The 127,386-nt window shown below is 34.4% G+C and overlaps 1 protein-coding gene across 9 annotated transcripts; it reads left to right on the top strand.

Moving 5' to 3' along the window:
• The first annotated feature begins 9,372 nt into the window (after nucleotides 1-9,372).
• LOC124409982 (poly(rC)-binding protein 3) lies at nucleotides 9,373-117,268 on the top strand. 9 transcript variants are annotated; one of them, XM_046888007.1, is made up of 9 exons: nucleotides 40,601-40,696; nucleotides 69,758-69,808; nucleotides 94,860-95,106; nucleotides 96,523-96,579; nucleotides 96,702-97,100; nucleotides 99,019-99,411; nucleotides 105,357-105,453; nucleotides 105,923-106,202; nucleotides 110,143-110,580. In XM_046888007.1, exons 2-9 carry the CDS (start codon nucleotides 69,783-69,785, stop codon nucleotides 110,522-110,524), a joined length of 1,881 nt encoding a protein of 626 aa, XP_046743963.1. In that variant the 5' UTR covers nucleotides 40,601-40,696; nucleotides 69,758-69,782; the 3' UTR covers nucleotides 110,525-110,580. The 9 variants fall into 9 exon arrangements, with proteins under 9 accessions (XP_046743965.1, XP_046743970.1, XP_046743963.1 ...); XM_046888015.1 differs by lacking the exon at nucleotides 110,143-110,580 and adding an exon at nucleotides 115,591-117,268 and having other exon boundaries at nucleotides 40,617-40,728; nucleotides 99,019-99,141; XM_046888011.1 differs by having other exon boundaries at nucleotides 40,617-40,728; nucleotides 99,019-99,141; nucleotides 105,932-106,202.
• Nucleotides 117,269-127,386: the final 10,118 nt, after the last annotated feature.

Below are 127,386 nucleotides of genomic sequence, written 5' to 3'. Positions count from 1 at the left end.
CATTTTAACATCATTCAATGTCAGTTCACCGACGTTTGGTATTCGGCCAAAACTTACTTCATCCTCCATTCTGCAACAATTTATGTGAACTGGTCAATTATACTGACCGATATTATTTACATATAATACATTCTGTTCGCACATGATTGCATTGACCACATGACAAAATATTGAACTGCAAAGTGAATTAAACTTAGTCTCATCATTTCTTTCCTCGCAAGTTTTTTAACCATGCAATTAAGGAGCCGCGGCAGATATTTTTGAAATTTTCATATTATAATTCCGCTATCATCGAGAGTAAAAGTTTACAGCAGACATGTGCAAAACCCCCCCCCCCCCCCCCCCCGCAGCTATAGCTCATTATGGAGGTTGACGTGAGTCTCGGAGCGCCAGGAGAGACAAAATTCAATTTTATCGCGTTTCGACACTTCCATGTCATAACGGAGGTGCGTTGCACATGGATAGCTTCAATGTCGAGGACAGTTTTCCTCTGCACACATCTCGGTAATCTAATTTCCCCATGAGTTGATGGTAGCGAGCTACAATTAATTATATATCGCCGTAGTCCTCTCCAATTACGCAGCATATACATGCGCATAACTCCGTCAGAGTGTTCAACTGAATGCCTGGATGCACATTGCACCTTTCCATCCCGGTATGCGTGCGTGCGAAAATAGCTCTTGCGAAATCGAACGGCGAATGCATGGCGCATTGCTTTGTCCTTCGTAGAGGCCTGAAGAATGAGACGAGAGAAGCAGGATCCTGTGTTTTTGAATTTGAATATTTTTGCCGCGAGCACTGTTCGTGACTGTGCTTCAAAGTGTGCGAAGCTCGTGGCTTCAGACCGTTTGAAGTGCTTTTACCTACTCTTCGTCACAAGCTGCAACGCGAATCGTTGTCTGTAACACCGTTCTTGATTCGCAGTCATTAATCGGGAATGCAGAAACGTTTTTTCGTACAGTTTGTTGTAAGAAATAAGAAGAGTGTGACTTTCGGTCGAAAATCACTTTTTGTAATTTCAACGAATCTTCACTTTAGAAAAATCTCGGTCTCTACGACAAACCAGCGCGATGATATTGGAAACGGCTTGATGAAAAAATATAAAATTAAGAGGACTTGACGACAAAAAGATAGGAATAGAAAATTGACATGTTTCGTTTAATTCGAACCTTCGGTTCTACCGGAAATAGATCGATTTTCAATATTTTACCGACAAACATGTACTTTTTCTTGCTTATTACTTTTTCTAAATAAACGATCATTTATTTCCCCGTTTATATATTTATTTTTCAAAAATTTTTCATCCGGTCTCCAAGTTCTATAAGTTTCAGAATTTTCACTCGACGTTTTTGAGATCATCGCGGAAGTTTGTCGGATAGACCGACAGACTCTTCCCTTTTCATCGTGATGAAAGTCTCGGGAAAAATCTGTTTTCCCGGCTTGTTTCAATAGCACGTGGTATATCAATGTCCGAATACGTTAATCCACCTCCGTAAGAGCTTTCTGAGTCATTTAGCCACAAAGACCGAACTTCCGATGAAGCTCGAATCATGGTGCAACGTGACGCGGAATCGTTGCTGACGTGAGCAATTTACCGACAGGTGTGGAAATCGATCGTCAGCGCATCGTTCTATTGGCGGAAAATGATGTCAAGTGCTTTAACCTCACGACGAGTATAAGGTATATACACATAGAATTGCGATCCGAAGTCGAATTTCTGGATTTTTTGAAAACGGTGTTGAGAGATCACTTGAACGTGTTTTTTACCCTCCTTTGAAGCCATGGCCAGGATTAATTACGCTGAGATAATCGGATGCTGGCTGTATATTATATTTAGAGTGAAATTATTCAGTCACAACTAATTGATCGAGACTCAAATTTCTGACATTTTAGGTGATTTTTGACATCGGAAACGGGGACAGACGAGTTGTCAAAAGTGTACGTGCGTATACATCAATCAATAAATTTATACGCGGTGAACCGCTGTTCGGATTGAAAAGCATCTGCACACATTCGACGACCGACGGCTTCGCGATCCTCGAACAAATTCATCGCGGCTATCGTAATATTTGGAAAATGAAAACCCCACCCCTTCGATTCGATGCGCGTATGTAATATAAAATCTGCAGACAAGGCAAAAGTGCATAAAAAACGAATCGGTGAATTGAATTTATTGCCTTGTTTTCAATCTGTGGATGCCATCGGTGCTGCCTTTTGCTTCTATCGTGTTGTTTGCGTTCAGGTATGAAAAAAGAAACCAAAGAAAACACATCGAGTTTTGCAAAACTGGATTAGGTACTCGTGCGAAAACGCAGACCTCCGGTTTACTCTCCTCATTTGCAAGCACGCAAGCCGCGATGAATATGCTGAATGGCTTAGACGATTATCTGAGGCTTTCGCAAATTGAGCCGTAAGTGATGCGGGCTTTTAACAACCTTACAACTTTCTCTTACCCGTTGCTGAAGGAAGAACGAAAGTGTAGCGAAAAAAAATCTCGAGGGTTCAAAATCTGCTAATGTTACTAGTACTTATGAAATTATTATTTGTTCCCGTACAAATAATTCAAATCAAGCCAAGATCGAATCCATCTTCTCGCTGATTGTGAGCCAAAAAGCAATTATCCAAGTAATGTCGTGTGAATTGATATACATAATTTGTGTGGAGTCCTCGTATATTTACTCAATCGTTCTATTACTCCACGTTCACTTTTTGCTTACTTCTCACTAAGTAACAGCAGTAAATCCCAATATTATCGTGTTTGTGCTTCCTTGAGACGTAAGGCAAGAAGAATTCTAAAGCGATGTATTAAAGTTTTCAAAAATCTCAATTAATTGAAGAATAAAAAAATAAACGTGGATAAACGATTTACATTTAAGTACATATGTCAAGAGCATTCTGTCAATTCATCAGTAAGTATCTATTCATATCGAATCGAAATTTTTTTTAGAACTGTTAGAGCAATCTCAGATATTTGAAAAGTAGTCTAGTATTTTTTAGAAAATCATTTCTTGACCGATGCAAAATCCTTCCTGATAATTATTGTAGTTTAAGGGTATACCATCCATGCTGCAGATCTTGCAGTGATGAGGATAGTCTTACAGAATTTCAATTTGTCGTACATTGGAAACTCGAGTCCGTATATCCGCCGGCTAGTTGCAGTTGCTGCAAAATTTCCACCGCAGATATTCAAACTTCGAACCATCGCGGGTGGCCATTAGGAGTATACGTAGGTCCTGAAACAGCCGTAATTCTGTTTAGCTAACTTCAGCACTAAACATGGCCAGGCCGACCAACCAGGATGCTTTCTACCTGCCGCTTATACGTCTCTAAGAGAGTCTAGCTAGTCAGTAACCGAGTGCATAATTGGATATTTAGTTTGATACCAAGTTGCCGTGTGTCATTTGTATTTGTTCAAGTGCTTTCTGTTCGAAACCTGAAATTCCACGGCTGTTCGTTTTGAAAATGAAACCAATCCCTGACACATATCCAAGAACATGCGATTAAAACTTAAATCCATTTCCTGGGCAATTCAACATGGAGTAAATCTACCGACATTAATACACCGACATTAATTTCTTCGTGGTAAATTATTCGAGATAGTGAGAATTCGGACAACCCTCAAAAACGACCAAACATCGATGGCTATAATCCAAGGTTGAAGAAGAAGAATGTAATTGTGAATATTCGTGAGATGGGAAATAAGACTTTTTTCAATCTATGTATCTGCTCATTGAAATGCTTTCAAAAAAAGTTTTTTCATTCCAACAGGTACATTGAACTAAAGTTTGATATCGCATTTTAACGAAGTTGTACAATAAGCTGCCCCTTAACACCATTTTTTTTTTCATTCGCCCCCTAATTTGGTTCAAGGTAAAACAAAAAAAAATTATAGAAAACGTCAAGGATGTAATGAAAATTCTCTACCATTTTAGAAAAACTCTGTTTTTAGCCGAATGTTTTTTTTTTTAATTTTTTCTATTTTATAAATGCGTTTGAAATCATATGAAATATTGCACGAGGAGCCAATCAAAATTTTTTCTATATTTGTCACTAATATGGAGTAGATTGTGACGATTGTCAGATTTTTTGAATGTCTCTGGGATTTGAAAAAAAAAATCAGAAACCAGGATACGCAACAATCCCATGTTATTCTAATGGGCAAAGGTTCATGCCTTTTTATTTTATATGGAACCGGATTAGGAGGCGAATGGGAAAAAAGTTATGTTAAGGGGCAGCTTATTAGACAAGTACTTATGAAATCCAGTTCAATTTATAGTTGATAAAATAATGGTTTGTTTAAATGGAATGTGATTGGTGTCTCGCTGTTTTTACTTTTCACGCTCGCATGCAGCATCAAGATGTTCGACAATTACAATATTTGCAATAAATTTTACCTCTAGATTAATGTAATTGAGTATCGTTTGATTACTTGTTAATTTAATCTCCACTTAGTAATTGTTCATTATTTTTTTACCTTCAAATTGAATTTCACCTCATAATCAAGGTTTGCTCAATCGATCATCAGTTTTCTAATATTTGGTGGAAAACTACGTTGCTTTACACTTTTTCGAAGTAAGAGTTGACCGATTTTTGCGTAATCTATTCATTAATTTTTTCGACATGCTTTAGTTGACAATTCTACACGCAATTTTGTTAGTGATTACAATTGAATTAATTATCCATTATTACTATTTTCTTCAATCACATGGTAAAAAATTAGGGGAAATTAAAATCATTTCGACTTGACGTAACGAAAATAATAGATTATTTAGTTGACTTTTGATTAAATTTTTTTATGACCCTAGCTCCAACGGTTACGTGAGGTGAATAGAGAGTAGAAACAATGGCAGAATGATCAATCTTGCTGTGAAGATGCAACACATGTATAGGTTTACATATACACAAGGAATCAATACCATTCATGTATATATATTCTTGTTTTTCTTGCCAAAGAATATTCCTGACACGTTTACTCATCCGTTTCTATACCTAATTGAGTGATTTAGGAGAGCTTTTAACTCCGCCTTAAGCACCTACAAAATAATAATGTAATATTAATTCATCCAGATATAACGAGTTTCGGTACAAGAATTTCAATCTGTTTGGCTCAAAACTTCGTTAGTCAAAATTCCAGGGAAGAAAAAAAACCTACAAATTAATAATACATGAATGAAAACAATAAGCTGCTTTTTTCTTTGATTTATTAATTCCTTATTCCCGTGAGGCCTTTCGGATGCTAATTATTTTACGTTTCTAATTGAATAACCCGTAATATCTTTCTACGGGTATTTTCTGCCAAAAAAGTATTATATTATGTACGTTTGCTGCGCTTTCAAGGGTTAAATTATTGTTATTATGTAGATATATATATATAATATTTATTCCGCGATTACGTAAGGACGAAAACCTTACCATTTGACTTGGTCTTTCTAGGGGTAAAAGCTTTTTCGAAAGCTCTTCACTGAAAACGTCAAGTTAACGAATTTTAGCGCGTATCGACCATTCGAGAAACTGAATTGGTCTGAAAGAGTTGAAACCTCGAGTTCCGTCAGTTCTTCACACCTCGATAAAAATTCTCGGGAGATATTTAACTCCTGTAATCATGTCGCAGCTCCTTTACTAAGGCAAATCCCACCAATCTTGGTGATGATTATTCGGGAATGTGAGGCTGAGTTGTGTGACACCTGATATGAAACGGGCGCGGAGGGCAAATTTACCTTCTCTCATGAACTCCGACTGACTGTGAGGAAAGTCAAGTGGGAAAAGGGTGCCGCGAGCCCTTCTGCTCTGGCTCCCGTCTCATTTTCACTCGATTCGAGATTTTTTACTCTAAGAATTTGAAGGACCCACTTCCCGGACGCTCAGCGCTTACCACTTGACACTTCCAAGGCCTTTGAGCCCACCTAGTCACTCATCGATCTCTGTTCACTGTTCCAATCTTCCATATTTGATCCGGATCCTCGTGATCCGAACTGGACGCACCTTATTCGAGATATTGCCAGTTTGCAACTGTAGATTGTCAAATTCTTGGTTTTTTGATCAGTGAAATGACTTCTTTCTTCGATGAGTTCCCAATACATTCAGCTGTCACCTGTAATTATATTGTTATTAATTAGTTGACTTTTCTTTGGGGAAAAGGGGGGAGAAGTGGTGACCATAACTGAAGTCAGGTGTACATATCGTCGAAAAATGTTTTATCGTGTCACGTAAGGTTATTTAAAGTCATGGAATCACATGGAATTACTTTAAAGTCATGGACGTCAGTCGAAGTCATGAAACCCTTGGAAGTTTTGATGTTCCGAAGTCAGATAAACATCCAAATTCAATAGTGATTAACGTCGCGCATATTTTCGCATCTAATGGTTTCCATTTCTATTCAGTTACCATAAAATAATGTCTTTCGTGTACATACATACCAAGTCGTTTCCATAGCTCACCACCTTGCGAATGATTCCACTTTACACGACGTGCAAATCGATGTTCTCTGAGACCACCGTCACAATTTCCCACGAAAACAAGATGAATTAAACACAGTGACTGACGACGCACATGCAATCGGTACTTTCTTGAAGTGAGTCTTGAGCCCTGGACTCGCGTTAAAGTTTGGCCTCCAGTTTAGGGTGTCTTCATTTCGAGCTGCACACGGTGACATAAGAGCAAAAGTTCGGTGGCACCTCGCGAGTAATTCCCTCGATGAATACTCGAGGGTGGAATTTCTTCGAGTCTGAAGATTGAGCCAGAGTGGATATTTCCCCATAGACTCTTGGTCTGGAGATTAGGATGCAGTTATCCAGCTAATCTCGGTCTTCACCGTCGATTTAACGTCGAATTTCTCTGGTCTTCTCCCTCCTCTCTCTTCAATTTTGCCAGGAAGTTATCAGCTCTTCCGACGTCTTGTCGCTCGAGTAGTGGTTACAAAAGGGATAAAGTACCCACAACGCTGTGAATATTCCTGGTATAACCGAGACACGTCCGGCTCGATACTCGGTTTCCATCAAAGGAGCGACTCTAGGAAATGCATTGCTGACATTATCGGCTTCCAGTCTCCATTGCACTGCTTCCCCGGCTTTTCGAACACTCGTGTGTATAACACCCAGCTACATCCATAAGCGGTTTGTATTTCAAACCCTCATCCTCAGCCCCTTACTCGACAATCTGGAGCCAAGTAAACAGGCCTCATCACGGTGCGTGCGTCACGAGGGTGAACAATTTAACGTATACGTATTAATCTTCCATCGTATATCCACCCCGATAACGGTTCATTGTTTTTTACCGTAACCGTAAATTGCTGCAGCACATATATATCTACGTATGTATGTATATATGTATATATTGTACTATGTTGGTGCGCGATTGATGTATGTACGACTGAAATGACTGAATAGCAGCTATTTGAAGTAGATGAAGTTTATTTTAAATGATGTCATCTGAATCTGAGTGCAACTCCTTGAAAATTTGAAGAGAAAATGAAGGTAAAACAATTCTGTCGTCATTTTGTTTTTTATTTGTTTGTTTTCTTACAAAAGCAATTCTACACCAACTATGGGCAAATAGTTAGATACCGAAATGAACTCTTATTCTGCGTACCTCACGTGTGTAATATGAATTCATGCTCTGCTTGATTGCAGTCACTATACTTCATTAGTTTGTTTGTTGACTAAAATTTGCTGATTTAAACATCCATTGAAGATCTATTCGAATATCTTCATCTCATCTGATTAACCTTTGGTATTATAGACAGATTAGTAATTCACTCACTCGAACTATTTATTCCGAACAAATTAATCATACGTTCATTCATTTTTATCTCTTTGTTAATATGTACAAATACTTATCATATGCAATGCATGAAATTATAATTAAATGACCAATATCAATATTTGTGAACATATGATAAAAAAATCCAGATAATTTAGCAATGTAGTGTAGAGCGATGTATCCGAACAAACGAAAATTGCAATTACTCGGAGGATTGCACGTATTTTTACGTGAAAATTTGGTAATTTCTTCACATTTCGGAATTTCGATTTGTATATTCCATCAAAAGTGTCTTTAATACCGTCGATCAATCAATGAAAAAAAAACGATTACGCTTAATTCTTGTATGGAATTCATGAAATAAATTAAAAGTTAAATTTTTCATCTTCAGATCGCCTGGATAAGTATAAGTATAAGGTGATTTTGGGTGAAAATCTATTTTTTACGTGTTAAGTGTTCGTAAAAAAGTTAGTTCCATGAGTTTTTAATAGATGTCGGTGTGAGTAAATCTATTGCCATCTGTATTAAGCATCTACCACCAGACTCAAACATCCTTTGTTACCTAGGGACTGTGTGAGTATTAAATACATGGCGCCTTGTTTCAATTTCAAACGTTTCCACGACGCCATAATTTATTCCACGTCACACGTGTTTCACAGATATACAACACGAACAACGCGTGTCTTTAGTTTTTTGCCTATCATTATTTTGAGCTGAGCCACAGCAACCACAGCTTGGCCGGGATTGCTAGTTTGCTTTATCTTATCGATTAAAAAAGATTTTGGCATGAATTTTTTCTTGCACCGACATGAAATTATCTCACTAGTAGCAAGAAAATATATCATAAGATAGCCAAACTAAAAAAATTTTAAAAATACTAAAGAATATTAGTTACAACTGGGTAAATAATTTTCCTCTTCTACCCAAGACAATATTTTTTATCTATCTCAAGAGATGAAAATTCAATAATCACGGAACGTGTAGTAGCCAGAACTAGAAATTACTCTCGGTGCAGCATCACGCCGAAATCCCATCTACGGGTTCTACCCTTGGTATAAGGCTTGCTCGCTATAAATAGTTATTTAAATGGACTTTAAGAGTGCCGGCCAACAAACGGTGTATCAGAATATAGCTCAGTTGGCTGGTCACGGCTCGCGGTCGGATCTCCGCTGATTGGAGGATTATTTGGCACAGTGTCCAAAATAGTCCCCTGCACCTCGCCCTCGGAAATTTGCTCTCTCTTCACTCTCTCTCTCTCTTTTTCTCCCTCTCTTACTATTTATCCTCTATCCGTCCATCTATCTATCTATCGTTCCGTCTCTCTTTCTTTACGAGCAATTGTGTCTCGCTATCTCTCTCTATCTCTATGTTTCTTTTCTCTCGCTTTGATTTTTCCCTTCTTTCATCTCATCTCTAAAGTTGGCCTTTACTAATGACTCATTGTCCACTGTTTCATCTCAACTTCTTCGTCGTACCGGGAGTAAATATTTCAAAGCTAACCTATTTCCAGTGCTAATTCGTCTCTTTCGAAACTCGTCGATTTCGCAAAATCGTCAAGTCTGCAATTACCTCGCGTTCAAAACAAAAGCCCCTGTTTTCAAAACGCTGTGAAATTATACTCTGTGAAATAAATATTATCAGTGCAGACCAACCTCGGTCTTTAAGGTCAATTCAAGCTGGAGCTGGGAAAGAGGAATTTTCAATTGCGAAGGTAAGGAAAATACGAATACGATTCACTTTATTCATTTCGACTTACAAACTCACCATGAACAAATTCAAGCACCTTTTTTTTACTTGGATTTTGGCTTAATTTACAAATTCAATCAAACAATACAGGTAAAATCAATTGTTTTTTTATTACCATTATATACATTTCATCTGATTGAAAAAATACCTACGAATAGATGGGGAAAAAAGATGATGAATTTTGTAAGAGTCTTATATCTTGACAACCAACGATTCGATTCAATTGGAATTTATTTTACTCAAGAGTACGTGGATCGAGCTTTATTGACATATATTTTTTAATCATAATCAATCAATCAACAGAAAGCATTGTTATTGAAAATAACGTCAATAATCTCGTTAAGTGACACGTTTTGCAGTGAGTGGGATATTCACAAAACGTTTAAACAAAACTTTAAATTTCTAGATAGTACTGTCAAATGTTTTATCGAATTTTTTCACGATTCCACTTCTCCTTAATCATAATAACTTTTGTTAGGTAAATAAAGAAGTAATAAACCGAATTGCGCTTCATTTTGGTGGAAAAAAAGAATACTATCTCCAAATCTGAAGCAAATTAGTTTCGTCGTTATCGAGGTATCGTGGATAGTGCAAAACATGTCACTAAGCAACATAGTTCGCGTTACTGTCAGTAAGAATGCTTCCTGCAATAATTTATTTAAACAAGAAACTCATTAAAATAAAACTCGTTCTACACATTCTTAACTAAACCTAACGTTAATCGAATTTCATAATCGGTTGTCGACACAAAATTTCTCAGATTCCACCCACTTTTTCAGCCGACGTTTTGCATAGTGTACCCTTAAACTTTTCTGAGATTTTCATTTGTATTATTTTTTATGTTCGCGACAGGATAAAATCTTCCGTATTATGGAAAAGACTGGATTTTCTTTCCGGTTCGTTTCTCATTCATAAATTCAAATAATTATGAAAACCAAGAGAGTTGCCAATCTTTTTGAAAAGCGTGCCACGCTCTGCTGTTTACCCCCAGAAATGTCAGATTATCTGGGCGGGGGGAGGGAAACGCGGGGATTCAAACTGCCGGTGAATTAGCCCGCGAGCTTTCAAAATCCATAAGATTCAATCAAGCCGGGACAATGGAACCCTGACCTCGCAGCAATTATCATCAACAGATGCTATGTTTGATTTATTCGCCTCTCCGCACACACGACGCTTCAGGACTCGGTAAACACGTAACTCAATCTGGCTACGTCCCGCATCGTATTTACGATTCCATATACAGATACACGACACACTACATAAACCATGAAAGGAATTATTTACTAATTTCAACCAGCCGCCTAGCTATGCATGCAAATTCTTGACTGCATTCGCAAAAACTGAACTCCGAAATGCTTTTATCATAAATAATATAGTTTCGATACGTGCAGATCACTTTGTTTCCGTTATATCAGTACCTAGGATAAGGTATATTTTTTTTATGGTGCAGTATTCATTGGATGAATATTGAATTTTGATTTATTTTTATTCCTTAACAACGCAGCTGCATACTTGACTTCAGATTAATGCACAATTGTTGCAGAAATTTATTTCCACTTGTTCAGTTCATTTGGAAAGTTCACAAAATTTTAGAGAAATTATGCGGACGTTTTCCAAAAATTTTTTAATCCAAAGTTAACTGTTTTTTCAGTTTAACTTTATAATTTTCAAACTTTTATACGTAATCAAATGTCAATGGTATTGACATGCACCGTAATAAGTTTTTTTTGTTTCTATTCTTACTAACGTAATTTTATCAAAACGTATCCAGCTATTGCGTTTCAAAGCTAGATTGGTTTATTTCTAGTTCATTCTACTTGAATTACTTAAATTCGAGAACAAATAAGCGATGTACTTTTTTTCCCTCAATCTAAATTTATTGTCGACTATTACATTTTGGAAACGATAACGGCGGTCCAGTAGAAAAAAAGGAAGATGAAGCCAAATTGATCAATCGAATACATTTTTTAACTAATGATTGATCAATCAATCAAATTTTCCATTGATTGGGCAAGAATTCATTTTATATTCAACACTTTTAAAATAATCGAACCATTAAGTGTTTGATACTCATTCAGTTTACGGTACAAAATGGGATATAAAATCAAATGCAGTGATAAAATAAAAATTCATCACATTAAAGCAAAACTGCACTGATTTTAATCTAAAAAGAAAAAAATAATTAAAACAAGAAATAAGCTCCACAGTCGAGTTGAGCGAATCAATTAGCCAATATGAAATCGGATTATTTTTTTCATTCACTTAGCGGTCCATTATCATATTCTCTAATAATTTGGCTAATTGCTATACGCATACATCCACGGCACGTACTTATAATTCAACGGATCTGCAGATGGGGATATAATGCAGACGTATGGCGGTGAGGGGGGATGGAAAAGAGGGCGGTAGAAATAGACGCAAGAGTTCAGCGCTGCAGGGTTTGGGGTTGGTGGATGCACGCGTTTCACGGTGTGTATCAGTGAAAGCCTCGAGGTTTGCAAGTGTGCTGAACGAAGGATAACGAAAGGCGGGTAGAGAACGGCTCTCACGGAAGCTGCGCGGACGATCAATACACCACGTGGTGTCACACGTCAGTCTCCCAACGCGACGTTGGCAGGCCTTCTGTTTCACTCGAACCCATATGGCTCGTAGCTCCGTATAGTAAAATATGCGCCGAGATGAAGCGAGGAACTTGCGACAGGCTGACGTGGCGACCGTTTGCGCATGCGCCTGCGCATTCAAACACTATTGGTCGGTGGGATCCTGCGTAAGCAGTGGTGCCAACTCGACTCGAAACGGGGCGTGAAGTCTCAAACTCTTCCGCGATGAGTGATAGATAGTCATTAGGCATCGGTCAGTTGACTGCAAAGGTTTGTCGAGCTTTGCCGAATCGCGACATCAAGTATTACTCAGATCTGCTTGACCTAAGGAATGCGCATTGCTTACGTAAATTTAATAAACCCCGTTTGACAGCTGATGTTAATTAAGGTGGCAAACCTGCAGAAAAATCCGACGAAGCTTGCGCATGCGCAGCAAAATCTGCTGACTTTTTTATGCAGACGTTTGTTTCGAACAATCTATTAGCTTCTGCAATAGATCTATTTCAATTCAATCTAGATGCGATATACTACAAATTAATTGTTTAAAAATTTTTATTAGGAAATGTTTGGCAAAAATTAATCGTTTCTTTGAATAAATTGGAAGTTATTACTCGTCGATTATGAAAAACTTCAACTTTAATAAACCTTACAATCGAAACGATCGTGTCTCCTGCAAACAAAGCAGATCACCTACAGTCTTTCTTATTCCTTCTATTTTCACTTCATGTTCGTGTTTTTTGGTACCTCAAGATTTATTCGAACGACAATTTAAAGCCCCATTCAATAAACTCTTTTTCATCCCTTCTTACGCAATGTATCAAATATTCTTTGAATTGAGGGATAAATTTCTCTCACACAATATAATTTGCATGTCACAATATGACGGCAATAAAACTCACGAGCAGATCATTTTTTACGTAGGTAACACATGCATATATATATGTTATTTATATATATATATATATATATATATATATATATATATATATATATGTCTAAAAGTCACCGGTATAACAGGTGCCAGCGTGCCAAGACGATATAGAATGGTATACATGTCATTACACTGTCAACATCGTCGCGGGCTCGAATTTTCATCACCTACACACCGCGAATACGGGTGACAAAATTTTCCGCCACCATGTACCAGCAATCCATCAGGAATCTCCATCCCTTACTGCAGATTCTCGCGGTGATGAAATTCTATTTCAATTTTTTTTCCGGGCTATTTTATTTATTGTCGTGTATTTTTATTCTTTTAAATTAGGCATACGAAAATCCTTTACATAATTTGAATTTTATTTCATTGTCAACCGATTTTTCTTTATCGCATTCTAAGTTTCAAATTATTTTTTCTTCTCCCAATTTTTCCGCTAATTAATACGTTCGGATGTTTTAATTGTTACTACATTCTAGAATAAATCTATTCTAGAATATAATATGATCGATAAACTTTGACACGAAGATTTTCTCAGGTATTGAGTTGGCAAAAATCGATGTATAATTTTGGGAACGACGGTCCAGAAAGGAAGATTGTGACGACACAGAAGGACTGCAACGGATGGAGGTAAGGAGTGTTGCAGTTTTTTTTTTTTTGTTTTTTTTTACAAGCAAAACATGGTGCTGTAACTTTTTTTCTTACATTGATTACCTAGTTTTACGAATTAAAATTTTATTTTTTATTTTTACAAATACTTGAGACTGAAATGAAATTTTTATTTTCTGAAATAAAAAAAGCAATTTCCTCGACGGCGCTCGTTTTGGTTACGTCGGTTTTGAGAACAGCTTTATACACGCTACGGTGCATATATTCGAATCCGAGTCAATATTGCCTTCCATTCGAAAGCCCGGCATGGCAGTTAGGTACACATGTAACGTCTAAGGTACTGCTGATGAAATCAAATCACTCCACGAAATCGACGGCTGTCCCAAAAATACACGTGAATTTAATCTTCGCTGAAAACACTCGTGATCTTGGTGAATTGACGGAATCCTCCCGGAAATATCAAGCTTAGTAAAATGATGCCTTGCCTCAAAAAAAGCAAAAGATTAAATTAAATTGCGCGTTTTTGAGGTGGTTGGAAATTCTTTATGTTCAAACTTTTTATTTTTAAGTTTCTAGAGAAATATAGAGGAACGAAAATTGTGCGGATCCCTAATATAATGAGATTTAAGAATCTGAAAACAAATCATACGCATGTGTTGGGGCCGCGGAGTAAAACGCAATCGATGAGGTTTAAAATACTCAATCTATGGAATTTCAAAATATAGCAAGTCGAAAAAGAGAAAAATCGAAGCACACAGAAAGATGAAATTATACAGGAAGTAAAATTTCTTGTTGTAATTAGTCGCAGAGTCCTAAGATATTTACATTTTTTACCATAACAATGTTTTTCGCAAAAACAATTTTTCTGACAAGTTTTCTCAAACGAGGAAAATTAATCTTCTAAACTTTTCTACGGAATTGTGAAAAATAATTTTTCCATTTAAAAAAGGTAAAGAAAATCGGTTTTTCAAATGCTGTTGAAAATATAATAAAATGAATTACACATTTTTTCATAAGTAAACTCTGCGTAACGTTCATATTTTATAGACGTAATTATCCACATTCTGCCTCATCCACAATATTTCGATATACTTTTTATACATTTTGAACTTCTTCAAATCAGATTTTTCGCCTTTTAAAGTCTCAATCTTACAACCTTTCTCCAGCTCTTGTATCCATTTTACTTTTAGGCTGACCAGTCGATATCAAATCATTATGGTCGTATTTTTTATGAGCTTAATTTTTTTATTTTACTCTACGCATCAAAAGCAGCTCTCATGATTTTTTCAGTATTTTTGTCTCAATTTGATCTTTAGTTATGAACTTTCAAAAAGTTCACTGTTTCAACTATTTACACTTATTGAACTCTTTTTTTTTTTTTAGAAAACCCTGACAAAACTCAATTTTAAATAAACAATAGGAACTCTACGTGTGATCAGTTTGCAAAATCAATGGAAAGAACCGAAAGATCACATTCAGGATAATTTTAACAACGAAAAATGTAACGTGATCATCACAATGCGAGTCAAATCTTCTTTCGAATTCGAAAAACTTTGGTAATTCATTTATATTCCTTAGCAAATCCGTATTCTCCAAGACGAATAAAGTATATTTTGACTCGATTCAGTGTCTCATTCAGTTTTCGAGTTGTACATGTTAAAATTTTTTTTTAAACTTGGTAACAAAAGAACAAACCAAGTAACAAATTTTGAGAAAACTACAAACACTTCTTAACTCGAATCGAAAAAAAAATCTAATCAAAGAAATAAATCCAATAAAAATTTTCACTGCAAAATCTTGTCTGATTTCATAAAAAAAACTTCACATCAAAATATAAATCGGTAACTTTTGAGAATGAAAAATATCGAAATCCTGAAAGTAACAGTGACCCAGTTCACAGCAAGGAACTCCCACGCGTACCAAAAATATATCATCCACCTCGGAGCGTGGGGGTTGAAGGGTGTCGTGTGTATTTTCGCGGAGCATTTCGGCGTGCTCCTCGAGCGTAATACCTACACGTGTACGCCACGACCCGGGTAAAACCGGAGTTCACCGGTCCCTGGTGTAATTGGATAGAGTGCCGGAATACACCGTATAACTTTGCGCCATTTTCTTGCTTGTATTACCCTCACGTGCGATATCGCGGGGTGCATCGGGGTGTCGGCTGATCGTCTGCACCGCATTTATGGAGCTTCGAGACGTGGCGAGGTGGGTGGACGAACGAACGCAAGGTGCGAAATTCGAAACGTTTTTTTCTCGTGCTGGGATTGTCACTTTGCAAAAAGAAAAAAAAAAAAATTAAACTAATGCAATTACCAGGCTGGCAGCCGATTATCGATTATTTTTAATCAATTTATACGAAATCGCACCGACAATCAGTCTCTGACGTCGTGAGAATATTTTCCAGTAGTTTTTACCCTTCATATTCCGGCTAAAATTCGACTCAAACTTGAAAATTGGAACCAGTGATTTGTTTTTGGGGTTTTTTAACAGGCTCACGGTTTCACCTTGTCTCATGAATTTCTGAAATTATGATCTGAATTTTATATTTGAAAATACTTCATTGCTGGCTGTTGACGATTTTGTAACGTGGTAACCACCTTTCGAAATATTTTACGTCTGCGTAGTTTTATCGATTTCTTTGCGGTAAAAGAGATTTTGTCGATATGCGAAGAAAATTTTTATTCAAAAAAATTTAGGCGATTAAACTTCTTTCGATTTGACGCGTAAGATATTATTGCAAGGTTGTAGAATATTTCGGGCGATTTCAAAAGACTGCAAAGCTTTTGAATGTTTTTCTGTGTATTTTTAAGATTTTGTGTAATCATTGGATTTAAAGAAAATTTTGCACCGTTTGAAAAATAGAAATTATTGAATGTGATTTGTGTAATTAATTTCTGGAATTTGGGAAAAAAATTGAATGTGATTTCAGCGATGTCTAAGGTTTAACGATGTTTGCAGAATTCCAAACGATTTCAGAAAAATTCACGTTATTTTTTACAAGGTTTCAAAGTGTTTCAGCAGCTTTTATCGGATCTCGAAATATTTCATCCGCCATTAGTTGTTCCTTGGGAATGAAATAATTCGTCCTATTTTAACAATTTTATAAAATTTAAAATGATTCTAGAGAAATCTATCGATTGATTTCTCAGGATTTCCATGGGATTCAAAAGATTGCATAAAATCCGGAACGATTCGTACGAGATTTTAAATATTCAAAGGATTCGTATGGGTTTTGACAATTTGAAAATATTAAATTTATCATTTTTACATGCATATTTGTAATAAACATTTCGACGGGTTGGATACCATTTCATAAGCGAGATTTTGAGGTTTCGAATAAAATCGCAGAATTTTAAAAGATGTCATCGACTATGCATGTGCACTTAAAATATTCTAAACAAAATATCTCTCTTTTTCTTTTTTTCCCTTAAATTTTTCTTCTGTTTATTATTTTTTTCCTTCTTTCTTTTTAAGGGTGCGGTTTTTGGTTGGTCGGAAAAATATAAAGAAAAAGAGAAAGATAGAGGGAGAGAGAGAGAGAGAGAGAGAGAGAGGATGAGAGGGTTTGTTCATTCTCTGAGCTCAATGCTCGCAGCCTGTTTTCGTGCGTGTTATTTCGAGTGTTGGAATGGAATCTGGATTTCATTCAGACGGATTTTGCAGCATATCCGCGACGAGATCCACGGAATATGAATCATTAAAGTCAAGAATCAAGATGGTATTTGAGAATGCGAGATTCCACGCTTTCCTTTCTTCACCCTTCGCCGACTCTCGCATCTCGACAAAGATTCGCTATCTTCACCATCTCTCTTACACCGCTTTCAAACTCTCTTTATATAATATCTGCCCCAAATTCAACCGCAATTCACATACCCGCAGGAGAAATACTCGCATAATCCTGTCCTGAATGAAATACACTTCGGTCTTGTGTGTGAAAAAGCGTTTTATCCTTGTAAAAAAAAGAAACTTGAGTAATCCTTAACAATATCCAAACACATTACACTTTATTCACATTTCCACTTACTGACACCAATAAATCAATTATTTTATTCCATATGATGAGCTTTATTTCAATCAAGAAATCGATAATCTGATACATTTTTCGAACTATCATATCAGTATAGATCCATTGATCTATAGTAAAGATGTTTAATTACAATACACAGTACATCGTTTTTCATTCACAAAAAACTAATCACTAAATTTTTAAATTTTACTCACGTAGTTATTTCGTTAGCATTTTTATCCACCGAGATGAAAGACTTGACAGAGATTAGGTAGCAGATTTCAGGATTACCTCAGCTTTGAATTAAATTCATAAAATTTTAAGAGATTTAATCAGATTTCAATACATTGAAAAAACATTTTCCCACAATTCTATACATGATTCAAGATTTTTAGAATTTTAGAACATTTTGCAAGTGTAATTTTTCTGAAAACTCGAAAGGATATAAAAAAAAATTATAGAAGAATTTCTTCACTCCGTCGATTTCGTAAAATTTTTCAATATTTTGTTTGCTGCGGCCTTTGATTATCTTTCAAGTCTTGAAAGATTTTATAAGATTACAAAAATTCGTACAAATTGTTAGAAAACTGGAAAATATTTAATGCGGTTTCGAAGTATTAAAAAACTAATCCACGCAATACGATTTAGCATATTTCATAAATTCAAGTATGCTCAACAAATTTCTGATCAATTCCTCAAATCAAAGTTAATTTTGGTAACCGTTGATTCACACAAATATTTATTCAAAAGCGCCTCTGTCTCGTGAAAAAAAAAATACTATTATAAAAATACAGGGCTTACAATTGTTACTGACTCACGTCAGCATGAGAATTCCTCTCTCAATTTACTGAATCTCTTTTTCCCTAGCCGCTTATTACTTAATCCTCCCTTCTTTTATCTTCTCCTTTTTTCTCCACGAAAGCTCCTCTTGTTCGACCGCAATTATACCGTGAATTCGTTTGATCGTCGAGCCGAGCTGATATCTAGCTGGAATAATTGATCCTGCCCAATATGTGCTTGACGGCAGCTGGCCGGTCCTTCGGGTGGATTTTTAACTCGCTTGAATGGATCAGAACAACTCAAATTTTGTTGTCTGCGGTCCAAGCTCCCGCAAGCTCATTGATCGTTAGATCCAATGTATTATGCTCTGTGGGGACGCTCAAGAGATCAGAATTAAGCTCTACTTAGGAATTATAAACTGGTCAGAAGTTTCAAATCAACGTTAACGATTGAACACAGTGAGACTGAAACTTAAGCATCTGAATTTTCATTTAAAGACTCTCACTGGGAATGAAGAATAAATTTGAGATCTACGAATTCAGAAGCTTAAGCTTATTCGTTAAAATCTACGAAAGAAATTTCTTCTAGATTTTCTTTAATTTAATAGCCAGAGAAAAAAAATCGTCTCAGACAATTTTTAGAGAATTCATTGACGAACTTAAACTAGAATTCGTTGAAGTTAAGCGAATGATATATTTCTTGGTAGAATAGAAGTGAATACAGTAAAAATGCAAACTCTGTGGAATTACTGACAGTGAAATTTTTTAGTTTTTTTATCCAAATCGAATTCAAGTCGACTTAACTTCTTTCGAAAGTCAAATTTTCGTCACTCCTACCTTTTAAGTGTTAAAATTTTTAATTCTTCGGGAAAGTCCTAGACAATAAACAAAAGTTTGCGCTACTTCAATTAGATTCGCAATTAGAATATCTTTGAGTGTGCATAAATCTCTCATTTGTTAAACGTAACCATGAATGAAAGCCTCAATTAGCTGGCATCTTTCGTGCCATTATTTTTACATCAATAACGCGAGTGGGTGTAGTTGGCTAATAATGTTCGGGACAGCCGCGTGTTTAGAACTCGAGTTTTACGAGCGAGTCATAGTTAAGAGAGCCAACTTTTACTGCAGCATTAAAGTCGGTCCGGTCACTTACTACTAAACGTCTCGTGCCCGCTTTCCTTCTTCTCTTTCTGCGATTTTTATACCCTACTTTCGACCTGCGAAATGTTTTTCACTGGCACGAGTGCAGGATCTTTACGATCCGAACTAAGGATTTTCATTTTTAATGGGAAACTTCTTGACGGTTTTTTTTTTTTTTTTTATATATATATTTTAATCGAATCGTGTAAAGAAATTTGCAAAAAATTTATATGGGAAATCAAATTTTTTTTCGGAAAATTAATGCTTACGTTAATTTTGCACTCACATGTTGAATGATTTTTTTTTTTTTTTTTTCAAATATGAGCGAAATATGTAAAAATGAAATGAATTTTCTTTTGCATTATTTTCGGAAAGTTATAACGAATAAAGAAATGCTTGAAGTGTAATGAAATACGCCAAAATCGTTGAAACCGATGAGAATTATTGAAATCTGACTCGCGTTGACCAAAATTAAAATTTATCACTTGACGTGAAGCGGGTAACTGAATACAAGTCTTCTCAATCTAATGATTTCTATATGGTCCATCCAAAATTCAATTTACTGTTTATCCAATTTACACATGCAACAAATTTATTCCACAATTCAGTAAACTCACATAACTTTTTTCTGTTTTTGCCCAAAAATTTTAGTAACGTAAAAAATTTTCATTGCAAATTTAAGACAAAAATACCTAGAATTTATGAATTCATAAATTTGCAACTTTTTTGCACAACAAATGTATAGTAAATTCACAATAATTTCTAACAGTGCACGATGGGTGCCGAGTATACGTGATGAAATCTGGAGGCGAAAGGATTTCGTGCTAGGATTATTGATCAGGCGGAATCTGACGACTGTTGGGACCTTTGGCGACGTGACACGCATGCTGTAAGTTCAATTACTCTCACGCTGCTCTACAGGTGGTTCGGAAAATCGGCGATAGTTCCCCCCGCTTGACCGCCACGTTCGTCCCACGCCGAGCTCTAATCTATCGCGTCACCCAACTTCAATCCCTTAACCGACTTTACTTGACCACTGAAAGCTCCCCCGGATTACGATGGATTAGAATCTGTCTTTAAAATGGCCAAAAAACGCCGCCGCAATTTATTGGAATTTATTCGAACGCGGAAATCGATTAAACGAATTATTTTTTATAGCTGGAAATGAAAAAAGTATTCCAGATACGTGATTAAATTTATTTTATTTGCAAATCGTATGAATAAGGATTTTCACTCGCGAAGGATAAATGATTTATTTCGGATAGTTTTCGGAATGTTGTGTTTTTTTTTACTGGCTACCGATATCACTCGAAATTTTTTAAAACATTCGAAATATTATAAGAACGATGGGAATTAATTGAAATCTTTTGCCATGTATGATGATATATAGCATAAATCGCATGAAAATGTCTTTTACATTCTGTATTAAAAATCCAAGGTACTTTATAGCCGAACTGTTTATAGATCGTCAAAAAATCTCAAATATCAATGAAATTCCATAAAACAAACATTTTCCCTGCCTATTCGAACTGATCTTACTTATTTCACCATCGTTCTTTGCAAATAACATTGCTGTAAATATTCCGAATAATTTTTGCTTTTTTTTTTTGTCACGAAGAGAATGAAAGAGTTTTATGAAAAAAATATTCTTCGTAAAAGAAAAAAAATTCATTTTAAAATAGCGAAAATCACTGTGTGCAGACTAAAATCTGTTAAATTGTTTACCAAAAACCTTGATGCGCCCTTCTGTTCCTACAATTTTCAGTAGGATTTTCCCTTTTCTTTTCTCCGTGTTGGTTTTCCATCCTTGACAAGACACAACGATTTTCCTTCCCGCATCCGGCAGGACGATGTGTGACACCTTTGCTCCTCGAGGACGCAGGGAAGCAGAATTCGGTCGTCGGGTCAAACTTGGGTGCGTGGGGGTAAAAAGTTGGCTCGGTTTTAATTAAAATTAATGAAATACTGGCGTCGAGGGAGAGTAGGAACTGAGTAACGTACATTATAGTCAAGGCTGAGCTCCGTGGCCGCAGTAATTGGAGAGTTATACGACGCCGTAGCCCCTGCGCCGCCGTTTACACTTTTATACTCCATAATACTGCGCGTTTCTCTTTCGTGGAGGCTAAATTTTGAAAAGTAACCACCTTAAACCCCAAGCAGCGCTTTTTCGCCGTTAAATATGGCTTATAAATGCCGTCCGCAATATTTTCACGGTGGAATAACTCGATGAAAGAATTGTGTGAAACTAGAGCGAAATCTCTCTGCCTCGGATGAATAATGCAAATTTGAAAAAAAAAATTTAAGTGAGAAAAGAATTTTGAATGTTCGCCCTAGCTTGGACACCTTCTTTCTTTGAACAGTTAGAATTTTTTTACACTAGCTTGACATCGCTTGATAAACTTTCAGCAAGTTGTTTTTTTTCAGCAATTTGGTCCAATCGTTTGAAAAATTTGCCTCTTTTTTTAGTACAAAATTTATCACCACACCGGCCTTGCGTAAATCGATGATAATAATAAAAAAAATTCATTTTTCTTTCCAAGAGCGATGATTCGTAGTTTACTGTCGAATTCGCAGACTTTTTTAGCAAATGTGATGAACTGGATTCCATAAAAAAAAAATTTCAGACCTGTAAGATTATAGGATTTTCAGTTTTTTACTCTACAACTCTATTGATCTGCACATATTTCCAAGAAATCTGTGGATCTGTTAGATTGATTTCTTTTCATTGAAACTTAATTTTATAAGATACAGAATAACGTTAATAATATGAGACAAAACCTCTTTGACAAAATATAGCAGAGTCAGTGAAATAAGATTAGATATGAAATTAAGACTCCTGCACATGTTTTGAAATTATGTGTGATGTATTTTTCGAAATTTCGTTCTCTTCGTCGTTTCACAATTCTAATTTTCAAACTATTCTTAAGCACAAAAATAAAATTTTACAATTCTAAACTCAATTATTAAAACACATTTACAAAGATTGTCGCAAAAATTTCAGCAGACTTCGGTGCAGTTTGCAAAAAAAAATAAAAATAAAATAAAAAACTAGAAGAAATAAGTAATTCTGTGAGTTTGTAAAATAGATTCTTCGAAGATTTGCTTGGATTTTGAAATATCGTGTAAAAAATCTTTCACGCAGATTATATCACATCGACAGTAAATTATACAATTACTATTCACACAAAAGTCTTTTCAAAAATCTGCAGAAAATTTTTCCGATTGTCAAAACGTTGAGTAAAATCACTAATTTTGTTCTTCCATCGTGTTTAACAAAATTTTATCGTTACGGTGTACATCAAGAAAACACAATAATACACTGTATGAAACATATAATATATAAGTTACGACGGCGCGTTTTACGCCGGGTGAATTTTATTAGAGGGATCAAACTCGCTTCACGACCACTAAACTTTTACTTTACGTGCCGCGTTGTTAGTAATATATGCATACACACTAGGGTGGCGTAAAAAAACCGACTATTTTTTTTTTTTTTTTTTGTGTCTCGTGTGAAAAAATATTAGTTTTTGATGTTTTAAGAGCCCACTCCAAAGGACAGCTCAAAAAAAAAATTTTAAGAGGTCGCTCCAAATTTTTTAACATGTCACAAATCGTCAAAAAATTTAATTAAAAAAATTGTATTTTCAGTATTTTGTTTGATTTTTAATTCATGTCGTGGTGTATTTGTATCAGTTTTTTTTTTTTTTTTTTTTTTTACCAAATAAAAGAAAAAAAAATTATGAAATTTTAATATGAATATTAAAAGGTTGCTCGAAAAAATCTAAAGTAATGCACTAACGAATTAAAAAAAATTATGAGCGACCTTTCGAAATTCAAATTTTGAACTGAAACTTTTGGAAACTTATTTTCTTTTGGTCTGTAAAATTATACCGTAACGAGAAGAAAATTAAAAAAAAAAAAAATCGATTTTTGACGATTTATGACGTTTTAAAAAATGTGGAGCGACCTCTTAAAATTTTTCTTTCAAATTGTCCTTTGGATTGGGCTCTCAAAACATCAAAAACTAACATTTTGTCACACGAGACTCAAAAAAAAAAAAAAAAAAAATAGTCGGTTTTTTTGCGACACCCTAATACTCACAAACGTATATACACACACGTATCTCCGAGTTGACTCAATAAACGATGCAAGTATCGTAGAAGTAGCTTTTACGTGCCCCAAATTTGGAAAGAAAAAAGGTCAGTTAACATGTTTTTTCACGTGACACGTTCGGTAGAACATGCGAATAAAAAATATGTGCGTGCAAGTTACACAATCCAAGTGCAATAAAATTTATGACAAAGAAAATTTTCATTATTCGATAAAATTGCCTGTAATTTTTCCACCCTCTGTCAGTTTTTTTTTTTTTGTCTCTATTCTTACCACTTTTCATTGATCATATGTACCAACCCTCGTAACTCATTCGTTAATCACAGGAGCGAAATGTGTCACGCCTTGTATCATTCAATTCGCGTACTTGTTTCTCGTAATCATAGGAAAATATTAAAAATCTCTTCAAAGCATAGAAGCGAGATGGCCGCACATAAATTTATTTCTATGTATACCGTATTGTGGACACAAGTTGACGTCAATATACACTCACAAGTTGGCAAATAAATCAAAAACTTTTGGCTCGTCCGCGTCGTCGTCTGATTGCGTTTGCTCACCGTTCCTATCGCGTGTATTATAAGCGAAGATATATATGTCGTATGGGTCATTCCGCGTGAATTCAATTAACCTGAAAATTGAATTCTCAGGTTTTTATTTTAAATTAATTATTTTTATTTTTTTTTTATTTTTTCAATTTTCGACTACCGTTCATTTTGTAATCGCATTTCAGTTTATTATTACATTTTTCAACGCATAATCTTTTCTTCAATTCAAGTTAATAAAGGGTATTTGTAAGAGGAGACGAGTGATTTTTTTTTTTTTTTTTTTTAACAGGAAACAGATTTCTTTCGTAATTACGCTATCGATCATTGACAATTGACTTCACTATTATTCATTTTGTTGTATACTTTTCTACAGACCGTACAAAATCGTTAAATAATCACTTAATGATCGTTAATTAAGATTAGGATCAAAAAAAAAAAAAAAAATAACGCGTCTTCGAATCGATAAAATGATAGATTTGCAAAATGAACATATAAAAAAAAAAAAAAAAAAAAAAAACGTTGGTCAAGTTGGCACAGAATTCCCTATACACCCGCGTGTATAAATTCGTCTCTAGTTACATACATGATGCCGAAGTAGAGACGCAGAGAAAATCGCGGACCGCCTGGAGTCCTCTAAATTTAAATCCTCGAACGAAGGTAAACCGAATCACGTCCCTCCTCCACTTTATGGAGGCATGCATGTGTGCGTTTGCCAACCAATTAGAGTTTCCTCGACATCCAGAAGAAAAAAAGTCACAAATTACGTTCGGTACATTATAAAAAAAGAGAGTTTGTATTAAAAGAGGAAGAACCCCCTTTTTTCGTTTTCCCCTAAACTTTGTTTACATTTAGCCACCCTCAACGTCGAAGCAGCCGACAAACCTGTCTTGATTAACCTCCTGAATTCCAAAATTGCTTCTTCGCCGAAAGAATTACTTTTACCGACCATTTCAGAATTTTCTTTTTCTTCATTCTCCATTCAATTAACAATAAACGCGATAAATGTCTTCAGGTAATCGAAAGTGTCTACAGATTATTGTTATTATTATTATCATGTGAATTTTTGACCTAAAATAAGAAACACGGTAGAATAAATTAGTTTTTATTTTAAAAATAACGAATAAAACATTATGCCTACAGTCAACTTATTGAAAAGTAATAAGATTCTCGCTAAAATTAAACAATTACCTAATAACAACTTCAAATATATTTTGGCTTATTAAACCTTGCGTTAGATGAACAGAAAAAATTGATCGAATAAATTTTATCAGAAAGCTGTAAACTGACTTTTTCGTAAATAAATTATCCAGTCAGATTTTGCAATCAGTTTCTTATTTAATTGAAAGAAGTTGATTAGTGACATAATGATCGAGAAAAAGGTAACAGTGAATTAATGGTTCAGTAGTAGTTGGAATAAAGCGTTAAAAAAGGAATGTCATTTTGGCTATTCATGAAAAACAATGCATTCACGAATTACAAATTTGTTCCAAGTTAACCAAAATTTTCACCAATAAAAAAGTAATTTTTCATTTCAGAAATATTACTTCACAGATCAATTTAACGATTGCAGGATCTTCAAAATTTTAGCAGTAATTTTATCCACAGATGTTTTTTTGCCAGGTGGAAGGACTCATATACGCTAAATCTTTTTTTTTCAATATTTGTAAATCAAAAATAATCCTCAATAACGTTTACAGAAGTCATTTTTGACTATTTAAAAAACATTTTGAAAAACAATATTTTCTTATACAATTTTAAGGGCACCCCTTACCGCGTTTTTTCCACCCCTCCTCTATATTATTCATCCATCAATTTGACGCTTCGCAGCAATGATCGAATCTCGAATTTTTTTCAAAACTAGGCCACGAGATCTCTTGTAACGTGATACATGGATCATTGCAAGGAAGCTATCAGCGATCCTAAATTGCATGCGTATATAAAATCGAGATCTAGCGGATGCAACCCTTTAAGCCAGACGGCTTTTCTATGGTCTCAACGGGCCGTCGGTGCTTACATTATGACGTCGTTCCCCTCCATCGGAATCCTCCCCACACATCGCCTTTCATAAAAGGCTTTTGCTTTTCCCTCTCCCTCTGCATTTTCTCCCTCTTTCTTTGTATATCCGTTTTTAACTCGCCCCTCTTTATCCTCCATGTGATACAAATCTGCAGTAATAACTATAGACGCACAGAAATACGCCCTGCAGATGCCAGGTCCTTGCAGAAACAAAAATTTTGCAAAATATCACCGAAATTTGAGCTAAAGAGTATAAAAAAAATTTCACCGCCATAGAAACTTGTGGGATTTATCAGAATACGGCTGATGTTGTAAAATCAAGGATGGAATTTGGTTGAATCTAAATTCTTTACTGACTTATTTTCAAAATTATCCTTTCCCACATGAAAAGCCTTACGAAACCTCTAAATGTCCTACGAAATCCTTTAAGTTCTGTGACACTTGTGACACCGTAAGAATTTTTCTTAACTCCATGAAACCTTGTCAAACCCCGTCGGAAGACATTGAAATAGATTGAAATCGTCCGAAATCCCGTGAAATTGTACCTGATAATTAACGTATAATTATTAATAACTTTGGAATGGTGAAATTTGTGATCCAATTTCACATTGCTTTCACAATCTTAGAAAGCAAAAACCCCTTTCATTCCTAAACAAGTTATTCATATAAGTATAGACTAAAACTGGATTTTCACCAACAAAAATTACTTCAAGAAAGATAAATAATTAGTATATCATTAATGTGACTTACTTATCACCCCGTAAAATATACAGTGAAATATTTTTCTGATCAACTGATTAGCCGAAAGCAAAAAATGGGTGCAAAGAGAAGATGTGGAAAAAAATTTTCGGTCGTAATCAAATTCAGTTGTAGCATGACATGAGTTAAAATTGAATAAACTATTATCTGGCAGTGGTAATTCTTGGTGAGTAACTTTATTTTCATCAACATTTTTTGATCAAATTTTTCAACCCAGAATTCCTTGACCAAAAGACACAAAATCGATAATTCGATATTCCTTGTCAATGTTAGTACAACTTAGTCGTACATTGAGCAACTGTCGAATCATTAAATTTCGAAGCAACGAAGATTTCCACAAAAATAGCAAAATTCTATAAAATAAAGTTTACATATATGGGTACCTCGTTTTAAACCGTTCCAAAATTCGCTTTACTATGTCTCATTTTATTCAAAAGACTATTTTCTACGTAGTCATTGAGACGAATTAAATTTTTTTTTTACTTTTCACTAATGGATTCAACGCTTCCATTTTTTTTTTTTTTTTTGATTTTTTTATTAAATAATCAACATCAGTGAAGTGTTTTAAAATTTTATATTAAAAATTATGAAAATATTTGAGAAGAAAAAATTGTATGAAAAAAATCTGTTCACAATAGTCACCTGAATAAAATGCCCCTGAAATTTATCATCGATATCTAAGCTCTCGTTAATAAATTCAGTATATCGATAATTAATATTCAATGTTCGACTATCTCGTGATAAAATTGACAAAGTAATATATCCAATTTCGGCCAGCCAACCTCCTTAACGACCTACCCGGTAGACGTTGCACCGTTCACTCCTCTCTCTCTCTCTCTCTCTCTCTCCTTTTCTCTCTCCAGTCTCGGGGGTGAGTATCAGGGGCGCAGACACCCTCGCCCATTTCGTGATCAATATTACGCCCCTGGCAGCCTGCAGGCAAGCCATAGGAGGCCAGAGGCGAGCGCCAAGGTATTCGCGGTCAGGCCAAATTCCAAGTCATGTATAAACACGCGTCCACATTATATGTATACATATAATATAGGTGTATATATATATATATACATGATGTGACATGATATGTATGGTATATACCATGTACAAAGCATACGTTGCGTCCGTAATCCGTATTACGTCGTACAATAATGCGCGATATTTTAGGCAGTGGGTGAATGGGCGATTCCGTGGAAAGCTAGGGGTCTTTCAATGAAGTAATCATGGTGTCAATATCGTTTGAAATGATTTTGTAATCTCTGAAATTACACTGGAATCAGTGATATTGAAATGAAATTCTGCGGTAGTAATGATTGGTAGTCATGAGAAATAATTTGGGATTACAGAAATCTGTATGGTAATCTCATGAAGTCGTATGATATTTTAGAAATAATGAGAAATTATATAATCAAAGTGGAATTTATTTGGCAAGTAATCTCTGGCAATTATTTTATAAAATGTAAGTAATCGTGATGTAAACTTTTTTCTCAGCAAAAACAACCCTTCGTGGAAAGTTATAGCTTCACCGACATATTATAAAATTATTTTTGTTCTCCGATTGGTAATAATTGGTTAGTTTACAGATTTTCTAGATGGGAAAATTTTCGAATTCTTGTGAAAGTAATCGGTAATGAAGAAAAAAAATCGGTTGTAAGGATTTTCTTTGAAAACTGTAAGAAATATGTTTCGAATGTTTTTTTTTTCTAACATTTCGCGAAGAGTGTTGAAGTTGTGAATAAAGGTTCATATTTTTTAATTATCAAATATTTCTGTTGTCCAGCTAATTTCGGACCTTTATGTCTTTTCCGAACATCATTAATTTAATTTCTCTCGTTTTATCTAACGATAAAATATCTCGTAATTTCGTGGAAAAATTTCGATTTTCAATCAAGAATCAGCAAAAATACTGCGAACCAAAAATAGTAGAGAGTCAAGCAAAATAAGACTCGACGAAAGTTTGACGTCAGAAAATGATGGCGGAGGATTTGCCTCGTCTTCGGCGATTAGGAGGCGCTTAGAGTCGGAAGATTTGAAACACTCACCCTCCGAATCAGCCGGGAAACTGAACCGTCGAAACCCGGCGAAGCGGCAGGAACCATTTCGGCTGTTCTCATAGTGCTGTTTGTATTTGTACAAGTAGTAATATCGGGCTCCAGTCAGACCGCACGGATCCTTCTCACTCTCTGCTCCTTCTCGTCCTACGTATGTATATACCTAGTACGTGGTACGAACAGCAGCTGTAGTTACGTAACGTTTATGTAATATGGCCTTGTGTGTCTGCGAATGAGCTGAAACTGTGTTTGACTTTCTGAAAATTGATACGATTTTGTGAAATTCTTTTTATTCTAAACTTTTTAAATTATTTATTGGTTATTTTGATTCGATTAATTGAAAATTGAGGAAATTATTTTGTTACTGAAAAAAGGTGGAGCAAAAATTTGGATTTCAATAACGGAGGTATAAATTGAAACAAAAATTAATTTTTTACAAAGACAGTGAAGCATACGCGCTGGGAAAATAATCCTAGACATTTATGTGGACCGAATATTTGATTCATGATCAGTCTTTTTGGTGGGGAAATCGAAGATTCTCTCTCAATGAATTTAAAACGAAAATTGTTATAGGAGGATTGGGAAGGTATAGGTGAAATTAAAGATTCAAAATAAGTAATTCGAATCAAGTTTTATTAAATGCAAAGTATTTACTTTTGAAGCGACACTGCAGAAAACAAGTTTTAAAGCATATTGATGAGAAGAGCTTTATTAGTGGTGAATCTACTTTATTCGAAATGCTGGTAAAAAATTGGCCACGAAATTCTTTGCGAGGTCTTGCAAAGATTTAACAAAAAGGGGATTCATTTCTTGCAGGAATTTATAGTAAAGCTCGTTGAGCGCTTGTTTCGTTCTATTATTCAACTGAAAAAACTTGGTGCACGTAGAATTTTAGGACATCATTTATTTAGCAAACGACGAATTCTCAGTGTTGAAATCTTTTAAAACCGATTTTGGAGAACTATAACAAAGTTTTATTCTTCATCGTTATTTTATCAATTATAGCATATAACGATTCTAAATGTGAGTTGTTTTTTTCATTACAATGGATAAATCCAAAAGAAAAACAAGACAATTTATAATTGGAGGCAATTTGCAGAGCATCGACTAGAATTAACAAATTAATGTTCTCTTTGAAATTGAAATAATTGTAGACTTCTGTGTTATCATTCCAATGTTTCGATAACTGTTAGGTTTTCTCAGATAAGATACATACTCTCAAAATTTTCTCGCAAAAACTGACGATACTGATTTAATTAATTCAATTACTTGATTATCTTTGTTTCAGTAATTGGTATTCGTTTCAGAACTTTTATCGCCCTTTGTCAATCATGAACTTCACACAAGTATTACTAACAACCGCATTGAAAGCTAAAAATTAGAATTTTAACAAATCGGACTTTCATCAGATTGTTGAACACGTAATTTCAAGTGAATTGTAACGGTCAAAATCGTTTTTAAAATGTAGGAATTTATTCAAATAAATCGGCAAAATTTTCCAGATTATTTGTTGTTCTAAAATCAATCATGGATTGAATGAAGTTTTGTAAAATCGCCTCGATTTTGAATTGCCCTTGCACTCCGGTATCACCGAGAGAAATAATCAAATCGAAAAATCAAGTTACATAATTTAGAAAAAAAAAATTTCAGTATTTCATTACAAAAATTTCCAAAAAACTTTCATTACCAATTAATCATACCAACTCATCATTTTTATAGAAAATAATGTTGCGCATCTGATTTATTCGACGAAAGTTTATCGTACCTAAATGAAACCTTCTGACCGAACAAGTCCTTCACTTTTCCCTTATTCGTTTTCCGATTAATTTTGCAAATATTCGAAGGATCATGGATTGTCAAAGTTTCGAAAAATAGATGAGGTTTGAAGCTCGAGGTTCGCACTGACTGTACCTCGGGGGGAGAACGTCGGACTGTACGTCTGCCTCTCTAATCTGCAGGCTATTGTGACACTCCTCCACTTCTGCTTCCCCCTCGCTCGTCACTCTCCAGCTCTTGCCGCCTCCCCCCTCCTTTACCGCCCCCGCAAGGCCTCTCGATGCAGCAGACAGCGTGGCTCCAAGCTCCAAGCTCCAAGTTCCAAGTTCCAAGCTTCAGGCTGCGCTGCGTACGCTTACTTTGCTTCTCGTTTTTAGGCACGATCAGCGCAGAGCGGAATGCCTTGTAGGTTTGTCACAGCGGGAACCGTCGCTTTGAAATAAAGAAAAAAAATTTTGTCCTCCCTCAAAGCCGTTTCGTAGATCACACAACCCTTTTCTAGCATTTGCCTACACGTGTGCATCTACACGTATGGCTCATTTCTTTTTTTTTTCGTTCTTCTAAAATTTTCACATGACACGGTAACTGTGACGGTAAGTAAAATGCTAAAATGCCACAAATTTTCAAAATCTCCGTTTAACGCTTTCACAGAAACACGTTGATGGATTTTATAACTTTTTTATCGCGGAGAAAATATGATTCAAAATGTTTTCATTAAAGAAAAGTCTGATACGTCTGACCAGGGAATTCGATTCAGAGGTTAACTCTTGGAAAACTGTGTAGAGAAACGTTTTATCACAAAAAAAAACTTTTTTCGACGGTCCCCAGATTTTGTTTCAAATTTTATATTCTTGTGCGATAGAGGTCGCAGTATTTACATGAAGACCTTAATATTTTGAAAGGTGCTGCATACGGGATCATGGTGGAAGCTAGAATTGATTTCATTAGGCATGACATTTTTTTTCTCAAAATGAAATTTTTTTTTTTTTTTTTTCTTTCATTACATTTGTCGTGAAATGTAGTTCAACAACTTTTTCAACGACATGATGAAATCGATATATTCAAAGTTAGGAAGTTGATCTTTGAAGTCCATCTAGATTTATGTGATAAGACGGATTTCGGTTTCAACGGACGCGACTCTTCTTAATGTGGAAAAAATTATTTATTTTTCACGACAAAAAAAATTATATCTAAAATCGAAGATCATCTATAATTCGTCAATATTTTCTCAGCTCGAAGCACATCGGAGTGAAAATTTGTCAGGGTTAACCATAAACGGCAGCCTAAAGTCTTCTTAAATAATCATGTTTAACACAAAAAAAAAAAAAAAAAAAAAAAAAAAAAAAAAAAAAAAAAATCAAATCTTCAATACTTACATAAGCCTCGAGGAGAAGGACCTCGGAGATTAGGTACGTCCTTAAATTAAGGAGGATCACGGTGCTATAAGAACAAGATGAGAGTTGGAGGAAAGGGTGGGGGGGGGGTCACCTTAATCCTGAATTAATCTCCCCCACGACTTGGGGTGGGGGTGGGGGGGCATAAAGTAATCCGTTAAGAGAGCTCCATCTTTATGGTGTAACAGGACGTTTACGAGAAACGACAAAGCAGTATCACCTACATAGATCTCTGATACACTTGTTGTATATACCAGGACGCTTAAGGTTCTCATCATTTGTAAGATGAGAAGGTGAAAACACGCCAAGAATCCGCTAATGTACTCGAGTGAAATCTTCAAAGGAGAATTTCTTATCTCTGCCCTCTTTTAATTATGTATTTATTATACGGTTTCTCATTTGTTTTACAATATTGAATAATTTTTTTTCAAATTTTATCCTCAATTATTTGCGGTAGATTATTTCAGAAAGAAGGGAGATAGAGAGAAAGTGAGAAAGAGGAGAGTCTCTTACTTTTATTAGGGAGAATGATCTAGTGGATGAATACACATTTCGGTGAAAAATTGTTGATGAATTATTGGTTTGAAAAAAAAAAAAAAAAAAAAAAAAAAAAAAAAACGAGTCAAATACACGTACAAATATTTGTGTAATCTATTTGGATTTGAGTTTTATAAGCCAGAATGCTTGGGTAACCATATGTCATACTTGATTTATTTCCATCCTGTCCTCTTTCATCTTTATATTTTCTTTTCAGTTTGTTCGTGACTCGCGTGTATTTTAGAGTGTATCGATAAAAATTTCACTCGGATTCCATTCTAGTACTAAATCTCACGTCACTTTTCGTTATAGAAAGTTAAAATGGCATTTTCGTTTTACTATAATGACAAGGATCGGATACTTTTGCCTTCGCTTTTATTTTGCTCCTTTTTTTCAATGATAAATGGCGTCAGACTCTCCGTCGAAGTTAAATCGAGGATGCGTAGAACTTTCCCTGCTGCATAATTCAATCTGGTGTCTCACCCACAGAATTATATATGGGTGTACCCAAGTGAAAATACGAGGAGACCATAAAGGAAAAAAAAGCTCTCTGTGGTCCCGGTTTTCATGCAAAGTTAATTTATATTTAAAAAAAAAAACAGCATTTACCAAGCTTTTGATTCTTGAAGAAAATTAATCTTACGAATTATCAAAATATTTGATAGTTGAAAATTTGATATTTCAATTTTATATAAGTGTTTCAGTTTCTTTCACTATCAGAAAAATATCGTTCATGTCTGTATGAATTTTCATATAATTCTTACCACAGAACATTATAAATCATACATAGATTTATGACAAAACGTCAATTAGAAATTTCACGCAACATCGAGGCAAAAATACAAAAACAAAACCGATTCAATTACAGTTCACAATAAATTCTCCAGCTGATTCTCTTATATTTTCTCTATAAAATTTCTGGTCCCTTGCAGGAAAATCGCAGGCAGTCCGTCGCATTAATTTTCCAGCGTATAGAATAGTTTGAGTTTCAAACTCCGACGTGCACAAATTACCTGCCTGTTGTTAATATCCACCTGCGTTTATGAAACCGTGACAATAACTCAGCTTTCGAGTGCGCGGAATGAAATGTAACTTCGCTTCCTCGCTGAAATTATATTCATTTTATCCCATCGTACAAACAGTCTATACCAAAACCAAGCAAAACATCATGAAATTGCAATTTAGTACACGCAAACTTCTCTTCTATCGTTCATCGTGTTCTGGTCAAGGGAATATACGCATTTTTTTTCATTTCGATACTGTCATCGCCATGTACAAGGTTTTTACTACATTCATATCATCGAATCATATAACGAAATAATTGAAATCAATATAACGAAGCACCGAAATTAATCGTAACTTATGGCCTTCGGTCTCATCACATTTATTCTGTCGCATATCAAAATGAAATGAAAAAATGAAAAATTAGTCAATTTCATATACTTATTTGCAATTTGTAAATAAACTAAGTTCAACGATGTTTATTACTTTTTGAATGTGAAATTGAAATCAATATCATTCTTCATGAATGTTATCAACGTATTTAAAAAAGGAAATAAAATTCTTACAACCGAATCAAAAACATTTAAAAATCAGAATATATATATAAATTTTCTTAGAAAATAAATCGTAATTTTTTCATTTAACACACATTATTCATGTAATATTTTTCAATCGATCAAATATTAATTGGTTAAATTCAAATAAGACTACGTGCTAGAATCTAATTAATTTACCAACAATATTAAATATCATCTTATAATCTTTTCCACTAATTACAATAATCTTACATCAGCTATCTGTATTCAAAAAATATTCCCCTAATCCATATATAATTTCTTCAATTTTCTCGGCGCTTCACAACCGCTTATAAATTTCGATCGAGACGTACAAGTTATACCTACGATTTTTGCACCAAGGGGGAAAATTTACGCGATCCATCGAGTCGCCTGCGAAATATATAGGCGCCGGTCTGCGAACCACTTCGCAACCCTTAATTGGCTCTGACCCGAGTATTAATTAGTTTACATTACACTCCCGACGCTCCCATGCTACCCACATGCCATTTACCAGACAGAATCTTCGGCCCTGATACTCGATCTCTGCATCGCCAATCGCCGTGAGCATCCTGAAACCTGCGTTCGCCATTATTTAGGAATACCGATCAGGGTGCCAAAGTGCATTGCGCGTATGGGTGATTCCCGGAATCATCAGCAGCTTCTGCAAATTTCACATTTTTGACTCAGTTAAATCAGTGGCAGCAGATTAATTATGTAAAATGGATAAAATCTTTTTCTATCATCAGATAAAATTATATTAAATTATATCTCGGATTTGACCTGATAAAATTATGTTAAATTATTATACGCATATAATTTCACATCATTTTTCATGATTTTGTATATACTTGTATAATTTTATTACAGATTTGCCAAATTTATGAAATCATGTACAATTATGTCAAACTTACGATTCTTCAAAGATTTGTATGACTGGATAAAATTTTGTGAACTCGGATGAAATTATTCAAGTTTATTTTAACTTATTCAAAATTATACAAAATTATCTAAAATTATTTGCGCATAATTTTATATAACTTTACCAGGTCAAATTCGGGATAGTTTCATATAAATTTATTTGATCGTATACAAATATTTTTTTCCGCGAATTAACAAACAATTACCCTCCGATAACGGTAACTCCGTTAATTTCCGAAGAATTTACCTTCGCATTTCCGACGCGCAAGGATCCTGAAAGTGGACTATGAGAATAAAAAATCCTTTCGTTATTTTTACGTTTTTTAACATTCGTCTTATAGATCTCATCGAATCTTAAATTCGGAAATATCTCAAAACATGCTTTGAAATCATTTTAAGTACGTACGAACGATTTCTGATTTAGTTTACTTTGTTAATTTCAAATAATAATGGCAATAATAATAACAATATTCACAATAAAAATAAAGGTGTTGAATGTTTCCCCGTTTGAAAAATATTAACGAATAAAAACCGGACTAAAATTACATGAAAATTGAAGTAAATCTGCGAGTGCGTTTCAAAATAACAACAGAAAAGAGGGATTTTGTGCATTCAAACCACAACGGCAGTGTCGTAAAGTTTAAACTGAAACGTTTGCGAATTCAATTACCGTGTTTCACGAACTAGTTTAAGTGTGCTAGCGATTTTACCATTCTACATTCGTCTTTCAACATCGCAAATTGATTGGATATCTTGACGCATACAAGATATTAGATATCAGATTTAGATTATTTTTTTCTCTGTTTTGTGAAAAATTTGTGATCGTTTTATATATTATGTTTCTGAGTCGATGAATTCATCATGTTTGGAATTCCTGTTACTGTGACACAAGAACACCGTCTTAAAACATCAGCATGCATAATTCAATCAACTAATAAAGGTTCATCCTTTCTTCCGATACTTTCGATCTATTTTTCATACTTACGGTTTGCGTACTTAAATGAGTCACGTGGTATACACGGATGCGTTAGTTTTCAAAATTAAAATTCAAGCCCTCCGAATGTTACGGGTTAATATCTGAGTAACCACCGTTAAATCGAGAAAAAAAATTTGAACTCCAAAACTCCGAAAAATGAAATCCTTAAGTACAACTAAATCTTGTGCATGAATGTACAGCCAAATCTGTTAGAAATTAAATCTCAATAAATAATTTTCTTTCAACTTCAAGAAACTTCTTCTTCTTATTTATTTTCTCTCTCATTGTCAGACAGAAGAATCACAAAACACGTTTGATCGAAGTAAATACACGTAGAAATACCAGATTAATGAGGCAAACTTCATTGAAAACAATGAGGGTAGAATAAAATTAGTAAACGAACAAAAAACTAAAAAAAAGAGAAAAGAGAAAAATCAGGAGTAGCTACTAGACGGACTTGCTAATCATCAAGGATCGCAGCTAACTTTTCGCGATAATTAAACATTGTTTCATCAGAAAAAGCTCCGCGGTTTAAGTTGCCTCGTCGTCGAGCAGATTCGCGAGTCACTAATTACGGGATCTTAAGGCTTGCAGCAGCGGACTTGTTTCTTCTTACCGAGCTCCATGCAGCGCCGATCCATTGTCTCCGAGGCCTCGTAGAAAGCACAGGAACAAAGTGTCTGCCTGCCTTGCCTGCCGAGAAGGAACTCGCTTCCAGATTTTCACCTAATTAACCTTTCATTAGGTTCGCTCGTAAATGTATACGAGGCTTTGGACACGTCAACTCGAGCAATGATTTGCCCTTGACATTTTTTATTTCCCTCACAATTTTTTCTACTGTTCTCCGATCTCAAAAAAATCAGCCTTGAATTTTTTTTAGATTTTTTCCTCGAAGCGGTAATTTTCTGTGATTATTTAATCCCATATCAAAATTGTTAAGAATTTTATTTTTCATTTCGATCGATTTTTTTTTGTCGTGTTTCAACGTTCCGAAAATTCTGAAACAACAATCAAACATTCTATGCTTGATTGTGAATCTTTTGACGCAAGAAGACAGAATTTTTGGTAATTTTTTGAGGATTTTCGGAACGTTCAAACATGGTGTTTTGTTTGTTTGAAATGTTAATGGTGCTGAAAGGAGGGAAAAATGATTCTTTTCATCGTGAGACGGTTGTCAAAATGATCGAAAGTAAAAAAAGATTTTTGAGTTTTGTAAAAAAGGTTGGCTTTAAGGTGGGACCGAATAATTGAAAAATCGTGAAGCGAATCAAACATGGTAAAGGAAAATTGTTAGTGAATTTAATTATAATGTATGTTTTTTTTATTAAATGTATAATTAAGTTATACATTTTTTTAGAATTTTGGATCTCGGCTTTGAAGCACTTTTACAATTTTTTTTACTTTCCGTTATTTACGAGTTTTCTTCAGTTACGATTTTTTTTCTTTTGAGATCTATATTCACAAAAAATTACCGCGTCGATTTTCAGAGAATCGGAGTTCGTATGTTGATTTTTATCACCAATTTTGAGAACAATTGAATTTTGTTTGAATTCATCTACGGTCCAATTATTTTAATAAAAGAGGCAATTTAAAATTCCATGAATTGTTATATCATCGTATATAAGATTCGTTATTGCACAATGGAATATTGTTGTACAATACAATGCAAAGAAACTTTTTATTACAGGTAGATTCTACTATATAATTCATAGTTAGTCTGTTCTATCGATTTGCGGATTCGTCTATTTTATGGAAATTAATTAATGTAATAGATATAAATGAAATCTTCTCGTTATTTTTCACTTTCTCTTCTAACCGCCTTTCGAAAAAATTATTCAACATCCATGGTACACTCCGACCTGGAGAACATAATAAGCTATATTGGCAATTTCATTATAGTGTAAAATTTTTAGTGACAGGTATGCGCGTATTTGAAAAACCGAAGATCTGAAAATATTACATATTAATCAAATATGTTTTCAGATGATGACAAAATATCAAAGTTTCAGAATTGCTGACAAAAATTAATCTCGTATATCAAAAAAAAAAAAACGTTCTTACCTCGTTAAAGTCAAGTCATTAACGCTTTTTCATACTCACACGTTATAAACGTAGTAAATTTTTTCCCAAAAATCAAGAAACGAGATTGAAATTGTGGCCAAACCGAAAATTGAACTTTTCGAGGAGGGTTTATACCGTAAATAAGAGTTTCAGAGATGGGTTGTCGTATCTGCCGGGACCGGAAGCTGCGGTACCTAAAATGACTAATCCTACGATCGATATCCAATTTACTTACCTGCTGAAAGTCGTCCCACGATTATATCATCTACGCAATGTCAGTTACAGCTTTTCAATAATTTTTTCCAAGAACTTTGATGGCGATAAAAATTCCAGAATTTTTAAAAAGTTTTTCACGGCCTCAGACATGAGCCTGTCGATAAAAAAGTCAAAGAACCGCGTTTTATCCCGACCCTCGCGGGCTGTACAGGACTCTGAACTTGCCCGGCAGGACCTGTTGCAATCCACAGGAGACTGCAGGACACGATCTTCTTCCCTCTTACGATTAACAACACATCGACTCGCTTTACCGCACTGTTTATTTTTCTCTAACACAATATAGTCTGGTAAATGAGAATTCCAAAGCGAATGAATGTGCATGAATGTAAAGTAGTTGAATAAATATTCGAATACCTGAGATAAATTGATCGCCGTGTTGATTGTGTATTCCAAATTGGTCTAAAGGTGGCTTTCCACTATTATTTCTTCAAATAAATCCATCCTGAGAATGAATTAATACTTTTTTTCTTAATCTTAGCTCGATGTGTTTAAATAAATTCTTCTTTACCATTTTCATTAAGAAAGACGCGAGTTTAAAAGACGAAAAAAAAATCGAATGAGCACAGGAATCAAGGCTTCTCGGTTAGAAATGTTGATTTTTCAAATTTATACGAAATTCAATCAAATATCTGTTTCGAATCGCACCGTTTTTACTATTTATATAGTGTTTTTGACTGTTTGTATAATTGATTCAGGATTTTGTATGGTTCATTCGATTATTTTGTCCAGTAGATTTTGCATGCTTTACATGCTTTCTGGTTAGACTTTAGCTATTTTTTCCAGACCACCTATCACAGTGAACAATGTTTTTCAATCTGGTTTATCTAGCTTTTGTAAAATAATACAAAGGGATCATTTATAAGCCAAATATTCTTCATTTTATACAATAAAGTGAGAAAATTTATCTCTCTGGGTAAATTATGTACATCTTGTAGAAAAAAAAATTGATTTAAATATGAATCTACATTAGAACAAGCGCGTTTGAGCTGACCATAGCTAACCTGTAACAACAACAACAATAACGATGTCATTATTTCATTCGAACTTTTGAAGCCGAAAGTCAAATTCGAGATCAGTGACCCAAAAAACCTTCAAATACCAATTTAAATTTTGGAAAAATCCGACTTTAGATTATTCGTGACCATTTTTCATTCGAATCCTTTCCCCGATTCTCAAGATATCATGATTTCTTTGAATAATTTAAAAAGCAAAATCTCATCAGTTCTTAGTTCGGGAAAGCCGCGTCTACACGGTTAGAAAAAAAATCTCCCAGCATGTCCACAAAAATTTTCGGATTAATTTAACCATTTTTCAACGTCTTACTAAAAAAAGTGAAATAAAAAGTACAAAATACCACGTCAATATATACATGGTCAAAATTTAAATGTTAAAATTACAATACCTTACGTCATATTCAAAAACAAAAAAAATATAACAAACAACTCTAACATAAAGTGAATCTGCCGAGCCATTACGTTTAGTTAAATTCTTCCAATAATGTAAAATTGACACTAAATCGAGAACTCGTTCTCGACATATTGTTGGTAAAAAAAAAAAGAAAGAAAAATTGATCGAAAAGACGTAAATACAGACGTCCAACCGAAACTTCGAGATCCAATGAAAAAGTCAACTTTTCATTTTCCCGGTGAGGAAACAGAGAAACGAGAAGTTGAAAAATCCTCCGAAACGTTCTTCAACTTACTCGCCGAGTGTATATATAGGTAGGTGGTATACAATACAACTCCGTCTTCCGTCTTCCGTCTTCCGTCTTCCGTCTTCCGTCTTCCGTCTTCCGTCGGGAGGTTGCGGGGGGGTTGCGCGTCGGGGGTGCGCGGGGCGGGCGTCGCAAGCACGCCGAGGACAGTGTCGCGCCAGCCCCCGGCCCCGCTGCACCACGTACCATAATCCAGGTCCAGACCTGCCTCTCTACCTGTTCTCTGCCCGCCCTGCAGCCGAGCTTCCGCCGCCGTAGCCGCCGCCGACATAGCCGAGCGATAAACGGTCCGGTTTCCCCGCATCCGCATCCGCATCCGAATCCGAATCCGCATCCGCATCCGTCACCCGATCCACCTGCACGCGGCGAGCCGACGACAGATTCACGATCAGTGCCGGCGAAGAACCCGTCCTCTCTGGATCATCCTGACCGACGGCAAGTCTTACTGCTACACATTCGATTCCCTCGTGAGTTGTTAAGTCATACGTGCAGTGCGTGCATCTGCAGATCAATCATTCGTATCTTCTTTGAATTGATTATAAGCTCCGAGTTCGCTCGTCGATATTTTATTACACGAAATTCAAAATTCAAAAACTGAGTGACGCGATTGGATTTCCAGGTGTTGGGATCACTGTGATATCGCGGGAATCGCGTTTTATCTATTTCTAATTTGCACTTTGGACCACCGCGTCCTCACTTCGGAGATAAATGTATTTAATGTATAGTTGAAAAAGTTTTCTCAATGTGAATCCTGAGACGAACGGTGTCTTCTTTTCCGTTAGTGTGATTTAGAATTTTTTTTTTTTATACTTATCTTTTTTTTCGATCATTCAATCGGGGTGAATCTATTCATTTTCAAAATTTTTAGTTACTTTTCACCGAGCACTCGTTTCAATGACTCTTTTTTTTTTTTAATCGAAATGAAACTCTTCGAAAATATTACGCGGATCGATCATTGATCGAGCGATTTCTGACAAGATCTCTTCTTTAAATGGAGAAAAAATGAGATTTGAAGAAATTTCGTCGATTTAAAAAACTTCTCGCTTCGATTCGATTCAAGTTTTACAATCTCTTTCCCTGTAAAGTGTTCGGATTAAATTCAATAAATAATAACAAATTCGTGACAATCTCGAACGTATTTATTATATTATAGTATATTTTGGTGCGTTTGCTTCCTTTTCTAAGTCAGCGTATAGATTGGAAGACATTTTATTACCGATTTAGAATTAATGGAATTCGCCTACATTTAAGGGAAAAGAAAAACAGTTAAAAAAATCTGTGAATATAATACATTTTTCCGTGAAAAAATTAATTCATCCGATTTTTAAAACTTGTTTTAACTTTGTCTATTATAAAACTTGATCCTGATAATCAATTCACAATTAAATGTGATTACGAAAGTGTAAACATTTTGAAAGCAAGATCTTGTTCTAGAATGAATTGTACAGTCGCATTCTTTGACGGAATTTTCCCGCCACAATACTTTGGCAATCTTGGATTTGATTTATTTTCTAACGTTCAATGCAAATCAGTATGATTGAAAACTGATCGGGCATAATATTGTTCATAATTTTGCTCCGTGGATAATGTTTTGTGAAATTATTTATCCGTGATTCGCATTCGATAGTTGCTAAGTATTACTATAAATTTTTTCCAAAAACTGGATGCGTCTTGGAGCCAAATAAAAAGAATAATAACTTCTCGTTGTCGCGAAGATTTTTTCAAACTATTATCCGGAAGCGTTGATTCACGAGGTTGCAGTTGGTCACGTTATCGTAACAAAACATTGGAAAAGAAATTTTCTATTTTACAATTTTCAATCCTTTCGAAGAAACTTAGATTTCAAATCATGAGTGTGTCTTGTTTTATTACGATTTGCTGAATTTCAAACAATTCTAAAGTCGTGAAATAACTAACTTCAAAATGTTATTAATTCTCGGTTACTTTGCACGTATTATAAAATCACTTCTGGAAACAATTTTCACCTAATCTTCCCCGACGGTATTCGTGCTAAAACAGATTCAGAATTGCCCGGATTCAATCGAGTACATAATTCTGTATTCTCGGACTTTGTAGACTACACAGATTTTATTTATTTATTATAACTTTACGAACTTCAACCTTGAATATTGTTCACTTTCTTCGCGTAAGAAAATATTTATGCAGTATAATACTTTTGGTAACTGAAAATTCTTTGCACAAGAATAATTATTCCACAGATATTTTTCTTTCGTCACAATTTTTTATTAAATAGTATCAAATTTCAGAAATAATCAAGGCAAATAAGAAAAATGCTGTTATGATATATAATTAACCGTCGTTAAAAATTACATCAAATCAGTTTTTTCCACAAAGACGTGATGACAGTGACATCAATTATTCTATTTCAACAATTGAATGACATTTCGTCATTACGTCGAAGTTGGCTTTACATATTTTACGAATTAAGTGAGGTGAGTAACGTTATTATCTACGCGACGGGAAACGACGATGAAAATTTTAGTTATTATAAATCGAAGATATGACACAAAGAAAAAAAAAAAAAAAAAACACTAGATTAAAATTCAGTATAACAACTCTAAAAACAATCTTGTGTCTCATTTTTCGTTGCGATCTGAATTGTTTTTTTTTTCTTTTTTTTTTTTTTTTTTCTAAATCCTCGACATATTACAAATTTCAATTTAAATTTACTTAAATTTTTTACTAGGAAGATTGTTTTTTTCCTCTTCTCTGCTCTTTATCTTTGCTTCATATATGTGATGGGATTAGATTTCCTATCTGGTAAACATTCCAGCCTTTTAAACGCACAGCGAAGAGCTGCATGGACCACTGCTTCGATTACCATTCAATATGTAAATTATTTCCGCGGACACTTTACAAGAGTAAAGAGAAAAAATATTCCCATCTCTCTTACTCTCTCTCTCTCTCTCTCTCTCTCTCTCTCTCTCTCTCTCTCTTCTTTTGACGCGTATTGAATTATGCAGACGAAACGTACCGTGTCAAGGTTCTGCACACCAAGAAAAAAAGAAGTGCTGATAAGCAACTAAAATTCTGTTGTTCTGCACAAATTTTTAATTGAATATATTTGTCGGTGTTTTTTTTTTTTTTTTATCTCTTCTTTCTCAGAAATTTATTTTACGTCTCTTCGAATTGGATTAAATTTTTGATATTGCTTCATATTGTACAGTGCAAAATTTAGTTTTTATTTTGCATTCGCAGATTCGGAATTTTTATGAAACGGTCTTGCGAGTTCTGCTGTATATATATATATATATATGTATATATTTTTTTTTCTTTCAATTATTTACGATAACTTTATTTTCATTATCGCTGTTGTGTAAAATTACATTGACACTGAAGGAAAGATTCTTTTATGGTTAAAAGTGTAAAGGTTTGTGAAAAAAAATTTTTGTTTGATAAAACAATTCGACAAATTATTCTAGTAATTAAATTTTCTTGTTGCCGAAATCCAAGTATCTCAAGTTTTGTGTGAAATTGACTCATCAACTCCTGTAAGATTTGTGAAAGATTGTCTTGTTTCGAGAAAAGTTTTCTCATTCTTAGCTGCAACCGTAACAATTGAAATTCATCTCGTTCCGAGCAAAGTTCATCGAAACTCGATTTACTTCAAGTCAAGTTATCGCAAAGTTTGCTTGTTTTATTTCTCAGGGTCGCGGAAATTTTGTCTGTTTATTATCAAACTCGAAGAAACTGAACTTATTTTCTTTAAAGTTTGTACAAGTCTAGCATATTTTTAGTCAAATCTTTACAACTTTTATTTACTTCATATTAATATCATATCGCGGAAACATCTTCGATTTGTGCAAAGTTGGTGAAAATTTGACTGGCGTTAATTAAAGTGTGCGAAAAATTTTACTGGTTACATTTCCAGTTTAAAAATAATGTTCCTTGTTCGACATAAAATTCATAAACAAACTATGCATGTTTATTAGGGTGACACTTACTTGGTGGTTAATATATGTAATCACAGCAACAAACCCTGAAAATTTTTAAACTTTTTATATAAAAAAGAAATACATTATAAAATTATGATAAAATATTGAAATCCCTCAATTTATACCAAAGTCAAATGAAAAAATTTCTGACCACCAAATAAAAGTCGGCCTAATTTTTATATACGTATGTATGTCTGTATTTTGGTTATATTTTGCTTACATTGATGAACAATGAAATTTGCGGAAACTTCTATGAATTTAAAACAATTTGCAACTTATATTTCTAATTTTGCAACGATATTGTCTCCATCTTGACTGCGTGGTCCGATTTTATTTGACTTGCGTTTTCCCTTTCCCTCGGATTTTCCGCTCTCTCATTCTGAATTTCTCTCAGCTTGCTCTTGCGATCGTTCAACGATTTTTAAAACATACATGCATACCGATAAAACGTGCAAACGGCAGTCGTGCGGCGAATATTCGCTTCACTTGGAGATGCGTGACTGGATGTATAATATAAATACATGTATACACGTTTGTGTATACGTAAACGTATATATATATATACATATATATATAGCAGATGGGGTGAAACAGAGCATCTCCCCTTTTTCTGATAAGAAATTCCCTGCTTTTATTTTTCTCTTTTATTCCGTTTCGTTCCGCGTTTTAGTTCCTTTTATTTATTTCTTTCTTCTTTTCTTTTTTCTTTTTTTTTTTTTTTTATGCCTCACTTTTTTCCCTCCCATTTATACCTTCTTCTTCTTTCCTTTCATCTGCTCCAACGGATTCGTCGACTCGCCGAGGGTTACCTGCGAATTTGTTATTTCAAACGTTTCGGAAAGAAGCTCAGGTGAATAATTAAACGGACCCAGAAAATGTGAAACTAACACCATCCGTTTACCTGTCCACACGAATTTCCCTCCGTTTTTACTCACCTTCGTATTCACGTCGAAGTTTACGTAAGCTTTGCCTCCTGCCTTTTTTTTTTTTTTTTTTTTTTTTATCGTATTTACTCATTCATACAGACATTAATTACGTAAGTTTATTACGTATTTAGAGGGGTAAAAAGGAACGGAAAGACAAGGAAAGAATATTTAAAAAAAAAGTATATCTAGAAGTGAGAATTATTATTTTTATTATTGATCTTTTTTTTTTTACTTTTTAATTGATTCAAATCAAGTCAGAACGAAGAAAAAGGAGGTTAAATAAAAAAAAAAATTACAACAATTCGAAGTTTGCAAAACGGGAAATATGTTGAAGGCTTCGTTAGTATGCCACGTAGGTATCCGATATCGATGTAACGGACATTGCGACCGTACCTTGTCATGATATATTCAGTACGCAAAGTGCCATGCAGTGAGTATGTACGTATAATATACATATATACATATAAGTACGTGCACACTGTACGTGATATGCAGATATATATGTATTAGGGTGGTTCGGAGAAAAATAAATAACGATTTTCACCCGTGACACCCCCTAAAAAGTTTGTTTAGGCTAGAAGAAAGATTGTATAAAAAGATTAGCGTTTTACTTAATTTTTTACTATTTTTTTTAGATGTTTTTGAATTTGTGAAGAATGGTTTGAATTATTATTTCTTTCTTGAGCTCTGTATTAAATCCGAAGATCATGATCTATAACACGAAGGTATATCATCTGGGAATATTATTCTCCTAAGTTGTTTATTCATAGTGAATTATTACTATTTCATGAGATTGAATTAATAAAATAAAAAAGAAGTCGTCAGATAGAATTTTCAAACATCAAAAGGAGACTTGATATTACAAGTTTGAGTTTTCTTTGTGATGTAAATTGATATTACGATTGATGTGAGCAATAAAATTTTTTTTTTTTTTTTTTATTCACGATACTTTATTAAATTGAAAAAAGGTAGAAAGTGAGAATCAACCGAGCACGATATTTAATACAACGTACAACGCTCATCTTTTGACAGAACATTTCTTTTAAACTAAACATACTTTTTACGGCTCGTCATTGTGGAAAATGGCCAATTATTTTTTCTGAAACATCCTGATATTTATGTAAGTCTACACTTCAAACTCTCAAGGATCAGAGGTTAGACAATTTATTTTGTAGCTACAAGAATCCTTTTCTTTCAACGAGGAAGGATATATTTCGACGTAACAACTTACAAGACAATCGAACTTTTTTCACCAGAGCTTGCAATTCTCAAAGAAACGAAGATACATTTCGTATCGCGAATTTGTTACTCGATTTCTTCTATTAATCGGTATAACTATCAGTCTTGTTTTTTCGTTATTCAAAGAAAATTTAGCTCAATCGAGAATAAGCAACAATCAAAAAACGTGATATTGAAAACTATAATCACGATGATTGAAAAAATTTTTGAATCTTAATTGTAACAAAAGCAATTTTTCTGCTCATAAAATTTTCTAATACTATATCAAAATGAAATTCTTCTCATTGAGGACATATTTTTTTCAAATTCTAAAATTCTGGTTTAAATGCTAACCCAACTATTCGAAACCAAAAAAATATTTCGCTATTCGGACGTGACAGGAAAGCTTTGGTGGCAGCGGTTGGATTTGCGGTCATATCAGCCGTTCTGCAGGCAAACGCATTTCCGCGTTCGTGTTTCTGACGCTTCTGCCTACATTCCGTGATCCAAACACACGCCTGTGGATGTGTGAAAGCGAAGGCAGACACACGCACGACGATTTACAGCGATTTACACGACCGACTGACGGTGATAACGGATTTACGCCCCCCGGGTTTGACTACCCAGTCAACGCCTCTCACAAGTCCGACGATGTGACCGTCAAACTTTGCGCATCGAAAGTACAGTCAGATAGAAATATTAGCCGAAACAAAAACGCGACGATCAGAGAATTAACAAGTATTTTAAGTATTAGTCTGTGGAACGTGTAGACAGTCGGAGCAAAAATTTGTCGAATCAAAAACGTGAGAAAACAAAGGTTGAACAGAACAACTGAAGATGATCAAGTTGAATCTGATTGAAGAGAGAAAAAACGTTGCAAAACTGAATTTCAATTGTACAGAAATTACGCTATTTAACTATTTTTTTTTACCCAAAAATTCGTATAGTTTGACTAATTTTATTGCAAAATAATTCATTTTATTCGTAAATGAATGCGATAAAAAGTTTCTGGCACAGATTCTTTCTAGTGTTTGTCGATTGGTATGTATACAATCGTAATAATTGTTAAACTCGTAATTCAACAAGGAACACGTTATTGTTGATCACAATTTGATTAAGACGATCTGTGGAGAATTCATTTTGGAATAAAACCAGATGTTGCGAATTAGAATTAAGCAAGCAATATTATTTATCTGGTAAAAAACAAAATTGAAAAACCACTAGAATAGTGAGATTTCTACGATGTAATTAAAATAACAAAGCATTTATAGTTCGATTTCAGTTTTTTAACATTTTTTTCTCGATAGCGGAAACCTTTATGGTTGAATTTTACTAGCATAACTTCTGTGACACTGTTCAAAGCTCTCTCTCTCTCATCTAATCTTCGATTCAGCAACTTTTCCACCCGACTGTACACCCCATACATCCTTAAATACAACTAAAAAGTCCCCGCATTCTGCAGAATAAGATTTTGAAACGCTGAATTTTATATATAAACAACTAATTTAAAACAAGTCATCAACTTCAGAGAAACATTCTGGGTAACGATGTAATGACTTGAGTGCTAAATCACAAATTTTTCTTCTATAAATTAAAATGATTATAAATACGAAATTTTTTTTCTATATCAATTGACCAGCTCAAGAAAATATCTGTTCCAGTAAAATAGTTGAAATAGTTCATTTTAAAAAATTGAAACCGGAACATCTTGCGAAAATTTCTTGAAAATATGAAATTCTATGAGAATACCTGAAAACTTTTTATAAAATCTCTATTAAATACTTCAAACTACTCAAATGTCGTAAAAATAATTAGAATGAAATGAGAAATAACATCAGATCCAATAAGAGTATATAATTCAGATATCGTCAAACTTTTTACAATCCCTCAGAATTCGTTAAATAATTCGTAATTTGCAAAGGAAAAATTTCTCGTCTTTAAATGTCTGAATAAAAGGCAAAATTAAAAAAAAAAATCAAATAAAAACTTCGTTTTTCGTCCATCAGATTTATACGTTTGCCAAACCGTTGGCCTCATTGTATCACAATTTTCATACACTTACAACTGTTATACACAATGCCCAATGATATTATTATTTTATAGCGAGTTGCACGAAATTAAAGCTGCTAAGAAGCTGCGAATTTCCAATCTGCATGTAAGATGCGTTACAAGGAGCAAAGAGACGAGAAAGAGTCGAGCTTCAGTCTGGCGCAGCTGGAGGTCGAAGTCTATTCTGCTTTTCTCATCCTCGTTCCTTTTTCTTCTTTTACTTTCCTCTTCGTTTTTTGCAGAAAAACAAAGACACGCGTATGATTTGTACGAATATCTGTAAATACAACAATGCAATGCGCGAGATAACTTGCAGCTCTGCAATTCGGAGAGAGAGAGAGAGAGAGAGAGAGAGAGAGAGAGATAGAGTTACTATTGCATAACGAGCTGGTGATTATTTGCATGTGTAATTTATATTTCTATGCCTCTGCTGTGGAATTTTCGTTGCGTTGGTATTACGTTTAAAATTGGATGCGAGATTATTTTTCTGAAACTAGAGATTCGATTTCACGAGTCGACTTCAATACACGCAAACAAAAAAATAAAATAAAATAATGAAATAAACAAGAATCAGTCAATACAACAAACTGTGACGATTGATTGGACTAGAATTTCGTTTCGATCGTTTCCAGCTCATCGATCAATTACCGAAAATTATTTATTTATTAGTTATTCTCACAGAAATTCGATTCAATAGTATGTCTCAAATAATGAAAATCAATTCAGGCATTGATTAGTTGGATAATTATAAGAGATTTTCAGAGTACCGAATTCAAAAACGCAAATCATTTGTTATGCGGAATGCCGGAGACGATCCAACGATTATTTCGTTCATCAAACGCAGCGCAGCGTTCAGTTGAATCCCATTCAATCATTTCATGGCAATCCATTGATCTGATGTGCAAATACATTCGAGTGATCGATTCGACGGTAGTTGAATCCGCACAGTTTTGAAAAATTCAATAATTTTTTTAAACATTTTAAACACAATGTTAAATTATTTCTCCATAGATTTATTCGAAATTCAATATCTCGGTAAAAGTATGGCAAACTATTAAAAAAAAGAAATTAGAAAAACTCAAAACGTGTTGTTTTGTTATTATAAATACAATTTGAAATTAATGATCTTCAAATTTAATTCAATTCTGTGCAAATTTGGAGCGGAATTTTCACTCTAGTGCCGGGCATATTGACCCAGTTTCTCCGATATGTGCGCAGACTGTATCCATGTGTGTCTGTGACGGCGTTTATACATATCTCATATAAATATATAAGTATGTACGCTGCAGCGCTTGCTGAACGAATATTGACGCACGTCTGCCGGATGTGAACGTCACGGAATTGCGCGAAACCTTCAAAATGTGGTGAGAATTTCATCGAAATATCAGTTTGGCTTGAATTTTTTTTCAATTTTTTTTTTCTATTTCTTGTATTTGTATTTATTTATTTATTTATTTTTTTTTCATCTACGGTTTTCATCGTTTTGCGACTACTGGGAATAAATAATATGTACATATATCTACCTATTGTATTTCAATCTCGATTTAAAATCTATCAATTTTCAACTCAGAATATGAAACTTTCGTTTTCCAACGATGAGAGTTACGAAATTGATTATTTTCTTTTTTTATAATACCAGGATCGTTCACGGTTGGAAAAACATTTTAAATTATTCGGTGTCACATCGATTAAATATTCTGTCTTGTAAAACGAAAATTAATAATCTCTATTGCTGATATGTAAAAGGAAAAATGATATCTAAATATCGCTGCGAAAATGTGGAAAAATTTTTTTCGACTACTTTTTCGTATATTTTTTTTTTTTTTTTTTGTTCTCCTCACGTTTCAGAAACCGGACGACATTGAAAAGAAAATGCGACAGGCATTTATAAACTTTGTGCCATGTTTTTGACCATCGACGAATTTAAAGCCCTTAACAAAATTCGTGAATATTTTCTTGGATCCAATTATGAAGAAACGTTTGAATTATTATGACAAGAATTGTCAAAGCTTTGATCCACTAAAACCATAAATTGATCCGCAAAGTATCGAAAGCGATTCTTATATTCGCTACGCTTGTCAAAGCCTTTAGTTCTTGAGTGATTTTACTAATGATTTCCGTTCTCCTTTTTGCGTAATTTACCTTTTCTCTGAATTTCAACTGTCGTAAATGACAATCAAATAAATTTCTATCTTCAGAAAGTTCTATAAAATATAAATTATGTAATAATAACCGCAGGGTTTGTATGAGACATTCAGCGCCATTTTAATCAACGCCGGACTCTCGGAATTTTTAATTTTGTTTAGAATAATTTTATACAATTGTTCCAACGCCGAACAGTACCCTGATTTTTTTTTTTCATATTCGTTTCAATAAATCTGTTTTATTTATGATTTTTGAAAATCAACATTTCTTTGACCGTAAAAAAGCTTTCGCTTCTAAAATTGTATAAAAAACAGAAGCAATTGTCAGTCATTTGTAGGCCGATGTTCAATCATTTTCACACATAACCCAGAATTTCGAAGAATTTTTTCAGACTCCCAAAAAAAAAAGTAAGAAATAAAAAAAAAATTCCCTCGTTTCAAGATAAATAACTGCGAATAATGAATTAGTTTGAAACAATCAGATCTTCAACACGGGGGGATGTAATTGAAAGACCGCTCAGATTTTAAAACTTCATCGTGAGACAGTAAAGCAAATTTACTAGAAAAAAAAAAAAAAGAAAATCCAGATAAATTCAGGGTATCGTTTTAGAGTTGGAACAATTGCATAAATTGCATTGTTTTCAACAAAATTAAAAATGTTGAGGGATCAACGTTGGTTGTGTCGGCATGGAATGCCCCGTATACGATCTCTGCGATTAAAAGGAGTTAATAACACGCACATACCTAAGCTCGAAAACCGATTGTTAAAAGGGCCACGAGCTTACACCTCAGGGTTATGGTGTATGTATATGGAAATACAATTAAATTATGGTATAATAATATATGGAAATACAGGATATGTATAGAATATTGTGATACACGTATGTGCAAGTATATTTAATGAAGTGTTAATTGAAGAAATGTAATCCCGCGTTTTGAGTTTTTTTAAATTGAGTGGTAGATTGATGGAATTTTTTGAAAATAAAAGGGAGTCGATCAATTCCGAAGCTGAAGTTTATCGAATGGAACTTTCTTGCAAATTTATTACTGTGATTATTTTTTTATCGTCTTAGTTAATTTTTATTACGAGATATTCGACGATGAGTTGCGATTGTTTTCCAAAATCTGATAATAATTTATAAACCTGAAATTATAGATAAAAGCTGATGGATATATATATTTCATATTTAAATTTGTTTGGAAATATAGTTTACTCGTAAGATTCTGCTCGATTTTAGTCAGAGACTTATAATTTTATTCGGAAAACTGTTCTCTAAAATTATAAATGTTGAGGAAAGAATGAATATCTTTCGTATAACTTTTCACTTGTGAAACATAAAATAGGGATTCAAAAGAGAAGATTACCTGGATATCGACATTGATATTGTGCATAAAAAATACGCACAAGTGGTGAAAGGATATTCGAGGGATCGCGGATCGTCGAGGGCGTTAAGCCGAGGTATTCAAGTCCTCGCACCGGGAAAACGAGCCACCTGTCGAGTGTCCGATTTCCACTTTCCGCGCCCTTAAGCCAAACCTACTCCATATACATACGCACGTATTACACTATGACATATAAACAGCACAACTTATTATTATTATTACAGAGCGAAACGCCCCCATGTGAAAGAAAGAGCCTCGAGCTTCATCGAAATACTTTGTATTATAATATACAGTCATGACACGTTCAACTAATATCAGATTTCAAATTAACGATATTAATCTGTAAATATTTCGCATGGTAAAATTATTTTCTTTTCCCACGGAAAATGAGGGGGATTTTTTTTTTTAATTAAAACTGGAATTGAAAGTGTTTCACACTATATTTAATCCTTTCAGTCACACATTTTTTAACTCAATATTTTTACCTGAATTTTATCACCTGTTTGGGTTTTTGGAGTTGATGATCAGGAATCTAGAGTCAGGATGTAATAATTTTTAAATCCAAGATGGCGGATCCAACACGGTAAATGTAAAATTCGATGGTTCTGACCGAAACTTGTCACTCGGGAATTTTTGGGATCGCTGATCATGAATCTGAAGTCAAAATTTGATAATTTCTAAATCCAAGCTGTAAATAAACTTTTATAAGTCCAGGCCTTGAAAATTTTTAAAGCCAGAGCATTCCACTTTGACTAAAAGGGTTAAAATAGTTGAAAACGAAATGTACGAATATTTATACATACATAAAAACCTGATATAATATCAAGAACATCGGAATATAAAAGCTAAATTAAAATAATGAATAAACCATGAGTCGGAAATTACATAGGGAAATGAAGCACTAATGAGAGTGAAAAGTAAAGGAAACAAAATAAGAAGAAGAAAAAAACAAACTAAAAAACAACAGCAAAAAAATCACGCGAATAATAATGTATTATAAAATAAATATATGTATACTATACATACATACATCCGTAATATAGCTATGTATAGGTTATATGTATTATATATATATACGCAAATGTTTTACACGGCGAGAGAATTTCCGCAGTTCGGCGTGATTAGCAAAAGCTTTCAAGTGCGCGGATCGCGATCCCTTCATTTTACATTCGCTCCGGTAGATTTATGTTTGTATGTACCTACCCTTGTCAATTGTATGGACCCACCGAGCCCTCCGGAGAGTAAAAAAGCTGACGCAAGCGCTCGTATAAACAGCAAATATCCAAAAATCACACTGTTTTTTACGCTATCGAAAAGGATATTGTAAATATTATTCTTTGCTTATATTACCAAAAATTTAGAAACGAGGTAATATTTGGTAAAAAAGAAAATTTCGTCGGTTTGGATAGCGAAAAAAATGATCAAGTTCTCAACAAATCATTTTTACTTTTGCCCTAACTGCAGGACATAAATAGAGTTTTTTTCTCTCTTCATTTTAATAATCAACTCTCTTTAAGATTCTATGCGATCAAAAGAAAAAAATTCACTATATCATTGTACAGAAATAATTTATTTCTTCGATTTAAAATACATCGTGTGAACAATTATTGTGAGGTAATAAAATTAAAAAAATAATAATTGGTATAAAAAGACCTCCAGCAGAATCGCGTTAATTTAAAGTCTGTTATAATTGTCTGATCATAATAATAATAATAATAATAATAATAATAATAATAATAATAATAATAATAATAATAATAATAATAATGATAATAAGAACAAGAATAATTCTGAATTATCATTAAACGTAATCCTCGTTATCGCCATAACATATTATTATATATGTAAGGTGTATTATATTTTTCCCGTCGTTTTTTTTTTTTTTAATCCCTATTCGTACAATAACCACACACAGACACGCCCACACACACATGTATACCAGGAAAAAAGTGCGTGTTCCGTAATGTTTGAAGGTAATTAAATCGTTCGAAGAGAGGGTAGAGTTTATTGTTCAGTATAGTAGAATGTAAAAGCTGCCTCGTTGCGGGGGTCACGCAACGTGCATTTTTTTGTAAGGCATTTAATACCAAGGAAAATTGTCGTCAAAGTATTCGCCTTGAATATATATATATAGGCAAAACGAGAGGGTCGCGCGAGGAGCCGCGAGGCCATTAACAACTTTACATTAATTCGCACAGCCGTATAACCAGCATGAAATTTCTCCCCCCCTTTTTCCCCCTCGTACTTTTCTCGCTTGAGACGTTAATGTACAAATAAATACCCGCCACCCCTCTTACACGTGTAAGGTATGTTTTTTACTGTATACGTATATACGTATTTTATACACGGAATCAGATATGTAACGAGTTCTTAATGTGCGAAAAAAATCACCGTCTTCCTGAATATATATTTCCACGTTTTACTAAATTCCGTAAAAAAAAAAAAAAAAAAAAACACGCTACCCTGAGATAATATTGTGAGATGTGACAAAAACAAATAATAATGATAATGCAATGCGGAAAGAGGCGAGAGAAATTTTAACGTAATGGCATTTTTTATGTGAAATATTTTTTACCTTATACTTTAAGTATTTTTGTTGAAAATCTTCTTGATACCTTCTTTTTTTTAACATCATGGAATTGAGGCTAGTTTTTATCCTGCATAGTAATTTAACTGCAATAACAGCTTCGTTGACACGTCGGATGTAAAACAGATGTTTGGAACGATTTTGAAACTTTTTTAATTGCTCCTTTTCTTTAATATTCTAAGAATCAGACGATATTTAAAAATTCTACTCATATTCTACAATTTTGATTGATAGATTTGATAGCGATAAAATTATCAAACTTCACTTAATTGATTACACAACGAATATCGTCTTAAGACAAACGAAACGCACTACCATCTTTTCAATGCCAAAAGATGAGTCGAGAATAAGACACAATCTCAAATGATTTGTAAAGAATCCATCCTAACGAACAAAATCAAATAAATAATTCATTAAAATTATACTTGAGGTATACTTTTGGTATAAAAAGATGCATTAATATTATATTTTATTTGATTCGGCATTCTTACTTGAAAATCTTGATCGTCTACAGTCGATATATCCTTCAGAGTTTCATCTGCAGTCTGGAATAGAAGCCATATTTGGAAACCGTACAAGTTTTTCTATAACCGTCTTAAGCGAGGAAACCCAATTTGCTGGTGTGAAATACCGATTTGCATTCAGGAATATACGACTCCCGAGCACCCTTAACATACTTATCATTATGATCATTATTATTCTTGTTCGAGGTGAAAGTACATAAAGCGCGGAACAAATTTCGTCAATTTTAAACAGAAAAATGAACTCTATAAAAAAATTTATGACTTCAAGATAGAATGCAAGGCACTGATTTGAAAAGGGAAAAAATTAGGATGAATAAGAATTGATTGAAAAAAAGAAAAAAATAATTCTCCAAATTAGAGATTCTCGTGCAAAATCATTCTTTCGCTTCTTATTGTTCTTCTTGACAGTTATTCGAATGTTTCTCAAATTATGCAAATGTATCGTACGAGAAAGAGCTCGGAGAACGCGTTACTCGTAGCTGTTTCTGAGGGTCACCACGTCGTTTATTCGAGCTACCCAATCTATTTTAATAACCTCGCTGCAAGGAACGCAATTACATACGCACTGCACTGCGATCCAATGCTATGCAATGCGCTACGCTGACCGCGTGTTGCGATGGTCGTAGAAACAGCTTGAAAACTCCGTAAGAATAGAGGCGGAATAATGTTATAATCACGGCACGAAGTGTAATACACGAGTCGGAAATTATTGGGCAAAATTTACCCACGTATGTGACATAACCTAATATGAGTTTTAATTAGCGGTCAATTGATCGTACAGCTAAGTATTAAACTTCCTTCGTACCTACGTCAGTTAAAATAGATGCACAAGAAAAGCATAATTCGATTACTTAGAATGATTTGAAATGTCAGTTAAACGGACGAAAAACTTATTTGCTACGTATTAAACGGACGGGCAATATGGAAGCCACAGTAGGAAATCAATATGGCCGCCCATCACTTTGTCACTTCGAATTTTATTTCGGTTGTAGAATTTTTCCTAGCACCCGCTGGCCGTACAGCGTTGATATAGTTTGAGCAAAAAGATGGCAAGAATGGTTGAGTAGTAATTTCGCCCGCAGCGATGATCTGAAAACGGTGAATTCGTCAATCGCGAAATTCACTATATCGACGACTAACGATTTTATCCACAGCTGCGTTAGCATTTCATGCTCCGTGTATGATACCACGTTCTTGTACTAAAGCAAAAACCAAGTTGACGTGTTTTCAAAACGACAGCATGACAATTTGATTAAGTCCTAAGCTATTTAAAAATAACAAACATTGTGTGAAAACTGAGTTGTACCAACACATAGACGTTGAAAATGCTCGAGCTCTCTAAAATGTGGTCCATGCTTAAAATTTATACGTTATTTATTTTTTGTATTACAAAAACAGCTGCTCCAACATATTTGGGAGTGCATCATCCGCGTTTAATTACATTGCCTAATTACTCGAGTTAACTGGATTGGTAGAATATTAATAAGATGAGTTGAATTCCAGAGCACGAGTCCTTGCATATCTATGTTCATACGTAAGTATGTACTGAATAATTATACCTACGTTTGTTGCGTTTACCATTCGTGCACCGACCTCCGCGTAATTAGCTCGTTAATTTTAATCACCCGTCTCTCTTCAATCCTGCTGCACCCACGTCACATAGGTTTCGAGGTATATGTTTAATGATTATACGTGTTTCATGTTGTTCATAATATTATTTACATTTCATTTGTGAACCGTATTGCGACGGTAAATTCTGACTTATTTTTCTATATTATAAATATATGTATACATATATTTAAGAAGGGGCATATTTTATTGCAATTTTGTATAACAAAAATAATAAAACAAAGTATATTCGTGCATAAATTTTAGATCTCCGTAATCGGAATTGTCTAATTTCACAGCTATAATTATACTAAAGATCCAGAAAATTTGGGGTTGGAATGAGTCATTTTATAGGCGAATAACGTATATTATTATACATGGATCGAGTATAATTTAGCACCGTGTATAAATAACTAAAAATTATTACTCGGTAAATATATTCACGAGGATTCGAACGTTATAATTGAACGTGATTAAATATTTATGTGTGTATAGAATATGTTAATACATAGAAATATTACAGAATAGAAAAATTGATGTCACATAAAAATGAGTTTGAAAGAAAAAAGAATTTCTATTTTCTTGGGTGAACTCCAAGTCTGTAAAAAAATTGCCTAAAAAAAAAAAATAGCTTCTGTTTTTATCGGTACACTAATGCGCTGACGCGAGTTATAAAATTCCAAATTTATAAAAAAAGATTCGTATGGAAGATAAAAAATCGCGATAATGTACTTTTTGATATTAATATTAATATTAATATAATATTGTTTATATATATGGATCAATATTTTTTATTTGATTTTCGAATAAAAAATACTTCATTTTTTCATACAGTCTGATGTCTATTACGTATAATGAATACACATGCAAGGCTTGCATAGCAGTACGCGTCAGGATTACGGATAATCACGTCGTTTGAAGTCGTTCGCTCAGCCCGAATGAACAGGGTAGTTATGTACAGACGAGTGTAAACTGCCTCCATGTTCGTATTTCCGATTTCGCGTCGTCACCCTGGCTTCATCGCCTATTCGCGAAACTCGGAAGATAACCCGCTGCCACTGTTATCGGCAGATTAGGAAAATGAGGGTCGGTCGATCCTGTTTTAGGAATCGATTCGATCCATCCCTTTGGATTAGTCTGCTTGAAGTTTTTTATACGTTTTCGAAATGAATTTTGTATGCGAAATTTGATCGTCGTAAAAGACGATATTGGTAACACATAGTATTTAAATCGAAAATTTGTTGATTCAATATTTGGAAATTTGGTTAGTAATTTCATCAAAAATTTCCAGCAGAAATTTGTCATTCTTAGTTTTTTTGCTCGTTACTGTGAAGATTAGTCAGCAACATTTGTGTCTGGTTTGAACAGCGATTCCAAATTCAGGATTCGCAATTCGAGATATCAGATTCATAAAATGTCACAATTTGGATTGAAGCTCAGAATTTGCAATTTCGAAACCGTATAGTAACTTTCAGTTCACCATCTGAATCTGGAAATTCGTGATTAGTAATCTGCGTTTCTCTTATAAGTATGGGACGATCTACCAACCTTCGACTATAAATTACATCGCGTTTATCAATTTAACCTTTGTTTTCGAATATCCATCACTTCCCGCCATGAAAAAAAAATATCTCCTGATGTCTTTTTTGCCGTGAATAAATTTATGTCTTTCCCGATGACAGGAAAATTCAAAAGTTCGAAGACAAGGATTCAAGTTGAAAACGTGATAAAATCGATCAGCCTGTCTTTTATAATCAGTAAGGCACAGAGGCCTAGAAATTGGAGGATTTTCATGTACAGTCTGAATTCCTAACGACAGAATGATCCTTCGTATGCAATAGTTATAGCAACTGCGCATGCGCTACAATCCGAGAAGATTTATTTGCCAGGGTGACCAACCGTCATAAATTTAATCGACAGTTCGCCGTGATGTTTGTAACCTCAAAAATTTCGCGAGTTTTCGGTCTTGAGCACAACTGCTATACTAACGATTGTTAAAATTTTTAAGTTTACGTTCATGAAGGTTGGTAGCCGTGATAAACAATAAACAACAAACAACTACTCTATTGACGTTAAATTAAAGCATCGAAAAATCGCGTTACATGCAAGAAAAAATCAGCAATTGGCATGGTTAAAGGAATTCAGGATTCGGAGGATTAAGAGGTGCAGCCGGCAGTGGATTGCCGGAAACCGGAAATGAGTGTAAAAAGCTGGCGCACCTGCCCTCTCGATTAATCGCTGACACCTACGCGGGGAAAACATTTATATCTACCCACACAGCTTACAGATCGCGTCTATAGCAATCCGTGACAAATTACGTGCAGCTACTCACGCTACACGCACACACGCGTGAAACAAATATATACAGGGTGTCCCATTTGGGTTAACACAGCAGAATATCTTACGAAGATCGGATTTCAAAGAAGCATCTTTGAAATGAAAGTTTTATGGTTCATGGTGGAAAGTGTACTTTTTTTACAGACTTGGATTCTACACAAAAGTAAAAACAAAAAGAAAAACTTATCTTGAAATTAATGAAGGTATTCAATGTATAATGCCGAACCGAAGCTCGCGCTAAACCGCGCACGATTTCTATTGGTTTCCATACTTTTTACTCACCCTGTATCTATACAGTTTTCCGTATTACTGCGGACGCATGCAATAAATTTTCCGCAAAGGCCTCTTTGTAAATATGTGCATATATTTGCCACACTTGCGCGTATTATGGTTAACGATATATTTAGATTTGAATAAAATTAACGTTCATCATCAATTTCCTTGTTTCTATATAATATTCTTCGATCTTTGCGTTACCTTTAAATCATTCGGTTCCATTTCAATTTATGTAAAAAAAACGTTTCACCCCGATTTTTTTTTCTTGACTCGGTATAGTTACGTGTTTTTTTTTTTTCTTTATCTATCGTCAAAAACGCTTTAGTAATTATTTGATTTTTTTTCAACTTTCCAATGGGATTGGTTTAATACCAAGCCAATTCAATTGTGAAGTTAAAACGAAACTCTGCTTGTATTCTTTTTTAAAAACAAGCAGATAATGGAAGAATAGAAAAAACTATCGGTCAATTAAACTACTCGGTAAATTCATATGATTTTCAAAATAATATCATTTTGTAAAAATTCATTATAAAATATGTTAATCGCACTCGAATTTGTAAAAACGGGCTCTCAAATTCCTTGACGCTATACGAACTGAAAATTTTCGTGATATTTTTCTATCTCAAAAACGTATAAAAGAAAGCTAATGTTTTTTTTATTCAAATTATAAAACAATTAACCATATTAACCATGTTAGCATGGGTAACGATCGAACGAAAAAATGCGTCAAAATCATCACTGAATTTTTGGAATTAGAACAGATGTATGGTGAAAAGCTAATTTTACGAAACGTGATGCTTACAAGTTACGTAATACTAATCGAATTGCTACTCTTATGAAAAATAATTCATTGCATACCTTCTAAATTTATTCTTACGGATATTAGGTATATTTCCTCCATAGGTACACGAGAACTCACACACATTTGATCTGAAATGTGCTGTCCGATCGTTACAAACGGAATTTGACCGCTAAGCGGCCCTTAATTATACCGATTATAATCCACAACGCGATGCTTCAATGCTATCCGCGGTTGTGGCCGATCGACGTTAACAAGGATCGGGAATTTGATCGGGGAACGTGAAAATAAAAGATCGTGATTAATGCCGGGATTTCTGTAAAGCCCTTTAACAGATTGGATTGGATTGGATTGGATTGATTGGCGTACAAGAGAGGATTATCGAAACAATGAAATATGCGTTAGAAAATTTGAATTTAAAATGAAATCGTTGTTGATAATCGTTTAACATAATTATTCGAAAATTTATTTTCCAAATAACTTAAATAATCAGTTTGTATATTATTCATGAGTATTGGACTAACGATATGTGGTTTGCTTTTTGCAATAATTAATTAAACTGCAGGCTAATTGTAATTCGGGATCTCTAAAGTTAATGATGATTAATTGGGTTGAAAGATTGTCATATTTTTCAAAATTGACCCCGTCGGTCATTCTGTTGCTTCTATTCTCATTCGAACACAAAATAACTGCAGCAATGCATCGCGGTTCGACAATCAATCATATCCCGATCCATGCAAACTGACCGCAATTTTGCTGTTTAAGTGAGTTATTCAGATTGAAATTGATTGGTTTTCAACAACATCGATACCAACGATACGTTTTGTACATTTATAACGAAAGTCATTTAACGCAATCGGCAAAATAGAATAACAATTCGAGCGAAGTTATATACCTACAACAATGTCGAATTAATCCTCGTGAATGTGGAAATTATCGTCGGTATTAAACATTCAATGATTTTTCGAAATTCCAAGTCATTCTCACAATCGGATAGTTCGGCAGAAATTAGCTTTTTTTAATTCGCTTTCTTATAGAATACCTGAAAATTTGGAGACCGCAACGAATTTCTTATCACGTGGAAAAATTGATAAGAAAATCTGACGAAGTTTTGAGTGAATCAAGAAATTTTCTCAACACCTGAATGCTAAAAAAAATCCAGTTGTTGTGAGTATTGTTCAGTTAGAAGAAAGTGAAAAGACGATGCAAAGATTTTGTTGATCAAATGCAGTTTTCAATGTTTCTCGTAACTTCGTTTTTCTCGTTGCAAGAATCTGTATTAAATGTCACTTTTCATTTTATGTTTATAAGATTGTTTATGAATGAATATTCATTACTTCGAATGATTGTAGAAAAAAAAAAAACACATGTGAATAACTTACAACCTTGTGCAATAATTGAAGTTGGATTCTTTAGATTTCAGTCAAATGTAAAAATGGATCAGTGTTTTAGCGAATTTGTTGAGAACAGTCTGTTCGATAAAACGAACCACCGTAGAGTGAAATCGAGCAAATATGCTACAGTTTTAACAATTTGAAATGCGTTGAAATGAAGAAGTTCGCAGTTTCAGTATTTTTTATCGTAGAAGTTTCAATCAGATCTTCGTACATTACGAATATGATAATGTGATTTAAGTAGTCAATAAAAAGTATCGATCTTCAGCAAATTGCCAACTTTCTTCAATGCCGAGGGCCAAAGTCGAAATAGGGTCCAAAAAGTCGGAAATTGGCATTAAGTCGCCCATTTCACGCGGAGCTTCCGCTTTCAATTTCAATTTCCCGAAGGCACGTATTGAGAGTCCTTCAAAAACTATTACATTCCACAATCGTCCCTTCAATTTTCGCGATAAATCTTATTTATTGCAACAAAAGCCTCACCTTGTTAGTTGTTAGTTCACCTGGCTGTGTATTTTGAACAATACCTATGATCGACACAATTACCAAAAAAAAGATATTCGAATTGCGCTGAAAACTGTTTTCTCACTCGCCTATTCGAACATAACATTAAGAAAAAAAATAAACTGCCCTAATATTATAGACGATATTTTTTGCAGTTGCTTTACTACCTCATTTTGAATAGATCTTTGTTGTAAATATAGATTATGTAAATAGTAAAAATAACTAGTTTCATAGTGAGTTTGACGAGCGAATTAGAGTAACAAAATTGAAGCACATTTAATTGAATTATAAATGTTACGACAAAATTCTGTCGTCGTTTGAAAATTATATCAGAGGTTCTTCCCGTTCTTTCGTAAATTCTTTGAGTTAATCAACAATTTTTAATAAACTAGACAATACACGATAAAAAGAATATTCTGAAGAGAATATCAACCGAAGTCTCACTTCTATCATCGAACATTGAGAAGTTTGTATATAAAAAAATCTCTCATTCATTACTTCACTTCCCGCGTTAGATAAAAATTTCTCAAATTTTAAGTAATCCAATAAGCTTGGATCAACGAATTTTCACGCGTTTCGATGTGACTTCGATTACCGATTTTTCTAAAATTTGAAAATCTTTTTTGAGAATGAATTTGAGAAGAAGAAAATCAAAGCCCTTAGAATTCTTAATACATGTCCATGCATTGCGAAGTCAATAAAAATAAAAATAAAAACAAAAAAAATTCATCCAATTTCAGTTTTTCTTTTACAAATTTACTCGATTATTCAGCGCGCTGGTGAAAATCGCAGTATTTCATCGAGAGTATTCATCTTTCCATATTTCTACATCCAGCTGTCCGTTCCGCGAGGGGAAAAGAAGAAGGGAGGGAAGCCAGTAGAGGGAAAATTTTTCACCGTGATTGATTTTCACCCTCGTTGTCCCCTCGCCCCTCCTCGTTGATCCCTTCGAGTGTGGCAGCCCGGATGAACTATTCGAGTTTTCCGCCAGGCCAGCTATATTTGTAGCTGCAGGTACCTGTCTGGTCAATTAGTTTACGCCCCAGTTGGTGGAAATTATATACAAACAGATTTAACGCCGTTATATATTGACAATATGTAAACCACGTTCAGTCCACGCAGCTGTAATACCGACTGAATTGTGTCGTACGGGCGTTTCTTACAAAATTTTATCATTAATACTTGCCAGTCATTAAGTTTTTCTCCGAAAATCGCTGTGAGTGTTTTTTTTTTTATCCATAACAATTCATGAAGAAAATGTGAAAAAGAAAAAACAGGACCATCGTGAAGGACAAGATGATTTTTTATCTTATATATATATTATATTTATGTTATGTTTACTTAAAAAAATTGAAAAAGAGAATTTTTGAAAATTCTTGAACGCTGCGCTGCTGATTAGACCTTCAAATTTTGTTCCATTTCAAACGTGAGATTTCTGCGAAGTATGATGCATCCCTTGGAATCTGGAAATCAGTTTTAATTAATATGAGTTGATTAATTTGAATGAAAATGAAAAAAATTTAAGGCATCACATTTACCTCGATGCAAAATAATTATTTCGGGAGAATCACCCATATATGCGCTGCGTTGATCATGCTGTGCGTTGACTAATTGCTTCGCCTGTAGTTTAGCCCCCTTGGTCTACGAAATTCAGTAACAGTAATTATTTTACCCTTCGTTAGTTTTCGCCAAATAATTGCGCAAACGTGTTGGAAATTTTACTTCTGGTCAGACTTTTTCGTTCACGGATTTTTCACGGTTCATCGCAATCAAGCTTTAGTATAATAATTACATTTGTGTAGAATTATCCCAAAATTGAAAGAAAAAGTTTTATTCGCTTACGCGCGACGGTTTCCTTTGAACTAAAAATTTGATTTTAACGAAGGAAATTTTTACCTGTAACTATGAAACGAAAATGTAATTAGTTAAATTTAGAAAAATGTAAATAATATTTACATATTACATCCACACGTCGCAAAAACATCTGTTTTGTCATTTCATGGATGGGGGAAAAAAATGTAATCTGATTTTACCATCCATCGTACCGACAACAATATGCAATTACAAGATGAAGAACAAAATGTCCGGCTGATCATTTCGATCTCTCGTCACGAAGATTGCAAGGGAATTATAATCCACTCGTAAAATACTCACCCTGGAGAAAATAATTAGAAGTCACCTTCGCTTCGCCCCTCGGGTGATAAGAAAAAAGTGAAGAAAAAGTAAAAAAAACAGGCCCAAAATCAAAGCGAAAAAATAAGACTCTGAAACTCGGGGGTGAAATCCGCGGGAAAATGTAGGGAGGTTCAGAGGGTGAAAGTGCCCGCGATAAAAGGTATGTTCGTTATAACATTAAAAGCATGTCGGACGGATACTTAGTGGAGTTTTAATGCTCGACACTCACTTCTATTCCCCCTTTCTTCATCTTTCTCTTTTTCCAACGAGAGAGAGAGAGATCCATAGATTTATCGTATATATAGTCAGACTGAAAAATATTTCATTTTCTTATAGTTAGGTACTAGGAAATACTAGCGAATTGAGTATTGTTACAATAACGGTTTAAATATTGTTAAAATTACAAGAAAATGTGGCACAATTACGTACGATTGTAGTTGCCACTTTTTCATACTAAGAAATGCTGAGCTTTGTTCGAATTTAATACATTTTCGAAATCTTTGTCCTTGATATTGAATCTACCATTTTGAATTTTCAAATTCTTGCTTCAGATCCATAATCAGCGACCCCAAAAACCCCTGTAGATACGGTTTTTTTTTGTCTACATTTGATGAAATTTTGAAATTTCATTTCCCCATAGTTATTGTAAAATTCTATAAATATAAAAATAGGTATCGTTACGATGTTGGCTTAAATATCGTTAGAATTAATGTGATTATGAAGTTGTCAATGCCACGTTTTCTGATTACTGCTACAGTAAATCTGTTTTTTAGGTTAACTAAATAACGCCACAAAATCAATTTGTTGTTACTTTAATATCAAATCGTTGCACTAGCTACACGAAAATAGAGTGCAAATGACCACAAGAATTATATTTTTAAGTTATGGTGGTAAATCGAAATGATTAAAGATTGCATAGAAACCACAAATATAAATGTAATAGAAATAGAAATAGAAAGTGGTTAAATATAATCTAATCGCCTAATGGAATTCGAATAGTATTAACTATTTTAGTAATTCAAATCGTTGAAATTATCTCAGCAATTTAAGCATTTCGAAATATTCAAATCAATCGGTTCAAACGACGAATTTTTTATTTTCATTGTCGCGTTTCTCAAAAATAACTGGAAAGTAAAAATCGATTCAAAGAACAGTGATTTCAAAGTTGCATTTTTGAGATTCTAATCGAATTATTGAGTGGGTAGAATAAGAATCGAACTATTAAAAAAAATCGAATTAGTCGAAGACTCGAGTTATTCGATTCGTGTCGAATTACTGATGTTTTCGAACCATTCGCAGACCATTAGATATTCCGAAAACGTGCTTAATGACATCGCGTCAAAGTGTTTTACTATATATAGTACTTATTCGTACTTAAGTTTAATTACTCAACGTACGTTACTCGAAAGGTGTTTCATCAGCAGCGAGGGTGTGACGAAAAATTGGGGGAAAGATTTATTCCCTGCTTTTGGAGCGAGTGGATAATAATTTAATATATTATACTGTATACATTTGTTTATTCAAAATTGATCATTATAATGGACTGCTTTTTCCGTTGTAAGAGGGATTCTTTCAGTGAAATTTACATTCATTAATTTCAGTTTGACTTTTGCAGCTTTATGTTTTTTTTATCAGTGTTTTATTTTATTATATTTTATTTCTTTCATTTAACCAGCACAAAAATACTATAATTATCTATATTTACTCAAGGTCTCTGTAGTTTAATCCTGTAGAGGCTAAACTATTTTGCCTGTACATAGGCAAAGGTTATGAAAATCTAAAACTTACATACTAATACTAAAACTAATAATTAGAAATTTTGTTAATATAATTAAATTAAACGGTGTTTTATTTTTATAGCAATTCTACTGAAACAAAGTTTTAATAACTACTTTTTACCCACTTTTTTAGTTTCATTTTAACGATTTTCTTATTATTCAATATTACTTTAAATTCATTCGGTAGAGAGTTAAATAATTTAATAACAACTACATAGCTATTCTCGTCACTTATTGTTTTTGTAATTCTAGGTATAGAAATACTCTTATTTCTAGTGTTGGATTTACTTTTTCAGTATAATGATAAGATAAAGCCTCTGTAAAAAAAGATTGTTCCAACTTAGGTGGGTAATTGTTATTTAAGGAGGTATTTTTACTAATGATTCTAATCAGTCTGGTTCGTAACCTTTGAAGCTGGCTTCGGTAATTTTTATACGCATCTCCCCCCTCAGTTTTATCTTAATATTTTTATCCTCGCATGTATATTGATAAACGTGCTTCTTCACCTTCATTCTTTCTCTATAAGTATTAAAAAAAAAAGCTAAACAGTTCTTGAACTTCACTGATTTTTTTTCACCTTCTCGTCATTCTCGTCTCTCTATTTCTCCAAGTAATTCCGTGATCAGTAACATCGTATATTAATTAATTAGACGAAATGAAGAAAGGAATAAATTGACGCTTTTAAAGAACCAGAAAGCGAAATTATTCTCCTTAGAGGAAGTCAAGAGTTCGCTTTGGTGGCGAATGAAAATTTACACGAGTGCCATATATATATATATATATTGATAATACAAAGTTGAATATATACAGCAAATGCGTGACTATCATTATGTGTAAAATATTCAAAAGAATACTGTTCATTGAATTTTTATAATTTCGTTTCTCTTTCAAATCAAATTGCAGGCAAATCAAAGGAAAGGTCGAGCCGAATTGGCGCGATCTCGTCGAGCAAAGAATCCGTGAATTCTCAAGCAGCCACTGTGTATTATAATACCTACTTGTACATTTTTTTTTCCTCTTTTTCTGTTTCGTTATTTCAACGGGCTTGTTATTTCTGCCACGGTTGCAGTGACTGGGGAAGAATCACGAACCAATTACACTATACATATATGTAATGCCAACTTTGAAACGAATTTGAAATCCCAAGCTGTATTGTATATATATATATATATATTTGCACCTTTTGAGTGATGTTTTTGATTTCGAAGTCCCCCTTGAGGCTTTGTCATTCGTTAAAATGGCCTAATCCAGAGATTCGAAAAAATCTCGGAATCTACTGATTTTTGGTCCTTTGGTGCCCGTGAGAAAATTTGATCGGGAAGATACGTATTACAGCGTAATAAAATTTCAGCCAATTCTCATAAGGATTCTGCGGGATCCTTTATTGAAAAACTTAAAATTAGGTACAAGTAACGGTCAAAATTCGTCGAGTCGAAATGTATCTTAATTTTATTTAAAATCATCCAGAGACTTTGAACCCTTCGGTAATTCCAAGTTCCAGGATCACCGGCATTTAATGAAATCCTTAGAGGCAATCTTAATTTTATCAATAAATTATATCTTACGATGCATGGATCTTCCTCGTAAATTCAATTCATAGCCTGAAAATTGTATGAAACGTGAATTCTGGCATTATGGATTATACAAGTCGAGTTGGAGTCTCGAACGTTAAAACTACAGGCTACGACATCATCGTATATTGGAAAATATGCTCGTATATTCACTGCGGAAACTTCCTCTCCCATATTTCCGATAGCCACAAGCTTATAGCCGGCTGTTCGACATTTTGTGGGAATTCAGTTTTAAGATAGCTACGATAATTTTTAACATAACATATGAAGGTGAACTAAGAGTCGAATTGCTGAAATAAATGAATGAATTAAAGCCATTTCAAATTTTTTTTAGTAATTTAAAATTGTGCGATTCAACTAACAATTGAAGGATATATATATAACAGGATAAAAGTAATGTGATTGGGATGAAATTCTGGCTGAACGAAATAAATTCTTTATTCTTGAACTCTGGCGAAACTTTCATATAAAAGAAAATTTGACTATCGGTTAAGAATTGAAGTTTAGGTAATTTTATATCTCATTTTTTGTTTTTTCAATTATCAGAGCGACCCATTAGTTACGAGAAGTTGTCATGAATTAGTTGCCGGTAAAATGTTTTATGACGAATTTTATTGATCTGTAAAGTATCTGATTTCAACCTAATTGATACATCAGTTTACAAAGCGTGGCAATACTTTGTACAGTTGTATTACGTGATAAACTGTATCGAAAAAATGTTTACACATTTGTTTAATAGACAAAATAAAATCGTCAAAATAATTTGAAGGTTCATCTGTACAGAAATCATTCGATAAAGAGCGAAAGAAGGAAAGGAAATGAAATAAAAACCGGTTGATGAAAAGTAAGAAAATAGCCGATAAAGAGAGAGAAAAGATAATCAAGTAAAAACTGATCGATTCAATGAAATTGCTAAACAAAAATAAGTTCCCTGGGTTGTAAAATAGCTTTAGGAAAAAAATGTATCGACTATCATTTAATCGCTAAAAATACAATCGATGGAATAATCGAAAAATTAAAGATTTAAGCCAGCCCATTATTCTGTAGAAATTACTGCAGTTACGAATTTAAATCCGTTCCGCATAGATCTCTAAGATGTTACAAAGGCAGGCGGGATTCTATTAATTGGAAAACTTGCGTACCTATTCAAACATCCGTTGGCTAATTGGAACTTGACTCGGTTATCTGTATTCTCACAGCTGAAAGTTCGTTTCCATTGTGTTAGGCTTGAATAGATTTGCGATGCTATTCATGTCATCAAAGTATTCAGATTAAGAAGTTAGTCTGATATTTAAAATTTTTTTGTCCAACTCTTTGCTGCCCAATAAAAAAAAAAAAAAAACTAAACAATTAAAAAAGAAAAAGAAATAGAAAAAAACCCTGAATTTCGTGCAATAATTTGAACAAAAAATTTCTAATAAGAGATAATATATATATATATTTTTGCAATGAGTCTGTAAATTAAAAAGAACGAAAATAGGATCGTCTTTCAGTTATTTCCACCTCTGGGAAACCTGAACAGTAAATCCCGTCGAAATCGGGACGCGCGCGACGTGCCCAGCGATTCGAAATTCGTGGAGCGAGGAAATGAAGTGACCCACAAATCATGGCGTATCGGAAACCGTTCGAAGATCGATCAGCACTCGGTTCATTCCTCGATTCGGGAAGAGCTAGTGGAATTGGTCGAATCTGTGTCGACTTAGTTCCGAATTTTCGCATTTTTTTTATCGCTGTGACAAAATTTTTAACTCAGCTGACGAGGTGACTTCGATTTTTTCTTGTTTGTCGAATTGCTTTTGGAGTCTGCATTGAAACGTTGTATAACGCAAAATAAATCACTCCGTAATGTTTTAATACTGTAAATGGTATAATTCGAAAATTTTACTTTGGATGAAAAAACGTGTGATATTATTTTTCTTCATGTTTTGAATAAAATTTTGCACAAATAACCAATTTCGTACGTAGGTCTGATCAAACTTGAGAAGATTTTGCGAAATATGTGTCAAAACGAATTCATAAGAATTGAAACAAGATAAAAACCTTTTACCGAATTTTAACAGATTGCTTTACCTTGAATTGAAATAAGTTTCAGAAATTGTTCTAGAGAAAACTTGATATAATTGTGAAAGATTAGAACTAGAAGTAAAAAAAAATTTTGAGAACAAAAAACTCAAGTGTTTATGTTTTTTTTTCGTTTTCCTTGAACGGTTTCACTCGAGGTTTCCAAAATAGCCGAAACCTAACTAGTTTTTATTTTATGATTTCAGGTGAGTACGCGACGCGTTGCAACGAATGAAGCACAAGGGTGACGCCATGACGTAAGTCCGAAGCCATACGTACATAATACCTAATGTAATTTTATTTAAAAAAAAAAAAAAAAGGAAAGAAAGAAAAACGAAAGAAACCTGAGCAAGCCTTATTAGAGATGTATTTGCGACTGACCTGTGAAGGCATATGGGATGTTAAATAACTTCCAGCCATATATTGTGAATCTAATTGTGAGAATTATCATCGCCTGGGGTGTTTGAACATTTTCAATACCTAGAAAAAGCTGGAAATATAAAACAAAAAATGCGATACATTCTGTATCTGATTACTTCAGGTCATTTGATATGTAATTATTCATTTGTTAAATATTTGGAATAGAATGAGTCATCGCAGAGTGAAATATAACGAAAATAGTAGATTTTTTATCGTTGAAAAACGATTTCAATTGAACAGTTGACTTCTAAACTCTTGTTTATAATTTTACAAGTATTTTGTTTTCCTTTCCATGCATTACTAGGAAAATTGGTTGTAATTTATAAATGTATTCGTTACCCATAGATAAATAATCCGCTGTTTGAACATTTCGTAACAAAATTAGGAGAAAAGTATTAATTCGGAACTCATCAACCACCCGAAGCCTTTACAATCAGAATTTTGAAAACGAGTGGGGTTTGAAAACGAATGAAAATCTGAAAAAAGAGAACAACGCCATTTAAATACTCTCCAGCAACCTCATTTTCAGCAACCATAGCGAACACAATCAAAACTACATTTCCTATTATGTGATAAAAATAATTCTGAGTAAAACTCGAATCGTAGAAGCTAAGATTTTAACAATATGTTCAAAGAGGTTTTAATTAGAACATTCAAAATGATAAGACTCTACGTTTTTTCATTTAAGTTCACCATTAAAATTTCTAGAGATTACCTGAAAATGTTTTTGAAAATCGTCGTCTTCAGCTAAGAAAAAAAAAAAAAACAGATTCAAGGAAGCAATTTTCGTCAATAGTTACATTTATACGTTATACCTATACTACAACGCAGGATTTCTTGAATGTTTTCAGTCGATTTATGGGGATTTGTTTAGCGAGCAAAAAACTTCGTATCCACTATAGATGATACATTATTAAATTAAATGACAAATTACAAGTAATTCTTGACGCAAATAAAATTTCAGGAGATTTTTCTAACACTTTTTAGTCTCTCATCCTAACTTTTCATTGTAACAGAGGTTTTCATTGATCATCAAGTCCTTTGGCAATGAATTCCGTTTGTTTATGGTTTCTTCATGATCGCTATTCACTTAAACAGGATGTCTTGACATAACAGATGAATCGTTGAGGGTCGGAGTTGAATTCTGGTGAGAAGGTGCAACGTACCAGATAAGGCGGGCCCGCCGACGACATCGAGCAATTACGAACGTGTTATCCTTTCGGGTATTTCCATAAAGCGGGCGACTAGAGGCGATGGGGTAACCCGCGGACTTGTACGCTGAATATTAACTGGCTAATTTACTTAACGCACCTTTAAGCCTTATGCATTATGTATACAGCGGCCTTGTAATTACCCGCCCTGATGCTCAAGGTCAAATATGCTTCAGGGGTGTCTGCATGTCAAGGATCCTCGTGTGATAAAATTTACACTTCATAAATTTTTTGACGTATTTCATTATTCTAAAATCTCGTAGAACTGCAGAAATTCAATTAGACGAACGTAGCGTCGAAATATGTATGTAATAAAGAACAGCGTTTTGTCGAATAGAAAACTTACCGATACGATAAAGTAAACTACGTACACCTAAAACTGAGACTTAGAACGTGACGATATATAGAGTGATTATCTAACTGCCGAATGGTCCGTCGTCTTCTACAATGTAATGCGCATGCGCTAACATTCAATAGGAGTTATTTGTCAGGGCGACCAACCGTCGAAAATTGAGATCACAGGTCACCGCGAAAATTTTAACAGCCGTCGGTGTTGAGCACGTGAAACTGAAGCTAGCAGCCAGAGTTGGCACCCAAACGTGTTAAAATTTTTGGAAATAAAAAACTGGGGTTCGGTTTTATCCTCATAATTTTATTAAAGTATCGGAGGTTCGAGGTACTTCACAAAGTTTTGATTTTCGGACATCATTACCTTATTCGAATGAACATTAGTACGTTTGGCTGCTAATTTCAGCCTTGTGTTGAGCACGACTGCCGACGAAAACTGTCGAAACTTTTAAGGTTACGTTCATGACGGTTGGTCACCCTGGTAAACAACTGCTTTCGAATTTTAGCGCATGCGCATTACATCGTAGTAGAGGACGGACTATTCGGCCGTTAAAAAATCACTCTGTAATATGAAACCTGAAATCCGAAGAAAGAGTATTCAGTATTATTAATAACTTATAAAGCTCTAGAATCTATAATCTGATCTCTGTAAATAAAGTGGTGAACTGAATTTTATTTACTTAAGTTTGAAATTCGTTTTATTACATATTTAAAATTTTTCGACTTTTATATTCATTTCAACCGCACGCTACGCGAGCTTTTTCAGTTTTACACATTTTTCACTGAAATGTATCCTTGAATTCTGTGAAGACTATCACATAACCTCTCAGCACGAGTTATATACTTCGCGAATATGTAACATACATATATGTGTACACTATAGGTATGGATAGATCGATACTTACGTTCTTGCGGATAAGCGAGGCGGAGGTTCATTGGATCGTGAACAAAGGTTATCGCGTCTAAAAGCCGAAAACTCGTCCCATTTCCCAGTCCCCAACTGGAACGAAGTTGGGGCGAATAAAACTCGGTTACACCTCGCCGATTATTATCAGTATACATCATTTCTCAAAAAGAGAAGAAAGGAGAGGAAAAAAAAATGTTGCATGATACTAGAAGAGACCAGGACTCAACCTTCCAGATCTGCCGATTTACAGTCGTGATTGTCCCTCGTCGAAGGGTGGTTTCAGAAATACGATTCCTGATTTGACTGACCTTGACCCGCACCCTTTGCCTCGAGGGATACTCGATTCTGATTGCCCCATCAAACCTGGTCCTGGAATAGCATGACGGGGAAGATGGAAAGCCAGGAGAGATGAGAGGCAGGCTCACATCATATGTACATACATACATATCTATGCAGATTGTGTAACTGTAGAGGTTCGTCGAGTGTTGGTCAAAAATATGTTTTTAAAATAAAAAAGTAACGTTGCAAGTTTGCTTTGAAACCTGACTTGCTTTGAAACACTTTCTTCAATGATGGCGTGATGACAAAATCTAAGCCCAAAGGTTGTCAAAATTTTCCTGAAGATGGTAGGCGGGGCCCGACTGAAACGTTGTTTTTTATTTTGAAAATATATTTTGGACCAACACTCGTAGAACCTCTACAATTATTAATCTTCTTCCTGGTCACGAATCTCACTAAATATGCAGATTATACGGGCTGCGATCCAATTTCGTCATAATCCGAAAACAATTAATCGTGATAGGAAAAAATATTTAGTATTTTACACGAAAGTTGCGTGGTATCGAAGTCTACAGGATTAAATGAAACTTTCCCACCTCGGATATTTCAATGTCGATTCGCTATAATCACTGTACTTGACATAAAATTCTGATTCTGATTTGTTTTGCCAGTTACAAAATAAACTTAACAAAAATGGACGTCCAGAACATTCGTAATACCCTTCAAATCTCCGAAACAAAATGTAAGTTTTATCTTTGATGTGTTTTTCATAAGACTTGTGGGTGTTAATTAGCTAGTTTGGATTTCATCCTGCACACCTCTCTCGTGCAGAATTGATTAACAATGAATGGGTAGCCCATGTCTGAATCAAAAATGAGGTCATCACAGTCCATTTTTGATAAATCGATTGATAGTACGTCACAGGCATCAATTCCAATATGATGTACCATATCTGTTTGACTTAAAGTCTACACGGATTAATTCCTAAAAAATGAGCCAAAAATGTACCTTCTAATGAATACTTTTTCAAACGGTTACTCCATACTATCGATTCAAAACTCGGGTTCCATTCATCCCGAAGGTATATCGACAAAAGGTCGAACGATTTCGATACCCTTCGGGGGTATGAGTTAGGGTCCAGATACCCGAAGACTGCCTCTGCCGCAGTGCGTCGCGATAAGGTCGACACCGTGTTCCGTCAGGCGGAATCTCGAGCAATATTTGCCTCGCAATTACCGCCCCATGAAGCTCGAAGAAACTCAGCGTCTCGACTTCCTCTAAGACAAACGGATACCTACTCGGTGAAGAACGTCCGAATGTTACGAAAGGGGCTACACCAGCCGGATGGCCGGTGGACAAAGAAGAATATTAAATGAACGAGTGCAGTATTGATCTGGTGCAGAGTGCCGAGGGTTTGCCCTCTTCCTCTTCCTCTTCCTTTTCCTTTTCCTTTTCCTCTTCCTCTTCCGCTTGCTCTCGCCCTGCACCGCAGCCGAGCTTCCAAGACTCGTTGGTAAAAAATCGTTACTCCAGAGGGCTGAACGCGTATTCCGGAAGCAGGTTTGTGGTAGTCTCCACCGTCCACACTACATCAGTAGCACTAGGAATGTGTGTGCGAGGTCTGCACCCCAGGCTCACAGTGTAGGCTCAAGTAACACAGTGTCTAGGTACGTAGTATGTACTCGAGGATGTGGAGGAGGAGCCTGAGACGAAGGCGGAAGTCGAGGGGAACGAAGAGGACGGATATTATACGCCGACGTGAAGAGAAAGAGACAGAGTAAGGGAGAGAGAGAGATAGCTGGGGAGGAAAGGAACTAGCTGACATTGAGATCTGCTGAGAAGGAAGGAAGATCGAGGAATTCACTTCTTAAACACGAACGACACCGTTAAGAGCGAGTATCGGTCGACCGACCTTCTTCACTGCTCGATATGATCCTGCGGAGCTTTTTCTGCAGGATAGCTGTGGTGTGTGTGAATTGCTCAGAGCTTGCTTATGCTCCGTCCTTCTCTCGGCTTCACCCTTCCAGACGTATCGTATCTACTTCCGTGGGGATCTCAACCTCCGTAAATTTTACACCGGTTTAATTATACTCAAGGTTGTCTGCGCTAAGTTCAGTCCGAAGTCACCGATTTTTGACCCTCGCAAATCTACAACCTGGGTCTTCTTTTTCTCGTATCACGTACGGAGGAATCGTTTCAAATCTTACTGATAAGGGTGCGTCTACTAATCATCTGTAAACGATCCGAGTAAAAGTTTGCTTTTTCTTCAATTTTCATACCTTGAGGAACATATTGGAACGCAGAAATCCTGATAATTTCAGACCTCTAGCTCTTATGGTTCAGGAGAAACACGTTGATCGATTTTTTACTTTGAGTAGATCGATTATAACATTCAAATTTATTTAGTATCCTTGTCGCAGAAAGGAAAATAGAACTACTTTCCGTTTGTAACAGTTCGATCATTCTCACTGTGGAATCGATTTTAGATTAGATGCTCAGGAACCGTGAAGGGAAGTTACCACTGGAATAGTTTGCTAGTCTTAAATTGAAAGCATGTTTGAAATACAGACTGAGTAATGAAACCGTTTAAAACATTAGAAAATGACGATATTTACAATTGCTTTTGTTTGGTGATTGAACAAAGGTGATAAAATTGATGCCAACACCACGAATGAACTTAAAATTTATCCTCTCTAGGGTGAAATTTGATACATTTGGTGTTTCGCATAAATTTTCGCAACTTTTTTCAGTAACCAGATAGAAGTAATAATGAACTTGACCATTTTCCAAACTTTGAAGCGATTCTATCATCAGAATAATGTCAAAGAGTGTAAAAACAATTTGTTTCATTTTACTAGCAATTTTGAAGGTCTGACACCAACCTAAATCTCAGAAACTTGTTTATTTCTCACACGGCTCTATTCATCATTGCATACGGTGCAAAATTCATCAAGTCGCTAGTTTATCGTGACACATGCTTAAGTGATTCAATGCAAATATAGAATCCAAGAGAGTTGCGTAGAGAGAACGAGAAACGAAACGAAATCTATGTATAGGTATACACCAATGATTACTGACCCCTGAAGAAGCTATTTATAAGGTTGGCCTGGTGCTGCACGCCGCTGCATTTCCACACCTCGAGCAGGTGAAAAACCGTTTCGAAACCGAAACAGAGATTAATGGAAGCAATGGATTTTCGCGGTATCAGGTGCGATTAGCTATTTCTCGATCTCGACCAGAGAGCCACTCGCAAAGGAGAAGTTTCTTGCCAAATCGAATAATTCCTTCTACCTTTCGTACAGTGACTAATGCACCCACCATCACCGGCTGTATTACGCCCGTCTATCTGACCGCTAAGACGCTATTACATCCCGTCAGAAAGTTGAACCGTTATAACTCATCTCGAGCCCTGTCTGAATCCATGGGACTGCGAAAAACCCACGCAACACCCTCGTTTCGAAGGTCGAGCCATAAACCTGGATCAGACGTGGAGCTTTATGGGTTCACTGCACAATCTGCCCGTCTTGTTTTTATTCTGACGAGTGTCTTTCATTTCGCTTGTAACAACGAGATTGCTCATTGGACAGGATTGATTCCGTACAGTTGATACCGATCGTTGGAAATACGTTAAGGATCACTTAGAGCTGTAGATCTGCCCTTCAGGCTTACCGATAATCGGCTGGACCGTTTGAATGAAACGTTAGGAAATGAGGAAAGAGCGATCAAAAATTTGCCATTAATGGTATTTGCGACACAGGATAGTAAACATGAATAAAACAACATCGATATGATGTGGTGAAAATGAATTTGAGCGAACTCGAATGATACAAGTTAAGGTATGAATAATTTGAAAAAAGTTTCATTGTAATTACAACATTCAAAATTATTAATCTCCGGTGTTTTGCGTCTTATGTTGCTCACAGACCAGATCCAATAATTAAATTGAAATATTACACCCAAAATATAATTTTTATGAAAAACCATAATACAATATCTACTTACGCAAATCCGTTTTCACTGTCATTAGCGCAAATGGTACTGCCGAAGATACTCCAAACGTTTTCTCTCTTTCCCTGAATTTTATTTCGGACAGCTTTGGTGGATCCATCCTTAAATTGGATCGTCCAAATTTGGGAATCCCTGTCCAACTTTCCCTTCCCATGCATAAATTACGAAGAAAATTTCAGCAGCGCTGATCCAACTTGTATTCCAACTTGAAATTCCTCGCAGTACTACAACAGATCCAACAGAGTATACGGCGTGAATTTCAAACCAAATACTCGACTACCTGCTGCAGCAAGGAATCTTCTTGTGGGATTCTAGCAGCCAATAAACTACGTGTAAAGTAGGCTCTACTCAAGCTTCTGGATGCTCTTCGCTCTCCCAGCGGAATTTCGACGGATCTCAAACGTTCTTGGATAATAATCCTTACAGCGTCTTAAAGGACGTGAATACATTCCTATTTCCTGCCCCCCCCCCCCTCTTTCAGACTTTGCCTCTCGCACGCTAATTATCCTTTTCCGACCTTTCGCTTCCAGCTTCATCTTCATACATGCATACATATCTACTTATGTCACATCTCCGATCCAACGCTCACTTCCGACCATCTCAAACTCTGTACTTTACATTCATTGATTGGCCAAATCTCTGCCGGGATCTATTCAACTCATTTTCCGGAATAGATAGCTATTTTTAATTCAATGGTTTCCAACTCCTGCACTCAAGTGAGTAGATTGAATATGTCAATGCGTGAACACTTGACAGTCAGTCGACATAATTTTCCAAAAGAATTAGAACGAAATGTTCATTCATTGCTGAACTGTTTCATCTTACTTTATTTGAAGTGAATATCGATGGCTTTTCGTGACTTGAAGTGAATTCAAATCATCCCACGTCACGTGACGTAATGTCAACCGAACTCATATGACTTTCTACTAGTTTTAGCGACTTCATGATTGCAAATGGATTCACATTTCAAGTGTCTCCAAACAACTTTCGGTGACTCGAGTTTACTGTCAACTAACAGTTTCACGTAACTTCAAATCATTCCACTCGAGTCAAACATAGTTTGAATTTAGATAAATCGCTGTGTACAGTCATCAGAATTTATTTGAAGTAATCCAGTGAGGGGTATTCTCAAGGACTTTGAATCAGGCTTGCACCGAAGGCAAAAAACGATATATTCATACGATTGTACAAGTCCTGAACGTTGATTCATGATTCGAATAACCAAAAGCATGGAATTTTGAAAATTTTCAATACTCAATCTCGTCGTTTAATCAATTATCAATTGGTAATTGGTATCAATTACCATGGACTCTGATATTCCTCATCCACTTAATGCAAGCTGCAGGTTCAAATCAGTAATAAGAGTACATTAGCTACACCCGCGAACACTTCGCGTCGCATAAAGTCGGGATGTCGTTATCCTTGATTAAGGAGGCGAGTCCCGAAGGAAGAAAGCCGAGATCGTCCCACCCGGCTCGTTGAACTTATTCAGAGAAAATTTCCCTCGGCCATGATATTAAAATCTTCCCGCTTATATGTTATAGGAGGAATTGAAAGTTTATTTTCAACGTAGAATCCCGTCTGTAGATATAATATTATATTATTGTACAATAAGCGTTATGGTAACGAGATTTAATCCCAGTCGAAACTGTAGAAATGGAAGGTGGGGAAAAAACTTGCGATAATTACTAACCTTTCGCCGATACGAACTATCGTTTTGATATCGAGCCACTCGATATATATAGCGTGTGGAAAGAGGAGCTGCTGCACCGTGAATTTTTCATTGCAGTCTAGTGCACCGGGTTGAAAAGTAATCGGTTGAAATTCAACCCGCAAATCAATACGAACTTCGTTCCGGCTTTTACTTTTTCTTATTATCCTTGCTCCTCCTCTCTTCCTCCCTCCTTCAATTTCGCCTCATCTCTTCCTTACCTCGAAAGTCCGATCGGGACCATTTCAATCCAATGACTTCCTTCTCGCTTATTACTCTCGAATTCTGGCCCATTTCATTTCCCAAAGCGGTCATTCATTCCGTTCCTATTTTACTCATTGTCAATATAACGTATCGCTGAGTGATGAATGACTTTCGAAGGAATTTCGTACCGGATCGTTTGTGCGTTTGATCAAAGGTCCGACGTTTTATGGGATAGGATGTCTTCTTTGTCCGCTGAACCAATTATTACTTTTGCCTCGAGCTTGCGGATATATCGTCCGAAGGTTCAATCTACTCGAAGGAATAGAAAACCTTGATCGAAGTTATTTGATTCTACGGAATCATTCAGTTTTACTTGAATCGAAGTGAAGTTATATCATCAATATACGCTTCTACTTTTTTTTTCATCATGATTTCTTAACATCGGAAAAACTTTCTTCAATTTCACGATGATACTACTTGGTACTTCGCAGAAGTATTATCATTTTTTTTTTCATCAGAGAATGACGGATCATGAAATATTTTTCTTATTGTATATCCATGGAGCATTGCAATATTCCGACATTATTTAATTATAATGAGACATTAACTTTTCTTTTAAGTATTTTCCAAGTAAACATTATACTTTGAAGTACTAGAGTGTGGAATCGAAGAAACTGTCCCAATAGTCGGAAAAATACATACAAAATTCAAAACTATCAAATTATGCATTGAGTTCTTACTGAGAGAGATACTTGATTCAATCAACGTCATGACAATCAGTAGCTACGCATAAAATATTTGACTATCAAGGAATGAAATTGACGTAGTTAGACAAGCCAAAGTCGTCGACGTTATAAAAAGCGATTTTCTGAGATAAGTAGGCATATATCTTCAAACTATATCCACTTGGAATTTAATAATTCAACTTTTATTATACCGCGGTGGCAGGGGGGGGGGGGGGGAGGCGGGTTTTGCGACGGGGTCCTTAGAGCAATGAAAGTGGAAGGATCAAAAGATTGCGGGATCGCGATTCACGCTGATATTGACATAAAAAGTTTCAAATGCGTCAATTTCGTTAAGTTTATGCTACTACAAAATTGTAGAAGAATTGGTACAGCTACAGTAATTTGTTTAATATTGTCGAAGCTGTAAGAAAATTTGTTACATGTAACTATTGTTGTTTAGCTACATTTTTACCAATGTAAAATTATGGTTACACTTATGAGAAAAAATAAAGTACAAGTGATGATAATAAAAAAGAACAGTTTAAAAACTAATTTTCAGTTTAAAATCAGAATTGTAATCATATTCGGTTCTGATAAAAAAATCAAAATACTGAAGGACTGTTTACGGTTAGCAGAGCTGCACGTTTCTATTGATCTATACCTATAACTGCATAGCTCAAAAAATTGAAAACTCGTGAAAATATTTCCGCGCAATGACGAAAAATAAACGTAGCATGTTTTACACAATTAAAGAACGCATTCTTGTTCAGAATAATTTTCTCTTCTCCTCCAAGATACATTTAAAAGCGATTAGAGGTAGTTTTATAAGACGTTGTTAAATACTCTCAGGAAAAACGATTCATCTCGAGCCGCCAATTCTGCATCTCAGTTTCCTCTCTTCAATTCTCATTTCACAACGTCTCTTTAACTTCAGCTGCGTATTCGCATGCACACATTGTCTACAGATTTTTAAAACGGAATTCCCGTTCCGCTGCAGTTTTCAACCGCTTTCATCATCAACTTACCGCCGGTGCCGTCGTGTGGAGTTGAAAATTTTGAAATTCTAAAACGCATTCATTGCACGAGAAACGAACTTGCGACTGCAGTAAAGGCATCTTTCAAGGCAACCGTCTCAACGTTTGTCTCCACGACGATGAAGTATAAATTTTTTTTTCTCAATTCTGATCAAAGGATATGAAATAGAATTCTTGCCGAATTAATTTAGGATGACAAGGAATTTTTGAAAAAGTAAGTTTGAAACCATTTTTTATTTTTTTTTTTTATTTTTTTTTTTATTTCTGTTATAGTTTCCAGTTTTTACAGTTTTCACTAAATTTGAGGCTGTTATAGTTTTTTATATTCTTCGGGGAACGCGACAGTGAATTTTGTGTAGAAATTCGAATCGAGTAATATATCTTATTAAACTATCCCGATAAATCCTTTTCGTTCTGCAAAACCATTTGTTTTCGTTCTGGAAGTCAGACCCCGGGTTGAGGTCAGATGCAGCCTTAAAATCCGCTGATGAAGATTTATCGACTACAGCGAAGAAAAAATTTGTTTTCATGGTTCTCTCTTCGGATATTGTTGTTAACATTCTTTCTCTCTTTGTGGGCCTTAGACCCGAATTTTCTTTGAAGAAAATACTCGAATAGAATATTTAGTATCCCAATTCATGGGCATTTACACAACGTGTAAGTATCTGAAATGATTAACTATCCAATGCAGACTGGAAAATCATGAAACTGTGCAAAGAAGATATAACCTGACTAATTGTAACGAATTTTTGCTGCACCTATAAAATTGATTAAAACGCTAATTCTTCGAGACGTGAAGTTTTTCTCTCCATATTGCAGCTGGATCGGATTATACCATCTAAAAAAATATAATTACGTGCAGTACACGTACATTAATGTATACAATGTGTACACATAGGGATACAACTAATATATATTTATAGTAGCAAATTCTCTCGAAGGTAATTGCTTCTTGCAGTGAAAAACGTTAGAGAGGCGTAAAGAACGAAAACAAAAAGAGCTGAAGAATTATGAGGCGCTGCAACGGTGGGGGGATAAGAAAAAATGGAAGATTATCGTGTAAAACGAGCTTTCAGAGAAAAATAAAAAAATTTAGTTCGTCTTACTATTTTTTTGACTATTCGTATTCGTATTTAAAACTAGATATATTTTAATTTCTATCAATTATCTTTAAGATATGAAATTTTTGTAAGTGTGAGTATATTTATGCAGCCAAACTCTACAGCAATGCTTAATAATGAATCTTGGCAGCATCCTGTTTACCAATTTTACGTATTTATTTTTTCTTCATTTTTTATTTTTCCGAACCAGCAACCTTCTCGCGGGCTTAACAAGGTGTCGGCGAACAGACGGAGCGCGAAATTGAGATTTTAAACGCCTGTTGCAAGAGTAGCCCAATATAAGAGCCTGCAGATTTTCCAGTCGAATATTTAGCACGACTTGTTCAACGCAGGTCGGAAACCCAGCGACTACACGGTGGAATTAACCACAAATCACGCAAATTGCTAACTCTGCAAAGGACTGCGTGGTTCATTTTCCTCAAGCACTTGTTAACAAGACGGCGACGAGCGAAAAGAACGGCGAATAGCAATTATATACGCACCAGTTATATACCTCAAACTGTTTTCCAAATGTTCTTCATTTAAATTTATTCCAAGCAAAACAATTTATAACTTACCATGCGTACACACTAATTATATTATATAATATTTCGTTAAACAATTCAGACGATAGAAAATTTCAAACCAGAAAATACACCGAATAATTTTTCTTCAAATCTAATATATCTACACTTTCGACGGGCGGAAATTGAGAATTTTTTAAATATATATCACATCCATACGTGTAACAATTATATGTGCAAATGAATTTGCTTTCTGAATTTTAAAAATTTTCTTATTTATTCATTTTCAACTCATTATGCAAACACTACGTAACGTAATGTACTTATTCCCTTTAACTTAAAAGAAAAGATAAGAAAATATATGCTGAAAATATGTTAGGCTCTGAATCACGATTTATAATGAGCAGATCTTGAGCTCAAGTTACGGCATCGTAATCATCCGTCTCAGAATGGATATAAAAAATTTTGTTCAATGGACACAGCGTAGAAAAAATTTTATAATAATACATTTCCTAAAAAAATCCAATACAATGAGTATCGTTATAATAGCTATTTGGATATCGTTGAAATCACAAGAATATTCACAGGTACGAGTAACTATTCAGTAATATTAGATTTTTCAATTATTAAATAACGTTAAATCGATTCATGTATTTTCTTTTTTTTTCACGTCACGACGTTAACCCAGACTCTTGGAAAAAATGGATCATATAAAGCAATAATTCACGCGCGTTTTAAGTATCACTTGGTAAAAGTGTGAGCTACTGCAATTTTCAAATTTTTTTTCGTCGAGCTGTTCGTTAGTCGAAAATTGAAACGCGATCGTTTCTGAAAGTAATAAAGCGACTTTTAGTGGACTCTCCGTAACTTCCTGCACGCAGAGGGCTCCAGAATGGGGCTTTTCTGGGAGTCAAGAAGCGCGGCCGATCCTCAAAACTCTCGATCTCAGCACCCTCGATTCTCAAAGGCTGGGTTTCCAGGGTGCAGCCCGGTGTTCTGGATCCTGGGCTACTAATTGTGCATACACACCTTGCTTTCGTGCTTTCGTGCCTCGAATCCACGGGCAAGCCGAGTGCCCGGAGGCTGGAGACCCTCTTTCGTGATCCCGAGGCATTGTTCTTCTATCTTCTCTTCTCCGCTCTTTCCCCTTCTTTATTCTCTCCTTTTTTCACCCTCTGATTCCCGCCATCTTGCCTCGCCGAGGGACCAAACGAGCTGGGCTCTGCTGCTTGTTTAATCAGGCCTTGTTAATTGTAGATGACGCGCTGCACTGCGCGACATACGTCTTTAAAAGGACGAGGATCGTGACGATCATATTCGTATGACCCAGCAGGATGGACAGGAAAACATTGCCTTTATCAAGACCGTGAGAAACGGTGACGTTAAAATTATAGAAAATTGCTTTTATATTAGGAAATGCATTTACTTGGTCTCCCTGACTTGTTTTATTCGAATAATGATTTGTTTTTTTATTCGAATAATACGTAATATTCAACCCAATAAATTTATCTGTGAGATCAACGCGGTGATTGCTGGATAAATTATATTTTATTATATTAAATAACGACTGTTACAATAATTTGAGGCGTTCCATACACCTGAAATAATCACTTGATGTGAATAAAATTTACCCAAATTGAAATTGAATCAAGTAATTATTTTAGGAATTCGAAATATCGCGGTTATTAACTAATCTTTATAAAAAAAATCGGGATTACAAGAATTATTAATTAAGTGAAAAAGAACGAACAAAAAAATGAAAAACTAATTCATTTTCAATCCGTATTAATTTATTACTACAGAACAATTGTTTTTATAGTCATTTCAGGAATTCATATCTAATCTTACACATCTTACTTTATAGCCCTATACTTGGAACGGTGCAAGTTGGAATCCCTGAGATCACTTGATGTAGTTTAAGAAATGTGTGGAAATCGACTTTATACCTTTATTTTGCAAAGAAATCTCGTTCTCACCAATTTTTTTACACAGAATTTTCACTATACTCAATACTATGTGATTTTTCATTTACAATTTATATCTTTATATTATTTGTTTACATTTCGTTCACTATTTCAAAAACTGATCTGGCTACTATTTGGTAAACGGATCTCGTAAAATATTTTACAAAAATGTGACGTATCTTCATCGAGTCGTTCGTTCATCCTCCAAATTCTATCCAAGTTGGTATTGTATCCTTCTCTAGAAATTTACGCCGCAAACGACAAGTATAGTTATAAATTTTCATGTTGTAAAAGAATTAGGAGAACAAATACAAAAAAGCGTATGAATTAATTTTCTTCAAAAACAGAACTGGAAACTAAAATTCGTATTCCTTAGTAACGAATTCTTACTATAGTTAAGGTTCAAAATTTATACCGATTCAACTCCAGTAATCTCAAATCTTAGAATACACTCGAAAATGTCTACTTTTTCACATACACAAATAAAAACAATTGATTTCCATTCCCTTGTAGATTTACCAGCAAATGAATTTCATATTCAAAAAGATCCAAATCTTAGTCTACAAAATTACAATCGTTATATTTTTTCGTCGACAAGAAGTGCTGGAAATTCAAAGACAAAAAAAAATCTTAAAAACATGATAAACTTAATCAAAGTGTTTCCGGTAACCGGTAAGGCTCAAAGGCACAGAATTTAAAAGATTTTCATACCTCTAAGTGTATCGAAACCTTACCATTAAAAAATTCACACCAATTCACAGCTTAGTTTGTTCTCTATTTATAACTCAATTTAGAGGTTTACCAAGCTTTTTTGGCGGACGAAAAGAGCTTCGTTTCTTAAGTCAACTCCTTACCTGATCCTGCAACTCTGTTAACTCTGCCCATCGCGTCCTTCCTCGAGTCCTGGCCATAAATCATGTGATTCGTGCTCCATTACAGTTAGTCCCACCTGTCCCACCGAGCAATTTCTCAACCCTCCAGCATCCAGTTATACCATCCTGCAGGTCCATCCAAGACGAAATCAACCGGCGACGCGTCAAGCTGGAAGTGACAAGACGAGAAGACAAGAAGATGAAAAGAAGATGAATCTCGGTTCGTGAAGGAGAAGGGTTTGATTGCGTCGCAGCCGACTTCGCCAATCATTCCTAGCCTCGATTTTCAAATGTATACATATATATATATATATATAACTTGCTATTGTCCGTCCTTTATTATGAAGGTATCAAAGAGGGCGGGGGGCACGGATCACGTTAGATTCGAATCTTTGTCATCGTCATTTTGATATTGGGTCCGCGTAAAAAAGACGTTTCGCCAATTCCGGTCACGATCGGAAAGCTCGGTAGAGCATTGATAAAAAATTCACGTTAGAGATTTTATACGTAAAGTTTGTTATTAGAATCATGTACGAAAGAATTTCGGGAAAAGATTGAACAAGTTGAACTGAGGTCAATCAAGTTTGATGACGTCGAACAACTGTGTCGTAAAAAAGAAAAAAATATTAAAAAAAAAAAAACGGATAAGCAAGGAAAGAATACCATTTTTAAGGTATCATGCCATTCTACCATTTTTCAAATCGTACATCTCATTTTCTCTGTAAACGGCCCAAAAGTTATAATTCAATTACCTCAGTTAGAAACGTCTTCAGCGATTAAACTATAGACCTAAAAAATAAATATAAACTACTCTTTTGGAGTGAATTTTATTCGTTATGAAACCGTAAAATGGTTCCAGTATGAAGTTCAAGTCACAATAAAAACGTGTTTGAAAATTAACAATGAAAAAAAATATATAACTTCTTCGTTTCTTTAAGGTAGAAATTCTATCCCAATTCCAACACCAACCTTCTGAAATTGGATTTAAAAGATGTCTTTCCACACAAGGATTCATTCGCGACAATTTTTCCACATGAAGGTGAAATAAAATGCTATTTCGAATTGAAACACTTCATTATGTACACAATTCTATTCTAGGATCGTTCCGGAATTATTAAAAAGAGACAAAAAATTGCCGAAATTATAACTTACTTAGCACACAGTTTTGATATACTTGTCAGTATACGGACAAGGTGAGGAGTAAATCGCATAAACTAGGGTGCGGTCGCAATTACGGGAATAGACGCTTTGGTGCATGAGAAGTTGATGTTGTTGTTCCCGGGTACGCCGAGTTGCTGCATGCACTCGGGGCAATAGCTCAGGGGGTATAACATAATCGTATTTGGCGAGTAAAGTTTGCGTATCTAGTTATTTACTTCTGCTGCACCGCTATTTGATGCAAGCCTGTCAGTCGTCCAGTTTATTATGCACTTCTATCACCTTTGGGCAATTAATTAAGTATTCAAATTCGTACGGTGACGTAGCATTTTGTTAGACGTGTTTTATTGAACGAAATATTTCTGAACTTACTAATTTTTGATTGTCAGTTTTTCATTTTTATGATATCGTATTTTTGTATTTTACATCACTTTCTGACTGGACTGTATTATCCGTTTGACACATCCTTAAGCGCCTCACTTTTCAAAATTGCCACCATCAAACTACGCCCAGAGAATTGACTCTGGGAAGTCGTAAATCACGTAAATAACCCGTTAGAAGATGTCGGTGAAGTTTGTGGATGTTTATCTTCAATCTTGTGTCTTCAATCACCTCGAGGCGCAAGGTGTCGAAACCGCAACGTTATTTCCGTTCGATTTTCTTCCCCTCTCTTTCTATTTTTGCTTGTCATTTTAAAACTGCCTTTTAGTGTCATATTTGAAAGCAAAAAAAAAAAAAAAAATAGCGAAAAAAACGAGATTCAGAATCAGTAATGGGCGAAAAATGGTAATTTGTTGGATACAATTTGCAAATTTTGTAATTTGATATAATTTGCATCTTGAAGTGTACATGCGATACAAATTGCATTTTTCTTTTACAATTAAGGTGAAGAATGATATAAAAGCCTCAAGCACTGTCACATACCCTCATTACCAATATACGGACGTACACTAGATTGATTCGATAAATCATTACGGGCTGACAGATGGCGCTAGTGGTTTGATGATAATAAAATCGAGCTGTTATCAGTCGAATAGATCAGAAGTGAATCGGTCCGCGTACGATACACATCGGCTCCTGCGCTACCCAATTGTTGTGCGCTCTGAACTCAGGGCTGAAGGGATGAGTACCCACGAGGCTAGTATCGCTACCACATATATATATATATATATTTCTTTGAAAAATTGCAAACAAACCCAAATCAATTACCAAAAATGAATATAATTTGTGTTCATTTTATTGCTATTTAATCATGAAATGTATATTCAATGAATTACAAATTATTATCAGATAACGTATCTTACTTCTTAATATCATGATAATCCATCGAGAAACGAATAAAAACTTGATACGAGCGAATTGAAATCGTTCGAAAATTGAATTAATATTCTGTGGATTCGACGCCAAAATTTGAAGAACCGTTGGAAGGTCCGATCGACCTTTGAACTATTTGGGACATGTAATCTATTTCCACAGAATCCGAGACCTCCTTCTACTTGTCCTTAACTTCCGCCTACAATGCACTCGCGGCTTCTCCATAAACAAATTGATACTCTCAACTGGGTTGATAATGGGCTGTGCCTGGTCGCTCCGGAGCACAAGATTCAATTATCATTTCAGGTGGAACGGGAAGCAATTATCGGAAATTCAGTGCGTCAATCGCCAACTGCCAATATTCCCTGGTGCCTGATTATATTATATAATTTCTATGAAACGCTTAATTTAGGAGTTGCGTTACTTCAACTTTTCGTATTTTGAGGTAATTTAACCTGCTTTTGAAGCAAAAACATGCCGATTACGTTCAAAATTCGATTAACATTCTTCTATTCCTGTTGGATCATAATTAACAAAATTATTCTACTTTCTAAACTGCGAGGAAAGATTTGTTTTTCACGAGACAAAAGGGGTTGCCGCTGGATATTTTTTTTTATTTGGCATCAAGTCTTCGAACCCCTCTCTTTGCTCTGGAATTTCCTATACCACGACTAAAAAATTACGACCACCGAGAAGCAGCTTACTCTCTGCACTGGCTCGTCGAATAAGATACTGCAACTGGCATAAAATGGATACTTTTTTTAGAAAAATGTAACCAATTATGCTTGTTTTGCACCGAAGAGAGAAGTATCGATTAGATACATGGAAACCCGAAATTAATCGCAATCAAATAAGTAAAATGAAAACGTGTTAAGAATAACAGATCTTACTCGATGTCCTTTCCTTCGCAAATTCCGATGGACAGTTTCGCATGATATTTATATTCCTGTATAATCAGATGGCGGGCAAATGATGAGACGCCGTTTTTTTTTCTTTACCATAGGAAATAATATATTGTATTACTAGTGCGAAAAGTGGGTGATTTCCGTCGAGTGCGAAGTCAGCGGCACCAGTCGAAAGCGAGTGACGCAATCGCACGAGTATTAGTGTTCTTCGGTTGAGCAAGAATAACTATCACCCAAACAAATTATCACAGAGTTATGTTGTATGTTTTGGTTTAATAGTGGATTTGATTCATAAGTCACGCTACATTTCTGGATTCTTTTTGCTTTTTCGCACGATTTGTTATTATATTATATGAAACCATATTTTTGCCACAAAATCAATTTCCCAGTTTCTGCAGTTTTACCGTTTTCATGTTTTTTTGTAATGAGTCGCGATGTGAAATATTTGTTTTCTACTGCACACATTACCATGGAAATAGAATAGATTCAGGTCACGTATGATCGTGACATTCGTGACAGTACTTCAGAAGTTCTAGATTTCACAGTTGAACAATAGAAACTAGAAGTTGCTGTAATTCTATGTTATTAGAAAATGGAGTCTCCATACTTTTTTCCGACCTGCGTATTTTTTGTTTTCTGCTTGTTGTCAAATTATGCGATTAGTGGCAAAATGTTTATTTTAAGAATGGCCTTCGAAGCTCGCTTCGAAGTTATATCTAAGGCGTATGATTTATTTGGATTTTCAAAAGGGCTCATCTACATGGATATATAATACCGGATGAAGTAATCTCTTCGTCATGAGATTTTTCAGAACACGCAGTGCTAGGAATTCAAAAATGGAGAAAACCTAAAATAAACCACAAATTGAAGGAAGAAACACAGTATAAGTCAAAATTAGATTCCAAATTATTTTACTTAAACTATGATCATATGAGATAATGTTTTGTAATAACAATATTGCGTATTTTCTAGATTTGATTTTTATTGCAGTTTTACAGTAAAAGTGATACTTAATTTTATTTTTAAACTTTTAACATGACAGCAGAATTAAACGAATCGTGATACTCTTATTTATTTATTTATTTATTTATTTCTGTAGTAAGTTTGCCTCGCTGGATCAGGTTATGCACTTTTTAGCAAATGCGTGTTCCGTACTTTGTCTGAAGTATTTATATGATTGCGTGCGTTTCAAAAAGGGTTCAAAATTACTAGAAATCCACTAGAAATCTGACGATCGCCCATCTATACGCAACGCTTTTTCCACGTTACAGGAGGAAAACCGTGAAATACAGGTTGCCCGCTAGTAGGCGACCGTTTAAGTTCAGATGCTCGGCCGATAAAAGTGATTAAATTTTGTGTCAACGGTGACAGCAATTCTACAGGCATAATCGATTATCAATCACGACTGTCGCTGTGACTTTGGACGAATATGTGATCAATTTGCCCGTATAAGAAAGTGTCCCAGAACGTGGAACATTATGGATTCTCTTTCTCCGGGGCAACCAAACCTCGACCCGTTCCAAATTGAGAAGATGAATGCGCTAGAAATACTAATCAGATTGACAATGAATATCTGCCTGACGAGGTTTTAGCGTCATGGTAGAGTAGAATAAGTTCGATGACGGCGCGGGGTAAGGAATAAAGCAAGTGACGCAGGCGTGAAGGCAGAAGCCTTAAGCCCCAAATCAGACCCTCCAAGAACTTTTCCGGGTCACTGTATGTTCCTATGTACTGTTCTATAGACACTTCGACGATGAATCAATAAGCGGATTGGGGATAACCAATACCCACGTCCGCTTCCGTTGCGTACATGGATGTGCGTGTGTGTGATGTAAACGTATACCTATACCTATCCTATGTACACTACAGGTATACACGTTCCGCAATCCGTTTCCAGTTTCTTTCGAGTTTCCTCATTTCGAAAGTATCCCATTTCCATTCGTCCCCTTCCAATAAACAAGCCGTTTGAATTACGGTTTCACTCGAGCCAAATGTCGATATCTTAACACAGGTTGTGGAGTGCATTTACGCTGTCATCGTTACACGTGCGATAAAATTTGTTTTTTTTATTTGTGCAATCGACTCTCTCCTCGAAATATTAATTCGCGTAGGTTTCAACCATATGGCTCGACAGCCGTGTCTAACAATAAGTCTATGGTTTTATCCTGCGGTGTGTTTCCCGTTAGTACAACCCTGTTGTCGGACCTTTCTAACACGCTTATTGTTTGAACCAAATAGTCTAAGGTGCTACGAAAGGTTGTACGAGTTACTATCTGGGTAGATTATCTAAGAGGAAAAATTCCGCCTACGGACGGGCAACCCACTTTCGCTCATACGTTAGATGCCACTGTCCGGTAGGAAAATTGGGTTGCATATCCTTAGGCAGAATTTTCCATTTTCAAAACTGCGGATTAATAATTATTTGTAATCGATCGAGTAGCAGCATGTGCAAATATCGAAGTTCCGGTTTCACGTCTCCAGACGATTTCTCGTATGGATGATGATATATATATATACATGGAATTTTCCAAGAACCGGAGCACGACAGGTGCGTCGGGTTTTTGACACCACGGCGAGTGCCGAGCCTACCTCGACCCCTCTTTTCTCTCTCTATCTCTCTTTCTCTCTCTTCTCTCCGTCGTAATTCTTCCCTACTTTACAGGGGCCGAACGGGAGACGTCGGTGTGTATCAACACAAGCACAAGAATTGTGTTTGTGTATTACAGTTGCCTGTGATTCGCACCTCATTAATTCTCGTTTCCGCCGCGGGCGACGGTTATAACTAGATCGTTTGTCGAGGTGACCATAAAAAGTGAGATTTGAAACTCCATGCACTTTCCCTGTGGTGAGATTTTTTGTTATTTGTATATTTGTTTCTTTTTTGTATTGTGTGGGGTAACATCAGTACATTTTTTTGCAAACAACTATGCAAAACATGTTCTAGACCCTGTCGAAAATTTTTATGTGGTAAATCATAAGTATAAGTTGTAATTATGACCGAAGTCAACATGTAATTTAGCACGTACACGATTTATCTTGTGAATTCGAGAAAACTATATAAAAATTATATAATGAATTACAAAAGCACGAATCATCAACTATACTACATAGATCAAAAATCATACAGTGACTTATTACGTAATTTTTTAAATGGTTTTGTAATAAATGTAATAAATTATATGTTGGTTTCGATCGTAAGATATCACATTTTGAATAGGGGAGATACTCAATCGTGTAGAATATATTCTAACAATAAGAATATATTTTACACGGTCATTCATATATATTTTATAACAGTATTTCTTTTTTGCGTTATTTTTTCTAAAATTATTCATCGATTCATGGTGAAATTTCTTGTAACTCTTTCAACATTCACTGTTCAGGAATTCAATTTAAAATACTCGAATGTCTGGTGCAAATGCATAAAAAAACTTTTTCGTCTCAATGATCCAGAGTATAAAAATGAAAGTAAAAAACTCTGCCTCTCTGTACATCGTTACGTGATTTTTCTGTACAGAGCAAGTGAGAGAAGGTCAGAACTGCCATCGACTTCATTTATCTGAACTAGTTTCAAAGACGATCGATCAAAATAGACAAAAATCATCCAAGTCATAACGAGAATATTGAGTACAAATGACGCACAAACTATTCCACTAACGAACTTTAAACAAAAAATATTAAAAAACCTAGGAGAACGTTATCATCGTTGGGAGTAAAGCTAAATTCTTCCCGAAGTAATCCACATTTGAACATATTACACAATCCTTTTAAATGGAAAAATTTCTTAAACTGTAAGAATCATTCCGTTTCATACTATCTAATAACTATACGAACTTAAAAGTCTGTAGCATATGTATTACCGAGTGTTTCATGAAAATATAAAAAAAAATTACACCGAACGTTAGATATTATGTGGTAGGATTCTCGGTGTCAAAGATCGCTCAATCAAAAATCGACGGATAAATAACGTTTCGTCCCTGAGAGGAGCCCTCCTCAGAACTACAATTTATTAAACAATTGGTATAAACACCTGCAAAATTTTATAAACGCTCCAGAGCAATAGAACAAACAAGGAAGGGAGAAAAAAAAAGTTAGATATTATCCATCAACTTCGACGATAGAGCGGATTTTTTTAATTTTTTTTTTCTCCTTCGTTGACAACTTTATTTGGTATCATCGTTCAATAACGCCGACAATTGGCGGGCCGGAAGCGCAACAATGTCGAAAATCTAACTCGCGAGAGGCGCTGCGGTAGTTTTTGACTCTAGCAGTGAGCGCGGTCGAAGCGGAGGAGCCATGGCATAGCCGGGGGGGGGGGGGGGGGGGGGGCATCGAGCGGTGGCGACGCCTGCGGCAGCGTACGGAACGAGGCGGATCGCAGCGGCTGGCCGGCGAGTTGGAGGCAGCGAGACTGACTCGAGTCTAGGCGAGAGAAGAAGTGAGGAGAGGAGAGAAGAAACGAGAGACTGATTTACGTTCCATCGAGGTGCCGCCGCCGTGAGCAAAGGAAGAAGCGAAGTTGCAAGTGCGTTTCTGTGCTCGTCCGCCGGTCGTCGTCGTCGCAATTAATTAATACATCGTCGAGTAGTGATCGTCGTGCGTCGTAGTCGCCGTGCAGTGCCAATGAACAATCGAGCCCCGACAACCGTGACCCGGGGCGACTTGTGAGAGCAGTTGATATCGGTAATTCACTTTCAGCAATATATATTATACGCGCCCGGACTCCCCGCGTAAGAACGAACGTTGTGGGTCAAGTCTGGTTGGAATTACGTTTATGTGGCTGAATTCGTGGAGCACGCTGACCGGCGACGCGATGCTTTGCTTTCTTCGCTTTGCGGCTTTGCGGCTTTGCGTCGCGTCGGGCGGGAGGAGCGAGAAGATAGTCGCGATTCGGGCCTCGCATTCACTCGCTATTCGCAACCTGCACACGAGATGCGTGCTCAAACTACGCTTCCGGGCCGGAGCGCGAGTCGATTTTGTTCCATCTGTAACAGAGAGAGAATAAGAGAGAGAGAGATAGAGGAAATGAACGCCTACTACGCCGGCTAAAACGCAACAATAATTAACAAAACGCACCTGACGGCGTCCCTTGGTTCTCAGAGATTGCTGTTAGATATTTTTGCGCACAGTCGGTAGCGAACTTCGCCAAAATCCACAATGGCGAACGTATTAATACAAATTACTTCTATCTCATTTCAAATTCCTCGCCATTTACCGTTGCTGAATCCAATAGCCAAACGAGAATCCGCCAGGCACGGCAACCTTTAGGGGGTCCTCACAAAGGGTACAAGCACCCAGCTTACAATGGCCGGGGGAAAAGGGGGGAGCTGCTGCTGCTGCTGCTGCTAGCAATGCCTGTTCAGACACTACGTACAAACGTAAATTTCTCTTCTCGGCCATTGATTAGTATGACCGAGAAAAACTGGTGTAATTACCATATCGTTATCTGATTATCTTCATGTATCAGATCTCGGTAACATCAATTATTTTTCACATTTTTCATACGTTAGTATATTGTTTGTGCATTTGTTGTACTTATATTTTTGTATACAAGATGTTCTACTACGTGATTACTCTATCGTCGATTCAACTGTTTTGTTCAGAAGGGGGGCAAAGACGAGCAGAATTGAAGTTAGTCGTGTTAGTTTGACAATGTATGTTAAGGAAAAATCTTCGTTTCACAAGTTTATAATTGTCTGATATTCAGTGAACTGTTATAATGCAAAACATGCTTATATTTCAGAACTCGACACTTTTGATGTTATTCTAAATTGAGATTTTTCTTTCTTATTAATGTTTATTACTCTAACTTTACCAAATTCAACCCAGAGGTGCAAAATCAAAACGAAGAGAATTTTTACTTCCATAGTTTTCGAAGCGTTGCTTTATGCTCATTGAACTGATTGTTATTTTCCCCCCCTGAATTAGAGTAAAATTAATTCTATTATCATTTTCCACATATGGAATATTACGGAACGTTCAGATTTTCATAATAAATAATGATAAATTCATGTCAACTTGAATAATAGTAGGAACTTAGTTATGAATAAGAGAGGAGAGGTATTTCTAAGATATGATTTTTTCCCTCATTATATCATTTCATTATATTTTTAAACTTGCCGCAACCACAATTTTCACAAATGCTTCAGCGTACCAAGAATAAACATTTAAATTGCAACAAAAAAATATGCTGCAATACTCCAAAGAAGGATTTAGCAATATTGTAATTAACCAATGTTTGAGTTGCATTGTGTCATTGAGACATGTGACATATTTGATCAAGTACCACAATTGTTTTCGCATGACGACAAGAATAAGAAACCACACATGATATAAAGTTGGTAATTTAATGTAAAACACACCCTGAAAAGGTATTTTTACATTATGACTCAAAAATATTGTAACATGTTCGATGCAGTACGACACAGTCTAGAAATTACAATAATGGAAACAAAACAGCTGCATCGTTAGTAAGGTTCCCTTGATATGAATTAATTCTTAAAAATGACAATTTATTATTGCAGTTTGAGCGTAAAATGATGTGATCATCTTTTCATTGAATTTCGATGATTCGAGTTGAAAATTCCGACGATCACCGTTCACACCTGTTATCTTTGATTCCAGTGTGAAGTCTGAGCATACGTGGGACCGCCTAAGAAGCACTTCCCCCGAATCCTCCCCGGCGAAAATAACTCGCCTCACCTCTCCCCGCTCCTTGTCCTCTTCCACCTCCTTTCCGATCGTCAAAACATCCCTTAATAACATACGGAATCTCGTCAACGCAGCAACTATGGACAATATGGACTCCAAACCAATGCTCAATGACGATCCATCGGTCACGTTAACTATTCGCCTCATTATGCAGGGAAAGGTAAGACTCGTATATCGATTCCAAACCACGAAAACTTTCTTTAGAGTCTTTTATTGTCTTATAAATTCTGCAAGTTGTTTAATCTTTATTAACTTTGCTCAGCAATTTGTATCACAAATTTTTTTACTTGTAAAACTATTCTTTCAAAGCTTTAAGACACAATTAATTTCATTCGTGAAACTGGTTCCCTTCGAAATTGATTCACGTGGATTTGTCCTGCGTTTCTTTATTACAAAGAATGCTCAATTTTGTAACAACGTCAATAAACAATTGTTGGGCTGTAAATAAGTCTGAACATTGGTCAAAATTTGTGCAATTAAAAATAAAGCATGTTCATGTGCTCACCATTTACATTGAAATGGAAACAAAAATGTATTCACATCGTCACACGTTGAAGTAAAGTAATCAAATATAATGAATAAGGTAATAGGTATAATTTTATGGGATATTCTGATTATCAGCTAACTACCATAGTAAGGCTTTTCAGTATGTGATTAAGTCACATGATCTGTCTATATTTAACTGAATCTGAGTAGAAAACTCGAAGGAAATGAGGAACGCTGCCTCCCAAAGTATCCTCTGTCTTATGTTTTTTCGTTGTTCCATTCTATAACTAATGTACGGTACACGACCCATTCTCCCAGCATTGGAAGGTTTCCAAGGGCCTCTCACCTGTCCTTTTGTTCTACATAGGCTGAGGTGCTTCCGTGTCGAATAAATCTTATTAAGGCCTGGTCTTCAGATTCAGCCGATATATGGCTTTGATTATTTCAATTCCACAGACAGATGTTCCATTTGTTCATTTTTTCATTATGTGTTAAAATGTTTGGTTGCAAAATTCCTTGACATAAAATTTAAAAGAAAAAAATTGTGATGCTGCGAATAGTTTGTGTGATCGGGAGATAAACAACGACCTTGTCTCGCTTGTGAATTTTTGTAAATCTGATGGCAAGCTGCTCCTAACAGGCTGGTATTTAATTAGCCTACTCGATTGGACTACCAATCTTCTAAGTTTAGAGGGAAGAAACGCCACGCATGTACCTTGTAGTCTAAGTGTAGCTAGCTGACATTATCGGAGGTCAGACCAAAGTCTGAGATCTAGCTGGACAGCGGAGAGAAATGTTGGAGAGACCTATTTATAGTTAGACTAGTTAGAGACGTAGAAACTATCAGCCCACATTATGTTGTGTCAAGATTTTGATTTGTCTTTCAGCACAGTCCTCAGAAATCGACATAAAAAAAATATCACTATTGTCACATAAGAGTCATATCGTTCAAATGATAGAATGACAGTAACTCATTTAATTATGTAAAAAAAGCGCAGTCAGAAGATTTTTTACCCCAATTGAATGTTGATATATTTTGAATGAAGGTTTTGTTTGAAGATTGACCATGTTTTTTCTGTTGTTGTTGTAGGAAGTTGGCAGCATAATTGGAAAGAAGGGAGAAATTGTAAATAGGTTCCGCGAAGAGGTATGTCGGTATCTGGTTGATTCACCAATAAATTATTATTTATATATAGTACATTTGTACAAATATGTATGATGTGTATGCGTGTGTCTGTGTCTAATGAGTCATTTTATTTTTGCAAACAGTCCGGTGCCAAGATAAATATCTCAGATGGCTCCTGCCCAGAACGTATAGTCACTGTAACGGGTCCCACAAACTCGATATTCAAAGCGTTTACATTGATTTGCAAGAAGTTTGAAGAATGGTGTTCCCAGTTCCACGATATTCAAGGAAGCGGCGCAGGTGGCGGCGGCGGTGTTCCAAGGCCGCCGATCACTCTTCGGCTGATTGTTCCTGCTTCGCAATGCGGATCTCTCATTGGAAAGGGAGGATCAAAGATAAAGGAAATTCGCGAGGTTACCGGCGCCTCTATTCAAGTCGCTTCCGAAATGCTACCAAACTCAACGGAACGTACAGTGACTATCTCGGGCACCAGCGAGGCTGTCACGCAGTGCATCTATCATATCTGCTGTGTCATGCTAGAGGTATGCCATTTATACTTATCAGAATTTCACTTTTTCCTGGACGTGGTGACTCAGGTATGACTAAAATTTTTCTAGCGTAGAAGATATCACTGTCGTCTCCTAGACAAACAAACTTCTTTTTTCTTTATCTCTCGGTTCAGATAATTTACTAGTCACAATGATGACGACAGATCTCAAAGTTGAACTTGATCTGATTTTCAATCAAATTCTTGCGATTCGATGAAATCTGCTTTTTCAAACTTTGAGAATAGAATTGCAGCCCTAAACTTTGGTTGAGAATTCAATTGCCTTGAATTTTTCGTCACACCTAAATCACCTTGTTTCGTAGAAACGATTTATTCTTAAAACGTTTAATGTTATACTCAGAATAAATAATTACTAACTGTATATATATATATATTTTTGGGTTCGTCACAAAGGTTTGGACGATAATATTTAGAAAATCAGAAATAAATATTGAGGCGGTTTTCCTCTTTAGAATGACGTTTGCACTCATGTAATAGAGTCGTGTAATCGAGCCACATACTCATATGTGTCTTGTGTACAAAAGCTTGAACATATCTTATTCAATGGCACGACTCACTTAATTTGTTTAGCGAAAACAACTGAAATATACAAAAGAAAATAAAAATACCTTAAGTAAATGGTAAAGATATCAGAAAAGTTGAATAACATCAATTGGTCTTACTTGATTGCAAACGAACTTCCTAAGCATCATAAAATTGTGACAATTGCGTGTTATTACTAAAACAGAGTGTCTGGTCATAATGGAAGCAATATAGAATTTGTATGATTGTAGTCAGAAACGTCAGATTTTCACATTGAATGAGGATTCACTTGGAATTTGAACCTGAATTCATGACATTTATATTTTAAATTGAAATGTCAAAGTTTGATGCAAATTTGTGTTCACTTGCATCCAACGATCATTCGTTACACGATTTCTCACTTTGACATTTATTCAACTTCATTAGTGAATTTGACTTGTAAAACAGATAGCATGACAAGAAAGAAATTTAGTTCCACAACCAAATATTTTGCTGAGCAATGACCGAACATTCTATAAGACTAGTAAAGATGAGTTATATGAAACATTGAATTATAAGAATGCTATATTCAGTATTTACTGACTAAGTAAAATTGTTTGCATGTTGAAAGGTGCTATTCACAGCTTTTTCCATCAATGATACATAAGCGTGGAAAATAATGAAGTTTTACTTGTTCGGTAAAGACTGACTATGGCACCCCCTTAAGAGGGTGCCCTGGTCGATTTCGACGTTGCCGTATATATCTCCAGTTAATGAAGTCCATTTATTCCACTTGCAAAAAAGGGCTTAAGAGTCCCATTCTATATCCAATTCTGAACAAAAACAGTCTAAAACATTTTTATTTTATGCAGAAATAGAAAAATCGCACAAATTCTACAAAACCGCAATAGTAAATTCATAGATTCGTACCATTTCTTTATTTCTGTGTCAAATGAAAATCTGTAGGAGTATTTTTGTTTAGAATTGGGTATAGAATGAGGCTATTAGGCCCTTTTTTGCATCCGAGATACATGAACTTGTGTATTGGGAAACAATAAGTCTGCGTCAAAATCAACCAGGCATACCTTTAAGGGCATTTCGGATTCTGTTGAATACGACAAATTGTATTTTACAATTTTTACTCATTCCGAGCAGTGAAATCTCTTCAAACTTTGGGAAATAATTTGCTTGAAACCCTAAATTTCACAAAATTTAAGGAGATTTCATGACTTACAGTAAGAAAAGAAAGAATTGTAGAATACAATTTGCCGTATTTGACCGAGGTTTGACATCCTTAAATCTCTGTGAAAGGAAACTTAATAAATTACGATAATGTGTTTGTATAAATGTAACGGTTAATGTTTTTCTCGTTATTTTTTGATCTTTTTCAGTCCCCTCCCAAAGGTGCCACGATCCCTTATCGCCCTAAACCCCAAGTTGGTGGGCCAGTGATCCTGGCTGGTGGGCAAGCCTACACCATCCAGGGTAATTACGCGGTGCCCGCCCACTCGGACGTAAGTACAGTATTGCCATTGCCCGCCCCCCATACCGGGCCGAACCCACCCTCGCTGAATACCACCACGTTGACCAGCTCCCACTTCGCAGCCCACCACCCCTCACACTATGCTTCACATGCCCACCCACTCCTACCCCCCCATCTCACCGCCCATCATCCACTTCATCCAAGCCCCCTTCACGCCAGCGTGGCAGGCCTCGCCGACCCCCTGCTGAAGAGTGGACACTTGCAGGCAGCCCTCCCGCCCGTACACCTCGTGGCAGATGCCGTAAGTCTTTTGTTTTTCGTGGTCCAACGTCCTCCCAGCCTGACCCCAATGCCACGGTGAATAGAATTTTACTTGCGCGTTCCGTCTTTATATACGTATTTGAATCTACCTTTGGTAAAACACAATCTTATCTAAAATTTATCATCGCCATGCCGTATGCCCATCGAAATTCTTTCTCTCTAAATTTTATCTCGTATCAGTTCTGTCGGAATGGAACAAAGTCAGTAGAGGTACTTATTGAAATTGGTTACTACTCTTCGGAACCGATCAGGCCTTCCACCGAAGTTACCTCAAATCTTTTGGATTAGTTTTTCTCCTAGGGGGGGAGGGAATTCTGATGAAATAAATTTTTTTTCTCAATATTCGGAGTTACTGAAAAAGATGTGATCGAAAATTCCTTTCTACAAGATCTACATTTTGCGGTAGTGTCTGTACTGAGAGAAAATTGCAGTCTTCTGCGATGAAAGTATTAATGTTGATGCAAAAAACCCTTCCAATGCGGAAAATTAAATTTTCTCTCATTCAATTTACCACTATGATATAAATCAAGTAGAAAGAAATTTGTTATCCCTCATTTTACAATTATTTCGAACATGAAATAAGCATTTTTATCCAAATTTCATCAGAGTCCGTCCTTCACACAAATACAATACAAAAACAAAAATTAAATGAATTCTTGAGAATTTCGGAACTACTAAGAAAAGTTTTTACAGTTTCGAATAATTGGGGAACTAACTGTGAAGAGAATGTTTTGTGGAGTTGAAGTAGAAATAAAATCAACATTGTATCAGTTGCACAGATGAATCTTCATTTCTATATAGTACAATATGCTGACAATGAGTGAATCGAACTGAATAATGATCTAGAGAATTTATGATGAATGTTATTTGTTGTAAAATCTTTGGATGTAAACTTTGCAATTCATGAAGAACTTTATTTTCATATCTATTGAAAGAGAGAAGGTAAAGAACTAAATGTTTGGTCTTGTAAAATCTTGACAAGTTAGTAAGTATAAAAACTTCGTTCTTAACGATAAGCCTGATAATTTTGTCTACATTGAAAAAAACAGAAATGAATAACAATTGATCTCTATACTGGACAGTATTCAACTTGTGAATATTTCGATGGTCAATTTTAAAATTCTTCAAAAATCAGTGGAAGGCCTCAACTTTGTTCAAACTCCTTAGCAGATAATCATTATGAAACGTTCAGTTTCTCATTCGTATGTCAAAACATTTTTCTTCCAACTTGCATTACTAAAAACGGTAGTCTGAATATTGACTCTTTGAATATCTAACACTTTGGCTGACGTGAAAACAATAAGGTGAAAATATTTGCGATGTTTTTAATTTTTCGCCATTCTGTTCTTCTGCAATGATTAATTTCACTTGGTCGCACACACTCTAAACTATCTACTCAAATATACAGGCACGTGTCATATGTTTTATTTCCAGTCAATTCATTATTCGACTGTTACGGATATTCGATACTGCTATATTCTCAATACGCTGTGCACCGTGGCTTCACGTAGTACGTATCCACGTGCATCGGAATGTCCCCCTGGTTACCATCACCTTCCGCTATATCTGATTTACTTCCTCAGACCCTTAAGTGTCACCCTTTGAATCTAGCTTTTCGCCAATAACACACTATTCCTTATTATCAAGCACGATGTCTAGTTTGCAGCAAAATTTTTTTCCACACATTTCGGTTTTCGGTAACTTCATTATTGAGATTACAAAAGTGAATTCACATGATCAAACAAAATTCTATTGCTCAAATTATAAAAAAATATACTTTGCCAGAGATCTTTTGTATTAGATATCTTTTTCCCTTTGGTTTTTCACATTTAACTATAATAACGAGAATAGGGATAAAACTGAGTCACTTAAATAAAAAAGAGCATGTTCATTGTTCGCATTATGGAGCATGCGACGTAGTCAGACTATTTTTTTCGAGCGAGGAGAAAGTTCCATTGCATTCGATCAACGGTTGACTGGACAAAATTAGTAGAAAACTAGAATTGTTTCATGATCGCAGTGACGATATATTCTTTTCTTATTATTTTGCTGCACCCTAGAGTGAATACTCTCGATCAGCTTATTATCTTCTTTTCACTAACATTGAGATAGTGAACATGGAGAAGAAAACCAACCATAATGAAACGGGGAAAACTACATTGAATTTTAGATAAAGTTAATTTTTTATAATTCTCAAAATGTTTGACCTCTGTTTTTACAGATTGTACGATATCAATTTTGGAGGACAGTAAAACCCTCTTTTATTAACCGATGGTATATTTTAAATTAACGTTTTAAACAAAACTTGTGTTTACCCGTTTTATTGTAAATGACTTCACCTTGTCCATCTCTGTCTGTCTGTTGTGTATCTGTGTAGTAAAAAAGAAAAAGTACTCTGTTACCAAACCTTATCTATCTGCAATTACTTGAATGTGCAATGCCATTATATTTTGTGTATGCATCTCTCTATAGCTTGTGCTTGTGATAGGCGAAGATTTTGATATGCATGCGGTATATAGAAACCTAAAAAAAAAAAAAAAAAAATAACAGATAATATGAATATGAAGCGTCTCTACAAGTCAGCCGTGGTATCACGTTAACAAATGAATCCAAGACCGGTAGTTGAATTTGAATAATTTAAAATATTAAGAGGATTTTATGCGCATTGCTATTGATGTTTTTTTTTTTTTTTTTTCTTCTTATCCTTTACCCATTTGTAAGTTGTTCCAAAGAGTCTAATATCACTTGTTCAAAAGGTGTCGGGTACAAATATTAGTTACACATGTAAAAGGGAAAAAAAAACGTAATTTTTTTTCGGTTCGTTTGAAACGATGTGAACATTTTATTGACCGAAAATTCGTCAAATTTAAATAGAATCGTTATGATTTGTTATTATTTTTCTGTTTTTCTACAGACTTTGATACCGTTTATTGGCTTACTCATTTCACATCCCTTTTTTTTTTTTACATCCACACAAAATGTTGAATTCGTTGAATAACATTGACAATATTATTTTATTTTGTTCCAGTTTTCATTAAAAATATTGCTCACGAATATTTTGCAAAACAAATTTGCAGGTATAACATACTGCTAGTTAGTAACAATAAGTAGGGAAATATTCGCTCTTCCTATCATGGGCTCGGGATTTATTCCACATGTATGCTTGCATACATTAGAAAAATTATTGTATCATAATCATACACATTGATTTCATTGTCCGTTTATTAACTGCAACAACGCTTGTCATGATTATTATCATTGTCGATTTCTTTACTCTTGATTTCAACAGGACAGAGGAAAGGCCTCTTGCACTCGTTAATACTATACAAGGAATGCATGTATGGGCACGGAACGGTAGAATTATGCTGTTCTTCTCGAGTTCAAAATCGCTTGACGTTACCATAATTTTTGGCTTTATATATCGTCGCTTCTGTTCCGTCTTCTTTTTGTCATTCTTAAATAATTCTTTTACAAAATTTTTCTGGATATCCCAATTCTAATCTTACTTTGAATTATTCAAATTCGAGTGACGACTCAAAGGGCCTTGAATTATTATCATTATTGCGTTTCCACAATTTCTGGTATTACATAGCCTTTTTTTTGTTATATTCATTTCACTTTCCTTTTAATTTTAAGCTGCCCTCGCAGCTGGGAAATAATTTTTACTTGAGGTGAAAACAACCTTTTTGTTTTTGCACGTCGTTGCAGTAAAATTATTATCAGGGATTTACTGAAATTATAAAAAAAGGAAGGAATGGAAAAAGGTCAAATTGTTGAAATAAACTGTGGGCTACGTTTAACAACTTGAAATAATTTTCACGGTCCAATACTTTTTATTTAACGAAGAAAGAAAAACAATTTCACAATCAATATTGTTTAAAATGGGATCAAATTTCGTCGTACATATGTTTTTCCCGCTTTATGCTTACATTCCGATTCGGTGCAATCGGAACGTTCCTAAAGCTTCTTGATTGTAAAAACTATGTAGCATTTCCCATCGGTAAAAACCTTGTGACGTGTGTATATAATTTTTGGTTTTCTTATTTTTTTTGTTTTCAATATTTTCAAATTCTGTTTACCTTTCGGCAAATTCCTTATCATTTCTCTTTTCATTTCATAGTACATATCCGATTTATAAATAGAGCATGGCTTTGCACTTGGTGAAGAATTTGCGCGAGGGTGGGCTGCCTTACAACAGTTTACCTAATTATGATTAATCATTATGTATGAATTGTTTATGATTGATCATCATCTGCAGCTAAGCGCAGATGCAGATTATCCTATTGCAGGCCTACCTAGTATAGTTTATACCCGCCCTTTCCTTAATTTGAGATAAGGGTTAAACAGAATACAGAAACCGATCGAAAATTACCATTTACCGGACTGGAGTTGAATTACATTTTTTTCTTCTCCCTCACTTTTATCCTCAGTTCAGAATTCGTTTTTCCTATCCAGTCATACAATTAGATCTTCGTTTCTTGTTGAATTGAGTTGATTATATATCGTTGAATTGTGTCTCAATGTGTTTATCAAATACAATGTGCTATTCAATTTAAATTCTGTTGTAAACGGCACATAATTGTTATTCTTTATTATCTTAAATTCGACGTTTTTCTTTGTTCAATAGATGCATGTTTTTATTAGCTATTTGTTATTTTTAATCGATCGTTTATCGTGATCGAAGTACCACATCATTGAACATTTATTGTAGGTTTTTACTGCGTATCGTCAAACTTGATGGGTGATCTGTCAATTTGATTGCAAATCTGTCAAGTTTATTCTTGACAACGATAGTTACACGCAATACTGTAGCGCATATTTGAAACTAGACAATCGTTAATCCATAATTATTTGGTAATTTTCTTGGCTGGTTATCAAATTATTGCATTCTTAAGCTACTCTGATTCTCCGCAATATGCAAAAAACAAAAAATATAATAGACTCAAGTTATAAACAAGAGCATCGATATTGGTTTTTCATTTCGAATCACCACAAAACGGTACATAATTGAGTAGACTCATTCGAATACTCCACGATGATGGCTTGTTTTGTTTGGATAAACATTTCTTACAAATCTACCGAATTAGATTTGTTTCACTAGTTGAATAGTCAATTCAATATTGCTGCTTGTTTCGAGGTGGAATATTGTTACCGAGCTTTTATTCTTAATTTTTGTTTGGATTAATTTTTTTTTTTTTTTCACCTTTACAGAAAAATCACCATAGCTTACAAATGTATTAGTTTGGTCATGAATACTTGACGTGCAACCATCTCGTAATAAAATTACCAAAAAATTATTGAATTTCAATTGATGAACCTACTAGAAGAAAGCCTACTTTCTACTAAGTTTACATCAGACAATAGACACTGCTCGGAATAGAATTCTGTTTCTTATTTTAGTTTTTCTTTTAGTTCATAAAGGTTCCTGGATTTCCTGTGTCCACGTCCCTTCAATCCAACTAATCGCCAGAAGACGAAAACATGTTTGATTGCTGTAAATTGCCATAAACACCTATAAGGAATTATTATGAAGTTGTATATATAATTTATATATATATACTTATAATATGTATATAAGAAATGATTTCACGATTAAAAAAGAAAAGAAAAGACAACACACATTGGTATTGTCTAGTGGTATCAATGTATGTGTATAATAACAACTGTTATGTAAAGATTCATGCTCTTGTTTCATAGTATACAATCATTCGCCGCGTGAATTTGGTTTTACATGAGGAACGTTAAAGCATTCAAATTATTTAAGTAAATAGTTCACAAGAGTTTTTATCCGGCGCTAATAATAATAATGGTCGAGACAATCGACGCGTTAAAAAGAAGAAATGTGAAAAGGAACAAAATACACAGCACATTTTTTACCACATCAAATGGCAGGCGTTGAGCAGTTCGAATTCATCGTTGTTACAGATGGGCAAATTGGGGAGCAATCCTCTCGCTGGTCTCGCAGCTCTAGGTCTTGGAGGTCTCGCTACACCCGCCAACACAGGCGGACTCAATCCAGCTGGTAAGTAAAGCTTAAACAATTACAATCAAGGTGGTTCTTCACAGAAGTCAACTGTCAGAAGAATGTTTGATCTTTAAATATGTGAAACTGGAAGCGACTAATCTTACACATACAAAATTTTAGTGTTCATTGACGAACAGATAAGAGAAAAAACAGTAGTTAAATTGTCCTCATAGAGGTTCTTATGCATAGAGAATCAAATCAATAAGTGCTTTGTATCTTTTCTGTGCATTCGAAAATTTCTAAGTATATGTATATATAACAGATATGAGGCCTCACCAAAGACTTTGAAACAAAGAACATCGAGCTGAAGAACCACCTTACAAACGATATATTATCTGAGATATTTATCAGTTAGCCAAAAATTGTTCTTATTGTCAGAATTATTTCGAACTGAAATTAAATAGACCTTGACTGTACTCTGCAATCAAGACATCTATTCTAATTCTTGTTCACTAATATATTATAGCTTTAGCAGCACTCGCTGGAAGTCAGTTGCGAACTAGCAACACCAATAGACAGCAGCCAGCGGCTAACAACCAGACGCATGAGATGACCGTTCCCAATGAGCTGATCGGATGCATCATTGGCAAGGGTGGCACGAAGATAGCCGAAATTCGTCAAATATCAGGGGCCATGATTCGCATTAGCAATTGCGAAGAGAGGGAAGGAGGAGCGACTGACCGCACCATCACTATCACTGGAAATCCAGACGCGGTCGCTCTTGCACAATATCTCATCAATATGAGGTAAGTACAGCATTTTCACTTTTTCACTAGTCAAAATTCAAATACGAACACTGAGTTTTGAGCCTTCCAGCGCTGGATAGCGTTTCATATTCATAAATGTATAGAAAATTCTAGCGTATATCCAGTAATGACAGAGTCGTTGTGGAATTAGCGACGCAAGTTTAGGGTCAAAATTTAGTAGGCAGAAGTCTTTTCAAATTTCTCTTAAAATTCTACTAGTACACCAGCATTTTCATACAATTCTTTGCAAAAAATCTTTACCACTTTTTTTTTTTTTTGTACCCGAAGAATTGCTTTTTCCACACATCTCTGTTAGCGACTTGTTTCTCTTTAAAGTTTTGATTTGCAGTCATTTAAAAACATATTTTGCCAAATAATATGAAACGATTTACCGATAAAAATTTCACTGTCAAAGCACGTGCATTTTATTTTTATTCTATGCGCTATCCAGTACTGTTTGTGATCTTGATCTGTGATAAATTTTCTGTAGAAAACTCGTAACTCCGTCATATAAACAATAATCATAGTCATCTGTTATCAGTAATTTTACCCTCAAAGTAACTGATTTACACTTCTTGACTCGTCATCATGCGAATGAAAATTTCATAATTCAAACAACTGTATTTATTGTTCATGTATGTATGTATGTATGTGTGCGGTGGTTTCAAGGATCTTACGACAATGAACACGCGGATTCATACATGCATACATGTGCAAAATTACAAACAAAAAAATACTTTGTTATTTTTACTACAACACACTTTCATCATTCTTCCTCGTTTGTCTGGGGGCTGTCTATTAGATCTATTCTTTAATAATATTCACTCATGATGACATGTGAGAAGAAAACAAAATAATTCAACGTTCTATTACTCGAGTATATAGTATTCATAGCACACGTCAGCTAGACAGAGTGAAATTGTTGCTCATATATAACGGCCTAGTTAGTTAAATTTTTTTTGTTTCCTTGCTTGCAGTTTCTTTTTTTTTCCTGTTTTCCATTCATTTTAATTCAAACGACAAGAATCAGTAAGAAAGTGATATTCGTCTAATGTTTGGATTATTTGAAATTAAAAAACACGTGTCATCATACAGCAGTAATTAGTAGTATGGAAATATATTATTCAATATTCGGGGAAAATACTGTGTGTGTTGCGATATATGTTTTTGTCTTTTCTTTTGTTCTCCTTTTTGTTCATATTTCTCCTTTCTTTTTTTTCGAGTATTCGAAAAATAGAATAATACAGGAGGTGGAGGTGTAGTTATTAAGAGTAGGTAAGAGGAGGAGAAGAAGAAGATAAATTCATCTTCAACTTGGGAAGGAACCAACGCTATCAAAAGAAGACAGGAAACAGCATTATCATCGGAAGAGAAGAAGAGGAGTAGTTTAATTCCTTTGTTTCCAGGTCCTGTCTTCCAGGTCCAGAACCTAGAGAAAACCTACTGAACCTAACTCAACTGCAGAATCCAGAATTAACTCCGATAATATCTGTTCCCTATAGCTGCTGGCTGTCCCTTAAAATAGTCTGGGAAGGAAAAAAAAACACCATCATCTTCTATTCTATCAATTCATATATCCTATTTAACATCCTATGACGAATATCAGATGCTCCTGTCTTTTATAGGTTTTGACATGTCTTTTTCTTCCACTTTCTTTGGTTCTTATTTATTTATTTTATCATATTCTTATTCTTCAACGAGTTGTTTTGAAAAATCAGGAATCATTACTTTCGATATTTCTCAAACTCTAAAAGAAACAAATAGATGTGTAAAAAAAACAATAGGGGAACAAATTCTAATCCTGCATCACTTAGATTATTTATCGTTATTGTAAAATACAAGATTCCCTGTAACTTGACAACGTCGTTTATTTCTTCTCTTCTAACATTTCAAATCATATTTTATTTTATCTTACTCGCTGTTCATACTACTGCTTCGGCTTTTGGTACATATAATATACAAACTGATTCTATTCGTATAATCAATTTTCATACACAATAGGAATGGTAAGGTATGAATTTGTTGGAATCTAGTCATTTGGTAGAGGTTGCAATATTTTCTAACACAAAATTTCGATTTTTACTTATTTATTTGTTATGTTAAAGTTTGATCGATATAAATTTTCAATTGCAAATTATCCATATTCATGCAATGGCAAGGTTTTTATCCTGATGGAACTTACTTTCTTCAGAGTTTCTCATATCTTACAACGGCAAAAGTGCTTACTTGCATCTTTTTTCTCATGAATCGGCCGAGAAGCTGTCAAATAAACACACACAGTCCATTGTCAATCAACTGTCGATACTCATAAAACTTTACAACTTTATCGATCTGGTCACAAACGGAAAATTGAAGAGACTTCACATTATTACTGACCAAATTATAACGTGACGTAAAATGTGACGTTTTCTGTACATATTTGACTTTGAAAATTACTCAGTTACTCAGCCGTTTCATTTTTCTTCCAATGCAACTTTCGTCTTCAATATCTCTTTGTAAATTACCTGTATACGGGAAAACTCACTTCAATTTATATTTACCTAATTGAAATACATAATACAGTATTTTCTTGACTGCTTAACAAGAAATTAATCACACAGATTTACTTTAACCAACTTATTTTCCACGTCACATTCATCAACTTTCATTCATTCATAATTTTCACTCTGTAGAATCAATTTCATCTGATCAAAGATAACTGGTTCTTTCTATTGTATTTATACCACATTACTATTCCTATTGCAATTATTGTTGTTATTATCATAGTCGTACTGTTATTTTTATGGAAAGGATTTGCAAACAGTGTCAATATTTTATTTACTGTCTGTTTTTTTTTTCATTTTTTTTTTTTTTTTTTTTTTTTTCCTTAAAGAGGAGGGGATGAAGAAATATAAAGTTGACAATATATAAGTAAATTAATAAAAAAAAAGTTACACCAATTTGACACAGTTTGAGAATCAAGTATAGTGTAGCATTTGACGTCACATAATTGTGAATAAATTAGGACTGTTAGGGTCATCTCCGTCTTCCATTTATATATTATAATCCATTATATTTTATTCCAGATTGCCACCTACATACATTTACTGCATTTAACTATGTTAATACTTCTTTTTCCCCACACAAAACAAAACAAAAAAAGGAGAAAAACACTAGCAGATTTCTATTGTTATAACTTATATATTATTACATAATCATATCCTAGCACCCCCATTGCATGGCCTGCACTCTGTCGGTACAACGAATTGAACTTTCTCGAGTTAGTTTTATTTTTTATTTATTTTTTTTTTTTACACTTTGAATCTTTTCAATCTTCCCGATTGCCATTTGTGTACTACATAAATTTCATTCTAACACACTTTATGTCCCAGTTGTATATATAAATGTTTCAATACCTCATATCTTCGTTGTCTTTGTCGTTGTTGTCATCATCTGCCAATACACAACCGATAATAATTCACTCTCAGTTCCTCTTCTTTATTCAAATAATATTTCAGGCAGAGTGCACATCATGCTTTGTTGTTGTTGTCTTTTATACTTTATAGTTTCGGCCTTCTATTTATGTACAGAGAGATGTGCCGACAACATATTCACTGTTGATTAGAACGATTGATGACGGGTAAATAAAAAAATAAAGACATCGAGTCACACCAATGATGATCAAATTCAATTAAACCAATAATGAAAAAAAGTACAAGAACCCGAATCGAAACATCTACTTACGAGCAGTTTTTTGATATTTCATTTTGTTAGTTGAAATACTTTTTCTCCGTGATCGGAGCACTGACGGATAGTTGAAGATTATAGTCATTCTAATAGTTTTCTTAACGATCATGTCGCCACATCTCTCAAGTAATAGTCGACACCTTTACCGTCCCGTCATGAATACCAGTTTTCACCAATTACTACATTCCTACCTTACATTTGTGTCTTTTCCCAGTGTCGAACTGCAGAAAGCTAACTTAGAGGCCCAAAATACCCAAACCCCTGGCAGCGGTACCACTCCCGGGGCATCCGGGGCCAGTGCTTCCCCCTCTACCACTACCACCACTGCCTCTCCTTTGGCCAGCGCCATTCCTCTGGCTCAGCTGCTTAGCAAGCCAGGTGCTCTCAACGCCCTATCTAGCCTCACTGCTCTTGGCGGGCTAACGGAATTGCTAGGTGGAGCTGCAGGTGCAGCCGCTACCGCACTTCCGGTACAAACGACCGGTGTGCACCGTTCACACAAGCCATTTACACCCAGACTTCGTAGTCCCAGTGCACCCGGGCCCACCGACAGCGGGAAATTTAAATCCGAGCGCACCAAGTACAATCCGTACTGAATAATTTCTGCCGTTCTTTCTTTTTCCGTTTTTCATCTTACTTTTTTTTTTTCTTTTCTTTTCTCTCTGAAAGTTCTTCGTGAAAGTTTCTTTGTACGTTTTTTTTTTTTCTTTTTTTTCTTTCTTTTTCTCGGTCTAGAATTTCTGTGCGAATGTAAAAGACGGAGAGAGGGAGAGAGAGAGCGAAAGAGAGAGAGAGAAAGAGATAGAGAGGAAAAGCAAAAGATACAAGAAGCGAGAGAAAGAGGAAGCGTATCATGGACTCGGAATTATTGAAAAACAATCACATCACCGAACATTCTTTGACAATCAATTTTCACTAAAGTTTATCTAAACAATATCCCTAATATATATTTCTCAGTTTTTCGATGATCAATTTTTGTTCTCAATCCAGTCAGTCGAGAATGTAACGTTTTCTATTCAATTTACATACATATGTATTTATATATACTATTTTTGTGTTTGCTTTTTTATCACTGACTTTTGTTCGTTTGTTTTGCAGCATAATATTATTTGTCATACTACCTTGTGTTGCTATTCATCCGAGTACCATTATACTTGTACTGCAAGACGCTGTGTGTGTCTAATTCTTATTTTTTTTTTCCATCATTATTGGTAGTAATATCGTTTCGTGCATTGCTTCTCTTTTTGATGATGACGATTATATTCTGATCTGTAAATTTATTTTTCTGACAGTCGGTTTTTTCCCCAAAGATTCATTCTTTTTTTCTGCTCCTTGGAAATGTGTGACATTTTCAAGAAACTTATATAAGCCTCGTTGATTGAGCGAACATAAATATTTATATATATACATATATATGTACATGTACATGCACATGTGTATCGTACATAAAAATCATAGACTACTATTTTATCAGCACCATACACCGCGATATTCTCACGAATCTTAAATCTTGTTGGGAAAGAATTTTAATAAAGAAGAAAAAAAACAAATGGATCGTCATGAAACTTTGACACAAGCATAACACAAGATTGTTCTGATAATTTTCAATCGCAAGTATCATTTATAATTTATCAATCACAAGTTGTAATCACTAATCTCTGCAAAGCCTTTGAAAGATGAAGAAAAAAAACTAATCGTATAACTATTGATCATAATTAATCATATAATATGTATATATGTATATGGCATTTTACGCACGAATCCGTGGTACTATGAAAGCTATGTAAAAACAAAAATGCTTGGTTCTGGTTAATAACACTCGTCTTTTCCTATACTCATGTATATGTATATGATAAGAGGGAAAGTGTGATTGAAAAAAGAAAGCAGAAAGAAAATAATGTTTATTCTATACAAGTATTCATGTCGGTTATCATGTAACTTATATCATTACGTATATGTACACACAGATTATGCTTTGATTTTGAAAAATAATGAGGAAGAAGAAAAACAAGAATAAAAAAAACCAATTAGAATAGCAAATGAGTTGATTTTGCGTGGAATCGTTGCTGAAATAAGGAGAATATAGTATGGTAGTAATAAATTTTGAGAGCTTATTAGTCACAGAACTCTTCTTCTTGCCTCTTGATGCGATACGGTTTTGATTATCCTTGACATGCGTATACGTATATATTTACGTATATACGTATGTATGTATGTATATAGCGTATTATTATTATCATTATCATTTTCATTTTCACATTTACGCATATACTCTATTCAACTTTACTATGTTTCGTAAAGCATCGTATCTACCTATCTTACACGCAACACACAGAGAAAGAGAGAGAAATAGAGAGACAGAGAGATATGCACTGCATAATTGATACGATAAATTCATCACTCAAACAAAAGTCTAAAGTCAATATTTGCAATATTTTTGTAATTCTTAAGAAAAGAAAACTTGGATTCATATCATGTTGAAAATCGGCTCGATTGGATAAATGTGGATTGAAATTTTGTATTATTTTCGATCATTCATGTATTGATTCTGAGCCCGAAAAGAACTGCTTCTTATTTTGTTATTCCGTTTCTGCTGAATCTTAAAAGTAAAATAAGAAACGCAAAAATAGAACACAAACAATATACCTATTTTTGAGTGTTGAAGCTTTCTGTCCTTTCAATATGAATTCTTTAATATTCGTGTGCTCAATACTGTAGTGTTAGTGAAAGTAAAGGAAAGAAAGGGAGAGAAAGTGGAAAATTAATATGAGAGAGTGAGAGGGAGAGGGAGAGAAAGAAAGAGAGCGAAAGAGAAAGAGAGAGAGACAGGATCGATATACCTTTAATAATCAAGATAGTTGATTTTTTTCAAATCACGATTATAACCATAATTATTGTAAATTGAATAAAAATCCCAATCAAATCTGAAGTAGCAAAATGCTAGACCAGTTGATTATGTATAATACAATTGATTTGCGGGCGTTATTTTGAAAGTTCTTCATCTTTCATATTCGTGAAACACAAGGAGAAATTCAAAATCTTTTGAATATTTACTGTATAATTGGACTGGCAACGTTACCGACGAAATACGATTGTGTGTTCTTTTTATATATAAATATCTATTATTATTTTTGTTTTTTTTATATATAAACAGATACTGTATGCAAACATTGACTTCATTTCTTAGTAAGATAATAATCAATTTAGAAAGAAAAAAAATGAATATAAGTAAATGAAAAATAAATATGGGAGTATTCATACGTCGCATTATTGTAGGCCAGGATCATAGGAAGATATAAGCATGTGTCGTTGGATTTCTTCACACACACACATTGCTGAAGCTATTATTATACATTGTGTGCTTAGCGAAAGAAAGAAGAAGAAAAAAGAAAAGACGAAAAATTGAAAACAAAAACATGGCTATTCTGTATCACCTTGTTGAATAAAGCTAGGCATATTTAATACAAACATAATCCTTTGTCTTCCTTTCAAATATGGAACTGTAAAAGAATGGACTTTGCGAATACGTGTATTAGATATGCGAATCTGGTGCACATATTTCACAATTACTATAAAAGAAGAGAATATATTATAACATAGACTCTGTTCTTCACTCCTAACTATTAACATTCTTGATAGGAACTCTTCAGTGAACAGTTTAATTTCTCTTTGTGCGTATAATCGTATCTTTTTTATTTTTTCCAAAGAATTCATTCGAATGAAATACATTATTTTTTACGTCTGTTCTTTTGCAATTTCATAATTTGTGTATCCCCTTCCACGTTCACACAGGTCCATTGTATGTACCTCTTGACGATAACTCCATCGAGTTGTGATGAACCCTCCCCCCTGAAAAAAAAACAAATCTAATAATTTGTAAATGCGTATTGTTAGTTGAGTTAATTATGACATGGTGGAAAAAAGAGTGGCTGGTCTTATAGAAGAACTTGCAATTTCAAATCTATAATCTTCTGTTCGCTACTTACAAGTTTTTAAATATAATTGTTCGACAAAACGTTTGAATTTTTATAATTATAATAATAATAATATTAACAATAATTTCAATAATTGATTGATGTTTCTTTTTATTTCGATTTTGTGATAATTGTGCGAGGGAGTGCGATCTTCAAAGATCAAAGAAACGAATAGGTGAAAATGTACACAGAAATGATCAAATTCAAATATAATTGTTGTTCCTCTGGTGGTTCTTCGGTGACAATGATGTTAATAATTTGATGATAAGACTGTATATACATAAATACAAATGTATAAATATATCTGTACATATATTTATATATATACTATAAAACGTACATACTGAAGATCGGAGAGATTCGTTCAGAGAGATCTAAAGAGAAAAAGAGAGCGAGAGAGCGAAGATGTATCCATCCAACCAACTTGACCCAGGCTCCTGCCCGCTACCGGTAAGCACCATCCGCTCCTTTGTAGTCCTCTTATTCTACTTCCCCTGTTTAACCACTTGAAAAGAAAACGAACGAACAAAACCAGTCTTTGATCGAATTTGTATTGAAAATTGTTATCTTTATGCTGGTAACGCGACAACAGAGACATTACTATATTATACATTACATATGTATTTACATACATACCTACCTGTATATTTTTGTATAACATAATTTTGTATGACATCTCTGAATTTAAATTTATCATTTTCTTTTAACGACTTTTTTGTTACCATCTTTTTTCATATTATATACACTTAATGTGTATATTGAAGTTTATTTTTCGTTTCTAAACGTTGCTTAAATTTATCTATAATAATATTTTTTTATTCTTTATCATGTAAAATACGATTATTGAGCTGTTCCATGTTTTCCATTCGGCGAACATTGATGTAACAATGTTTTTGCAAATTGCGCAATTCTTGACATTTTCATACTGTCGAGTCATTCGTCTGTATTTCGAAAAATTATGTGAGTTTTGGTTTTTCTTTCCTTGCTGGAGAATACTGGAAACAATTGTTACATCGTTACCCCTTCGGTAACACAGTAGAGACGAATAGTTTTTAATAATGGAAAAGAAAACTAAAAACCAAAGATAATTCCGTTGAATTTAGTTGTTAATTACTTGAAATTAATTGGTATAATCAATTTAAAAAATTAGTGATTCTCGTTCAGATTGTACTGTACTTGATTGTATAAACGTCAGGTTCCATCAGCCTATTTTGATATGTTTTACCAGGCTTGATTTTTGTCAAAAAGTAAAAATAAAATATTCTGTAAATACGATTTTAATCGCGAGAAAAGTGAGAAATCAGAAGTCTATTACCTTCTTTTTGAGATCAGAAGCTCGTGCATTTTACGAAACGCTTGAAAGCTTCGAAATCTACTTTGGATGTTTATGTTGCATGAGTTTTATGACTTGCGAGGAAAAAAGATGTTATCGCAGGTGCACGCATCCAGTGGATCAAGCACGAACTTGAGAGAGTTTCTGTAAAACTTTATGCTTGATGTTTGTTATAAATAGTCGAAGCGAAGCAATCGTTGAATCAGTTTTGGAAGAAAAATGTTTGTCGTGAAAGTCTCTCGAGAGTCGCAAAGGGTCCATATTAATAGGAATAAGAGTGTTTATATAATATATATTTTAGAGGAAAATGAGAACAGAACGAATTGTTGAACTGTTTGTTTCCATGATGTTACAGGATATCGATGGAGACAGCAGGAATGGCGATCCCAGCCTATCACTACATAACACCGAATCACATCGTTAAATCCTCAATTCACTAAAGAGAGGCTCTACGGAAAGAGTTTGAAGAGCACATGTTGGAGACGAAACAAAGAAACAGTAAAGAGAAAAAAGAACATATATATATATAGCGAGACACATATACACAATGCTGTCAAAGCGTCTGGGGCTGAGCCAAATTGTGTTCATCCAACCAGCTTTTTGCAGTAATTATTACGCGTAACGTGAGACGTTATTACGTGGTTAAATACGCGCAAACAAACATGAATGTTGAAGCACTTTGTTGAAGTGTAATAACTTGTATAAAGTACGCATAGCGACATGATGCTGCAGCCCCACGAGCTGCTGCTGACGATTGGTAAAGGGAACAAGCCAAAGATATGTTAGTTTTCATTTTTATATATTTAAACAAAGATAATGAAAAAAATTTTTAAAGTAATAAGAGGAGTTAGGAAAGGCGAATGAGAAGAGGCTGAAGAGGAAGAAGGAAAATGTTGAGGAGAAGAATTATAGTAGTAAGATATTCGTGCAAGTATTTCTAGACTGGTTGATGTTAACTTTTTTTTTATCGACAAATCTGGCACAGTCGAAGTTCTACGGACACGCTCAACGTGGCTCGCAGTAATTGGATCTGTTTCCAATCGACTTACAATCAGTTTATAAGAATCAAGGATCCTACTCTGGGTCTAAACAAGTCTGGCGTGCCTGGTTATTTTACTTTTTCTTGTGAATCGAGTTCTAAGGCAAGGTAGATTGAGTTCTACGGACTTAGGACAGACTGTAACTCACTAGTCGAATGTGCTGAAAATTTCAAACAGAGCATCAAAGTCTAGCTTGAGTTAACTTTTGAGCTCTCAAGTACATTTGAAATCTTTTTTCTTACGTAGTCTGAAACTTGTACAAAAGTACTAGACACGCCGAAGAACTTTCGCAGATTGATTGGAATTGACAATCGATTTGAAATCTGCTAGAAAGAGTCGTAACTTAAAAACAAAAAACAGTTTACCTTGTCGATATCTGCCATGCGCAATATTTTTTACAATCCAATTGCGACGAGCCGCCGAGCCTGTGAATTGTGGAACTGAGTACAACGTACTCAACACACGCCATATTTATGTAAAAATTATAGTTGCGTAGCTTTTGCATGCAAACTCAATTCGAAATTATTATTGTTGATAGTTATTAGTTATTATTATTAATTATTATTATTATACGGTATTATTTTATACTTGTTATGCAGTGTTGAAGGACTCTCAATGATGAAGACCTTATGTATATACGACTGTCTGACTTGGATAAAATATCATTTTACTGCTACAATCCGTGTTTTACCTTGTGAATGATGATGCGAATTCAATGAGCCGACGTTAATTATACTATTGACTTAAAAAAAAATAACAAAAAAAACTATAATAGACTTGTGAAACAAATATTTACTCGTATATACATATGATGTTATTGACTAAAGTTATATGTACGTATAATACATGTTATACGTGAAAAAAAATGATCATTAAATGATTTCATTTTTTCAAATTTCTTTCTTATTGAAACGTTGAGTCATTTTCGAGGCAAAATTCAGTTGTGAATACGAAGAAGACGAAGAAGAAGAAGAATAGGACGTAAATAAAAAAGTGACGATAAAATGAGGGGAAAAAACCAAACAAAAAAATTATTATTATTATCATTATTATATTATTATGTGAAGTATGAATAGTAATATATATTTATTATACAATTAAAATTAGGACAAAAGAAGTATAGTAGCGAGATAAAAGTGCGAATTTAAAACCTAAGTTTGACATACGAGGCGTTACTTTTCCGCTCTCTCTATCCAATATCAGTATTTGCGAGATACACTTTAACGCAGCATATCAGGCAGATTGATGACGATTATGATATAATCTGATTTTAAGAGTAACGTGTGGAGAGAGAAAAAAAAACAATAATTTCAATCACCTAGTAATTCATTGTTGAGAAAAACAATTGCATCTGCTTTTTATGCAAGCTATTGTACAGAAAGAAGTAAATATCGTTCTGTGCCAATAATGGAAAATACTTATAATTCTGACCATTGAAAAACGAAAAGAACAGCAATAAATTTGCCCGTATGGGAAAGCTTTAGGTATGTGCGAATGCTAAAACTAAATCATCTCGCGTTATCTGAATTCAAAGTGGAAAATCATTTTATCTTCGAATTATGAATACTTCCAACGCGTGCCAAAATTCCTGTACCACTCCGATGCTTCCTTGTAGATGTTTAATTTCTATTTGTGGTGGTACCTTTTCTTCCATGTGTCTCTTGTCGTTTTAAAACTTTGCCATATCTTGTTTCCTGGCAGAAGAATTAATTCATTGATCGATTGTAAAAAGATCATCGCTTTGAAGTATTCCAGTAAATTTGACGTGGCGTAATTATCCCTAGAATACTTTATCGGTCCTCCATTCAATTCTCAAATCTCCAAACTGTCTTGCTCTGGCCCCTCGACAACTTGACGTTATCAATATTGATTGACTCATTGATTAATTAAATAATTGATTAATTATAGTATATTTAGATGAAAAATTAGTGAGAGAAGACGCGGTATGATTGTGTATCAACAATAAATATTGCTGTGATTAGATTTTGAAATATATAGTAATAGTAGTTAAGGGCAATTTTTTTAGAACGATGAGTAAGAAAAAAAAAAATTAATTTATTAATAATAAAGTAATGTGTAAAAAATTCAGAAAACAAAAAAGAAAAATACTTAAACAATATTTGAACGGAATGTATAAGGTAATCAGATTTTTAACGTTGTATTGTTGCTTTTTCTATTATCATTTTTTTATTTTTTTTTCAACAACACACTACATTACCCATATCTACGAACGTAGACGCATTGCGGCGAGTGGCATTATATGTACCGAACAAAAAAAAAAAAAAGAATAGACTGATACAAAATACCAGTGCGGCTACGACGTTGAGTGTATATTAATGTAAAGATTAAATTTAAACATAATAATTGGATAAAGAAAATGTTGAAAAGAAAAAGGAAACCAAGCAAGATGAGTTGCATCAATATATTCTTATTGATGGAAAAACAAAAATGATTCCAACATTTCATTCACGCAATGAATATTCTTACAAGGTACAATCTAATGGAGATTATACAAAAAGATGGAAAAAGAAAAATGAAAACAGATACTACCATTGTGAAGTGGTAAAAAGGCGACCAATTCACGATCAGTGAACAGTCTTCATACATAATATAATACATACTTGACTGTAGCAAATTTTTTAATACTAGGAAACATTTCGACGCCTTTTTAATTATCAAAAAAGAAAATTATTTTTCATTCTGTTTGTTTTGAACCAAAATCGTACAGTTGATGCAATTGCACAGAAACAATGGTATATGATATACATATATGTATAAAATAAATTTCATATCTGAGAAGAAATATTAAATACTTATATTATTACATAGATTAAAAAGTTAATATATAGATTATACATAGTATAATATTATGTATATCTCTTGCTCCAATACCGCTCATCTATTTATTCACTGTACTAATTATCATTATCGTTACGATAATTATTGTTACTATCATTATCATACGTATTATTCATATCTACTAGGTATATCAATTTCGATTCAATCAAATCTTTTAAGGATTCGCATACCTATATATCGTACATACGCAAATGTATAGTTATGTGCTAAGTATAATTATGTCTAATTTACATAGTCAGCTATTGGACAGTAACAAGATTCTCTTATAGTTGTGTTAATGCTAAATACTGTTATTATTATTATTATTGTGACTATTATCAAATGGCGTATTTTTCTTTCTGCAGTTGAATTGAACTTCATTCAGTATCAGTCTTTGAGACACTAGACACAACCGTTTATATATCCTTTTTTAATCACTGATTGCTTTTCATCACCGAATCTGTAAGCATCTGCTCTATATATAAAGGAAACAAATGTAAATACTCAAAACTTCCACAGTATTGCTCCAGCCTGTATCTAGTATTGGCAGCTTAATTTTAAATTCAGAAACGATCTTTGTTTTATTTTTATATTCGCAAGTTTTTCTTTTAAGCTTTTCTTTCACGCATTTTTATGGAGAATAGTCTTTTCAATCGGAAGAAATCTTCCCAATTGGCATATATTACAGAAAAAGTTTAAGTTTTTGGACAATGTTGATCAGGAACATGTATAAAAAAATCTTGTTAAATTGCAGCAAGTATTATTGTCGAGGCATAGAGCAATCTGTTAGAGCAGGGGCCTTAATTCTAATTGCATATTATATCGAGAACTAAAATCACCTTCACCGAGAATAACAGGAGTTCCAAAAATAGAGGGAACATTAAACGAAGAAAGATGAAGAAAAAAATTATTGCTAGAAGACAAAATTGTGAAAAGCGTGAATCAGTTCCCGACCTTTAAAACGTAACGCAAGGCAATCAGCTAAGAATAATTAAAAAAATTAAATAAATAAAATAATAAAGTAATAATAACTTAGTTTTTATAGGATATTATAAACGTGTTCGTCTCTAAAACTAATCATTATTACCTGTCGAAAATTTGGACTAAATAAAAAGAAGATGAAAATATTGAAGTAATAAACAAAACGAACAAAATCGACTTCTAAACGGCGGACTTGGTAGTTTTTTGGAGGCATATTTTTTGTATGGTGGATAAATAGTGATGAAAAATTTTTTAAATGTGAAAAAAAAATAATAATAATAATAATACTTTAAAAAATTATTGAAACAAATAGGTAAAAAGAGAATAAGAAAGAAAAACGTCATTTCGAGACAGATTTTGTGCCAAGTCAGAAAGAATTATCCTGTCAAAGTATGTAGTAATATCAGCTCAACCGCGTGCCAAGCTAATAGATGTGTGAACTAGTGCCAATAATAAAAATCGTTAACGTGATTTCAATTGTTACAATTAAGCACTGAAATTCTTACAACAAAGCGAGTAAATTTTTTATTTTCTTCCTGTTACTTTTTCGCTCCCTTTGTTATTTTTTTTTATAACCGACGATGTAAATTATTCCACTTCGTTCGCTGTACATTTTTAATGGTCGAAGAAATATATCGTTTTGAAATTAATTTTGACATGAATAAGAGAGTATTATGTCGCAAGAGATATGGACACCAATATATTATGACCTTATCGATTAGCTTTAAATGCACGAACAAATAAGAAGGATGTATAATAAAGAATTTCTTTTTTGTTCATTTTTCTTTAGCTAATACGTAACGCTATAGCAGTCATGAATATTGATTCAAACAGCAAGTTATTTATAACCGAACAGCCAACGCTGATATGTGCATTATAAACTTATACATGTTTAGGGGCAATTTTAATTATGGGTTTTGAAAAAGATACCTGATATATAAAATATATGTGTAGGGTAATCATATTATCGGGAGGCTTCTCAGTACGATATGTTATCCATATGTACGATGTATTATAACCGCAATACGATCTTATATCGTTATTAGTATCGCAAGGTGAGAAATTTTCGCGTGATAATTTTTCGTTGTTTTTTGTATTTTTGTTTTTTTTCTTCAACTCTTGTTTCTTGTTAGAGTTTGAAAAATTAAAACTCACAATTAATCGTATTTCGTGTTTGTATTTAAAATACGGTAATACTTGATGTACGATCAATTTCAAAGGCCACTGTTATAAAAAATTGAGATAGAGGTAGATATTAAACCGCTGTCGATCGGACATATCGTGAATTGAATAACTGATCCATGTGTAAAAGAGAAACAGAGCGCGGTAATTGTGAAAATTTAGCTATTGTTTCATTTTCGTTTTGTTACAAATTCGCTACCCATATATTTTTTTTTTTTTTATTTTTTTTTTTTTTTGGCCAAACTAATTACTTATGTTACGAAGCCTTTATATGAAACAGGGTCATATATAAAATATATTTAACGCGTAATAAATACGAAGTATTTAGGTTGAGAAAGAAGAGGAAAAAGGGTAAAAAGGAGATGGATAAAATGTATAGCTGTGTGTGTCGTGTCAAGAGTATAATAGTGATGATATCTTTCAAAACTGGAAAGAACGTTGTAAAGGAGTTTCGAAAAAATTGCGAAAAAGAGACAAAAAAAAAAAAAAAAAATACCAAAACATATGAAAAAGAATAAAAAATTCAACTAAGCTTTACTACTGGGAGTATGTAAATCAATTTACGTATATCATTAATTTATTAGACACGATTGTGAGGAAGAATAAAAAAAAGACAAATGGTAATAAGCGAGGAAAAATGGAGTAATACAAAATTCCGTTTTTATTACGCATGTGAAGTTGACTGGCGTTTGAATTTATAGCGTGCAGAATCGTTCCTTGTTACTCTGTTAGGAAAAAATAAAAATTAAGGATAACACGGAGCTGGAAGGTAGAATATTACCAGATCATGAGGGAAAATAGTAGTTGAATAAAAAAGACACAGTCAATATTTTATTCAAATTCATCAATTCTTTATAATTAAGCACCTAGAAATGTAACATGTGATGTTGAAGTGAGAAACGCATCCGCATTCTGTTAATGAACACTCGGCCACCGCGACATGTATTACTATAATTATTATTATTACGATAATACTGCACTCTCGAAACAAAGAACAAAAAAATCATTAAAAAACTAAAAAACAAAAAAAAAAAAAAAAAAAAAAACGAAGCGAAACGAAGTGAAATAAAAATAAGAATTTTAAGAAAAGTACATTATTTCAGGGTAATGTTTTTTGTAAAATTGCTACGCAATATTTACATGCATATAATATAATATTATGTATGTATACATATATGTAAAATAGTACGATACATATATATGTATATTTATACATAATTATGACGCAATTATAATAGGACTAAAATAAGGAATTCATGTATACCTACGTTTAGTGATATAGATCGAATTATACATATAATATATGTAATAATTCAATTTAACAATAATGATAATAATAACGATTCAGAAAATTTGAATACAAAGATATGTGAATGTAAATGATGTTACTGTATGTATCGGTTCAAAAATCAGAGAAAAAAGTAAAAGGAGTGACACGATTACGGTAGAATCTGTAGCTAACTCAAACATATCTTATACAAAGTTAATACATATATGTATGTGATATATATGTATATGGTCGTTAAATCGCATGCGTCGCCCACGCAGGTAGGTTGCGAAAATACAATATATATCATGTCACAACCCTTTTGTGTAATGTTACACCTTCTTATGTACTGTATTATGTACAGTTGTTTCAAAAACAACTTCTATCGGCGATAAGAAATTATTCATGTAATATGACGAGTGAAATTTGAGGTTGAGTAAATGTGAATCAAAAAAGAGTGAAAAAACGACTTGTTAAAAAATACTCTGGGGCTGTGCGATGACAATTAATTTTTATTCAAATTGTATGTCATACAATATATCCGATCGTCGTATGGTGATGTATAATATTTTTAAGCGACCTACCTGTTTGAAAGGAAAGAAAAATCGACGTGAAAATTAAAATTTATAAAAAACAAACAAAAGCCGATATAGAAAAAGTGAAGAAAAATAAATTCTTTTTTCATTCTTGCATAAAATTATCACGAAGGAGCCGTGTGTATGGACTCGATTAACACATAGTGCCCCTCACCCAAAATCAGTCTACATATCAGACTCTAGCTAGCGCCATAATCCATGATAATCCTCATCCCTCTACCGCTTATTTTAACATCGTGTAATAATTATCTAGTTATATACCCATATTACCCATATACATATACCTGTTGATTTTTCATTGCGGCGATTTCGAGTTTTACTTAATATCTTGAACGTATTAAATATAAATACAAAATCAGACGAAGGTCTTGACGCGCAAATTTCTAACCTCAACCAGTTTACCCTGACGATCTCAGGTACATAACTCAGTCCGCCATGTTGGATTTTCATTGCTGAAATACCGGGACTTGTACAAATGCTAAAACCGATCTTACGTCTCTGATATTCCCTCAAATATTGTCGCTTTGGGCATAAAAGTTTATCCACTTTTTCTAAAATGCGTTTCTCCTTTCTTCTCGGCGAATTGATGTGCGGGTAGCTTAAAAACTTCGCGGAAAGGCGAAGTGACGTTCGGTTTTTGGCAAGCTAGGTCTTAGATTCCTATGTCTTTTAAAAATTCTTCGAATTATTACACAAACGTTTGCTGACCAACGCCGTTGAGCCACGATCCAATTGCCCTGACGATTCTATGTGTGTGACACTTTTCAATCCTGCATGCGGCAGCTGCCTGGACTCACAGTGTATTAAATGTATCACTGATGTCTAGTCTACGTGAGTTTTATTCGATACACATTGTATTTCTAACCGCATTTTACTTAAAATTATTGTTTTTTCTTCCCGCTTAGATGCAATTTACACATATCTGAATATTACATATTGTTATACAACTTAGGCCCTATTATAATAATAATTCTGGTTTGTAATTATAAATAATCAATTGATTGATCAATTATTGTACATCCCCTTGTCAAAGCAACGTCAAAATTTTCAATACAACACGTGTCATGCAACTACGAAAATTGTATTAACGTCATTTAGAGCCGTACACATTTGTAATGGAAATTATTTATTAGTTGTTTTTTTCTTAGTTTAGATTTAAAATTGTTGATGTTTTTTTATTCCTTTCGTTTATTTTTGAAAATTCATTGTATTGTGATAATATTTAGAAAAAGGGACGTGCAATAATATATTATATAATATATAATACAATAGACTATACATATACCTACCTATGATCTAGTTATACATTTTTATCTCCGTGAACCAACTATTTATTTTCTGCATTATTGTTTTAATTTTGTTTCTTCGTTTTATAAACAATTATATTGTTATGTATTTATACAATAATTATTACGGTATTTTAACACGCATAGAGTATAATTGTATTGTATGTACGTTGTTGATTAGTTGTTATGATTTCATTATGTAATCGAGAAGCTGGATTTAAAATAAGGGCAATCCATGTCAGTATGGACGTTGAACAAAAAAGATAAATGAAATGAAAGCTGAAAAGGCAAAACCGTTTTTTCACGTCATCCCAAAAATATTCTTTCATATAACGCGAGTATGTTTTACGAGTTTTTTCATGCGTGTTTTCTGTACACAAAGTACACGTTTCTATGACGGTCGAGTGAATCTGACGAATCTGCGAATGCGCATGCGTCTTGCGACTTGAAAGTGATATTTTCAGTACTGCGCGCATGCGCTGTCGCGAACACATCTGCCGTTACGCAAACATAACCTCAATTTCGTGCTTCGTCAAAGAACGCGTAACATACTCCTGATATATAAAGGATCGTGTGCAACAAGGAGGCAACCGTCTTTAAGGCCCGAGCTTAAGTTTGGAATATTCGGACTCATATTGCAAACTTATTAGGCTCGGTCCGAAAAGACCGAGCTTGCCTCCATCTTGTACAATAAACTATTCTTCTCCTCCATTATCTTCTCTTCTTTTTTCTGCTCTTACTGTTCGATGAAATTTTATTTATTCATTTCTTACTTTTTTTTAACAACTTCTTCAACAAGCCAGTTAGGTAATGTTTTAACAACTTCATACTTCCGTAACTTGAATCTGACGAAATTTTCTGCGTGACCAAATTTTCTCGTGTTAGTTTTCTTAACTTATTTTTTCAAAGTTTATTTATTTATATTCAATACTTATTACTATTGTTATTGTTTTTCTGTTTGTTTATGTCTACAGTCTACGTTTAAGTCGGTAGTTTGCTCAAAATCTAAATACAAATGTTGAATTAATACGCCATTAGAAAATTACTGCAATGGCTCAATAATTTTACTATGAAATTGCAACTTAGTAAATTTTATTTCGTATAATCATTATTTGTAAATTGTTTACTAATTCATAAATTTTTCTCATGCCTCAACAATATTCGCTGTGATTTGATTTGCTTAACTTTTTTAGATCACAGAATTTAATCTTGTTAAGATTAAAATTTGTTTTCTTGTCCATCTCTCCAAGTAGCAAAAAAATCAAATCTTGTTTCTTAATATTTCTGATCCTAGAATGTATCGTGTGGTTACATTATATACATGGAATCAATTTAGTTTTAACCATTTCTTTTTTACATCAAAGAAGACTTCGATTTTTTTCTCTCGCTGATGGTTAATAACATGCATTATAATATGAGATACACAGTTTCAAAGTTATTTAATTTATATTTTATACCACGGTAATATTTCAAATTATAACTTGGTAAGAACCGATATTATTATTACTGTTATTGTTATACTTATTCATCTCAAAAATCCATTCTGATCAAGGTAATTTATTTAAAAAATATTTCAATTTTATATCACATTTCTTGCCTTCTTCAATTTCGAACATTATGTGTTAAACGTATTTAACCATGCGTCGACAATTCGAAACACGGAAATCGAGCCGAATTTAACGAATCCCATTATTTATACGATGTATTTATATTATGAATATATCTGATTGACAATTGTATATACATATATGTATATAAATCTCATTTATATACAATATACAACAGTCTTATTAGTTTTTGATCGTAACTGCGCGTCAGACAGCAATTATTTCAAATTAATGGCTGAATAATAAAAAAGACAGTAAATATTATTATTATTTATATGTATCCCTTTCTATTTCTCTCTCTGTCTCCGTTTCTCCTTGTCTCGCTCTCATATTCTCTCTCTCTCTCTCTGTCTCAGCATTACCTTAATTATGCAAGTGAAAAAAAAAAGTAATGAATTATTACCATTACCATCATCATTTTCAGATAGTAGTGTAATAATATAATTATCACGTAAGGGCAATAATAATACTGTAAATTTTTTGCAAGTACACATGACGTATGTATTTGGATACGTATATAAATATATATTATATATCTATATAAGTTGCATAAAAAAGACAGATTTTTTTAGATAATGCACTATACATATGTAATAATTACTATAATATTCAGGAAAAAATAAATAAATTGAACAAAATAAATAAATGTTAGACTGATTATTATTGTATCATTATTTTTGTACTTCGAAATGAGTCAGTCTTCGAAAAAAAACCAGTTTCACCTTACTTTTAATGCAATTTTGACTGCCATTTTGTTTCGAGTAATAAATTATAGAGATTAATTTTCCTTCAATAATCGTCACGTGGACTTTTTTTCGTGGCAAACTTTATTTAACAAATTATGTAGAGATGAGAGCATGTAGTTTGGTAACTACGAAAATTTCAAAGCAAACACAAAATGCATTACAATTTTTCAAATTAGCGTTACAAACTTTTCAATCGCAGTTTTCGCAGATTCTTTCGAAAAGCTGTGAAATACATGGAAAAACGTTATTAATTAAACAATTCACATACAAGTTCATTCAGAATTTCACGAATTGGTTACAATTCAAGTTACGCAGTGCATATTAGCATGCAAGTAAAAAAAATAAGCTTATGATCAATTTCTTTCACTCACGACACAATAAAAAATGCAAACGAAAAACCATTCTGGAACAATTTTTTCGTCATACAGCCCACAGCGATCCTATAAAAATTCAGGAGTTTTTACAATCTCTAAAATCATTTATTAAGTATTTCCAAAATTTTGGAATTTTTATTATACGGTTCTTATTCATTTTTTTTTTGAAGCTTCATGTTCTGCACCAGTAGGTATAATTCGCTATTATGCATTGTCATTCTTGAGAAAATTTCT

Source organism: Diprion similis, chromosome 8 (genome assembly GCF_021155765.1).
Source record: "Diprion similis isolate iyDipSimi1 chromosome 8, iyDipSimi1.1, whole genome shotgun sequence".
Lineage (NCBI taxonomy): Eukaryota > Metazoa > Arthropoda > Insecta > Hymenoptera > Diprionidae > Diprion > Diprion similis.
Note: the sequence above shows the minus strand (reverse complement) of the source record. Positions and strands in the feature narration are given on the sequence as shown.

Bases quoted from the DNA above. Each gene is read 5' to 3' on its own strand.
- LOC124409982 (XM_046888007.1), top strand. From the start codon at position 69,783: ATGAAGCACAAGGGTGACGCCATGAC. The intron at 69,809-94,859 runs GTAAGTCCGAAG...CTTTGATTCCAG, and splicing joins CACAAGGGTGACGCCATGAC to TGTGAAGTCTGAGCATACGT. The intron at 99,412-105,356 runs GTAAGTCTTTTG...TCGTTGTTACAG, and splicing joins TACACCTCGTGGCAGATGCC to ATGGGCAAATTGGGGAGCAA.